Source organism: Monodelphis domestica, chromosome 4 (genome assembly GCF_027887165.1).
Source record: "Monodelphis domestica isolate mMonDom1 chromosome 4, mMonDom1.pri, whole genome shotgun sequence".
In the NCBI taxonomy this organism is placed as follows: Eukaryota; Metazoa; Chordata; class Mammalia; order Didelphimorphia; family Didelphidae; genus Monodelphis; species Monodelphis domestica.
In genome coordinates, this window is record NC_077230.1 from 187,793,305 (window position 1) to 187,937,483 (window position 144,179).

General features: G+C 34.5%; 1 protein-coding gene across 5 annotated transcripts; it reads right to left on the reverse strand.

Annotated features, from left to right (window-relative positions):
- Positions 1-10,221: 10,221 nt before the first annotated feature.
- Positions 10,222-99,281, reverse strand: LNPK (lunapark, ER junction formation factor). 5 transcript variants are annotated; one of them, XM_007494416.3, is made up of 14 exons: positions 99,069-99,256; positions 91,665-91,753; positions 89,570-89,611; positions 88,390-88,577; positions 68,795-68,853; positions 65,565-65,605; positions 45,384-45,467; positions 45,226-45,277; positions 29,629-29,844; positions 25,830-25,935; positions 22,790-22,860; positions 21,967-22,137; positions 19,580-19,662; positions 10,222-12,163 (listed from the first exon to the last, which is right to left on the reverse strand). In XM_007494416.3, the coding sequence occupies exons 2-14, from the start codon at positions 91,689-91,691 to the stop codon at positions 12,155-12,157; spliced, it is 1,149 nt and encodes a 382-aa protein (XP_007494478.1). In that variant the 5' UTR covers positions 91,692-91,753; positions 99,069-99,256; the 3' UTR covers positions 10,222-12,154. The 5 variants fall into 5 exon arrangements, with proteins under 5 accessions (XP_007494478.1, XP_007494477.1, XP_001376855.1 ...); XM_007494415.3 differs by lacking the exon at positions 19,580-19,662 and having other exon boundaries at positions 99,069-99,281; XM_001376818.4 differs by lacking the exons at positions 19,580-19,662; positions 99,069-99,256 and adding an exon at positions 97,595-97,679.
- Between the last annotated feature and the right edge of the window lie 44,898 nt (positions 99,282-144,179).

The following is a 144,179-nucleotide window of genomic DNA, read 5'->3' on the forward strand; positions in this document are numbered from 1 at the left end:
AAAAGAATAACTTGGTGGGAAATCACTGCCCAGTATGTCTGTTGCAGATAGAGACTTCTGAAAGAAGCTCGTTTTGAAATTCTGACTTTGTGTTTATTCCAGTGGGGCATTAACCAAATAATTAATCAGGGAATTAAGGAAGCTAGGTGTCTAACAGATAATAGATATTTGGAGTCAGGAGAAACCTATGTCCAAATTCTGCCTCAGACACTAATTGTGTGATTTTAGGTAAGTCATTTTATTTCTGAGTCTCAAGTTCCATTATCTGCAAAACAGGGAAAATAAAAGCACCCCTTTCCCAGGATTGTTGTGAATACAAAAGATAATCAGATGGAAAAATCACTTGCAAACCTTAATGCACTACACAAATGTGAGCTGCTATCATCATTATGAATCCAGAGGTAGCTGATCCACTGGCAAATATGTGCTCAGGATAAAAACTGGTGCAAGTCAAATACTTGTCTAGACTTATCAACCATTTATATGGTCAACAGGTGATTTGCTACTGTATTATGTCTCTGAAACCTCCCTCTTAGACCAAAAACCATCCAGCCAAGCATATTTCTTAGCCTTTGACTGATACTAAGCAACTAACCCTTTAAATGTCTTAATTAGTACAAAATATTAAAAGCACAATAAAACAGGGAGTGAACTTCTAATTCACTACATCTTTTTCTTATCTCGTTCACCTCTTCTTGCCCTATTTGAATAGTACTGTATCTCATCCACATTCCTTTCTTAATGAGGCTATTTACCCTGCATGGCCAATGAGATTGTGCCTCAGATAATAAATTCTCTGCCCTGAGTTGTTCCTGCAAGGGTAACCTCTTTAGCTATTAAAGGATTAACTTTTTAACTGAGGGTGGTCCTTAAGGCTGGACTAGCTTTCAAAGGGTCTTTGATTATTTAAGCATGTCACTGTAATATGCAGAACCTTTTGCATTTACATATAGATCAGCCTTGTAAAAAGAGCCAATCGCCAAAGGAAGCTTTTCTAGAATGCTGATTATAACAGACAAAATTGGAATAGAATTCATGATTGCAAACAAAAATATTGTATCCTGCATTCAAAGGCAGTTTTAGTCTATATTCTCAAGAACATATTTTGGCACCCCCCAAAAATCTATTTTTCTAACTTTGTTGAACTGTAGGGTTTCTAAGAATGATAAAAGACAGTGGACATACTGGGCATACTGGACCGCCTACCTCCTAATATGTTTGATTCTTCCTTGATTGCAGGAATATGTATGCACATACCTACAACCCATATATATTTTAAACATTATCTCTAACCACCGTTTGCATCTTTTCCATACTTATGCAAAGCAAATCTCCAGAGCAGAGAGATTCTGGAGACACCACCAAATAGGGAAAAGGGCACTGGCTATGGATTCAGAGGATATAGATTCAAATCTTACCTCTGATATTGTCTCTGGATAAATCACTTTAAAAAAACTTAGTTTCCCCATTTATAAACTGAGGGTTAGAAAGGTAGCCTCTGAGGCTCCTTCCAACACTAGACATGTGATCCTAAATGAAATAATTCAATCCCAGATCATTCATGCAATATTCCAAATATAATATGGATGGTTTTTCAAATTAATGGATCACACATTTCACAAGCATATAATCATTTTTTTGTTCTCTGTAAGGCTTGAGTCCTTAAGGTTAATAAGTATTTCCTAAATAATAGTGAGATTTCTAAAGGGGAATAGGTTTAAATATGGGGGGAGGGGTATTAAGCATCTGTATCAAGGTGACCATTTTGAATTTGGTTGAGTGAAAAGGACAAAAATTTCTCCTCATTATCTGACATTTTTCATACTAGGGATTCCCTAGGAATCCTGAGAACTTCAAATACATTTCCTTCCACTTGACAGATGCCCATGAAGTTCTATAATTGCATAGTCAATAACTGGAATTCATATCTAATAACAATCTTTTAGAATCCAAGGAATTGGGTTAGAATCCTGACACTCTAGCTGCTACCTTATAACAAACTGAGTGGGATTTAGTTTCCTTAACTATAAAATGGAGAATTTAAGACATCCTTACGGTCCCTGCCAAGATTTAAATCCTATGAGCTAGCAAATTTACATAAAAGGGACCGTGAGACCAAAGATTGTAATCCAAAAAAGTAGATTACCTAAAAGAGGTAATATTTTTTCCATTTTTAAGATATTTATACTCCAAAAAATCTAAAAGATACTCCTAGCAATGTCTCCTCTTCCTTATTCTCCCCCAACAATTTTCACAATTTCTTTTTCTGCAGAGACTGCATGATGCATTAGTCCAGTGTCAAAAATAAATGAAATCTTCAGGCCTACAAAAAAATTTTCACTTACTTGCAAAATTTTCACCAGCTTCTCTTCTTGTCGCAGATATTACATTTGATATATGAACATCAGTATCCCAAAGAAACACAAAACTGGCTACATTTCAATCTTTGTTAATCTCTAGTGTGACTTTTAAAATTTGTCCAAATATCTTTTGGCTTTGGCCCTGGGAAATAATTTGCGTGAAGTTCTTCAGATTCTGATGAAAGAGGATATTATAAGAGAAAGAATCTTCAATACAATTTTCACAAGCATGATAAAAAATGTGATTGTGATAGTTGAATCTGTGTGGATGGAAGAGAACTGTATTTAAAAGATATTAGATTTCCACCATAGAAACTAGATGGTTCAAAAAAATAAAAGACAGCAAGTCAAAGGCACTCAGAGAAAGGAGCAGGTTGACATGATATTGAAGTCAGCATTCTTAATTAACCAACAAATATATATTTGTACAAGACAAATAAAATTGTTTTCCAGGGTGAGTCTGCAGTAGAAGCTTAGACTACCTAGAACCCTAACACACTGGAAAATCCTCACTAAAATCCTCCGCTTTTCCAGTCTACATTTGAGTTCTGGTCCACCTAACTATTGGAATCCAAATAGCAATCGAGAGCCACCCTAAAGACTGATCTTCAACAAGCACTCAATTACTCTATATGTCCCAATTATCTTTCCCCCCTAAATCTTCTCCCCTTGCAATTTCCCTCTTACTGTAGAGGGCATCAGCATCTTCCCAGCCTCCAGGAGCAAAACCTACATGTCTTGTCTCCTTACTCCTCTTCCATTGCCAATCTGTTGCCAAGTCCTTTCAATTTAATCTTTGCAACATCTCTTAATTATGATCATATCGCTCCATTGATACTGTCACAGTCCTGGTTACAGGCTCTCTCATCTCCTCACACCTGAGTGCCTGCTACACATCTGTCCCCACTCTAATCCATCCTCCCCTCCATTAAGCCACCAAAGAGATTTTGGTCTGCCCACATCACCCCCCACCCCACTCAGTTAACACAATTCCAGTGGCTCCCTATTACTTTCAGGACCAAATATAAAATCCTGTTTGATGTTCAAGGAAGGTGCTTTATAGCTTGTTCCTTTCCCTGTTCCTTGAACACACACACACTTTTTTAGTCTTCTTTACATCCAATCCAGTGACACTGGCCTCCTTACAATTTCTTACCTCCTGGGACTCTGGGCATGTCCTCCATGCCTGGAAAGCTCTCCTTCCCTATTCCTACCTCCCAATTTAACTGGATTCCTTCAAGTCCCTGCTAAAAGCCTTTGTCAGTCCCTCATAATTCTAGTGCCTTCCGTCTGTTGATTATTTCCTGTTTATCTTGTATACAAGTTGTTTATACATTGTGATGGTGAAATCCTTGGGGAAAGGGCCTTTGGGGGAGAGGGGGCTATCACTAGCACTAAGTTCCTGCTGCATTGTGGTTCAGTCATTTCAGTTATGCTCAATTCATCATGAACCCATTTGGGATTTTCTCAGCCAAGATACTGATGTGATTTGTCCCTTCCATCTCCAGCTCACTGTACATAAGAGGAAACAGAGACAAAGAGGGTTACGTGACTTCCCTGGAGTCACACAGCTTCTAAATGACTGGGGCTGGATTTTAACTCAAGTCTGTGACTCAGGGCCTAGCACCTAGCAGCCCTGCCATACAGTAGGTGTTTAATAAATGCTTACTCATCATCAAATACGAGGGATACAAGAAAGGGCAGTCCCTAACCCTCAAAGAGCTTATATTCTAATGGGGGAGTCAAAAGGCAAACAACTGGTAGCATACAAAATATATACTGCCCGAGACCCTGTAACCACACTTGGCTACAATAATCATGAAATCAAAATGTCTCCTGCAAATCTCCTCAAAATGTTCGTTCTTATCCTTATTTCAGCTCCTCTATACAAAAGTATAAATAGATTGCACACACCGATGAAAGAAGATGCTTTGGGCTTCACGTCAGAAAAAGCTTCCTATTAAAGCACGTTGGGAGGTGGTAGGTTTTCCCTTGCTAAAGGTTTTCTACACAAGCTATATAACTATTTATTGAGAATGTTGTTGAGGGGATTCTTGTTCAGATTATGTAGCTTTACAGCATCTGAGCTCCTTCCAAATCCGAGTCTGATTGCCCGTGTAAACTGTTGCTCATGCCTGTGAGAATCCAGCAGGCCAAGAAGCCATCCAGGAGACTCGTCTCTGCGAGATAGCATAGAAGAAGCAAAGCAAATGCTGGGAGAAGCTTTACCAGTATTTCTCTGTGCAGAGGGGTCTCCCGTGTGCCTGAGCTAGGAACGTAGTATCTCTCACCATGACTAAAATTCCCTTAAATGTGCCCAGGCCACAGAGTACATTTGGAATCTTGGTTGTGCACTTATAATTAATGGGCTTAATATATGCTGTGTAAATGCACACACACATGCGCACATGCAAGCACCTATCCAATTTTTTTTTAAAGCTTTGCATTGAAACAGTATTTAATCATCTTGAAAAATAACCTCTTTAGGTTAGGGGGAACAGCTTTGTGACACTGCCAACTACATCAGAGCAAGAACTAAGGTCCTTTGTTACTGAACTGCTGTTAAAAAATATGTTCTAATGAAAAGAAAGCTCATTTAAAAATATAGTATAGAGGCAAAAATTAATTGCAGAAAATAGATAATTTCTAAAGACATTCACCTAAGTATAAACTCCCCAGATTGATAAAATAGACTTAACTTAAAGCCACCTTCTTCTGTTATTGCAATAATTGCTCTCAGGATGAGCGCTAACACCCCATCTTGAGTGTAGTCAAGGTAATTGCTGCGCTTACGGCTCATGTCACGTTGATGTATTACTATGTATCAAAGGTCACCGTTCTGTACTCATACATTATCAAATTTGAAAGAGCAATATTCGATTGTGACCAACCTTTAAACTGCCCACAATGTGTGTGAAAATGAATGCAGGACTACCTCAGCTTTAAAAAAAATGAACCCATGTTTTGGGAGCAGAAGGGTCAGCAAGTCAAGAGTGGCAGGGTTAAATGTGAATGCTATGAATCTAATACTGTCTTCGTGTATCAATGAGGTCCAGAACAATAATCACAAGCTAAAATAGCTGTATTAGTGAAAATATACGTCTAAAAAATTAGATTATATAAGCCTGTGACATAGGGCTGTACCTTGTGGACTCTAACGTAAGAATGAGGACATACATCACCATTTAGAGACAATAAAGCCTATAATACTCAAACCAATATGTTTACGTGCTTCTTGAAAGCAGCTGAGGCATATCTCAAGACAGATAGAAAAAGCATTTATTAAGCATTCACTCTGTGCCAGACACTCTATTACTTAAAGGGGGTTACTTAAAAGTAGCTGTAGCCCCCAATTCAGCTCAATAAAGGAAGCATATCATTAGTTTCTCACATCTTTACCAAATACCAACATCTTTTATCCCGCTTTCTGCACACGATTTAGCAGTCTGGTGTCATCCTGATGTAAGAAAAGAGCTGGTCATTCATGCCATCATCCAACTCTTTTCACAATTGTTTGCTGGATGGATAAATTGTCCTTATCAGAATCTACTGAACCCTGAACAAATGCTGTTTTCTGCTGGCTTCATGTTGAAAAAGGGAAAGAAAATTCCCATTCTTGCTTCAATATAATGGCTTTTTTAAAAAATGGAAGAGGGGGGAAAGTTGGGTAGATCAGTGGATTGAGAGTCAGGCCCAGAGATGTGAGGTCCTAGGTTCAAGTCTGGTCTCAGACACTTCCCAGCTGTGTGACCCTGGGCAAGTCACTTGACCCCCATTGCCTAGTCCTTACCACTCTTCTGCTTTAGAACCAATACATAGTATTGGTCCCAAGACAGAAGGTAAGGGTTGAAAAAAAAAAGAAATGTAATTGAACTGAAACACAATTAGAGAGCAGTTTGTTGAAGAAAAAGTAAAGTTTTTAGAAAAGAACACTAGATGTTAAGAAACTAGCAAAAACCAAAACATCTAAAAGGAAAAGGAGCAAAATTCAACTACCCTGAAACTCCTGGATTTTTGCAGTGTAACTCCTGAATGTTATTAATTTCTCTTCGCATATAATCAAAATTCAGATAAGCTCATAAGAATTCACAAAAAAAAAAATTGATTCTTGGAATATGTGAATGGATATAAGAGTTCTGATACACCTGTGGGACTTTAGCTTGTCATTGATTCAGGGTAAAGTTCTTTTGGAGAAACCACACAGAATTGCACTTTGATAAAATGTCAACTCTGGGCAAATGAGAAAAGGGTTTTTGTTTACTATTTTTGCTATAGACAGTAAAAAAAAAATAACAGCCAAGCAGGCAAGAAAGCTTTGCATTTTTACATATATGCTATGGACAAAGAAATTGGCCATAAGGAATAAATATTCCATATTTTGTTCAACAGAATTCCTTCAAAGATCCAAACTCCAAAGAGAATATCTATTACCTTATACACAGGGAAAGAACACACAGCCGCCCTCAAGATACAGATGTCAACAAAAAAAAAATAGAAAACAAATCCTGAAAATTCTCATCACACTGCAAGGTTCCTTCTGATATTAAAGTGATCATGAATTAATGACAAGGAATGATCTTCCATATTACCTCAACATTTTCAAAACTTCAGATAAATATGGGGTAGGAATGAAAGGAAAAATAAGCATTTATTAATGTGCCACTATGATTACTGCATGCAAAATACTGTGGTAAGTGCTTTAAAATATTCTCATTTGAACAATCCTATGAGGTGGGTGCTATTATGATTCCCATTTTACAGCTGAAGAAACAGAGGCAGAAGGCTGTAAAATCACTCACCCAAGATAAAAGTTAAGTGCTTGAGACCACATCTGAACAGATCTTCCAGACACCAGGCCTATCACAGAATCTATCCTATCCTTTGAGCCATTTAGGGAGCTCCCTCCTCTTTCTCATCACTCATTCAGCTTTTGGCCTGCCATCTTGAAACCTTGTCACCTAACTAGAATAATTTCCTCCAATTATGAATTCTGATGGTCTTGGTCCTCCATCTTTCCTGAATTCTCTACTGCAGTGGACACTTCTGACTCCCCTTTTTCTCCTGGTTACTCATTCCTCATTTCACATACTTTGAGTATACTCCCAAGGCCTATCCAAGGTTCTCTTCTATTCTCTTCATAGAATCTCTCTGTGAACTCACCAGCTCCCACCAGTTTAATTACAGTATTATTTCTATGCATGACTTCTCACATCAACAACTAACTGCCTATTAGACATTTCATCGTAGCCGTATTGGAGACATCTTTAACTTAATATGTCTAAAACTATCTTATACTTCTCTACCACGCTTCCTTATTTATGTCAAGGTACCATCATTTCTCCAGTCTCTCAGGTTCATGATTTCATCATTCTCCTTTCCACCCTCTATAGACCAGCCTATTTGGACTTCAATTTTTTCCTAACATAGAGTCCTCCTTCAAAATACAGTATTGGCATAAATTAGTACATATTTTTCCAATAGAGAACTGTATGCAATAAAAAATAAAAGAAATTGGAATTTAAACCATAATCAAAAAGGGTAGGTAACATAGAAGTGAAGAAAATCCCTTCTTCTCAATCTCCATGGGAGAGGTAAAAAACAAAAGGGAAGGAAATTTTATTATCTTCAGAAGAATAAAAAAAAAAGACAAACCTACTCTGAGGAAGCTAGCATAAAAAAGAAAGCTATCTAAGACTAGAATTTGGGAAGTTACAGGATAAAAGGACAAATGTTAAAATGGAATTTCTGCAGGCTAAGTAAAATTTTTCTCAAGAGTTATTATATTTTGATGACTGGTTTTTTATATGCATTATATCTAAATGATGCCAGAACTCATTTTAATTTTGTATTTGTCTTTATCTTTGACTAAAGTTTTATTCTGATGACTCACTGTATTCTTGAAAGCAACATTAGCAGTGTACCAAGAAAGGCTTCAAAGTACAGGACTAGTGACAGACTATATGTCATATGACAATTGGCCTAGATAAATTTCAACACACATGCTCAGACTGACCATAAGGTCATGGTGCTATTTTTTGGAACAATACCCAAAGAAAATATAAGGTTTGAAGTCACTGCCATAGTCTAAATAAGTATGAGATTACATGTACAGAAGAAATCACAGATCTTTAAAGTATTCAAGTATACTCATTTTTGCATGGATGATAGATTTTAATTAATGCTCTAAGATCTTATTGGCCGTGCTTTTTTCTTTCATTGAAGACTTTTTTCCCATGTCAGTTATCTATGTGTATTTCTTCCCTTTTCATGATTTTATTTTGTTGAGATTTTATTTTGTTGGCCTAATAGCCCCAAAAACAACAGATATTTTGAAGAGGAAAAAAAGATGATCATGACATCGTAACATCGTAACAGAATTTCTAAAATGTAAGCAGTCACGGTTCCTACAGTCCATAAAACATCTCTGCTTTGGATTCACCTGTGAACCAAAAGGCGAACCCAAATAAACTTCCATGTGCCACTATGCATGGCTTTTTAAGCACTCATAAATCTGTTATTCTCATAATGTTCAACAAGGGATAACATTTGATTTTTTTTCCAGGTGCCTAAAACAGCTCTCTCTTTCAATTCCCTTTGTAAAATGGCCTGTGATTCCAAAAGTTATCTATATAATTTAGCCCTTAAAACTACTTGTTTGTATACAAAATTCAACAGATGTTAAAAAATAGTATTTTATATTTTAAAACTAATATTTCTTTTGCTGATTAAATACAGATCTAACTTTAAAACACTTGAAAACATTTTGTCAGAGGAAGCAAGAAATGAAACCATATCTATTCCATTATAAGCAATCATAGAATTTCTGAGTTGGAAAAGGCATTCTAATGCAACCCACACAAAAACCCTATTTTTCATCTAGAATAAATAACCTCATAGATTCACCAAAAAGCTGGAAGTAAATAAACTAGTCCAACCACTTTCCTTTTGTTACTAATAAAATAGTATACTGCGAAGCAAAATGGTACAGTTCAAGATACATTTCACTAGAAGTCAGAAGATCTTTTTAGTCTGTATTCTGCCATTAATTTGTTTTGGAACTTTGGGCAAATTACTTTATCTAGACCTCGGGTCTCCTCATCTGAAACACAAAGGAATTGGACTAGATTATCTTTAAGGACCCTTCCCAGTTCTGTGATTCTAAGAGGCTTTATACATAGAACTAAATATTTAATATTGTGTCCAAGATGTCTAAAATTTTGGCTTTTCTCAAGTGAACTTTTCTTGGTTAACAAGGGAAATTTTACTAAACTTTCAAATGGTTAAGTGTGTATTACAACTTTGTCAGGACAAATTTCTCTACATTCATTGATATTATATCATCATAAAATATTATTTGCTAGATTCTTTTTTTGTTAGTTCATACATTTTCCAATTCCTTCTTGGTTCTGTCATGAGATTTTATTCACTTACATCATATATTATTTTCAAGTCAATGGTAATCAAAGACTAGAAAATTGTTCACAATGTCAATGAAACTTAAGCACAAAAAAACTGTGGCACAGTTAGGGCCTTAATAACTATCAACAAAAAAAATTGTTGTTTTGATGAAATTCCTAATTTCCTCTGCCCCCAATTCAAAATTTTTAAATATTAAAAATTTAGCTGTGACAAAGAAAAATATAATGAGTCCTAGAACTAAATGAAGGGGCCCATGGTTCCTTCTAGCTCTAAATGTGTGATTCTATGGTCTTGGTTTAAAGTCATCCTCAACCCAACACTCTGCAAATAGATTCGTGTCCCATGTCTACTGTATAGTGATAATATGCCTATTAAAAGATAATACTTATAACATGATTCATTCTATGTTAGGTGAACCACAAAAGTTAAAACAAGATCAGGATAACATTTCATTCAGTTTTTAATAAGACATATGTGTACAATTTAGGAAATAGCTGCTATGTATACTGAATATATATAATTTTATATAACAACTTCATTTCAACTTTCAGCGGGTACCAAAAGAATCTTTAAAAAAAAAATTTTTAAGACCTACAAGAAAGCAAGAAATAATTATTTTAATCATAAAAAGTAAAAACTCATATCAAGACCATGGAACTATCTGTTTCCATGTTTCAATCTTAAGGAATCATTCATATGCATCTATTCCCCATTTAACCCTTGGTATCATTACAAGAAATTACAATCTAGTTCCCAGTAAATAATACCTATTTGTCATACTAATAAATTTTCTTTCCAAAGCTCACAGCTCCAAGTGTCAATGAAGTATTCTTAATATCTTAAAATTTAAACTTCTGATCTATAGGCATAAGATTCATATTTTGCAAATGCTTCCAAATAAATTAGAATAAGTACTACAAGCTGCATAAACATTATAACCAAACCCCACTATAAAGTTTATACCCAAGTAGTTCCTGCTTTCTACCTGGGTAGTCCTACTTACAATTCTGCTCAGTTCTAAATTCCTATAACTGGCTCTTATGATATTTTGCTTAAAATGTGTTACTATAAAACTAATTAACTGTGCTAGGTGAACTCTGCTAGATTAAAAGGAATTTAGAAGATGATAAAATGAGTATATGCTTCATTTTATTTTTCCCAACATTTAAAAGCAACTAATCTAAATACAAACACTCTCTAAGAAAAGAATAAATGGTTTTTAAGACTTAACAAGTTTGAGTTCTGCACATTATGAAATTTCATAGTTTGAAAAAATCACATGCCAGAAGGTTGGTTCAAAAAATCTAGATGTTTAAGAAAAATTTAAATAAAAAAATGCTTCTAGATAAGTCTTTATTTTTCTTAACAAAATACACACACAAAGGCACAAAATTCACTTACATCATTATTATACAAGTATAAATAATGGTCAGCATTCAAGTACAATCAAATGTAGAGAAATTTCCTATTTTGTCTTCATGTAAACACTAGCTAGATATATATATATATACGTGTGCCTTTGGCCCATCTGCAAAGTAAGTGACATCAAAAGAAATACTGCACTTGACTGTTCAACTGTATTCTTATTAAAAAAGATTTCTGTAACAATATCTATAGCTACAGTTATAGAATAAGGTTACATGACTTAAAGATGAATGCCTAAATATACACTTTATCTGGCAAATATCTACAGTTTAAAAACTATATCCATTTTAAACATTAAAGCAGTAAAAATCCTAAATAATTTTCATTCTTTAAACCAAATGCTATAATAGTTCTTCCTAATCAAAGTTCTTCCTCTGACAAAATGGATATTATTTACAGGTCACGTGTATGGGAAAACAAACTTGCTATCACATTTGCTTAAAGTGGCCAAAATATGTTTAGAAGATCCTGTCATAATGCATTAGTCTTTGTACATTCTATAGGGTTTTATTGCACTGAGAGCGTACCCTTTAAACTTTAAATATCTAGTAGATACAGATTTGACAGACTGAAATAGCTAGGCACACAGAGCTCAGATACGAAATGGACTGTTAAAAAACTAAAACCAACCAATCAAAAAAAAAAAAACACCTGGAAAGCAATAGCAGACATCAACAAAGTTACAAAGATCTAGTTGAAGGCACTTGGAAGCATTTACTCAGTTTCCATCAAAGATTCTCCATTTGGTTCATCAACAGAAACAGAATTAGCATTAGAAACTGTAGATTTGGCTTCATTAACTGTATTTTCTTTATTCTCAGCCTCCCCTGCTTTGCTGTCTTCTAGTTCCACTGGATCAGTTACCTTTTCATTTATTTGATTTGTCTGCTCAGGATCTGATGCTTTTTCCTCTGTCTGATCTGTGCAATTAATAGGAACATGTTGTTCCTCTAAAGACTCTGGAAAAAAAAAAAGTAAAGAGCATTTCAGTAATACTCAAGTATTAATACTTTGGAATAAGTTCCTTGACATTCCCAGGATGACAAAGAAGTTTTCAATTTCATGCTATTTATTACTATAAATCTCAAAACCGTATATCATTTATAACTCAAAATTAGATGTTTCTGTTGGCATGGGTAGGTAAAAACTAAGTTACTTTGTGAATGGAGAAAGCATTAACATAAAGTTATATTATTATTATTTTCTTTTGCTTACATTTGGATGATAAAAGTTTAAGAATGAACACATAAGATATTCCTTGCATAATTCATAAAAAGGGTGGTATGGCAAACTACAAAAATATAGGAAATAGTGATGAAAGAACATAAAGTCAGTCCAAAGCCAGGTACTCAAATAAAGTTTAATATGTATATGTGTATACATACATATACATACATTGTGACATATACATATGATGGGCATATGCATGTGTGTATATATACCATATATACACATATATGTGTGTGTATGTACAAATCTATTGCTGTGTTAATACCTATAGAGCAAATGGAAATACCAAAATGTTACAGAGTATACCAGAAAAAAACTAACTAGTATATTCAACAATAATATTATTTTTTAATAGTAACAAAGTCAGATTTATCTGACAACATACCAATAAAACCAATAAATTAATTGGTGCTTTTACTATCTCTAGGACAATGATAACATATTCACACAGAGGAGCCTGCAGTCCTGAAAGAATGAGGTAACTTTTGAAATCTAAGAATGAAAGGTATAGCTTCAGTCTTTTATATTTTGTTATATTTTAATTATGTGAAAAGTACAATCCATTCACTCTCCATTAACCAGGAGAGTTCACTTAAGTTTCCTATTTGAGTATATGATTTTGCTGCCCATTGAAAGACAGAACAGAAAAAAAACAATTAAAATATTGTGGAGACATAAATTATTTCTCCAACAAGGGCAAAGAAATTCTTTAGGGAAAAACTTCAAGAAGCACCATTTATAATTTTAGCCCCAAAGAATTTACATAGTTGAACTTTAAGAGTGCTAGTTTGCCACAAATCTCAGGCTATAAAGAATAATTCATTTGCCAAGAAGTTTAAATTTTATTATAGTTTAGTATATAAAAGCCTTCTGAAATAAACCAATAAAATTAAAGAAATTTAAAACAAAAGCTCTGAAACTATGATTCAACTCAATAGTAAACACATTTATTTGACTAAAGGTCCCATCCTTTTGTCATAATTCTGGCTGGGAATGGCTCAAAACTGTACCAATACAGGAGAAGTGTCAAAGTTCAGGACAAATCACATTAAACTAGTGTATTCAGAAACTCAAATCTTATTTGTGAGATCCAAGTACAGTGAAGACTTAAAGCAAAAACAGTATTTAGTATTTGTCTTTTTGAATTAGACAATACTGGAGTTTGTGTACATTAGAGAAACTAATAGAACAAAAAGACTAGAAAGGTAGACTTTGAAAAATATAATACATATACACAAGCTAAGTTAGTGCAATAAGATAACATTAAAATAGTCTGAAACACAAAACTTACTAGTCAATATAGTAGAATTCAGGATGCATAAGTTTTAAGGGAGGAGGTAGTATGATATAACAATGAACACACACCCCTATAAAGGAAACGTGAAGTAATGACAAAAGTATTTGTACATCATTAAATAAAAAATATTTTAACTTGCTTTCCACATTCTAGAATCATGCAAAAAAATCTTAGTGTAAGATATATAGCTATATGCATTATGAGACAAGGTATACTTATCTACAGTTATACATATATGAATAGGGCACATATGAGCTGACTATAACTTGTAAGCAAAATCAGAAGCCATTCTGTTCAACTCTTTGTCATTTCAGCAATCATGGTCTTGAAAACCAACAAATTATAAATTAGCAGTTAAAAAATTGAAATATCTTTTTTCAGAAGCAGAGCCTCTTCAAACGTAAAAAAGCCGAGAAAAAACAAATAGACATACTTTCTCTACCAGAATTGTTTCATAGTTTCTATTAGAACATAGTAACGTAAAAAAAACCTGGGAGCCATGTCCTTTGTAGAGCAAAAGCACTTTGGAGGGGGCGAAAGATGACCATGTCACACTGGGACTTGAGGCAAATATATCTTCATGGGTATTAATGAATAAAAGCAAAACCAATAACCAGTCTATTTCTGTCAAAGGGAGATGATGTCTCTAAAGTGCAGATATCAAGAATAGGAAGGATTCATTTACCACTCTTCTCATCTAAGGAAAAGCTTGGTCATATCTGATACAGCAAAAAAATTATCTGAGTTCAATGTACAGTAGTAAGTAACCATACTAATGTTTGATCAGCCCAAAGATCCAAGCGGGGGGGGGGGGGGGGGGGGGGGGGGGGGAGAATTCCGCATTTGACAAAAATTTCTAAGAAAACAGGAAAGCAGTTTGGCAAAAACTAGGAAGAGTAATATCTCATATCATGTGCCAAGACAAGGTCAAAATACCAAATAATTTAGACATAAAGAGTGATTATCATAAGTAAATTTGGGGAGCATAGGAAAATATACTTGTCAGATCTATGGATAAAGGAAGCATTTGTGTCCAAACAAAAGATCAAGATGATCAGAGGAAATCAAGTGGATAATTGTAATTCCATGAAATTAAAAGGCTTTTGCACAAACAAAAACAATATGACCAAAATTAGAAGGAAAAACTGAGGGAAATTTTTTATACCAAGATTCTCTCATAAGGCCTCATTTCTCAAATATATAGGGAACTGAGCCAAATTTATAAAAACAAAAGCCATTCCCCAGTTGAGAAATCATCAAGGGATATCAATAGGCAGTTTTAGAGGAAGAAATCAAAGATATCAATAGACACATTAAAAATGCTCTAAATTACTATTGATTACAGAAATGCAAATTAAAACAACTTTGAGGTACGTACGATCTCACACCTCTGAGATTGGCTAACATAATAGACAAGGAAAATGATAAATGTTGGAGGGAGTGTGGCAAAATTGGAACAATAATACATTGTTGATGGAATTGTAAACTAGTCTAACCTTTCTGGAAAATAATTTGGAACTAAGTCCAAAGAGTTATAAAACTATGCATACCCTTTGACCCAGCAATACCACTACTAGGTCTGTATTCCAAGGAGATCAAAGAAAAGGGAAACTGACCTATTTGTACAAAAATATTTATGAAAGCAATTTTTATGTTGGCAAAGAATTGGAAATCAAGGGAATGGCTAAACAAGTTGTGGCATGCAACTGTGCCATAAGAAATGACAACCAGGATGGTTTTGGAAAAACCTTCAAAGACTTTGCAAAGTGAAGTGAGAAGAAACAGAACAATATACAAACAACAATATTGTAAGGGTGATCAACTGTGAAAGACTTAGATACTCTGATCAAGACAATTCCAAAGGATCCATAATGAAAAATGCTATCTACCCCCCAGAGACAAAATTGATGAGCTCTGAGTGAAGCATAGTTTTCTTACCTTTTTTACTTTTCTTCATTTTTGTTTGTGATTTCTATTGCAACATAGGTAGTGGAAATTTGTTTTGCATGACTTCACATGTATAATCAATATTAAATTTCCTGCCTTCTCAAGGAGGGGTGTGTAGGACAGGTGAGAGTGAGAGAATTTGGAACTCAAAATTTTTCTAATTGAATGTTAAAAAAGTTTACACATAACTGGGAAATATTTAATGAAATAAAAATATTTTTTTTAATTATTTCAGATAATACTATTACTAGTATTTCTAAGGAGGCCCCTTAATGAAGTGGGTAATTTTTTACTTGGAAAGAGGAAGACCTAAGTTTGAATCCTACCTCAGACATTAATTAGCTCTGTGACCCTAAGCACATCTCACTTAACTTCTTCCAGCATTGTTTTCTCTTTTATAATATGAGGATGATAATAGCAGCTATCTCACAAGATTCTACATATATAATGTGGTTGGATACATTTATATATTTGCTAATCTTAACATATATATATATAGCATATATAAATATTAGCCATTAATATTAAAAATACTTGAAATAACATGTTAAAGAGCAAAGGAACAGTGAAGTAGCACAGAGGATTTTAAAATAGTTAAATAATTAGCAAGGAATCTATTAATGATCATTTTCCTTCACCATTACAAATCTACAGAGCAGTAAAATCTTTTTGTTTATAAAAAAATTATATCAGATGTCAGAAAACTTACAACCCTAAGAGGCATTTAATTATTTTTTTCTAAATTCATATTTAACATGTATGATCAAAGTTCTCTATCAAGGGGTATTTTGGGGAAGGACATGGTCCTATGTCTTTGAAATTCTATTAATGAAGAGTTACACCTGCTCAGAAAACTCATCTTCTTAAAAAGTCACTTGGGAGAAGAGAAATCAAGTTGATTTTTTTGCCCAAGGTAACACAGCCAATACATGTCAAAAGCAAGCCTTGAACTCAAGTTGTCCTAACTCCAAGATCTGCTACTCTCTAGTCACAGTATAGTATTGAATTAAATTGCCCAGTGAAGTTGTGATTTAATATAGCTGGGGATATAAACTGCATTTCGGAAAGATGTCAACATACCAGTATAGAATAGTATTCTGGACACCAACATTTGTTTTAACTATAATTAAACAAATCTACTCTTTCCTGGACAGCAACATTTTAAGGCTGAACTATAAAATCCTTATACCTAGCCAAATAAACACCAAGCTATATATTTAGAAAATAACACTAATCCTTTCCTATTAAAAACATTTATAAGTCTATTTTGGCATTTGTGATTCTAGAGGGGAAAAGTGATTTTAAAAAATTGAACTGAAAATTATCCATTTAATTGATTCTAAACATACAAACATACACAATATTCTTGAGAAAGTAGCCTTTTCTATTGTCACAACAGTTTATGGTTGTTTAGACAGAAGTAGCAAAGCCCAGATAGAAAAATTTAACCCATAAAATTTTGTTTAGCTTCTATGGTAGTATGATCTTGTCTTTGATACAGAATGTAGAAATGCAACATTTTATCTTCAAGTTATAATTCAAATATTTGAAATTAAAAGAAAAACAATTCTGATGCTAGAAAATCAAAGAACTGGTAGTCTAGCAAAACTGTTCTTCATGCAGAAGTGCAATAACTTCTAGGAATCAAAAATTATCCAAATATATCCTCATATATGCTTAAATTCTGATTAAGCTTTTAAGAAATTTGCATAGGTTCAATATGACTCATGCTGGGGACTTGTATAACCACTAGATTCTAAACCTTTAAAAAAATTTTAACAACAAGTTGCCAGACACCCACTGTATAGAGAAGCTATAAAACTTCTCCAAAGGAACTTTGTTGAACTAAAATTGACAATTTGTCTTTGAACTCCAAAGTTTTAAACAAGGCAGTTTTACTAGATTTTCTTGCCTCAAGGAAAACAGCAAAACTGACTTAAGGAACAAAGGTACAAATTTCATCTCAACTCAATCCTACTGAAAACAATTTAATTTAAGTAATTACAAAGAAAGGAGGAAATCACCACACAAGGTACTATTTCATCATTTGCCAACTCTTTCAAATCAATTAATGATGAAATAACTTTCTCATATAATAAGCTAGAAAGAAAACTTAATACTAATTCAGTTTTACTATGTAGTATTTTAGAGAGGGAAGTAGAAAATTACACTGGAGCAAATTTAAGTTAAAGTGATCTATAGTCAACATACAAAACAACATAAGAATGAAACTTTAAAATTTTTTAAAATCTGTATAAATTATGCAACATTAAATATAATCTATAGCAAAAACTTTTCAGAAACAAATGCATATGCTTATTTTTAACATTTATATTAAAATTCTTCAGTTTTCAAGAAAACCATAATAAGCATTACTAAAAACAATCTCTTACCTCAATAATAAAATTAAAAGTTTGGCCTTTTTTTTTAACAAGAAATACAACTTTATGAAAAATATCAAGATAAGTTCCATATTTTACAAATTTAGCTTCATGATTCTTAGATAATACTGAAAAAGTTTCAACCATTTCTTGCATACTTAGTATTTTACTTAGTATTTACTTAGTATTTACATAGTATTACTACTAATATGATCAAATAAAAGGAGAGTGAGCAAACTATATAACTAAGCAAATGCTAATACCACATTCTGGTAGTTTTATTTTGTCTTAATATTAGTCTGAATCAGAGCACTGACCATGACTCAGATGGATATACTAATGATGTAATAACAATATATACTCTGGGCTGAGAATGATAACTACATAAAATGAGGGAAGAAGAAAAGAACATTTTGTATGAGATATTTAAGAAATTATATCTCTGGGGAAAAAAGCAACTCTAGGCTACCATCTTGCTGGAAGATGTTTTGGTTGAGACCATTTTTGTAAAAGAAGAGAAATCAAACTTTTTAAGCTACTTATTTACCACTTGTTGCCATTGACATGACTTGGATAAATACAAAAGGTAGTTTATTCAGCTTTTTCCATCCAAATATTCTAAGAATTCATGTAAACAAAAATGAGAAATATATATTCCTAAGCCTTTTTTCTTGGCACAAGTTTTCAAGATTCTAAAGACTGAAACCAGGATAAGTTGAAGGGGAGGGAGGAAGAGTCCTATGCCTTTGGCCTGAATGCTGAATGTCCCACCAGAACTAAGACGAAACTCTGAAGACCAAGAAAATAGTTGGAAGAAAGAGGCCTTTTACTTCTATCTGTAAATTTCTCTGGGATCAACTTTTGTAGTACCTAGTTAGTGCCGTCAAGTAAGCTAAATGCAACATCTAAGACAAGAAATTTTTCTCTAGACTTCAAGGTTTTTTTTTCTCTTTTCTGGGATGAGAATTCTAAAACCACAGCTAGAATAGTCAAAGTATAAAGAATGAATGATTGAAAGGATGTGATTATTCTTGATAGTCAGTCCTAACTATTTGGCATGCTCCTACTGTTAAAAAGAAGAGCAAGCAGCCTTCATGTATTAATCAGTGGCACATGGAAGCACTTTTTGCAGAAATTCTTCCTAAAAGTGATGAATATATATCAAAGTTGCCAGATATAAATCTTGGACAAAATATATGGTCTTTTATAAAGTTGAAGTAAAAAGGTGCTTAATAAGAACACAGAGGACAGATGTATCCAAAACAAAGTAGGAAACTCTTTCCACTCTATATTATGTTATATTGTGGTTCAAAGGCTTAAAATTGAAGGAACTTCAGAAATCAAATCTGAATCTCTTGTTTCAGAAAGGTTCAGAGAGGTGACTAACCCAAAGTCACATAGCTAGTAAGTGTTTGGGGCAAGATTTGAACCCAAGAATTCCTAACTCCAAGACTAATACTCAAAGATTTCTAGCACCATAAAACTGCCTCAAAAGCCTTGCCCCCACCTATTAACATTACCTTACTGGGGCTGAGTTTGGGCCAGTTAGACTTCATTCCGGAGATTTCAGACAGACAATAAGACTTCTGGGGCACTGCTGCTCCTATATTAGATAAGAAGGAAAAGTATAGCTGGGAGTTGTTTGCTAACTAATCACTTCCACTTAGCAGAAGATATAAAAGCATGGGACATGCTATCAAGTTTTTGTTGCAACTCTAATTCCTTTCAAGTTTCTAACTTCAGATGTGAAGATATGTGAATAAATCTAAAGACAAATGGGATCCACTGAGGAAAAGCAGCCATAAAAGACATGCTTATGAGTTTGCCTGTAATCTCATGGCAGAGCCAAGATCTCAATATAGCAGCTGAAAAAGTATTGTCTAGCTAGAACCAAAATAAGACATCTCCTGAAAGCTTCCGTCATAATAATCCTTGAGTTGTTCATTATTTTGTTGATCAAAAAAGCTTCTATAATGTCGTGACCAAGTGACCCAGACTCTCTTTTCACCCAATCCCTGTAAACCCTCAAGTTATTGCCAATATTCCTCAGTTGTTTGGGTTCCTAGAAATGCCTTAAAAATGTTATGGGTAAAGTCTTTTCATAATCAATTTTCTGTGAGAAAAGTTACACTCCTACGAATGATGTAATGGCTAAGAGCTTATGATTGGTCAATGATGCAGTATGTTTCTTTTAATTGTTAGAGAAAACTTTTCCATATATACTGGAATGAATTCTCAATAAAATTTGAACATGTGGCAGACCCCTTGTTCCGCTTGGTTCTCCTCATGAATGCCGGTCTCAATCTGTCCTTCCTTCATATCTCACTCTTTCTCTTTAAGAGCTAGTCTTCTTAGTAAGTTGACTCTCTCTGTCTGTCTGTCTGTCTGTCTGTCTGTCTGTCTGTCTCTGTCTCTCTGTCTCTCCCCTCCCACCCCGACCCCCGACTTTAACAGCCCTCAAATCCAGTCATTCATCACCTATCACCTTAACACATGGTACCCAAACAGGGACTTGATTTTGTTTAAATTGATTGGACTTCTGTTTTCCCTCTCTCCATCTTCAATACAGATTCTTTTCTACAGTATAGTTCCAAGGAGCTGCTTTAGCAAAAAGCACATTTACACAGGGCAGACAACATGCATCTTATAGAGCATAATTCAAGTAAAAGAAAAACAATTTGATTTTCTTTAATGCTGATGTGCTAAAGAGGAAATCTTGATTCAACTTTTAATGTGCGTATATATGCACCTCCATCACATACATATAGATACAGACATAGTAGCAATGTTGTTTAAATGAATTTAAATTCATTTTGAGTTGTTAGTAAGTCAAAAGGCAAGTCCACACTATGCAACTTCTTTTAATTGTTCAAAAGACAAAAATATGTTCAAATTTACTTATTAATAAATTCATTCCATCAAGAAATTCATAACTAGAATGTTTTCCTGGGTAAATAGAATTTTTTTTTAATGTTCAAATGCTGGAATTCTAGGATATATAAAATTTTATATATTAAAGAAATCGCAAGGATTTAAAAGAAAGTGAATTAATATGCAAAAGACTCATAGGAAACGAACATCCAATATCCAGTTCTGTTCTACCAAAACTCGCACAGAAACATCAGAACCTGCAGTTTTACAGTTCACAAGCTTGACAAAAGTGACATTCTTGACCTAAATAATCAATAACAAGAAACAGCTATCAGATCTTGAGTGAAATTTTCAGTCTCATCTTTTCCAAAATTTTAAGAAATTTGTGTGCCTCAAAAGTTCCTTAATGAAGAGGTTCCAGATAGACTCTAAAACCTGAGGTAGCCTGGGAAACCCCATTCCTCCAGAATGGAAGCTGATTTCACATCAAAGGCATGCATCTCACCAAAAGCAATGTGAATCATGAGGCCTTCTGGAAATTCCATTCATTTCATGGCAACATTCAGCATATGCAGCGGTTACAGTTTGCAGTTCCAAAGTTTCCCTGCTTTCTGATTTTTTTCCCCCCACACATTTCACAGTAAAGTCTCAAAGTTTTTTATGAAAACTAACCATCTATCCGGTAAGTATCTTCTATCATTCGTGCATTTTCCTCAAGCCAGTTATTTAAATTCTTAAAGAAAAAGCTACAAGACCACACTTCATCCCAACAATCTACTAAAATAAGTCAATACAAAATAGTACCTAACTAGCTGTTTGATCACAATCTTTATTCAATAAATAAATAAATGAATGAATAAATGAATAAACAGCGTTGCAAACAAAGGAAGTCACTGTCTCCATAAAAGTATCCAATCATTGCATGCAAAACATGACAAATTGTCCCAATCTTAAATTTAAAAATAGGCAGTAGTATGCCTAAAAATGTCATTAAAAATGTACTTGGAATAGAATTTAATAGCAGACATGTTCATACCTTCAGCCAATTGATTCCCTTGTGAAATTGTACTTCCTAGTTGCAGAGGACCCACAGAACTCTGACTTTCCAAAAATGGTCTCTTCTCAAAACTGAACTCTGGAAGTCTTGGAGCCTGTGGTCTAGTTTTTCTTGCAGGGTTCAGAAAGAAACAATATGCACACCGAAATGCTACAAAGAATTGGAAAATTAAGCTTCTTGGGATTGTGGTTTTAGAAATGGATAATTAACAAGAATGAGTTTGCAAATACACAAATACTTCAAATTTACTTATTCCTTCTGAAGTCAATATTTAAAATTATGATACTAAGATACATATTTTAACAAAAGCATGACTAAGAAAATTAATTTTAAGGATTATCTTAAAAGTAGAGAAAACATTAAATTATAATTTGCCAAATAGGAAATCAAAACATAAAACATCTGTAACAGTGTTATCAATACCATATAAGCAAATAAGAATACAATTGAATTCATTTGAGCACTATAAAAAGCACATAATTCTAATGGCTTGAATGAGTTTTTTGGTATATGCTCTGAGGAAGAAGTTAACTCAATCCTTTAAAATATCATAATCAAGAGATGATTATTTAATAGTAGTACATCTCACAAAGTTGTCTTTTCTGCTTTGTCTGTGATGAGTAATTTTTTTCCAAATCTTTGGTAGCGCAGCTTCTTCAATAAAGAAATTGAAAGGTCAACTTGCCTAGTACATATGTTCAGAGGTATAATAAGCCACGATAATGAGATGGTATTATATTAAATTTTCATAGAACTAAAAGTAAAAAGCAATTAATTCTTATCTACCCAAAGCAGTTCTTACCAATGTATTCAAACTCTTCCTTCAAAGCCATGCCATTATGAGAAAAACACTGTTGACATATAAGAGCATACCTAAACAAATAAGAAAAAAGTTATCAATTACAGATTCACAGAAATTTAAACTATTATAGTTTAAATAGTTTATAGGAGTTAACTATTTCCTAGCATTGTAACAAATCTCCACTTTAACATGGTTAAATGTCTAACAACCAGAAATTAGATATCTCCTTAAACATTTCACAAGATAAATTTTACTCATCTGAAGACAACTAAGAGCAAATAAGAAAAATTTAGCAACCAGCTAACTTAGTAAGAGCAACATCTTAACATTTTAAAGTTTGTTAAGTATGTCTGCAAATAGATTACCTCACTAAAGGTTCACAACAACCCTATGAGGTAGGTGGACAAGTATGATCAGCCCTATTTTATAGATGAGGAAAACTGAAATTCAGAGAGATTAGGTGACTTCCATAATGTTACAGAGCTAAATAACTCTCAGGCACAAGATTTGAACTCAGTTATGTTCTGACTTTAAGTTCAGGATCATGTCCATTATATTATAGTCCCCTTTTCTTGACTTTTGAAATTTCAGAGTTAGCACACAGGGAGCACATTTGACAAAGCTTTAAAAAACTGGTAAAGCCTGTTGTTTTTGTTTTTTGCATATTTGAGTATAGTTAACTGTTGAAGTGTGCATTTTGTCTCTCCAATCAGATTACAAACATTTTAAAATCAAAAGCTTTATATCTCTTCTCATATAACAACAGCTCATGGTAATGAACCCTTTTACATTTGATTTAGGAAGCACTTTCCTCAAATATATTTCCTTGAGTGTATGAAAGTGAAAAAAAAAATCCAGAATCACCTGGGGTGAAGGGAACACCTTTATAAATAGAATAATTAAAATTAAGTTACAGGAAACTTGAAAAATCCTTTCTTCAGTCTAGAAAGAACCACAGAATCTTAACATATATGAAAACTGGACAAGAGATGAAAATTTGCAGATTCACAGAATCAAAGTAAAGAGGTGACCAATTAATCCAACTACCAAGCTTGAGGGAATAAGTTTTTAGACAGATTAAATAATTTGCCTGAGTATGAAGAATAAATGTCAAATTCAAAACTAGAACCCAGGTCCTCTGACTTGCAGTCCATTCTTCACCTCTCTTCCCAATTACATAATATTAGCTCTTTCAACTAAAACATAGTCTTAATTACCCCAGACAAATCAAACAATTAACTTATTTTAAAGTGGTGCAAATACAATGAACCACTTCTGACTATTGATATTCTGAGTTCATTTCAATTTACTCATTACTCATGTAACTACTCATATTCTGACATGCCAGGAACATCCACACCAGCAATGACTGCACAAACTCTTACCATGTTGTCAGTCCATTATCTTAGATATTCAGGTACTTCATAGGCCATTTCTGGAAGAAGTCATGTGACGGAATGGGGAAAGTTCTAAGCTTAGAATCAGAAGACCAAAGTCTGAATCTCCCTTCTGACTCTTCCCAACTCTGTGACCATGGGACAAATCAGTTACCCCCTGAGCCTCAGCCTCCTTCTAAGTAATGTATGCTTTGTAGCAATGTGCAGAATACCTGCATCACTAGGCTGTTTCTGGAAAAGTCCTTTGAAAACTTAAAAGCATTCCCCAAGTATGAGTTATCATTTGGGTAGTCAGCTTTTGCTTTTTCTCCTTTAAGATAATAACTTTATTTTTATGCTTCCTATTTCCAGACATTTAATTCATCTCTTCAGTAAGTCTTTCTTCTGAATACTCTTGAAATTCTCCATGTCTTCAAATAATTGGGAGTTCAAAATTAGAAAGAGTGATCTACTAAGAATTTAATTAATGTCAAATATTGCCAGTCTTTATACACTTCTACTTAAACAACTATATGTTGTACAAATTAAAGAGAAGCAGCATGATATCAGAGAAAGAGAAATGGACTATAGCACCCAGAGTCTAGTCTCAGCTCCACTAGTAACTTACTATTTGCCTGTGAATATCTCTTTTATCTCTCTGGGACTCAGATTCTTCACCTGTGTAAAGACAGGATTGCACTAGATGACCTTGGGGTAGGGGGTGGAAGCCCTGTCGTGGAAAACAGTCACCTATTATACATGCCCACTTACGTGGGCAACTCTGGCCAAGTAATTTTACTGTTTTAAGCCTACAAAAGGGGAGTAAAGTTCTTATGACCCACCTCACAATTTTGCTGAGCAAAGTGTCTAGTTTATAAACCCTAAAGCACTATATGAGGTAAGAGTACTCTAGGGGTAGTAAGCTTCTTTTTCCTTCCGAAATATGTTACCATGGACTACACTTATCCAATTTTACAATACCAGCCAGGATTTTTAGAGAGCTTTACCTTTGCACAAAGCTTTCCATGCATTATTTCATTTGAGCCTCACTACAATACTACAGGTAGATCCTAACACTATACCTATTTTACAGAGGAGGAGATTGAAATTAATGATTTAAGTGACTTACCCAAGGTCACAAAGCTATTCAATGTCTGAAAAGGGATTCAAACACAATGATAACTCTGATTTGTCAAAATATTATATCCTCCCCTAAATTCTGATTCTTTAATTCAATTATTGGTGCTACCTAAACGTTTATGTCATACTTCATTATCCCCATGACTGCCAAAAATATCAATCAGTATCAAGCCCAGGACTAACTCTTGTGGAGCATCATTTGTTACAGCCTCAAAGACTACCATAGTATTCCCCAGATCTAAGTGTTTTAATAAAATTTATTTCATTTCTCTAATGTACCTAAAATCAAAGTGAAAGCAATAAAAAAAATCTTTAATTAGGGTTGATTTTTCACACACAAAAAAGTTCAAAATGTGCTATTATTAAAAGCCAAAAACAACTGGATCTATGTCCTTTTCCAAGAATTGTAAAATACAATTAAAGGAAATAGGAGTGGCAGAATTCTCAAATTGGCATTCAGGAAAAAACAAAACTGATCATTACATTTAAATGCCTTATTCATCTATAGTCCTAGTAAACATTACCTGTTCTGTGGACCATCACCAACTAGATACTCAACAATTCTATCCAGAGCACCTCTTTCTCGAGGGAGAATGGGTCTCACTAATGGTGGACCAGGAGGATGAAGACCTACCAAAGAATTAAATGAAATTATCAAACCAAGTATAGCAGGTAAGTTATAATGTTTGTTTCAAAGTAAAAAAATTTTCATACCCTCTAAAATGTCAATTTTTTAAAATTTCCCTTAATTTATAAATAAATGTAGATAAGTAAAAGGAGAGTTTAAAATGCCAATGATACTCATTTTTAAAAGTCATCTTATAGTCAACAAACTACAAAGGAGGAAAGTGACTTGAACTATCAGTTAAATTCATACTAGGGGACAGTTTTACATAACTATTTTGAGGCAAAAACTTTGTGCAAGGGTTATATGGGTATCTTGGGAAGCCTCATATAAAACAAAAATGAATCCATAAAAATTAAAAAGTCAGTTCTTGATTTTTCTAAATGGGGTTTTAGATATGAGAATTTTAAATATAAAAATTAAAATAAATTCTTAAAAATATCACAACAATGATTTTCACTAAATCTACTCTAAGTATCAAGACTTACCACAAATAAAAACTTATGTATAATAATACCATTGCTAAAATTGACTGCCAATGAATGATATGATCCTGGATCCCATTTAAACTGGTCAGACACAGCTCCTGCCCCTTAAGAGTTTATCAGTTAAACTAAACAAAAATCACACTAAAATTTTAAAAAATACTAGCTGAGGAAGACCCAAAGAACCTCATATTGCTAAACAAATACCAAATAAATGCTGTATGCTAATGTTTTATGTAAGTATTTTTAAACTAATATGTTCTCATGATAATGAAAAATAAAATAACTACAAAACCACAATGAAGAAAGGGAAACAATCTTCAGTATCAGGTTCTCAGGAATTTTTTCCTGAAAATGGGTTTTTGAGAAAGAACTAAAGATGCTAAAAAGATGGAAGGTGCATTATAACCCATGGAAAGTAAGGTTTGCCATTGTGAGCCAGACAATGAAAAGGGGAAAAAGAAGGAAGAGCAGCGCAAGTAAAGTTAAGATAATTTAGTGAAACCTTAAGAGAAATGCTTGAAACTGTGAGGACACTACCCTGGATGTAGAAGGCTAACTAGTCCAAGGTTTTCAACAAAGAAATGGCATATTTAAATTGGTGGCAGCTGATACAACTTTAAAGCATTCAAGATGGCCTCAAGGGAAGCAGTATCATATCAGAAGGAGAAAAAATAGGACTAATTTTACAAGTAAAAGAAAGAAAACCTAGTTGTTAACACTTTCCAGAAAAAGGGGAACCTAAAGTAAAAAATATTTTACATGAAATTGAGATTCTGGAACAGTTGTAACATTAAAAAATAAACCAAATAAGTTTATCAAAAAATATATCCCTTTATAGAGGCTAGTAAACTCCTTTATCATTTACTATTAAACCTAAAAGCAAATAGCATATCATCACTCGTCATCTAAGATAAGAGTATTAAAATAATTTATTTCAGTTGAAAGGGATACATACCAAATAAGCTGTTTGAGGAAAAAAAAAAACTTAAAGATTACTCAAGTACTTTCAAGTATGTTACTTTTAAGTGCAAATGGTTAAAGTTTCCACAAAGAAACCAAGGCATATGAAACAATATGTTTCATTATATTTTCTTCAATTACTTGCATACTAGTAACTCTCAAACCAAGCATCTTCATACTCATGCTGTTATGAACAACAGTGATTAATATAAACATCAAAAGCAATCATTGTAGGAAGACTGGTCATTTTTGCAAAGCTTGGCAAACTCTCAGCTACCTGCTGGTTATTAATTTTCAAACATATGGGAGCTCTGTGGTAATACATGTTAAATTGATTCTCTTCTACCAAATATGCTTAATGAAAAAATGAATTATTAATCTTTGCTTCTTTATTAGAAATCATTATGTCATCTCTTTAAAAAATTCATATTTTAAAAGCAATGCAAAAACTCAGAGATAAACATAGCTTGTCTTATGAAGACAACTTTTGACACCTCTGATGATGTATTTATATTCTCATGAATTTAAGCCATGATTTCTAAATAATATCTTAATTTTTATATAAACTTGTTAAAATTTTCCACCTTAAAATTAGCTTCTCATTCATATATCTGAATCCATGATGGAATTGTTTTATTGTAACTACTTTTTAATGATTAGAAAACAAAAATATGTTATTATTTTGTTCAAGAACCTATAAGTCTACTTCAAGAATTCATGCTGACTTAGAAATTCTCCCACAAAACAATTTTGAACACTTAAACTTTATGAAATGAGAATATGAAGCAATTAAATTGGCATATTAAAAAATTTCACAGAACTTTTATTCAGGTTTAAAATATACTCCTTATAAGGCATTCACTATGTGCCAAATATAAACATATTTGAGAGAATTACCTTTAAAAAATAAAATTCATACAACAGACCTCAAGACTTAGTAGAGTGACTTAATGATCTTTAAAAATTTATCCCTTAGTCACTCTTTTCCAGTTTTCCAAAATATGAATATACTCTTTGGAGATAAGAAAGACAGCATTATTGTCACAAAAGCAATAGGTGAAGATATTTATCACCTCTTATTCACCATAAGTATGCTCATTACTTAGTCAGAACTATTATTTGGCTTTTGGAATGCTGAAAGGGCAACTAAGTTAGTACTAAGTGGTTTTGGAGAATTTTGATTTATTGAACATGAATCTAACCAGAATAAGTTAACCTAAAATAGAATTTTGACTTTTCTCAAATTCTAAAATTAAAACCTAATGTGAACCAATGGACTTCTACATTCCACTTACTATGTAAAAGCATATTTCAGACACAATATACTTGGGAGTTGGGAATCTCTAAAAGAACTACCACCACTTCCAAATTTGATTTTTTTTTAACGCAAATGAACAAAATAATTGTAAACACATCATTAGTTGATAGAAGGTATTATTGAAAAATCTGTAAAAACTTGAACTCCACTGGGCAGCAAGGTGACACAGCAGATACAGTGCCAGGCCTGGAGTCAGGAGGACCTGAATTCAAATCTGACCTCAGACACATTTTAGCTGTGTGACCTTGGGCAAGTCATTTGATGCCTTAGTTTCCTCAATTGTAAAATGAACTGGAGAAGGAAATGGAAAACCATTCCAGTATCTCGACCAAGAAAACTCCAAATGGGGTTACCTGATTATCCTATCCCCCCACCACCACATACCCCCCCACACACACAAATACTCCACTACCTTGAAAAACAACTTCCAATCCTACAAAAAGTAAAAATCTGGCAATGGTTGAGGACAAAGTACCATATATAATGTATGGGTATCCTTCCTGAAATTAAGTTTTAAGTAAGTTATCAAAATTCATGTTAAAAAAAATATGTTCTGGGTGTAGGAAAAAAAAACACAAATTTATTCTGAAAGTGTTGCCTCTATGTCTGATTTATATAAATCTGGAGCTTTCCTAAACTTGGAACATAAAAAGGTACACTATACTGTTGACTACAGAATACTGCAAAGTTTTATTGCCATTTAAACAAAGAAGCCATAACAGTTAAATGAGCTCAAGCAATAGGTTTCAGTATCACAAGGTGCCAGCTGTAAAGAGTTATGGCTAATTGAATATGGAACTCCCGCTTAATCAGATAACTGCTCTGCTATTTCCAAATGAAATGCCATTTCCATACTGTCTGAAAATGGCCTGTTTTATTGGTAACCAGAGAAAACAATATAAACTGTAAATAACATTAAGTGCTCTGTTTACCCATTCCAGGCATTGAAGTAGCAGGGGATCCAAGACGCCTTGGTAACACATTTGACTGTAAGGCTGGAGCAACAGCTCTTTCTGGTGGTCCACCAGGAGCTGAAGTATCCTTTTGTGGACCAGGAGATCCTGGAACTTGTAATGATGATCCTTGATTCGGACTTGCTGGTGTTGATGGAGAAAGGTTTCTTTGAGCTGTAGTCCGCTGACGGATTTCTGACAGGAACAGGTATATGATCAATTTAATGACCAATACCATATTACAAGACATTAATTAACCAATACCACAAATTCTTACCAATCAGTGTTTTAAATTATACAGTACAAGTATTAAGGCATTATACGGTCAAACTGAATGCAGCAGGAATCTATGAAAAATTATGCAGAAAAATTATCAAAAGTCAGGGAAGGTATCCTCACATTTTAAGGCTGTAGTACAATTACCCACTGTCTTCTCATCACACTTACAAAAAGGATCATGTATTAATACTTGATTCTTTTCAAAATAAATGCAAGACAACCATTAGTTCAATTACATATCATGTTATTCATGTCATTAAGTTTTTTATAAAAAAGATTCTTAACAATGCCTGGCATATAGTAGGTACTTAATAAAAGCTTCTTGATTGATTTATAAGTCTTGCTAATGTGATAATGGGGGGAAGTTCAGTTGGAATTAATTAAAAAGCCCAAATTTTAGGGTTATTGTCTAAGAAAGTTTCATTTTATTAAAAAAAATGCACTCAAAACTGTTCCTCCCTGCTTCACTACCCCCCTCATTTTTTAGGAATAACAATAATTTACAATTAGCATTTAATATGCAAATTATATAAAGCCAAGCATCTCAAAGAGTATTTAACTTAAATCTAAAGGCTGTTTTTCCGCTATTTCCACTATGTTTTACACTATTAATTTGTTTTCTCAGGATCCTCAGCACTGAGCACAATCAATGTCTGGTGCATATTAAGTTCTTAATAAATGTTTACTAAACAACTGACTAAAAAAGTACATTTAATAAGCTTAACAAAAATTAACCTCTTCTATTCCTTACAGTATTTAGGAAATCTTATCATACACATAACTCTGTTGCTTCCTCTCTTATTTTCTACTTCTATTTATCTTATCCTGTCAGTGGTCTGATCTCCAGCCAAGTATCACTTGAATTTGTCTAATCTCATATACATGTCAAATCAGCATAAATTTAAAATGAATACATTCAAATTATAGGAATTTTATTAAATTGTTCAAATTAATAGAAAAACATTCTACTTCAAAAGTAGAAATATTTCCTTGGAGTATGAATAGTTATTATGCCAAAGGAAATATTAAGATAAAAGAGCAATATTTTTTTAACTTGTCATTACAGAAGGGGAAAAAAATTTTTTTATTGGTGCCTTCCTTACTTTTCAATTACACCAGTAAATTATAACTCTAATCATAGCTCAATATTACAATAAGAAAAGTTAACTTGTCTGAAGAATTTCCAGTTAGGTATCTATTAATTGAGAGGAGGAAGAAAGACAGGGGCCTTAATCCATTAGTACTTTCCAGCAAAGAAAGTAAAAATATAAACACTGAAATGACATGAACATTTTGGATGATCACAAAAATTTTAAGTTTAATCCTTACTAAGGGTTTGAAGAAACAAGAATGACAGTGGAAAGCACTACTTTCATAATCTATTTGAACAAGTGAAACAAACCACCTTTACATTTGAAACTTTCCATGTTTATCTACAATAGAGAATTTTAGATTCCACCTGGACTAATAATCTCAAACGTTTTCTGCAAACAGCTACAAAAAAGTCACTTAATGTTTTCGGTTACTCAGTTAGGAAGTACATTAAATGCTCTGGAAACTAAGGTTTCTTATAAAGAGTTCCAAATTCAGTATGGACACATGAGGATTTAGAAATTTAAATTGTCAGTAACAGATTGTATCAAAAACTCCAAATCTACTTTCTTTCCAATTTTCTGCCAAAATGTAGTTCAGACTTGTATTTTTATCTTAGATATTTGAGAACATTTCTCAAACTGTGATAAGATGCTTTAAGTAGACACTTTATCTTTTCATCTCTTTAGGAAAGACTATTCAGACATCTTCCTTTGAATGTATATTACAGTATCTGAAACTAACCACATCACTCTCTTAACATCACTCACACTTCACTAAAAAGTGAAGAGTATAACTGTTAACCTTTACTGAACAAAGGACATGATGTCTGGCATTCTATAAACCAGTTAAGTCACAGATATTGCAATATGGTTAATTAACAGGGAGTCAACAGGGGAAGAGAAGAGAGAGAAGATATAGTTTCAGCATTTCCAAAGGACTGGTAGCAGTGGGTAGTAATAAGTATAATATTTTCAAGTACATCCACAGTGTATATTGGTATTACCAAATATTCCCAGTATTTTCAACTTAATCTTTTCTGAATATGCCATCTTTTGTATCTTAACCATCTTTACTGTTCATTATAGTTTTAGAAACTATACATTAGCTAATTTAAAATAAAAACCTAGTGGTCAACAAAAGTCCTTCTGTTTATTTTCAATCTTGTATTTAAAATAAATATTTTCCCAAAAATTAATTACCAACTTATCTACTGTCAGAATAGAGAAATATGACAAATTTATAAACTAAAGTCCTTTCTAGGCTGAGAATTAATTTAACATTTCCATTAGTAATCTGGAGGCATAACAAAAAAACATGTTGATTAGATTAAAAGGGAACCTTATTTGAGTTGCTTTTGAGTTTAAACTCAAGTAGTCTAAACCAAACATAATGGGTCAAATAGGGAGAACTGAATTAAGGAGGAAGGAAAAATATAATCATAATGAATAGTTTTATGTTAAAGGTCTAGATCTAGAAACTAGAAGCTAAGAAAGTTTATCTTTTTGTTTTGTTTTTTTAACAAGTCTAATACAGATATGATTTGTGATTTTTAGCAACATATCTCTGAAAAGTTGTAAATTTTTACAACTTTATATAGATGCAAATACTGCACAGATAGCTATTTGAGAAATCCTAGGGCAAATATTTTTGTAATTTAACCAAACAGTTATTCTAAAGTACAGGCATTTTTGTATACTTTTTCTGTTTTAAATCATAGTACACTTTTTTAAAATTGGAAGTATTATCTGTTTTCAGCTGTGAGCTTCATATGGAAGGATTATAGTAACTGGAATAATTTTGTTTAAAGAGAACTGAAAAATGGTTTTAAAATTTCAGATAGATGAAAAGCTGTATGTGAAAGTGGGGAATCCTCAGTCTAATGCTAGATAAAGTTGGCACTCTCCTTAATCTCATTTGCCATTTCTCCCTCCCCACCCCCAAGTGATATTACTCTAGGCAAAGGGATGCCCAGCCCATGGGAAAAGCAGTTTGCCAGAGAAATTCTCACCTACTGAACTTTCAAAGCCCACTCTTTTCTCTCTTCATTTCTTATTCTCTTACCCATCTTTCTCATTCATTAGACACATATATTTTTTTACTATTTGTTGCATTACTAACATTTATTGTTTCTTACCATTAATATAGAAAGCAAATGAGCTGAACACTTTATACTTTTAAGGCAAAAAACTAAATTAAGTTGCTTTTTACTTGCATGTGGCCTTCAATTGATTTTTTCCTCTGTGGGTCAGTGGCCCTCAATAGAAAAGGTTCCCCACCCCTACATAGAGGGTTGTGAATCAATATTCTCCATCTCACTGAAGATAATGTGAGAAGATGAGTTTGAGTTGAAGCAAAAGATATTTAGGATAAATATAGGAAAAGCTGACAATGACTGACACACCAAAATGTCACACCCCAGAGGGTGTTTAATTATCTCCCCATTTTTTGCAGTAGTATTTGGCACTTAAAAGAAAAACATGACCTCCACAGTCTAGTACAAATGCCAACTGGCAATGATGGACCGTAGGGTCCCCAAATGCTGGCATGCAATCTGTGACCTTAAGGAGGAACCATGGTATCTTGAATCCCCAGGGCAAGACTGGGGTGAAACCTCTATCTATCCTACAGAATAGATGCAAGGCCAGATTGAAACCTGGTGCCAAGATTACTATGCATTTAACTGGGGGTTCTATTTGGAAATTTCTCAAAATCTCTCAGAGCTGAGAACTGTCACCTTTAGACCTGTGGAACTACCACAAAGAGCCCCTTGGAGAATGGTAAATGATGAACAGAAAATCAAAAGTATTAAAAAAAAATGCCTGTAGGCACTCCTGAGGGCAGTCAAATCATCAACTGGAAAATATTTAACAAAATAAATAAAAATAGAACACAGATAATGTTAATATGTGGTTTATATTGTTTAGTAGCCCTATTTCTACTTGAGTTTGACAAAAGTGTACCTATGGTTTAAGGGGATAGATTCAGTATTTGTCCCTTTTTATTGCAAAGCTCTCTAAATATATAGTTAACCAACTAGGCGATCTCTCCACCAGGTGAGGGGGTTTTATTGAAATCCTTATTTCCTTAGGTACTGGCCTTTAACAAGATGATTTGAATATAATCTTGTCTCAAAGTATAAAAATGGGCTAGATATTTAAGTATTTTTCTAGCACTCAAATTCTATAGCCTAATAACCTTATAAACAATATTCTAGAACTAGACATAGTAAGATTTCCATTTACAAAAATGCTAGAGAAAGAGACACCATAACTTTCTCTTCTGGATAACTGCAAATCTCAAAACCTCTTGCTTTCAACCCATGTTGAAAAACTATAGCTATTAAAACTGTAGAAGGACAGTTTATAGTTTTTAATATATAATCAAACATTCTAAGAGTTGTAATGGAGGGGGCAGCTGGGTAGCTCAGTGGATTAAGATCGAGGCCTAGAGATGGGAGGTCCTAGGTTCAAATCTGGCCTCAGACACTTCTCAGCTATATGACCCTGGGCAAGTCACTTAATCCTCATTGCCTAGCCCTTGCCACTTTTCTGCCTTAGAGCCAATACACAGTATTGATTCCAAGATGGAAGGTAAGGGTTTTTATTTAAAAAAAAAAAAAGAGTTGTAATGGATCTTAAAGGCAGTGTGGTAGAATAGAGTGTTAGACTTGGCAAGACCTAGGTTCAAATCCTACTTCTGACATTGTACAATCATGGATATGTTGCTTAACCTTAACTTTAGTTTCCTCATCTGTAAAACTGGGATAATAACTGCAATAATCACATCACAGGATTGTTGTGGGAACCAAACAAGATAATGTATAAAGTGTTTTGCAAACCTTAATGAGTCATAAAAATAATAGTAATAGTAGTAGTAGTAGTAGTAGTAGTAGTAGTAGTAGTAGTAGTAGCAGCAGCAGCAGCAGCAGCAGCAGTATAATTGTCATCAAATTCCATCCATAACTAAGGTTCTACAGTTTTTCCTTAAAGCTCTCCTGTGAGAGCCAATCCATTGCCTCCTAAGGCAGCCTGTTCCACTACTGAATCATTCAAAGAGTGAGGAAGTTTTACTTTTCATCAAACCTAAATTTTCACCCTATTGCTCTTATCTCTGTCCTCTTAAGATAAGTAAATGATATCTAATTATTCTTCCATATGAAGGCCCATGTCTTCCCCTCATTTTTCTCTCCTCCAGATTAAGCAGCTCCAGCTCCTTCAAATGATATCTTCATATGACCCACTGTCTAGTCCTGTCAATGTCCTCATCACCTTTTTTTAAAAGTGCTCCCATTTATAAATACCCTACCTAAGATGAAAGGTGAAGGTGACATAATGAATAAAGAGCTGGTTCTGAAGTCAGGAAAACCTCTGGAAAACTTTAAGTTCTGCCTCTGATACATACATGAATGTGTTGCTTTGGACAACTCACCTAACCTCTTAAAAGTTCTAGGTAACCTCCTAATACAATAACCTGCAGAGAAGATATAGATCTGAATTAGTAGAAGGAATTTCCTTATTCAGGAGTTCAATATACTTAAAAAAAAAAATTACAGGTCAAGTTCCTATCCCTGTCTCATAATATGACCAGAACTGAATACAATTTTCCAAAGGGAATCTGAACAGGGCAAAGGATAGGAGAATTATAACTTCTCCTGTTCTAAACACTATACCTCTGAAAGCAGCCTATAACAACCTTACCCTTTTTGGTGCAAAGTTACATTACTGACTCCTACTGAATCTTAAGACCAGTTTTTTACCTCCAGATCCTTTTTACACAGGAAGTCAACAAATATGTATTTCCTCTTTTTTTTTTAAGTTTATTAATATAATTTATTTCGAGGTATCTCTGGACCTTCCTCCCTTCCCCACATAATAGAAGGCATCATCCAGCAAACTGATATGTATATATAAATTGCCTTTCATATTTCCATTTTCACTTCATTCTCTGGAAGTAAAAATTCACAAGTTATTCTTCAAATATTAAATCTGTAGCTGTGTATAATATTTTCTTGGTTCTACTCATTTCACTCTTCATTATATATAGTTCTTTCCAAGTTTTTTTAAATTAATCTGTTCATTTTTTACAGTGCAGTAATATTCTATAACAATCCTATACTATAATTTGTTCAGCTATTTCCCAACTGATGGGCATGCTTAGTTCTTGGCCACCACAAAGAGAGCTGCTATAAATATTTTTGAACATATAAGTTCAAATGGATAATGCAGAAAAAAATTTTTGCAAGAATCTGGGATTTTTTTCCCAGTGAGAGGGAGGAGAAAATAGAGTTTCATTAACTAAAGGAAAAAAATTTAAGAGGGGGGGAATATCAAGATTTTTTTAAATGCCTATGTGTCAAGCATTCCACTAGGTGCTTCAAAAGCAAAAAAAAAAAAAACAAATCTCTGACCTCAAGGATCTTTGAGTAATAAAGAGCTCATATGGAAGGTTCTTCTTAGTAAAATACTATATACTTAGTTTCCTACAAGACAGAGATAAAGAGGGGGACAACATAGGGCATTATATGTAAAAAAAAAAAGGAAAAAGTATGGTTTGGCTGACCCACAGACTTAGGGAAGGAAAGTAAATGTGAATTAAAACTAAAAAGGTACATTGGGGACATGATGTGAAGGAATTTAATCAATTACAGCACGCATTTATATAAGAATCCTAGAGTGTACCAAGCAGCATACTATATTGCAGAAGAGAAAGAAACAAGCATTTATTAAGTGCCTGTCATGTGTAAGGCACTACACTAAGCACTTTACATTTTATTCTAACAACCACCCTGGGAAGTAGATGCTATTATTTTGCCCCCTTTACGGGTGAGGAAACTAAGGTAGACAGTAGCCAAGTGATTTGCCTAGGGAGAAACAGCTAGAGAGGGTCTGGGCTGGATTTGACCTCAGGTTGGCCCTATTCCAGTGCTGCACCACCTAGTTGCCTCTCAGCTGCCTGCTGAGAATACAAAGAAAAAAACTAAATAGGCCCAGCTTTCACAAAGTTTATGCTCTATTGGGGAAGCAGATATACAGAATAAATAAAAGGTAGTTTAGGGAGACATTATAGTAACAATTGGGAAAAATCAGGAAGGGCTTCAGGGAAATGATGTTTGACTGGAACCTTTTTTTCAATTGAGAGATTCCTCGAATCTTTCTATTCCTTTTAATTAGCAATCAAAATCTTTCTTTCCCTTCACTACCAAATCTCTCAAAAAAGTAGTCTACATTTATATTAGCATTTGTACATCATTAAAAAAAATCAATCAATAAACACTTATTAAAAGTCTACTATATCCCAGGCACTTTGTTAAGCTGCTTAACCCCTATCAATCTTACCTCTAACAGCACCACTCAACTAAAATTGTTCTTTTAAAAGCCTTCCTTTCTCAGTCCTAATCCTGATTTCTCTAAATATTCAAAACCACTGACTATAGTGTCTTCCAGGAAATATTCTTCCCTTGGCTTCTGTACCATTGTAAACCAGGTTCTTCTGTCTCTCACCTGTTTCTTTTCTTTTACTAGAAACATCTATGCCTCCTCTTCCCCTCTAAATACAAGTTATCTTCTCTTGCTACATATTGAGCCCTTCTCCTTCTAGCGATAGTCTTCTTCAATTATGTTGTTCATTCAACTTCTGGTAGGTAATTTTTCATTACTGATATGCCACTTGTACAACCTATCTACATTTCCACTGTCCTTTGGGCATCACAAATTTAATTCTTCAAGGCAGCAATATTTAATGATTTATAGTCATAAAGTATCATCAAAAGTATATAGGGTGGGGATTGGGGTGCTGCTAGGCAGCTCAGTAGATAGCCAAGTCCAGAGCTAGGAGCTCTTGGGTTCAAATCTGACCTCAGTTCCTACCTGTATAACTCTGGGGAAGTCATTTAACTCCCACTGTGCTAAATACAATGTCATAATTGCCAAATAACCTAACACATCAATGTAGCAATTTAAGGTTTAACAGAATTTTTTCCTCACAACAACCCCATAAGATAGGCAGATTATTCTTTGCTCCATTGTAGAGATGATAAAACTGGAGCAAAGAAGGTTAAGAAATTTGCCTAAGGTGCCATAGATAGTAAAATGGAGAAATGGGATTAAAACTTAAGATCATCTAATTCAAAATTTAGTATTCTTTTCCACTATGCCCTACTATCTACAGTAGGAGGGAATAACTTCAAGGCAGTGGTTTCTGCAATAGGGTTACAACTCTAAGCCTTATGTTATGTAATTTTCTATGTCATCCTATATCATATGTTTTTCCTTTATATCAAAATGGTTTTATAACATTTTTTCCTAAGTGAACTAATAAAATGCATTTGTAGGAGAAAAAAACTGTATAAGAAGTTAAGTTGTTTCCCTCAAAAAGGATTCTCATGCTACTGTCTACTCTTATTCAGGCAAAATCTAAGCAAGTAAAACATTCATATAAGCGCCATATTAAAAAAAATTTAGCATAAATACAAATAAAAGTCCATGAAAATTTTCTACCCTACACACATATCACTTAGAACCAAGTTTTCATCAGCAGCTATATAAGCTATATGACAATATTACAAGTAGATACGATAATAGCACAAGTTGCAGTTTTATAACATGGCCCACATGTATGTATTCTTCAGTTTTTCAAATCAAATGAAGCAATAATAGACCAATAAAGAAACATATAATTTTAAAGCAACTGACAAAGAAAATTAAATCATAGAGCAATATTCCAGACACCAGTGACATGTCTACTGCCTTTGTAATATTCAAAGACAACTGAATAGAACATGACAAACTAGATAGAGACAAACATTTTACACCTTATACAAAGATAAGCTGCAAAAAGGTATATAGAATAAACATAAAACACAGTATCATGAGCAAATTAGAGGAGCAAGGAAGAAATTGCCTTTCAGATTTTGATGACAGGAAAAAGTTTATAACCAACCAAAGAAAAGAAAGGATTACAGAAGATAAAAGAGAATTTTTATTATAAGCATTTCTAAGGTCTTAAAATTAATACAGCAAAAATTAGAATGGAAATATTTAACTGAGACAGAAAAACATTTGCTGTGTGCTTTTCTGATAAAGGTCTCATTTCTAAGATATATAAGGAAGTGATTCAAATTTATAAGAGCTTTTTCCCAATGGACAAATGGTCAATGGATATTAACAGGCAATTCTCAAGGGATGAAATCCAAACTATCAACAGCATGTGAAAAAATGCTACGATTCACCATTAGAGAAATGCACATCAAACTTGCAAAAGTAGATCCTAAAGTCCCATTTCATACCTGTCAGATTGGTGAAAATGACAAAAAAGGAAAATGAGAAATGATGGAGGGGCTGCAGGATGTGAGGCACTATTAATGTCCTGTTGGTAGGTCTCTGACATGGTTTATTCATTCTAGAAGGCAATTTGGAACTACAACCAATGTTACTCAACTAGTACAATGTTACTCAACTAGTACATTAAACTAGTACATAGAACCACAGTACTTTTACTACAAATTTAATTTTAAAGGAAAAACTGTGTAGCTATTCATATGTTATTAAATAGTAAAATAAATACTGTATAGGCAACATTATACATGACACATTTATGAGCTTATGAGTTATTGAACTTTTTAAAGATATTTTAAGCCATTTCTAGCCTTTGTGTGTCATCTAATGGTTTTCGTATTCTTTTTACAAACTTTTACTTTTTACTTATTTTAACTTTTTTTGAAAAAGGAATTGTGTATACCTATTGTATTAAAAGGCAAAATATTAATATTCTAAAATACTACATATTTTATGCATTTCTGTATTCCTAAACTTTTTCTGTGTCGTCTGCTGGCCTTTTGCATGTCATCTGTGGCTTCCACACCCCCCCCCCCAAAAAAAAAATCTCATTTAATTTCTTAGGCCAACCCAGAATATATAGGGAAACTTGATGAGGAAAATTGCAATGTGGAAGGGATATCTTTATTTAGGGATTTGTTTTTCAGTTGTTATATATATTTTTTTAATTTGCTCAGTGCTGTAATGAGATGTAGTTTTTTAAAATACTTCTTATAAAGCAGAAAAATGAGGGGAAAAATTATACACAGCCTCTCAGATAAGAGGTCTCATATCTAAAATATATAAAGAACTTTGTCAATTTTACTAGAATTTTAAGAGCCATCCCTAATTGATAAATGGGCAAAAAATATAAACAGACAATTTTCAGATGAAGAAATTAAAGCCATATATAAGTATGTGATAAAATGCTCTAAATCACTACAAACCAAAACAACTCTGAGATATCATCTTATTGGTTAAACTATCAGATTGGTTAAAATGAGAAATGGACAAAATGACATGCTGGAGGGGATGTGGGAAAACTGGGACACTAACCCACTGTTGGTAGAGTAGTGAACTGATCCAACTATTTTAGAGAGCAATTTGGAATTATACACAGAGAGCTAAAACCTGTGTATACCTTTAGACCAAGTTATTGCTAGCTCTGTTTCCCAAAGGAGATCAGGGGGGAAAAAAAGGAAAGAACCTATATGTTCCAAAATATTTAGAGCAGTAATCTTTGTGATGGCAAAGAATTGGAAATTGAGGGAATGCCCATCAACTAAAGAATGTCTAAACAAGTTGTGGTTTATGATTGTATTGAAATGCTATTGTGACATAAGAAGTGATGATCAGGTTAATTTTTTTTTTAACTTGGAAAGAACTACACAAGATAATAAACAGTGAAATGGATAGAACCATGAAAACAGAATTAATGCTGGAAGAATAAACTGTGAGCTGAAAAGCAAAAACAAAAGACTTAATTTATATGAATATATCAGTCTCCCACATAAATACCTTCTGTGATGCAAGGAGGGTGGGGAGGAGCTGGGAGATTTATAGATGGGATTTTATGTAGATATGAAGAAAAGCAAGCTAAACTTATAAGAGATTTGTTATTTCGTTTATGCACAATATTTTTTCTTTGTATATGGAAATGTTTGTTTTATTTGGTTTTGTATAATTTGGAGGGGGGGAGGGGAAGGAACTGGTGGTGAAAAAACTGGATAGTGTTAAAGAATATATTTCCCAGCCTTTCTGTGCAGGAGCAATGAACTGTGGAAGTGAAAATGCCCCCCAGGAAATACCTAGGCCCCTCTTGCCATGTGAAAACCTCTAATACAAAGACTTAAGAGCTGAAGAAGTAAAACCCAAGACTTTTTGTCTGCCATATCACACTATTGAGCTTACATTGAAGTTAGAAATTTTTCATGCAAAAATAAAATACTTGTTTCAATAAAAGGCAAATAAAGAAAGAATTGATGCAGAATGAAGTGAACACTTACAAAATAGTAAAAATAGCAACTTTGAAAGACTTAAGAACTGTGATCAACACAATGCTACCCAATTCCTGACAGAGAGGTGATAGCCTCAGGTGCAGCCTGAGACATAATTTTTTGAAATGGTCAATGGAAGAAATTACTTTGATTACTCATATATGTTACAAGGATTTTGTAATTTTTTTCTCCCAATTAGGAGAAAGAAGGAGAAGAAATAGATAAAAAATTTAATTTTTTTCATAAAAGTATGCCACAGCACTCAAAAGGTGAGAGCCAATCAGAATAATAATTTAGGTTTTGTTTTAAGAAAGCTTTTTGAAAAAGTTATTATGTATATGAGAGAACAGGAAAACAGAATTCAGAACTAGAAAAAAATTAGGGAATCAACAACCCAACTCCTTTTATAGATGAGGAAATCATTGAACTCACATAGGCAAAGTGACATGCTCCCAACCATATTACAAATAAGTAGCAGTGTTGGGAATTAAATCTAAGTCCCTTGACTCCAAATCTGGGGGTCTATCCACTATATTGGGCAGGTAGGTGGCATAGATAGATAAAAAGAGAGAGTGAATAAATCACTTTGCTTGGAGTCAAGAAGGCCTTAGTTCAAATCTTGTTTCGAATTCCTAAAAGTTATATAAACTCAGTTGCATTATATACATAATAGATATACTAATAGCATATACCTCCCAGGGTTGTTTCTGGGATCAAATGAGATAACATTAAGTGCTTTGCAAACCTTAAAACATTGTATAAATGTTAGTTATTACTATCATTATTATACCATACTGGCTCAATAAAATTGTCTCTATGGTATAATATATATCTGATATCTCCTCTGAAATTATTTTTAAATATACATAGCTACTATGCCTAGAAATATTAATAACTAAAGAGTAGGGACATTTGTCCTCAGTCTGAGTTAAGTCAAAACAAAAACAGAGGACACTGGTTATTGTGAAATTAGAACATGACATCCCAAGTAAGGAATTTATTCCATTTTCAAAAAGTTTGCTGGGAAAGAGAACTCTGGCTTCATAAAACATCTTGGCATGCTACATAAATATTACTAAATCATTAAGAATAGATATGTCAGTAAATGAGTCCAAAGGTCTGTTGTTTTTTATAATTAAACGAGAAAAGGATGAAGAAACATATAGCAGCAAGATAGCATCATATATGAATTGCTCCCACCAAAACTAACTTTTAAAAATTATAAATTGAGAGTCCTCTAATACCTTAAAATGAAACATGCAACATATTTTGTCTATCTTCCATAGATTAAGAATTATTTCATAAAGTCTGTCATAAGTTTTATTATCTAAAACTTCAAATTCCTTCAAATTTAAATTATTTAAATTAATTTAAATTTTATTTATTTTTTATTTTTTTAAACCCTTACCTTCTGTCTTGGAATCAATACTGTGTATTCCAAAGCAGAAGAGTGGTAAGGGCTAGGCAATGGGGGGGTCAAGTGACTTGCCCAGGGCCACACAGCTGGGAAGTGTCTGAGGCCAGATTTGAACCTAGGCCTGGCTCTCAATCCACTGAGCCATCCAGCTGCCCCCAAATTTAATTTATTTTAAAATAAAAAAGGTTTTTTTTTTTCAATATCCAAGGGAACTTGAATAGCAGCTGGAAAAAAACTAGTTAAATTCAGCTTCATAGCGGAAATGTTGATCACTCTCTGAGACAAAGACTCTGATCAACCACTATAGAAACATAGTGCAAGAAGGTACATTTATATAAAGTTCCTCCCCTAAGGCAGAATACAAATGACCTTACATCTACCACTACCTCTATTCTCCCCTCTCTCTGACCTAACCTCAGCTAAAATGATATTAAGGCAGAGGAGGTGGGGGTTGTCAAACAGTAGACACAAAAATCATGGTGCTCAAGTACAAAAAAAAAAAGATGTCCACGTGTCAGCTCCTAGAACTCTTGCATTGCCAACAACAGTGGATATGGTACTACAATTTATACTTCCCATTCTAAGAAATGATGCGGCAATGATAACAGTGTTATTTTTTTTTTAATCTGAATAGTGACAGCAATGGCATTTTTGTAAGTTGTGTGCAAAATATTTTGTCTGAGAAGATATTACCTTTGTGCTAATCCTAAAAACAAATCCATAAATTTAAGAAATGCTTTTCTTGTAACATTAAGAATCAGATATAAATGCATTTGGTGTTACAGGTTTGTGATCTATTGTTGCATGTCAAAAATGTAACGATTAATTTGATCCTTTCTAATGAAAGATACAATTTACTGTGTAAGTGTGCCTTTCTAACTTTCCTGGGGATTATAGGAAAATATTAGAAATGCCACATACAAGTATAAATGAACAGAAAAAAATTTTCAGGATACTAATGTTAAATTTTTATATAAATAATAAAATATTGCATGCCCTAGGAAAGAAACATGAACTCTTCATTAAAAGCATCTATCCTTAAATCATGGCAAGAACACTACACATCCTTTTTTTTTTTTCATTTTTATACATTCACTTTCAGAATGCTTGCTAATGTATGTGCCTATAAGGCCCATTGATGTAATTTGTTAATAAACTGTATGGTTACTTATCTGTGAGTATATCCTAAGAGGGAAATACTCAACTAAACATTTATTGGAAGTTTAGATAGCAGACAGTTTGCTTTTCAAATCAAATTTCAAAAGAAAGACAATGGAGAAGTTTACTAAGAATCTCTGAGAAAAGTATAAATTGCAGGAAACAAACATAAAAATTCCTGGAACTTTACATAAGCAATAAAAAAATATATTTCCTGAAAAGGGGTAATAAATTACAGGAAAATTTAAACTATAATTATGTAAGTCATGCATATAGGACCTCCTGAATTGTGAATGTTCAGTATCATAAAAGAAAACTGGCAGCAAAGTCGAGGGGAAAGTGCTGGGTTTGGAATCAAGGCTTGGGTTATATGTGTGACATTTAGTGAATAACTCAACCCTTTAGTACCTTAGTTCCAGCATCAATAAAACAAAACAGGAGGATTAGAAGATGCCCAAAGATCCTTTCCAACGCTAAATTAATATTCTCTAACATGAAAAAAAAAGAAATTATTAATACATAATACAATACCTATTGATTTTTCTCAGTATTTGTGAATGTATTTTTTAAAGCATCCAGCTAGCACTATCAGAAGTTCATTGAGGGGGGAGAAGGGAGAATTATATGACTCACTGCAATTTTTGAAAAGACAAGACTAAAGATTAAAAACTTCCAGATTTGTAGCACCAACAAAGTATAGCCACAAACTGCTCAAAACTCAAATGGTCTTCTTTTAAATGCTAGTTTCAAGCAAAACTACCCTTATCAGATCAAATTTTCAAATTTACTTGGTGCAAAGATGGCATGTGCTAAGCAATCAAGCCATGAATTTTTAAAAATTAAAAAAAAAAAGTTTTACAATTTTAGGAGTTCCTGCTTCAATTTTCTTATTTATGAGTTTGCCTAATTCCTAAATTCACAAAAGAAAAAACAAATTACAATGCAAAGTTCCACAAAGTGAGTCGATATAAAGATTCAAAGACTTCTGCTATAATCCAACCACTAGCTGACTAAAAAAAAAAAAAACTTGTATTGAACTCAAACAAGATTACTCAAATTTCAAGAGGTTAAAATCAATTCCAGATTTCATCTCAAAAGGCATTAACATCACAGAAGTAATCTCATTTATCAAACCATTCACATAAATACCTACATCATCAGGTAAAATGACCACCCAACCCAAACAGTCTTTCAAAACAAATATAAAAACACAAAAATTTTCCATATAGATTTTCATACTTCTCCATCACACTTTTGAACTCACTTGTATAAATATGGATCTTTCCAACAGCAGCAGCAGTTTCAAAAAGTTATTTACCTTGTCCAGGTCTTGCAGTTGCAGCTGCTCCTAAAGATATCGGCTCAAGCTCCTGTTAATTATAGAAAGTTGATAAGTGTTGTGTTTTGCTATGTCATTTTTTATATTATACATATTCTTTATTTTATGATAAATGATTACTACTATCAGAGCCCTACCTTTGCCTTCCTTGAGTCTGGATCAAACCTTTCAAGAATTAATTTAGCAGTCTTGTAAGTTTCTTTTTCCATTACTTCTTCAAGCTGTGAACAAAAATTTCCATAGGTTGTTATTTTTTAATTTTCACTGCTTACAAATCTTATTTTCACAAGTCAGATTTAAAATCTTTTTAAGTGAAAAGCTTAGTGACAACTAAAGACACATCACGCAATATATCTAAGACAGTATTGAAAGACTTCCTGTATTCAAAGTAAAATTTAGATTATATAGTAGTTTCTAACCTCTAATGTGCTACTTGTATTTTACAGCTTTATTGGAAAGAACCACCAAATATTACTAATTGTTTACATATAATGAGGAGAATAATTACATGCACCAACTTCAATAATGGAATGTGCAAAAATCTATCAGCCATCATTATTGAAAGTTATTAGACATGACAAGCAAATGACAGGCAATTCCTCAGATTTATTTCCTCATAGCACTTAATGCTATTAATTTAAAGAAGGTCGTTAGCCAAGTGCTTTACAGAATAAAGTCTCTGTGCCAATTAACTGCTGTCAGCATCGATTTTAGATTATTTATTAGCAGAAGCAATTAGCTTGCTGCAAATGCTATGAAAACTCACTAACTGGGAGAACAGCCATGGAATTTGCTCAAATGATTTTTAAGGGCTAAATTCCATTTTTACAGTTAGATTCAAACAACTTCTGATGAGGAAAAAATTGTACATGGTAAAAATTTAAATAAAAAATTTAGGGAGTTCTATACGTACTTTAGGGGTTGTATAACTAGAGTACTCCATTATTACAGTAGTTTATTTACAATGAACTCGGGTCACTTTGTTAACTTAAAACATGGATTTTGTTTTAAAAGTAATCACTAGCAAAATGTCATTTTAGCAGTTAAAAGGAAAGTTTAAATTTAGTATGGAGATATTCTGTTATAATTAAAATGCAAAATGAATAAAACACTCCTAAAAATCTTAACTGAATATCATCCTTCTACATAACTACTTAGGACAACTTTTTAATCATATTTATAGTTATTCAAAAGGCCATATATTTTTAAAATACAACTCCAAGTACATTTGCTAAATTGTAAAAACAATTAAAAACATGCTGCCACAACAGAAGTTAATATATTTCTCATTAACCACTTAATTCTACATATAAGAAATCAATTTCCTTAGTTGAGTGATTCCCAGATTTGCTTTCATTCCATTACTGTCTTGTCTACAATTATCTCAAGGAATACAATAAAATTCTCTTCCTCCCCTGAAAAAGTAAATTTTTATCTATTTTGATTTCTAAGTGCTTTATGTAATTTTATCAATAGTACAGAAGGCACCCCTAAACAAAGACAAAAAAAATGATAAAGCAACACTCCTTCAGAAAGACTGAGAACTGCGGGCCAAGATAGATCAGAATTTTATTATTTTGGGTCAAATCAAACCAAGCATGAAGCACCAGAAAGTTACTAAGCACTGGGAATACAAAGACAAAAATGAAACAATTTCTGCCCTCAAAGAGCTTAGTGATAGATCTTCATAGAAAAATAAATGTTTTGTGTGTGTGTGTGTGTGTGTGTGTGTGTGTACACACAAGAAAATAAAATCCATTGATGAAGTGGCAGGAGCACTGGAGACTACCAGGAAAGACCTCTCGGAGGAAATGGCAGTAGAGTTGAACCTTGAAGGGAACCTTAGAGTTCTAAAAACCAGAGGAGAGAAAGGAAAGCATTTCATCAATGGAGAAACAGATTAAGCAAAGGCCCTGAAGAGAGAGTTGGAAGATCATGATTGGAGAACAGCATATCTGGCTTCACAGGATCTAAGAGTATAAGGAGATAACAAATTTCTGTATAATCATTCTGGAAAGAATTCATTTATTCAGGAAGAAAGAAGTGGGTAGGTATCTGGGAAAGTTAATTTATTCATCATATAATTAACTCCTGTGGCAGTGATAGACTTACGAGAAGAGAGGTAGAATATGATCTTTTAAGTAAGTTTTAGAAATTAAAACACAACCATGGCCTAATTAAAAACTCAGGTAAACAGATTTTACTTGTCCAGCTGAACAATCTGTTGGGGAAGGCAAAAAGGGTCAGATGAGGGGAGGCAAAAGAGGCAAAGAATATTAATGTTAGTTCTAGGAATCATAGAATACAGCCAAAATTATTTTGTCTAAGGACAGGGAACACAAGAAGGAATTTACTAGAAGTTTATGTGATTGTCAAAGGCAGTTAAATTTAGGGTACTACAGTTTGATCCTAAGCAGACCTGAGACTTATCTGTAATCCCAAACTATAAGATAAGTAAGAAGTCTTTTTTTTTTTGGCTACTTCTTCACCCTATTTCCCAAATAAAAACATGAACTTTGTATGGGAGAGATTACCTAATCTTCCATTAGTTTCAGCTATACACTTGGCTTCACCAGGGTTAATATTCCCCAATCCTATATCCCGCTTCTTCATTCAAGAATTATTAAACTTGTACTTCGTGCACAAAATTGTTCTACATGCTAAGGGGTATATAAAAGATACAGAAACAGTTAATAACAATGCCAGGCAGTGTATAATTAAATTTCAAGAGTTTGTACAATGTTGTGAGATTATAGAGAAAGTAGAAACCAGTGACAGTTAAAGGAAGGTGTCAGAGAAGACTAAAAATTAATGATAATAATAATAATTAATATTAGCATTTAAATAGCACTTACTATGTACCAGTCACTGTGCTAAGTACTTTATAAATATTATACAGTTTATCTTCACTATCACCTTATAAAATAAGTGCTATTATTTCCCTCATCTGATGAAGAAATTAAAGTTAAAAAGAGGTTAAATGACTTGGTTATGATCAAACAGCAAGTGAGTCAGGAATTGAACTTGGATCATCTTGGCTCTAAGCACAGCACTTTATGCATTGTACCACCTAGCCCAGGGAAACAAGCTGTGGAGCCATCCATCTTTACTTCTAACCCTTCCCTAAGGAGATCACACTGGGATTTCTTCTCCTCCATTATATCTTCTTGTCAATGGACAACTCCTCTTACAAGCCCCTGTTGTGATAAGAAGTCTAGGTTCCCTCAATTTCAATTTCCCCTTTCTAACAGTCTTTGGCCCAAGTACCTCCAGTTGTCCTGCCATCTCCCACCTCAGCAGTCATACTTCAGGTCAAATAGGAGGTCACCAACTATAAAACTTTTGATAAGAATATTAATGGAGGCTCAGCATCTGCCCTGACACTATAGCTTAAAGATTACCAGACTTTTCCACGTGCACTACCACTGAACCCTGAAGAGGCCTGAGTTTTGCCATCCAACCTGCAAGTAAAGCCTCTTATATGTGATAATGGACATCACAGGGATAATGTGAATTCCTTGAAACCAGTGTGTATGCCAATTTTCTGCTTGTGGCTCTAGCATAAAAAGAAGCATTTAATAAATGCTTTTTTTAATTCAATCATTCATCAAGGAAGAGAGACTTCATCTAAATCCTAACTAAGCAAGATATGGAAAGGCTGAAAGAAAAAAGATCAATGGTCAAGATAAGGAGAATAACAACAGGAAAGGCTTAAAGCTGGCTAAGCAGAAAGTGTTTGGGGAAAAATTGAAACTAGTCTTGGCTGTACCAAAAGGTTTATTATACTGAAAACTTGTAAAAGCCAAATCACAATGCAGATTGAAGTTAGACCCTAAGAAACACTGAGATGCCAAGCTAAGAAGTATGAACTTCCTTCAGGAAGAAAAGAAAAAACCATTGTCTAAAGGTTTTGAGCAGGTGTATATGGAAAGGATGTTTTAGATGCTCTCTTACAGCAGCATGTAAGATAAACTGAAAGGTAAATCTTAAGGCAGTGGTCATCTAGGCATAAACCAATAAAGAATCAATGTAAATAGAAAAGAATAAAGATCTTTCAGAGGAAAGATTCAACACAATTTGATAGCAGATTGGCTAAAGATTGGTTACACAGCAGGTTTCCAGAACAATGGTAGTATCACTGACAAAAGTAGAAAGGGAAAGTCCATTGTGAGGTGATAGAGAAATTCCAACTAGAGATGTCATCTAGGCAGCTGAAGAATAGTGAACTGCCATTCTTTGGTTGAAAAGCCAGGAATTTGTAATCAACATAATTAGATACTATCATTAGTAGATCATGCTCACAGACCAAAGAATTCTGTCCTAGGCTCCCTTTTTTTCCCTTACTACACTGTTTCACTTGGTGATCTCATCAGCTTCCTCCAATTCAATTATTATTACTAGGCTAATAATTCTCAGATCTATTTATCTAGTCATAAATTCTCTGACCTCCAGTCTTACATATCCAGCTGGCTCTTGAACAAATCCAAATGTTCTATAGATATCTAAATTATAAATATGTACAAAACTTATCTTTTCTCCCAAACCTTCCCCTCTAATTTCCCTATTAGTGTTCAGGTGTTCCACCATTCTCCTGGTCACCCAAACTTGCAACCTAAGTGTCTTCCTTGATTTCTCATTCCTTCTCACCCTTTCATATCCAATCTCTTGCCAAAGCTTGTTGATTCTATCTTCATAGTATCTCATATATACCTCCCTTCTTCTCTCCTCTGATACTGTCACCACTCTGGTACAAGCCCTCATCACTTCACAAACACCTAAACCACTATAAGATAAGGCTGGCTGCTCTTCTTCCCATAAGTCTCTCCCCATTCCAGTACATCTTTCACTCAGCTGTCAAAGTGATTTTCCTAAAGCACAGGTCCAACCATTTCACCTTAACTAAATAAATTCCACTGACTCTTTATCACTTCCAGGATGAAATTAAAATCCTGTTTGGCATTCAAAATCCTTCATAATCTTTGCCTCTCTGCTTCCCCCAACCCTCATTTCTCCCACATTTCCAGTCTTCTTACACTTCACACCACCCCACTTAGAATGTGATCCTGTGACAGTGTGTTATCCTTACTATTCCTCACCCAAGACACTTGATTTTACTGGCTGTCCTCCACACCTGGAATGTTCTCCTTCCTCATCTCTGCCTCCTGGTGTGCCTGGCTTCTGTCAAGTCCCAGCTAAAATTCCACCTTCTGCAGTAAGTCTTTCTTATTCCCTTTAACTCTACTGTCTTTCTTCTATTATCTCCAATTTCTCCTGTATCTATCTTGTTTGTCCATGTTTCCATGCTGTCTTCCCCATTAGACTGTGAGCTCCTCAAGAGAAGAGAATGCCTTTCTTTGTATCCTCAGTGGTTAGCACAGGACCTGGCACAGAGAAGGCACTTAATATAATATTTACTGACTAAATGATTGATATATAACAGTCATTTGATAACTGCCAATACTGGGAGTAATTTGTCAAACATGAAACACACTCGGGCATCACCTTTAAGAAAACTTATTCAGATACTTTAGATATAGATACTATAGTGATATTAATTACTACTTCTTGATGGGTAAAATTTAAGTCAAAGTCAATAAGTATCTATTGATTACTAATAGTTATTCATCTATTTGATACCAAATAAAGAATAACTTTAAAACAAACTCCTTGAAGGATCATAGGTTTAAAACTATAAATAACCTTCAGAAGTCACCTTTTCTAAATCTCATTTTATAAATGAACCTGAAACCCAGAAGTAACTTGCCCACACACAAACCAAGTGGCAAAGGATTCAAATTCAGGTTGCCTGATTTCCATATCCTGAACTTTTCTACTGCCCCACAATATAAGGGAACAAATACTTAAAACTCACTTTAAAATATAGAAAAAGAAAAAAATTTAAGCAAAAAAGTAATTAAGTACTATATTAACACTGGACAGCCATATAAACTTCAAAGGATCAGTTCTAAAAACTTATTTTTGGCTTAATTCTGCTCCTCACTTCTATTTGGCAACTTCTGAAATGAAGTCCAAACTAACCATGGCACATCAGGCACTGTATTAAGCAGTGGAGATACAAGTACAAAGAGATTAAATAATCTCTATTCAAAATGGATTTATGTTTCAATAGGGGAGATAAAAGGTACAAATAAAAATATATACAGCATAAATATAAAGTTAATAAATATAATTATATACAAAATAGTTAAATACAAGTAAGGAAGGAAGGAGAAAGGAAACTAGCAATTTGGTGAATAGAAAAGGTTTCATGTAGAAGATGGCATTCTACTGATTTTATGTCCACAACTTTTAATCTTTTTTCCCCACTTCTAATCTCACTTATATCCAATCTGTTGCCATCATATAAGCTCTAATTATCATCTGGCTAGGCTGTTGCAAGAGGTTCAGAACAGTGTTTCCTGTATGGTCTTCTCCCTGTTGAAATCAGTCATTCCTATTATTGTGAAGCTAATCTCACTTAGTAAAGGCATTTCACTATTCCCATACAAACCCTTTATATTTCCTCCATTTGCATATTATGTTTAGGTTAGACTCCTTGACCTGGCATCCAATGCCCTGAATAATCTGACTATACACTGTCTTTTCATCCTAATTTCCCATTACTACTCCCCTCCATACCTTCTGTGCTCCAGAGTGGTCTACGTGCTATGGTTCTTAGTTCCAATATTTACTATGATTTGTTCTTCTTGACTATGTGTATATGTTATGAAGGCTTTTTCTTCTTTTCCATCATAGAGGAGTGGAATGATATGAAGAGAGGAAATAGGGTTGTAAAAAAGAAAAGGGAGGTATGATCAATGAAGCATCTTTTAAAAATGTAATTGTAATGGTAATTAAAAAATACACCAAACAGGGGGCAACTTAGGTGGCAAAGGGGATTAAAAGCCAGGCTCAGAGGGAGAAGTTCTGGGTTCAAATCTGACCCCAGACAGATCCTATCTGTGTGACCCTAGGCAAGTCACTTAACCTCCATTACCTGCCTTGGAATCAACATACATTATTGATTTTAAACAGAAGTTTAAGGGTATTAAAAAAAAAATGCACAAGGGGGCATCTGGGTAGCTCAGTAAAAAAAAGCCCAGCCTAGAAACAGGAGGTCCTAGATTTAAATCTGGCCTCAGATACTTCCTAGCTGTATGACCCTGGACAAGCCACTTAACACCTATTGTCTAGCCCTTACTTCTCTTCTGCCTTGGAACCAATAGACAGTAATGATTCTAAGGCAAAAGATAAGGATTTTTTTTTTAATACATGAAACATTACAAAGGCCAAAGGAAGAATTACAGGCAAATAGAGACAGTTTTGAAACTTTCGAGCTGAATTTATTATATATTTTTAAAAACAAGTTATATATAAAAGAGATTTCCAGTTCCATGTATAAATCTTCCTCTCTTATTATACTCTGTATGGAAATACACATTTTTACTAGGTAAATTGTGTATGCATAGTATAGTGGATAGAGAAGTGACAACCAGGAAGGCAGGAGGCAGGATAGAATGTTATCTCAAACCAAAGAAAGAAAAGATATCCATCAGAAACACAATTAGATACAGTATCCAGAATTTTGCCAAAGCCCCCAAAATGGCAATGGCAATCCCTGGTCAGGCCCTGACCTAACTCACTTCACTTTCTCCCAGCCACATCTGGTCCAAGGCCTCTGTCTACAGTTCTGTCTCACTCCTGGTACAACCTCAACTGAATTTGTTGGTGGGAAAAACTGAATCAAGGCTATCTTTCCAACTGCTTGTCCCAGGCACCAAAATTATCATTTATGGCCCTAACCAAAACAAAGAAGTTAACAGTTCAGTACTACAAATAAGTAAAAAAAAAAGAATCAAGAAACAGGTCACTAAATTTGGTAACCAGGAAGTCATGGATGACCTTGAAAAAAGCAATTTAAGTAGAAAAGCAGGGGCAGAAGGAAGATTGCAAAGGGTATGGAGAAACAGTGGGAGAATAGGGAAGTAGAAACAAAATGTAGGCAACTTTTTCAAGAAGTTTGGCAGCTAAATGAGTACAGAGATGGGGCAGTTGTAGCTAGATGAATAGATGGGTCAAGTGAAGTCATTGTTTAGGCCTGGTGAAACTTGAGCATATTTGTAGACAGATGGAAATATACCATTATGAAAGGAAAAACTGAAGATAAATGAGGAAGACCGAGGTGATTTATTTACTCCTCTCTGTTTCTCTATCACACTCCTAACCGTAACTATTTCAAACCTCCTCTTCTCTCCTTAACTCTTTCATACCACCCCCTATCCTCTCTTAGTCTCACTTTACTGAAAAAATAAAGGGTGTTCACCATGAGCTCATTTTGTCAACAATTCTACATGCCCCATAATCTTTCCTCTAGTTTCAGGTGAAGAGACAATCTTTTTTCTCTTAATGACCAACCCTTCTATTTGTCCTCTTGATCTCTTTCATCTCCTGTAGGAATCTGGGCTCCTTCTCTTGCCCATTTTGAATATCTCTGACTACTAATACTACTTTTCCTTCCTACAGCCAGGCCCAGGTCTTTCCCTGTCCTTTAAAAATTCTCACATGGCCTTAAATCAGGGGTCCTCAAACTGCAGCCCCCTGAGGCTATTTATCTAGCCCCCACCCCACTTCCCCCACTGCCCCCCAGAAGGGGCACCTCTTTCATTGGTGGTGAGAGGAGCACTGTATGTGCCAGCACCACAAAGCCCATAGCAATTTGGCTTTTCCACTTGACCTGAACTTTCCCCAAAACTGCTAATAATCTCTCAAACATCCAGACACAATAAACTTTTCTCAATTCTCATTCTTCCTGACCTTTCTGCAGCATTTGACAATGTTGACACCCTTCCCTTTCTGTATGCTTTTGTATCAAGGTTTTGGTTTTCCTCCTACTAGACTCATTGCTCCTTCTCAATTATCCTTTGCTGTATTATCATTTCTATGCTACCCTCTTATGCCCCTGAAGTTTTGGATCTGATCCTTCTTCTCTCTACGTGCTCTCTTGGTAATTTCATAAATCCCACACAGATTAATTCAATTATCAATCAATCAAATCAACACAATGACTACCACAGCAATATATCTAGCTCTAGTTTCCATCTTGGACCCCAGTTCTGCATTAACCACCTATTGGAAATTTTGAAATTTATACCTCAAAGATATCTCAAACAAAACATAAGTTTTCTTTCCCCTCAAAATCACCCATCTTTCAAACTTCCCTATCTAAAGTTAAAGGCTCTACCATCCTTCCAAGGAACCAAGGTTGCAACAATGGAGTCCTCATTCCTTAATTTCCTTCACCTTGTGCATGCAATCAATACCTAAGTCTTGTTCAATGAATCATCCAGTCAAAGAATATTAAGAGTTGGAAAGAAGGCAGAAGGGAGGATCAGTGGAATAGACTTGGGGTAAGTGACCTCAGCAAGACAGTCTATGATAAACCCAAAGATCCAGGCTTTGGGGACAAAAATCCACTATTTGACAAAAATTGCTGGGAAAATTGGAAAAACAGTATGGAAGAGATTAGGTTTAGCTCAACATCTCACACCCTACTTACTCCAAGATAAACTCAGAATGGGTGAATGACTTGCATATAAAGAAGGAAACTATAAGTAAATTAAGTGAACACAGAATAGTATACTTGTCGGATCTTTGGGAAAGGAAAGATTTTAAGACCAATAAAAAGTTGGAAAATATTACAAAATGTAAACTAAGTAATTTTGATTACATTAAATTTAAAGATTTTGTACAAACAAAGCCAATGCAACTAAAATTAGAAGGGAAGTAACAAATTTTATAACAAAAACCTCTGACAAAGTTCTAATTATTCAAATTTATAAAGAGCTAAATCAATTGTACAAAAAAATCAAGCCATTCTCCAATTGATAAATGGGCAAGGGACATGAATAGGCAATTTTCAGATGAAGAAATCAAAATTATTAATAAGCCTTGAAAAAGTGTTCTAAATCAATTATAATCAGACAAATGCAAATTAAAACAACTCTGAGGTATCACCTCACACCTAGCAGATTGGCTAACAGGATAGCAAAGGAAAGTAATAAATGTTGGAGGGGATGTGGCAAAATTGGGACATTAATACATTGCTGGTGGAGTTGTGAATTGATCCAACCATTCTGGATGGCAATTTGGAACTATGCCCAAATGGCGCTAAAAGCCTGCCCTTTGATCTAGCCATAGCACTGCTGGGTTTGTACCCCAAAGAGATAATAAGGGAAAAAACTTATACAAGAATATTCATAGCTGGGCTTTATAGTGGCAAAAAATTGGAAAATGAGGGAATGTCCTCCAGTTGGGGAATGGCTGAACAAACTATGGTATCTGTTGGTGATGGAATACTATTGTCCTCAAAGGAATAATGAACTGGAACAACCTCCAGGAATTGATGCAGAGTGAAAGGATCAGAAGAACCAGGAGAACATTGTACACAGAGACTGATACACTGTGGTACAATCTAATGTAATGGACTTCTCTACTAGCAGCAAATCCAGGACAAATCTGAGAGACTTATAAGAAAGAATACTGTTCACATTCAGAGGAAGAACTGTGGGAATAGAAACACAGAAGAAAAACAACTGCTTGATTACATGTGTCAAGGGGTATATGACTGGGGATATACACTCTAAATGATCATCCTAGTGCAAATATCAATTAATATGGAAATAGGTCTTGATCAATGGCACATGTAAAACCCAGTGGAATAGCATGTCTGCTATGGTAGGGGGTGGGGGAAGGAGAGGGAAAGAACATGAATCTTGTAACCATGGAAAAATATGCTATGTTAATTAATTAAATACAATTTTCAAAAAAAAAAAAGAGTTGGAAAGAACCTAAGCAATCTATCATACATGAAAAGACTCTCCATTATAACATGCCCAACAAGCCAGTAAGACAGCCCCTCGTTTAAGACTTCCAAAAAAAGAGGAATTCACAACCTCTTAGGACCATCCATTAAACCTTTGGACAATACAAATTGTTGGAAAATTGTCCAAATGTCAAGCCTCAATTTTCTTCTTTCTGCAACTTCAACCTACTGTTCCTGGTTCTGCCCTGTGGGACAAAATAGAATAGTCAAATTTCTGAAGACAACCATTCTGTCTCTCTACAGGTCTTCTCCAGGTTAAACATGACCATTCCATTAACAAATCCTCATTTCATAGGCTCACAGTCATTTACCATTCTCATTGTATTCCCATGGAAACTCTCTAACTGATCAATGTCCTTAAACTGTGGTGCCCAGAACCAAACACAATATTCAAGATGATATCATAGGAAGACAGAATATAGTGAAATTATCTATAGCTATACTTCTAATTGAAATCAAGATCACTTAGCTTTTGCAACTAGCACATCACACTAACACACTAAGTTTGCAGCCACCAAAAGAACTCAGATCTTTTCATTTTTTTCAGAACAAGTGCTAGCTAACCATGCCTCAACTATGTTGCAACTGTGAAGTTAATTTTTGCAACTATGTGTGAGACTTGATTATTTTTATCATATTCAGCTCAATGCTCTAAACTGTCAAGATATTTTGAAGATCCTCTTAAATATCATGTTAAGTTAGGCCACCAGGCATTGTCACCTGCAAATTTGAATAGCATGACATCGAAGCTTTTATTCAAATTACTGACAAAAATGTTAAATATTAAATAGCACAGAACCAAATTCAGATCCCTGGGGTGCTCTACTAGAGACCTCTTACCATGTTAGCATTGAAGCATTAGTAACTATGCTTTAAATATTATAGACATTCAACTATTTCTGAATTCATTCATTATTCTATTATCTACTCCAGGAGTTGGCAAACTGTGGTTCATGAGCCAAATCTAGCCACCACCTATTTTGTATGGCCCTAGAACTAAAAATGGTTTGTTTGGGTTTTTTAACTGTTTAACCTCTAGTCTAATCTATATCTCTCAATTTTCTCCACAAAAAAAAGTGTGAAATACTTTATCAAGTTTTACTAAGATAGGCAAATTATACCCTCAGCATCCTCTACCTCATCCATGCAAATCTTATCTTGTCATATCAAGCCTCCCACACAATTTATCTCAACTAAAGATTTTTCCTTATTTTACTTAGAAAAATGAAGCCCTCTGATAGGAATTAAATTTCTCCCATTCTCTTACCCTCAATGACATTATGCTTCTCCTTTTCTTCTTTTCCCTTAGTTTCTGAGCTTTCTCCTGGCTAACACCAATTCTTTTTTTCTACATGTGTCCTTGATCCATACTTCCTCCTTTTACCTTCAGCAGACTGCTAAATTGATCATTCCCTTTATATCTTTAGTCTATAAGTTCTACTATTTTCCAACATTCTCAGTTGTGCTGGATCCAGTTCATGCTAGCTTGGAAGAGCTGGTAGTTAACAAATGAGTATGAACATTTATGCACCAGCAATCAGAAAACACAAATCAAGGTTTGATTTAGTGTTTTGTTGATATGTGCTACCTATTTGCTGCCCTTTACAGTATGACTTCTAGCCTCCTTACCCAACTGAAACTACTCTCTCCAAAGTTAGCAACAATCTATGAATTGTCAAATCTGACAGTCATTACTCAGTCCTAACTTATTTATAATTAATTCTATCTTATTTTGATAACTTCTTTAGTCCAGGGCACCAAAGGATTGGTCTCATTGTTTTGTTACTGTGCTTAATTCAAGTAGAGATAATTTCCCATTTATATTGCTATAATACCAAAGTGGCATTTCAGCTAGTTCTAAATGGTCCTTAATGGAGTTTCTTTCAAAGTTAATTATTTATTTCTTCATGTGGGCTACAACATACACTCTAAGTTTCATTATAAAGCACTCATCATCCACCTTGTCCTATTCATTTATTCCTCAGTTATTTCATATATATGTGTCCTATTTCTCACCTAACAAAACTATAAACTCCTGAGAATATGGAGGTCTTTTATACTCCATTGCACCTATATATTGTTGAAGGGTAACAATAAAAATGCTAATTATTTTTATACTAAAATATTACAATACAATTATAGAATACATCTTGACTTATTTTTCTGAGTGAAGATAGATTTCTTCACACAGCCATTTCATCTGGCTTGGGTCCAATGATACACATTTGCAACATGGCACAAACAAGGATTAGAGAATGTTAACTTATTCCTATGGTTGGGCAAAATTAACTGGCATTAGGCTCATAATGGGATTAAAATCTAAAGCTGGTACCTTATTTTGAAATTCAGCCCAGAGTAATTGAAAAAAAGTACAAGATTTGGTGATACATGAGCTAAATTTGAATTCCACCCTTGGCATGTGCTAGCCTGTGAACACAAATTGGTTAATCTCTCCAAGTTTCATTTTTCTCATATGTAAAATGGAGATAATATCTATACCCAGCTTGCCAGGTTATTGTGAAGCTCAAAGAAGACAATGTATGTAATGCACTATATAAGTAGTTATTATAGTGATCAGGGGCATGCTCTAACAATTAAATAGCTGTAGAGATCCTTGAGAGCAAGGGCTGACTGAATCTTGTACAGACTAAAGAAGCCTCTCAGGAGAAAGACAACATAACCATATCTTAATTAGCCTTCAAAAAGTTAACTTTGTGACAATAAGTACAAAATCAAGAAACTTGACAAACAGTGAAGATACAATGAAAATCTATTTTCTTTAAGAGGTTAAACTGTTCACATAACAAATGTTTATTGATAAACAAACCATACTAAATTTCATATAATCTATATTCAGATGGTAGGAGACTATATCTGTTCACATAGTCCATAGAATACACTTAAAGAATGTCCATTACTTTTTGTGAAAAATAAAAATCTAGTTTCTATGCCAGCTTTCCCCTCCATATATTTTTCTCTTCAAGATTCTCTTTACAATTGTTTCATCAAATGAGAAGAGGAAACTTGGAATACAAAGACAAATGATATTTGCAATTTTATATTAAATTTTTTATTTATTTATTATTCATATGTACACAAGTAGATTCATAAAGGATTTAGATTCATTCATGGAGGCATAAATCATAGTAGATATCCTCCCACAAAAACAATTTTTTTGATATCTCTTTGAAAGGCAGAAAAGGGGTCTGAATAGAGAAATGGTATGACCAAAAAAGGCATTCTTAATTGAAAGAACTTGGTGTTATGCTATGCTATCTGTACTTAGCATAAAGCAAAAAAGAACTCAATAGAGTTGCAAATGAACGAAGTCACAGGACTACTATTCTATTCTTCCTCCAAACAGTAAGTCAAATCTTCAATTCTCTTCCAACTTTTCCCTATCACACAGAGGTTTGTCAGCCCACCAACACACCTACAATCCAAAATATTCCAGAAACTGAAACAATTGTCCAAAAAATGGAAAAAGGTGGAATATTAGCAAATGTCCCAACAACGTTCATTTCCCCTCTTCTTATTTGTTCCTTCAGTATTAGTTCAAGGGAATGATTTCAATTCATTATAAATTAAATTCTCCTTGAGCTAAACAATTTGCATTTTCCTTTCATTTTTATCAATTTGCTATTATAGAATACTACTACTATTTCATTTTACCTGCTCTTCTTATCAACTCCAATTTAAGAAAAAAAAAGTGTACTAGAGTTCCTCTATGATGTTTACACTATAGGGGAAAAATCCAGAAAATTGGCATAATAATTTTCTGGCCCAATCCTAAGAAAATTTACTTGCTGAAAATAGAAAATTATAGTACTAACTCAATTATAAATGGATTATTTGGCATTGGCCCCAAGAATCCAATTAAATAACAACCTCAATCATTTTCTCTTATTTTACATGAATAACAATATGTTGGTTATAAAGTTGACCTTGGTCAACAGAGCTATAGTTTAAATTCACCTCAAATTCTGTAAGGCATAAACTCAGCAAATGTATATAAGTGTAAAGTATCTTTAATGTGACTTCAAAGCCCTAAGCAATCATGAACATCATATTTCACTATAAGAAAGGACAAATGGAAGGATCTAGGGTTAGAAGGGAAATTAAAGGTAGGCTAGGGCAGAACTTGATTTTATCTCTCAGGAAACTGAGGCCCAAGGAAGTTAGGTGACTTACCTATGGTAAGCATCAGAAATGAGATCTGAATGCAGATCCATTAGAATATTTGTGAAACAATGCAGAGCAGAGAAAGAAGAATCAAAATGAGATATTCATTAACAATAAAAATGTTAATTAGAATACTAAAAAGTAACTGAATCCAAATTAATTTCAGGGACCAATCTTGGTCATAGAAAACAAACAATGAAATACATTATGCATGTTAGAGGTGGGAGGCCACAGGAACATGATGTTGTATATACTGGTATAGTTGTTACTTTTTCAGCTGTTTGTGACTGTTTTTGTTGTTCCTGCAAGGGAAGCTTCTTGATGTAAAAAAAAAAAAGGGAGTGGGGGAGGAAGAAGCCTCCATAAAACATTTTGTAAAGAAACAAGTTTTTGTTTGTTTGTTTGGCATGCCTATTCTTTTATTTTTTTTCTGTTTTCTTTATTTTTTAAATTTTATTTAATTAGTCAATTTAGAACATTATTCCTTGGTTACAAGAATCATATTCTTTCCCACCCCTCTCCCAATCCCTTCCCATAGCCTGTAAAAATGGAGATTTTGAACCCTAGACTTCAATCCCCAGAAGTGCTTGGTATTTCCCAGAATTCCCTATAATTTCACCTGAGTCCCCACGTTGGTAAGATCACAATTGGTATTTAACTGGCAGTAATGCCTCCCACACTCTCTTCTCTTCCCTCCCTTGCAATGACTGAGGTAGCAAGTATAGTGAGCTAAGTGCGGGGATTTTAAATGGGCTAATCAGCCATGGGCACGTGGTTTTTATTTTGTGTCTTCTTTATTCCTTGATTTTCTAATGATTTTTAATAAACCTCATAAAATATAATCTTTTTATTATTAGAGATATAATTTTAAATTTAACAAGCCAAAGCGCAATTCCACTGGGTTTTACATGTGTCCTTGATCAGAACTTATTTCCATGTTGTTGATGTTTGCACTAGGATGATCATTTAGAGTATACATCCCCAATCATATCCCCCTTGACACATGTAATCAAGCAGTTGTTTTTCTTTTGTGTTTCTACTCCCAGTTTTTTCCTCTAAATGTGGAAATCCCTCTGAGTTGTTAATGGTCACTGCATTACCACTAATGGAGAAGTCTATTACATTCAATTGTACCACAGAGTATCATTCTCTGTGTATAATGTTCTCCTGGTTCTGCTCCTCTCACTCTCCATTAATTCCTGGAGGTTGTTCCAATCACATGGAATTCCTCCAGTTTATTATTCCTTTGAGCACAATAATATTCCATCACCAACATATGTCCACAATTTGTTCAGCCATTCCCCAATCAAAGGGCATCCCCTCATTTTCCAATTTTTTGCCACCACAAAGAGCACAGCTATGAATATTCTTGTACAAGTCTTTTTCCTTATTATCTCTTTGGGGTACAAACCCAGCAGTGCTATGGCTGGATCAAAGAGTAGGCAGTCTTTTAGCGCCCTTTGGGCATAGTTCCAAATTGCCATCCAGAATGGTTGGATCAATTCACAACAAAGTCCCAACTTTGCCACATCCTCTCCAGCATTCATTATTTTCCTTTACTGCCATGTTAGCCAAACTACTAGGTGTGAGGTGATAGCTCAGAGTTGTTTTGATTTGCTTCTCTCTGCTTATAAGATATTTAGAACACTTTTTCATGTGTTTATTGATAGTTTTGATTTCTTTATCTGAAAATTGACTATTTATGTCCCTTGCCCATTTATCAATTGGAGAATGGCTTGATTTTTTGTACAACTGGGTTAGCTCTTTATAAATTTGAGTAATTAGAACTTTGTCAGAGGTTTTTGTTATGAATATTGTTTCTCAATTTGTTGCTTCCCTTCTAATTTTGGTTGCATTGGTTTTGTTTGTACAGAAGCTTTTTATTTGACGTAATCAAAATTATTAATTTTACATTTTGTGATTTTTTTCTAACTCTTGCTTCATCTTAAAATCTTTCCTTTCCCAAAGATCTGACAAGTATATACTATTCTGTGTTCACCTAATTTACTTATATTTTCTTTCTTTATATTCAAGTCATTCACCCATTCTGAGTTTGATGTTGATCCAACCCCAATCTCTTCCATATTGTCTTCCAATTTTCCCAGCAGTTTTAATCAAATAGTAGATTTATGTCCCCAAAGCTGGAATCTTTGGGTTTATCATAGACTGTCTTGCTGAAGTCACTTACCCCAAGTCTATTTCACTGATCCTCCTTTCTATCTCTTAGCCAATACCATATTGTTTTGATGACCACTGCTTTATAGTATAGTTTGAGATCTCGTACTGCTACCCTTTCTTTGCATTTTTCTTCATGATTTCCCTGGATATCCTTGATCTTTTGTTCTTCCAAATGAACTTTGTTATGGTTTTTTCTAATTTAGTCAAAAAGTTTTTTGGTAGTTCAATGGGCATGGAACTAAATAAATAAATAAGTTTGGGTAGGATGGTCATTTTTATTATGTTAGCTCATCCTATCCATGAGAAGTTAATGTTTTTCCAATTGTTTAGGTCTAGTTTTAACTGTGTGGAAGTGTTTTGTAATTGTGTTCATATAGTTCCTGTGTTTGTCTCAGCAGATAGATTCCTAAGTATTTTGTATTGTCTAGGGTGATTTTAAATGGAATTTCTCTTTCTAATTCTTGCTGGTGAGATGTGTAAGAGATATATAGAAATGCTGATGACTTATGTGCGTTTATTTTGTATCATGCAACTTTGCTATAAAGTTGTTGATAATTTCCACTAGCTTTTTAGTTGATTATCTAGGTTTCTTTAAGTAGACCATCATATCATCTGCAAAGAGTGATAGATAGCTTGGTCTCCTCATTGCCAATTTTAAGACCTTCAATTTATTTTTCTTCTCTAATTGCTACTACTAGTGTTTCTAGTACAATGTTAAATAATAGAGGTGATAATCGGCATCCTTGTTTCACTCCTGATTTTATTGGAAATGCTTCTAGTTTATCCCCATTGCAGATGATGTTTGATATTTTTAAAAGCCCTACCACCATCCTTCTTAGAATCAATATAATGTATTGGTTCCAAAGAAGAAGTGTGGTAAGGGCTAGGCACAATAACAAACTGTATAGGAAATGTCAAAAATATATATATAAATCACTACTGATTAAAGAAATACAAATCAGAGGGACCACTTCCCACCTATCAGAAATAATAAATGCTGGAGGAAGTGAAAGAAAAATAGGTAAGCTAATCAATGGAGTTATGAACTGGTCTAACCATTCTGGAACACAATTTGGAACTATGCCCAAAGAGCTATGAAATTGTGCATAACTTTGACCTAAGAACAACACGCCTAGGTCTGTATCCCAAAGAAATGAAAGAAAAAGGGAAAGAAACTATATGTACAAAAATATTTATAGCAGTTCTTTTTGTGGTGGTGAGGAAATGGAATGATTCTGATAGAATACTATTGTGCTGTAAGGAATGACGAGGGTAGAAAGATTGCTTTCAGAAAAAACATGGCAAGACTTAGTTAGGCAAAGTGAAATAAGAAGAACCAAGAGATCACTGTGAATAGTAAAAGCAATGTTGAAAGGATGACAAAATGTGAAAGATTTGGCTACTCTGATCAATACAATGATCCAAGAGAATTCCAAAGGAATGATAATGAAAAAATGCTATCTCCAGAGAGAACTGATAAAATCAGTACAAATTAAGGAATAATTTTCTCAATTGTTTATTTTTCTTGCTTTTTAAAAAATATGGCTACTGTGGAAATAATTTGCATAATTTCACATGTATAAATATTGCCCTCATATTGTTTTCTTTCTCAATGAGTGGGGGAAGGAGAGAGAATTATAATTCAAAATTTAGAAAGAATACTAAAAATAAACAAATAATAAATTTACCCCAAAAAAGGTAGCACAGTGTATTGCGTGCTGGGTCTACAGGCAAGAAGACCCAAATTCAAAGCCAGTCACAGACATTACTACCTATGTGACTCTTAACTTGTTTGCCTCAGTTTCCTCAATTATAAAAATAGTAATGATAATAGCACTTACTTTACAAAAATAAAAATAATCTTTGACGTCTCAGGGACATAACTAACAAATGTTAATTAATTAATGTACTTTACTATGAAGCTTCAGAGGCTGTTCAGGTATCTTATAACTCCTTGGTCCTAAATGAATGCCATCAAAAATTTTCTATCTTTCTGTTTCTTCTCAACCTTAGTTCATGGACATCTTTGTTCATGACATGTTCACTTTTGATATTTACCCCCCCATCACTGTGTCTGCTTCTCATCACTTTCATCACTTTTAACTCTAAATTACTTCTCATTTTCACCATAGGCTTCCTTTTATCTCAGTTTTCCTTCTCCTTTCTAGTCTTCTCTCTCACTTTTTCAATTTCTATGCTTAAGTACCAGCAGAGATTGGCTTTGAAAGGAACCACTACACAATGAGAGTATTCCTTTTCTCTGGTTCAACAGATCAATCATATTACAGTTTCTGAATCTGAATTTTATCATTTGTAGATCTGGGGTAATATCAGACCAATTACAATAAATTGTTGTTGCAATTGACACTTGTCCATACTCCAAAACTGATTTATCAATTAAAAGAAAACAGACTAATTAAACTTTCCTAATTAAGAAGTATGAGCGGCATTGTGGTTGTAATAGAGAGCTGTCCTCAGTGTCAAGAAGACTTGGGTTCAAGTTGTCTCTCTGACATATAAAACTATTTGTGTGACCATAGGCAAGTCATCTAACCTCAAAATGCTTCTAGGTAATTCTCTAAGAATACATTTCAGGGAAGGTGCCAGTTGACATTGGTAAAGGAAGTTCCAAAGAATCACAGAATTTTAAAGTTGAAAGGCACTTAATGGGCCAGCTAGCCCAATCCAATACAGGAGTTCCCTACATTGATTAACTCAGAGGGAAAAAAAAATTTTTTTAATTCTATATAATGTGTTCAACCTCTAAAACTTTTTCCTTTTAGAGCTTTCATACATAAACCTTAACTCCTGATAAAATATAAATAGCATAGGTGTATCAAAAGTCCATATTAACCACTCTTTTTCCCATTCACTCATCATTACTCAGTAGTAAATCTCTTCACTTACTGTTATTCAACTACCTGTCTAAAATAATACTCTTTTTTTTCTAAAGACTCTTAATCCCCAACCTCTGTTAAGTCATTCATCCAATTCTGGCCTTTTCATGTGAAAGCAGTTTTATTGAAGTTAATTTATCCAAAATGACTTACTATTAAAAAACTAAAAGTTCACTTACTATTTTTTTCTTCTGTGATTTTAAATCTTCCAATGCTTCATCTAAAAGAAGACAATTCAATATTTAGTCATTTTAAAAGCTTAGATGTATGAAATAAGGGGAAAGGTCATATACATTAACCAGTTATTTTAATTCTCAAAGATTCATCTAAATGTAAGTTGTATGAAAAATCCATGAAGATTATAAATCATCCATATTTCATTAGTTTAATTATTTTGTAAACTCTTTTAACATTTTTACATTTTTTAAAATTAAATAAACTTCACTTAACAAAAAAAAAACTTCTTTCCCAATTTGCTTTCCCCAAATTTCATGGGTGAAGAAAAAAAAAAGTATATTACTTGTGTTTTTAACAATACAAAACAATGCTTTCCAATATTCCTTCCTTTATCCTTTAACAATTTAAAACATTACATATCTCCTATTAAAAAGTGTAAATTGTTTTTTGGTTCATTTAATGATCTGTATAATAGTAGGAAAATTTTTTTAAAGACTAGTGATATAAATACTATGGAGGCAACCAACAAAAGAAATTAAAAACTAGTCATAAGTTCCCAGAGTTCACCTACTCATACTGTACTTAAAGTTTATATACTGTCTTATAATGAATAGTTTAAGTGGTATTCCAGGTGCAGATTGAACACTTCAAATATATATGAATTCTCCAATTTTCCACAAGAAAAAATAACCAAAGACATCTGATGGAAATTACCTGTTTGGAGGTAGTATGGGTATAAGTAGAAAACATTGCCTTTGTAAAAAGCATCATTAAATAAATGCTTATATTAAGCTATAAATATATGCATTAGAATCAGAACTAGGACTAGGTTAAGATAGCAAAATAACTAAGACCCAACAATAGCAATTTTTAATACACTCTTTGATAATTGGACATTTTTAACACCAATTCAATGAACATTTATTAAATGTCTACAGTGAAGAAGATACTGTGCTAATGCCATAAAATTCCACTTTCCATGGCACTTATTTATTTTAAGGCAATATCATGTAGTATAAAGAACACTAGATTTGGCATCAGGAGACCTGAGTTTATACTATAGCCCTGACTATGCAGCACAACTTTACTCAGCCTCAAGTTTCCTATGAACTACAAAATACAGTTAATACTTATGCTACCTATCTCAAACAGTAGTGAGAAGCGCTTTGGAAATCTTTAAAGCATTGTATAAATGTGACTTACTTTTAATACTGTAATAGTTAACATTGTATATATTATAGTGAATGCTTACTGTGTCCAAAGGACAAGAACATAACTTTCAAACCTTGCTTTGTTCACATAAATACTTCATCTCACCTCTGAGTAGTACAGTAGCATATGACTTTCTCATTGAATGCAAAAAATCAACAAAATAGTTTATCATAAACCTATTCAAATAAGAAAGTAAATTTATCAAAAATTTGAAAATTATTGAAATGTGGATTGTTTTGTTTTTAACTAGAAAAAGCAACATACAATGGATAAGTACCCAAAAGACCAAATATTCATTAGAGAGCTAATAGATCAAAAGGGTAAAAGTACTCAAGAAATGTGACTGGAAAGGCAAGCAGAATTACAAGTATTCAGTACTTTGTTTTATGAAATAAATATTAACTTGAAAAAATAAAATGGTACTTTTAAAACATTACTTTAAAATTACTAATGTACATCTTTTTTGGAAACAAAGAATCATTATTGGCATGAATAACTGTGATTTATCTAATATTTAAAGTTCAATTGTTCATGTATTGTATTTTCCTAAAAAGGGCACACCTGTACTTGCTTAAATTATAGACCGAATTGATAATGTCTGTATTTAAAGGGTAATGAAATGAAAAGAACATGCTTTATGTCTCTTATCATAATGTAAGTGTTTTGTACCTTTACAGTATATAACAGAAAGTTGTACAATACACAAAACTTCCAGTTTACAAAATATTTTCACGCATACTCATTTGATCCTTAAAACAGCCCTGTGAAAGTTACTAAAAGTAGTTATTCCTATCATACAAATGAGAAAAGTAAAATTTTGTTAGAAAGCTAGACCAATCACAATGCCTCTAGCAAGATGATAAGAAACATATACAACATGCATTTATTTGCACTAAAAATATTATTTTTATTTTTTGTTAAATAATAGTGTTTTCAGAGGTTACTTCGTATGGTAATGAAGGTATCCTTTGCTTCATGATAGATGTGGCTCAGAGATAACTGTGTAATGAAATTTCACTGACTTTTTACAAAATTAAAATGTGTCACCACAAACTTTAATAAATGAAAATCATGATCCAAATAGATAAAGGGGCAAAAAAATCTTCCCATTTATGACAAGGAAATTAAGATGACAATAAATAACCTAACCAGGACTATGTTACCCTGAAAGTACTAATTTTATTCCTACTGGTATCCTTTTGGGTCTTTCAGAATTTACACTTTTCTGACAGCCTCAATATGCCCTCTTCAATGAAAGAAATTTCTCCTATGAAAAAAATAGGTACAGGTGCCAAAATTTTGTTTCCCTACTTTCCCTAACAGAGTATTTGACTAATCCTTTTAAGATCTTCAAACATGCAGAGATGGAATGAATATAGAAAATACATTTTGAAATGATTTGGTTGATTTGATAATGAATTAAAAGTCTGTGATTATAAGACTAAATTTAATTGTATTATCAACAGGACCAGAGATAATGAAGTCAATATATAAAAATACTTTATAGTAAGAAATCTAATGATCTAAACCAGGTTGTTTTTGTCAGTCCCTTAGAGGAAAGGGGTTTTTTGTTGTCTTTGTTTTTTATTTAAAAATGTCATATACATTAGGCAACATAAAAATATAGCACATGAAAAAATTCTTATCCAAAGACATCTTCCTATACATAGACATTTAAATATATTTGTCTAGGCTTGGAGTCAGGAAAAACTTGAGATCAAATACTGTCTCTGGACTTTGGACCAATGACCATGAACAAATTCCTTAGTCTTGTTAATATAAATTTCATTTTGTTCATCAGTAAAATAGCCATGATTATATCCAGAGTATCTAAAGTCATAGAAGTATAAAGATCAAATAAACATTATATTTCAATTATTATTTTACATTGAATAGACAATAGTCATTTTTAAACTCAAGTTCTCCTATAACATACCACCATGGGGCAATTAAGTTATAAATTAGAACTTCTATACAAAAGATTTTACATTATTTGTAAAAGTTAAAGAAATAGACTTACTATTTCTTTCTGTTCTCTTGGAAAAGAAGAAAATGAGTACGGTTCTTATGGTCCATATTCTGTGAATGAAAAATAATTTAGAAATCAAAATTATCTTTGAAGAACATAAGCATATCTTACATTCAGAAATACTCAAGTTCAAAAACACTACATTTGTTTCCCCTATGTTATAAAAATCAAAAGGGACACCATGTCAAAAAACTACTAAGGACAAACCAGAATTTCAATATTGTTAAAGAATCCCACTTAGTATACATTTCCTCTTGAAAAGCATATCTAGAATAATGCAGCATAAAAATATCATATTCCATGTCCCTACCTAGTTTTCTTCTAATATATCTTCTATTCAATATAGATGGTTATATACCTATAATTCCATTATTGAAATATACTATGAAAGTTTTCATTTAAAAAAGAGCTATCTATACAAAGATTTTCACAGAAGCATTATGTATAATTGCAAAACAAAATTTAAAAATTACAAACAATCTAAATGCCTAACATTAATGTAATGGAATACAACAAAGCCATCAAGAGTGACAAGTATAAGGACTACAAAGAAATCTGGGCATAACTTAAGGGAAAAAAAATTAAAAAGCAGGACCAGAAGAATGGAATTTACACTATGATCACATAAGTAGAAAAGTTAATTTAAAATGTCCAAAAAGAGACAACCAGGTCACACCAGCTATAAGATTGCATACTAGACATTTTCTCTAATCCTTACAACCTCTCAAATCTCTCCAAAATAGAAATTATGCACCAAAAATAAGGTAATCTCAGCTGTCTCCATGGTCTAGGACACCTGGCATCCAAAAGATGGTTAAAAAAAAACAAACAAACATGAACTGCCATTCCATCGCCACCTCCTAAAGTCAGGTTTTGCTAATAGAACCAAGGACCTCTATTGGGACTTCTAATATCTTTCCCACCCTACCCTCCCTCTTTCCAGTATCATGAAGACTCCAGCTCCAGATTGAAAAAGTTTGCTTAGTCAACCACAGACAGCTGAAACAAAAGCCTGCTGGGGGCCATAACCCCATAGCACCAACTAGGCAAGGCTCTGAACTGCCCAAATAGAACAGGATTGGGGGAGGGGGGGGGTGAGACAGGGTTTGGAGCTATATATCACTCTATCTAGTTCAGGCCAATTCTAACTACCTAAGTCACTTGGAACAAGGACAGAGGATGCTTGAACTGTGTAGGAAGAGACTTAAGATGCTTGAGAGCCAACCCCCAAAAAAATCATCAGGAGAGAAAACAGAACCAGAAAGTACATGGGAGGAAACTAGGGAAGGGGGGAGATATTTCCAAAAATTTCAGGAAGAAAACTCAAAGATCTTGAACATAAACAGATAAATCAGCCAGAAAAACAGCAACAGAAGAAAATGTGGTCTCTAAATGTGTTCCTAAAGTGATTCAAAAGAGAAATGAGAATTTATTATTTATGGCCTGAACAAAAACAATGATCAGGATTTAAAACTAGAATCTATAATGGCAAGTCACAAGAAAAAAAAATATATCAAGAATGTAGATATACAGAAATGAAGGAAAATCTAGAAGTAAAAAACAATAGCAATGAAAGAAAATATATGCAAGCAAAACATACTAATTGTAAATACAAGTTGCATAGAGATAACAAGGATCATAGGTCTCCCAGAGAAATACAACAGGACAAAAACCCTTAACACTACAATGTGGTGTTACACAAAAGAGAATTGCCCAGAACCCCCAAACATAAAAAAATGAAATAACAATTGAAAGAATTCACAAATCATCTCCAGAAAAATAAAAGAAAAGAAAAAAGGAAAAACCAAGGCTGCAAACTCCAAGATACATGGTGTTAAAATTTAATAATTAAATTCAGAAATAAGTTCTTCAAAGCAATCAGGGAAAAGATTTTCAAATACAAAGGAAAAGAAATACAAACAATACAGGACTTTTCTGCACCCACCAGAAAACACAGAAAGGAATGGAATAATGTATTCCAAAGAGTAAGGGAGCTCAAAATGAAGCCCAGATTGCCTATCCTACAAATCTGACCTTAACTCTATTCATGAGATAAGATGGACATCCAATAATAAAGAGGTATTTAAACATTTTTTTAAAGAAAATTAGAACTGAAGAGAAAAATTATTTGCTTCTCAACTATCCCAATCAATAGAAATTCTGAAGTAGTTTATAAAAATAGTAACCAAGGATGGTAAAAGCAACAGAATGACATTAGAGAGACCAATAAAGAAACTTTTTTCAGTTAGCATACAATACAAGTTAGCATTTTTAAAAAGGAATTTTCTTGCCTTCCTTATCCTTACTGTAGAGGTAGTGATAAATAAATCTTTAACTGTTTTTCTCCAGCTTCAAGCTGCTAATATCTCTTACTCTCTTGGCATTTATCAAATCACTTAACACTGAGCAGCCTCCTTCTAGTCATCTTCACTCAATAAAATCCATCTGTTTTGTTACTGTATTTTCATCAGTAGATATGAGCACCAAGCTCAGGAATAAGATGCCAATCCTTAATTATTAATACAAGACCAGACTTTTGCTAGGATATGCAGTCTTCTAATAAAAACTGAATTCAAACCTCATGCTTATATTCATAAATCATCTCTGAGATCCCTTCCAAATTCAGATCTATATAATCTTATGATTCTTTGATTTAATTAATAATGGTTGATCAACTATACATCAAAATATATTTTTAAAAAATCAAAAAATGCCTGACAAAATACTAATGAAAAGGTAGAATGGTATAAAAGGAGGGTTAGGATTGGAATCAAGAGAGAACTGAGAACAATTTTTCATTTCCGACACTTATTAGCTGGTTAACCATGAGCAAGTCACAATTTCTCAAAGCCTCAGTTTCCTTATATTTATTCTTAGTGAGCATTTAGGTAGAGCTTTAAGATTCACAAATCACTTTACAAATAGCTCCTTTTATTCTCACAATAACCTGGGACAGTAGGTACTATTACTATCAAAAAGCTAAATAATTAGCCCAAGATAATGCCATCAGTAAGCATCTGAGAAGGGTTTTTATGAGCCCAGGTTCAGTAATCTCTCTACTGCCCCACCTCACTATTTCCAAAGCACTTCTACCAATATACATATTTAATAACTGTTACCTTAGAAAGTTACCTGATACACATTTCTTTTCTAAAATGGAAACAGAAAAAGCTATAATACTTCATTTGATTGTGAGAGCAAAATGAAATCAAGAAGCACTTAGTGTCTGCTACTATATGTCAAGCACTATGCTAAGCAGTGGGGATACAAAGGCAAAAACAAGATGCCCCTGTTCTCAAGAAGCTTACATTCTAACCAGGGAAACATGTATTTCTATGTCCATCAATAACATATAATTTATCTCTATTTATATGTAGATATGCATAGGTGAAAGAACCAAAAACAGTCTCCTACAGAAGGTGGTGCTTGAGCTATGTCTTGAAACTCAGGAATTCCAAAAGGTAGAGATGAATAGAGAGTAATTCAGGTGGGGGGGGGACAGGTCTGCACAAAGGCCCAGAAATGGGAAATGAGTGCACTGTGCAAGCAACAGCAAATAGGGCCAATATGGCTGAACCACAGAGTGGGTAGAGGATAGTAACATATAAGAAAATAAGAGATGTATAAAGGGGTCTGAAAGAGATTTCATGCCAAAAGAGCTATAAATGCCACTGAGGAATCTGAATTTAATTCTAGAGGAAATGGGAAATTACTGGAATTTGGTAAGTACCAAGTAACCGGGTCTAAATAATGCTTTATGAAAATCACTTTTGTGGTTGTGTGAATGAAAGCCTGGAGTGGGAAGAGACCTGAGTCAGAAATACCAAAAAGGAAGCTACCGCAATAATCTAGGAAAGAAGCAATGACAACTCGAACTTGAGTACTTATTTAAGTGGACAGAAAGACATCTTAAATAAAAAACCTGGGGAAATAGAAACAAGAAGATTTAGCAATTAATTGAATACAGAGGATAAGAAAGAGCAAGAAAAACACCAAGATTGCAAACCTGGAAGACTGGAAGGATAGTGTGCCCTCAATAGTAGTAGTATTAGGAAGAAAGGTGAATTTAGCGATAAAGACAATGATGTTTTGATTTTGAGATGCCTACAGGACATCCATTTCAAAATGTCTCTATCATAAGTTTAAAAGCAAAGTGTTTATAAGACTGACAACAAAAAGGAAAATGCTGCTTTATAATGAACAAAATGCTCCTAAAATGACAGTCTTTATTTAGAAGCACATTCACAAATTAATGAGTATGACATGCATGCAAAAGCAACAAATAAGATTAAGAAGTAAACTAAAAGCCAATAGGAGAACCAAGAAAGAACAGGATCATGAAAACCCAGAAAAAGTCTCCAGGAAGAAAGATGGTCAGTAGTGTCAAATACTACAGGAGGACAGAGAAGGATGAGGGCTGAGAAGAGATCATCAGATTTGGCTATTAAGAGATCACTGAAAACTTTGGAGTAAACAGTTTCAGTTGTGATAAGGCCAGCAATCAGACTAATAGGATTAGAAAAGAGTGAAAGCAGAGGATATAGAGATACAATGTAAATGTTTGGGTTTTTTCCTAATAGAGATATGACAGTAATAGCAGGGATAGTAGAATCTAAAGGAATTTGTAAGGATGTACATATTAAATATATATTATATATAAATATATATAAAATATAAAGTATTCTATAAAACTTATGTGATAAATATATATGCTGAGTATTAATATTAGTATTTTTTTTTAAGTCTCACCTTCCATCTTAGAATCAATATTGTGTATTGGTTCCAAGGCAGAAGAGAAGGCAATGGGGGTTAAGTGATTTGCCCAGGGTCACACAGATGGAAAGTTCTCAGGCCAGATTTGAACCCATTTCTAGGCCTGGCTCTCAATTCACTGAGCCACTGTGAAAGAGAATTCTTTACTCTATTATCTATCCTGAGTTAACACTAACTTAAGTAACTCACTAGATTGTGAAGACAAGATTATAACTCTCCTTTATCTACCTTTTGATTAAATCAGCACAAGCTTGAACTAGGTGGAGGAGCTAGAAAATCACTTAGTGAATTCACACCCTCAGAAACTCAATCAGCCAGGATGAGCATTCACCTCTAGAAAGTGAATTTTAGAAAATTTACACCCTTAGATGAGAACTTAACCTTCAGAAGGTTAGAAGGTAATCCCACAGACACTGTCCCCCTGAGCAGTGCTAGACAATTTGGAAGCTGTGATTGGCCCCTGTGAAGAGGGGAGGGGACAAGGAGCCACCATAAAAGCCTTGGCTTGAGAAGATGGTCTGAAGGATAGTCTTCTGACTGGAAAAAGTCTTTTCAAGGGAACTTCCCTAAAGACTGCGGTTTGGATCTTGGGCTTGGAGCTCAGCTTCAACTTAAGACTCTACTCCTGGACTAGCTTCCATCTTGTAGGAGTAACCTCGTGGTTACTCACTACTAGTATAGTTCTCTAACCCCTTTCATATTTCTCTACTTTATTGTTTCCCCTCTATTTTGGTAAATAAACTTCTGACTTGAGATATAATAATTTTGGTGACCACATTATTTCATATAATTGAAGTACAACCATTAAATTTAATCTTTACACCACCCATCTGCCCCCAATATTAGTATTTATTAAGAGATCTGTTTTGGTGTTAAAGAAGACCTAACTGAATCCTACTTCAGATACCTACTAACTGTGTAACCTTGGGGCAAAGCACTTAACTTCTTTCAGCCTCAGTTTTTTCATCTATAAAATGAGAAAATAATAGTATATATATACTTCATGGGGGTCTTGTGCAGAACAAATCAGAAAACATGAATTATGCAGAGGATTTTATAAACCTTAAAGTGCTATAGAAATATAAGTTAATTTTTATATTTGTTCATTATTAACAAATACATGTAAGTAAGGTATTCTAATTTGAAATACTGATAAGGACAATACCATAATTCTGAAATGGTTGGGCAGGTACCCCAATATCTGCGGGCTAGCTGGGGTTCTGTTCAATTATTATATAAAGTCATTACCATGAAGTGGAAAGAACATGAGACTGGAATAGAGAAGTTTGGTTGAAATCCTACCTCTACCATGTGCTACCATGGGTAAATCACTTAAAAGCAAAAGAAAAGGAAGTGAAATAGTTAAAATTAAATTATGAGAGCTAATAGCTTTATTACATTAAAGTAGTGATAGTAAAGGGAGGGAAATGTAGAAAAGAGGTAGAGAGTAGCTTAGCTTACTACCCTATTTGCCATTTGATGGACTGTAGCTCACCACAGACAGAGTTTCTTTCAGTTTCCAAGCTCCAGCCAGAAGAGTAAGAGCAAACTCCTGGTCTTAACTTATAAGCAGTTTTTTCCAAATGCTAGCCCTCCCAAGTCACATCTCAGGAACCAATCATAGTTCCTCAATTTGCCTGGCACTACCCAGGGGGGCAGTGCCTGTGGGGTCAGTTTCCTGTCTCCTTGGTTTCAACTTCCTTTCTCTGAGGGTTTGTCTTTACCTGCACATCAATGGTAAATAACCTCCAGGTCATTGACTGATGATGTCAAACAAAGCAACATAATAGGGAGGGAAATTCCCTTCCCACAGAAGGGAATGTGTATTTAAATAGTACCTACTATGTGCTGGGCACTATGCCAAATGCTTTATAAATATTATCTCATTTTATACTTCACTTCTCCTCAGAGTCCTCATCTATAAAATGAAGGGTTGAATTTCAACCTTCAGTCAACTCCATTCTTTCTTAGAATTTCTATTGTTCTTAGTCATTATCTTAAGGGTAATCCACAAAAATTAACTGCCTTGCTTTTCAGGTCGTCAGTCATATCCCACTCTTCTTGACTCCATTTGAGGTTTTCTTGGCAAAGATACTTTAGTTATTTGCCATTTCCTTCTCCAGTTAATTTTACAGATGAGGAAACTGAGGCCAACTGTGTTAAGTGAATTGTCCTGGTTGGTTAAGTAAGTCTGACATTTCATTTAATTAATTTTAAGCAAGGGATACATCAACTGATTTCAATATAGACAATTTGAATAGTTACTTTCTTATTTGTTATCCTTTTTTGGCTTTTAAAACCCTTCATATCCTGGCCTTTTTACTCCTTATTCCCCCTCTATATACCTACAACCCTAACACAAAATATTTCATCTACCAACTTAGAGAAATTTCACCGACTGGCCAACCCCCATGCCTGGAATTCTCTTCCTCCTGGTTTCTAACTTGGCTTTCCTGGCTTCCATCAAGTCTACTAAAATCCCACCTTCTGTGAGAACCCTTTCCTGATCATTATACATAGTAACAGCAATATAGTGAACTTCTCTCTGAGATTATCAATAATTTATCCTATTTATTATCTCCTTTGAATAAGGTTGTTGTCTATCCTGTTAAAACTATAAGCTTCTTAAGGCAGAAACGATTTTTATCTTTCTTTATAACCCCAGCACTTAGCTCAATATATGGCACATAGTAGGCCCTTACTAAATGCTTATTGATTTCACTATAAATTAATTTAGCATTAAAACAAAGTCAAGGGATATTAGTATTGGTCAAAATGAGTCCCTATGTCCACAAGAAGCATATAATATAGTTGGGAGAACGAAAAGACCACTAAATACCAATGAAAATCATAGTAAGTGAGGAACCCAGTCTTCTAGAGCCTTCTAGAGCCAATTCTAGAGCCTTCCTCAACCAACTTTACCAGGTCAACCTCTCCTCTTCAGAGGTTTAGGTTTATCCTAATCTGTCACCCAGTTCAAATCCTGGTGGTTATTTAGGCAGTGAGGTGGCTCAGTGAATATAGTGCTCCACTAGGAGTCAGGAAGACTCAAGTAAAAAACCACCTTAGCCATTTATTAGCTATGTGACCCTGAGGAAGTCACTTAACCTCTGCTTCAGTTTCTTCATCTGAAAATGGCGCTAAAAATAGTACTTAAGAGTAAAATGAGATATTTGCAAAGCACTTTGCAAAACTTTAAATGCTAATTATCATCATTATTAGCCATCAAGGCATTTTCCTTCCTTCCTCAATGAGTTCAAGGCTTGAAGGAGAGTCTCTCTCCTATCTGCAAATGAGGACTTCAATCTACATTCCCAAATGTCTTATTTCCTAGTTCTTCAATCTACTCAATTCCCATGACCTACTCTTCCACTTCACCTCAGCTACATAAAAACATGGTCACATCTTTGATCTTGCTTTTGTCCAAAGGTATCCAGTTCATGATCTCCAAAATTCCTTTCTATGATCATTGCCTCTTATCATTCCATCTTTTCCTATGTCTTACCACCCCTACCTATGTTCCTCTTCCTCAATCATGAACATCATTCCCTACACCCCTCAATTCTTTCCCAAGTCATCATCCCTGCATTAAATACACTCTTCTCTTTCCTATCTTGACCTGCTGGTAAACTAACTCAATTCTATAATATGCTAATCAACTAACTCTACACCCTCAATTCCTTTGTCCTATCCCTGGATCATGCTTTGCCAACCCCCCCCCCCCCCCAGCTCTGGATTACTCTTATCTACTTCCTTAGTTTATAAGCTGAGAAAAATCACAAAATAAATTCTATTTATTCTAGCTAATCTTAACTGGGCCCTAATGTAGTAAAACAGCACAGCAAACATTCTATTCATCCTCAATTGATTCAGTGTCTCACTCTTAAGAGGCTGTTTCAAACTTTCCCCATCTTTTCACAAGCTTCCCACAGCACTTCCTACCCTCACCTTCTCAACTTAAGGACCCACACTAACATTTGCATTTAAAAAAAAAAAAAGATCTTTTAACAAGAACTCTTTCCTCATCATACTCCTTCTTTCACTACCACCTCCTTTAATCCAATCTCAGATAAAGATATGGACCTCCCCAAACAAATCCCTCTCAATGTGCCCTTAACCTTATCCCTTTCCCAAACTCTCCAACAAATTGACCCCACAGCTTCCATACTTTTACCTTCAGCCTTTTCCCACCCACTGGCATCTTACTTGCTGCCTAAAAATATATTCATCTTTTAAAAAAAAAAATCTGACTTGCTCTGATCATCCCAGTTAGCTATCTCTCCTCCATTTCCTGATTCAAACTTCTCTCCTTATCAGAATATTAGCACTGTATCATTACAAAACTTCTTCCAATTGCTGAAATAAATTTTCTAGGTTTCTCTGGAGTCTTCTGTTTCTATTTTCAAAGTTCCTACAAAAATAACTCTATTGCAAAAAATTCATTATTCCTACTATAGGCTTATACTTGAAGTATCAGATGAAGTTATTCTTGATTGCAAGCCTATTTTCTTTACCATTTCAGAATACTGCATCCCAAGCTATCCTTTCATTTTTAGGAAAAGCTGCTAGGTTTTGACAGGCTCCTTGACATTTAAACTATTGCAAATAACATCCCTAAGACTTTGTTTTGGGGTTTTCTTTAAAGAGGTGATTTGATGGATTCTTCCATCCTCACTTTGCTCTGTGGATTTTAAAAAATCTGGGCCGTTTTTATTTATGATTCCTTAAAAACGAGTCCTGATTTTTTTTCAACAATGGTTTCCAGGTCTAAATGATTCTTAAATTATCTCTCTTTTGACCTGGTTTCTGGCTCAAATATTTTTATGTTAGATTCTTCTTTGATCTTGTTCAAAGATTTTTTGCTGTCTCATGGAATCACTGATTTCTGTTTCATCTATTCCAGCTTTCAAGGAGTCCATTCCTTGGGTGAGATGTTTACCATTTTCAATTTAAGCTATTTATTCTCCTAATTCTTTCCTAAAGAGTTTTTAATTCTTTTTTAAATCTTGCCTCATTTCTTCTAGGCATTCATATAGTCCTTATGGAAAATGTTATTTTTACCTTTAATCACTGCTTACAATTATTGAGTTACTGTCTCCTTTTAGGGAATCGCTAGATATGTAATAATTTTTGATACTGGTTGGTGTTTTCTTTGATTTAGTTATTTCTTCAACTTCAGTTCTTGAAATGAGTCTTTGTGATAGTTTTGTTACCCACTATGGCAAAAGCAAGAAAAAAAATAAAGTAAAATAATATATATTTCAATTTGCATCCAGAATTCATTAGTTCTTTCTCTGGATGACATTTTCATCACAAGTGCTTTAGAACTGTTTTCGATGACTTTGCTGATTGGAGAAAGTTGTCTTTCACAGTTGATCATAATTACAATATTGCTGTTACTGTGTATAATGATCTCCTGGTTCTGCTTATCTCACTCTATATCAATTCATATAGGTTTTCCCAGGTTTGTCTGAAAGATCCCCCAGTCATTTTTTATAGTACAAAAGTATTCCATCATAATATGTACCAAAATTTGTTCAGTTAGTCTCCAACTGACAGGCATCCCCTCAATTTCCAATTCTTTGCCACCACAAAAAAGTTCCTAAAAATATTGTTGTACATATAAGTCTTTTCCTTTTTCTTTTGATTTCTTTGGGATAAGACCTACTTAGTAATATTGCTGAGGAAAAGGCATGCACAATTTTATAACCCTTTGATTTAGTTCTAACTTCTTTTCCAGAATAGCTGGACCAGTTAACAACTCCAAACTTGCAATGGTGTCCTGTTTTCCCACATCCTCTCCAGAATTTTTTCTCTAAGTAGCTTTTGTTTCTTCAGATGAAAACATCTCATCTTCCTCATCTTTTGACCACTGACCAAATGGAGAATATCTCTTATTTTTATAAATGACTCAGTTCCCTATATATTTTAGATGAGTTGGTCAAATTCCCAATGGAAGATCTCCTTCTCTTACCGATTTCTCTCCCTTTCACTCTTCTCTCCCCCAACCCCCTCCTCTCTCTCTCTTTCCCCCTATTTTCACTGTCTTTCTATCTTACCCAGCCTAGAAGTAGAGTAGCAACTCAACATTTATCTCAATAATGATCCACATGGAAGTTTTTAACCTGATCTATTTTTCTGACCTGGGCCAGTTTGTTCCACCTTAGGCATCCCTGCCCTCACATTGCTTTCAGACTTAATGCAGACACCCAACTGTTTTAGTCTAAACTCCTGAACTCAATTGATACCCCCAGTTTTAGACCCTCCCAGTAACAGGGATTAGAGGTAAATACCATCACAACTGATTCCAAAGATCTTTTAACAAATGGTCTTTCCTATATAATAGTCTTTTCTTAATCTTAATTCTTGATTTTTCATATTGCTGATCACCACCTCTTCTTGGATACTTTCTCTTCTGGTAGTTTTCATGACACTCTTCTCTCTTAGTTCTCTTTCTAGGTCAAGCCACTAATTACAGAGATCTCCCAAGAGGACAAGTGAGCACTCTTCTCTTTTTGTTCTATACTATTTCTTTTAATTATCTCATCAGCTCCTATGGGTTCAATTACTATCTTTATGAAAATAATTCCCAGATTTATATATCTAGCCCTTGCCTTTCTGCCAATATCTAACTGCCTCTTGGACAATCTGAGTTATAGGTCTCATCAGCATCTCAAACTCACTATGTCCAAATTTGAATTCATTATATTTCCTCCCAACCTCTCCCATTACTAATTTCCCTATTACAGCAAAGGTACCACTATCCTCCCAGTCACACAGGCTTGTACCTCAATACCTCAGTATCCTCAGTACTATTCTCAAATCCTCACTCAAATTCATTTAGCTTATCTAGTTTGTTGCCAGACCTTCTCATTTATATCTTCACAAGATTTCTCATAAAAAATACCTTCCCATCACTCAGACAGCCATAATCCTAATTCTGGTCCTCTTCACCTCTTGCCTGCACTTCCACAAAAACCTTCTAACTGGTTTCTCTGTTCCCAAGTTTCAGCCTACTCCAATTCACCCTCTACTTACCTGTAATTTTTCAAAGTATAAATCTGACTATCTCTCCCACACCCTACTTCAATAAATTCTATTGGTTCCATATTACCTCCAGAAGCAAATAAAAAATTCTCTGGCATTTAAGTGCTTCTTAACCTGGCTCTTTCCTATCTTTTCCTACCTTATAATTTATTATCCTCCTAGTACTCTGTGGTCCACCTAGGCTGGCCTACTTTTGGTTCCTACTTATATCTCCCATGCTTATGCCTCTGCAGTAGCTGCCCTGCCCCCCCCCCCCACCCTCATGCTTGGAATCCTATCTCTTCACCTTCACCTAATAAAGTTTCCCTGGACTTCTTCAAGACTCAACTCAAATCCTATATTCTACACAAGGCTTTTCCAAGTCACCTCAACTGTTATGTTCTTTCCTCTGAGATTACCTTCATCTATTTTATCTATAATTTATACGTACCTATGTACTTCAGGGCCACCTACACACTGGGTCTTACATATCCTATCCCTATCCCTAGCCATGCACTGTCCCCCTACTTTTCCAACTAGATACTGCTTTATATCCTGGGACAACTCTACCAGAAGCCTAAAACTCTGTAGACTACAATAACTTATTTGACTCCATTCCTCAATGATTTACATACTCCCACCCCATATCATACCCACTTTATCCCAGAGTCTAAACTCTAATTTGCATGGTTCATTTTTTTTGTTTGAATCCCAATGACTGCTCCTTTATTCACAGCCCAAACCCAACCTACTTAAAAACTACCCAACTTTTCCACTGGGTTCCCTGAAACATCAGTTTCAGAGGTAACAAACTAGATATATCATCTAAACCTTTTCTTTTCCTGTTCCCTCCATTTTTTTGCCCTCAATGAAACTTGGCTCTACCTGATTACAGTTTCCCTGGATCCCTTTTCTTGTAATGGTTGCACTTTTATTTATACCTAATTCCCTCCAACCTAATCCCAGGATCTAGTAGGGGAACTAGATTACTCCTTGTTCACTGCAACTTTCAGGTTCTCCATCTACCACTATCATTCAGTGGTCAATCCTTTGACATTCCTATGATCCATATTTATCATAATCAAGATTATGATAGTTATTGTCTATAGACCTTCAAGACATTCTTCTTTTCTCACGAGTTCATTGCCTGACTCAAAGTCATTCTCTCTTCCTCAATTCCTATCCTCATTCTAGAGAACTTCAATATATAGTGATACTCCCTTAAACATTCTAACTTTTCAATTTCTCAACTATTTGTTTCACATGACCTACTCTTCCCACCAACTTCAACTACAACTAGATGATCATACCCTTTATCTTGCCACCATGCACAAATGTTTTTCATCCATGTTCATGACTCTAAGATTTCTTTATCTCCTCTATTAATTTCACATCACTCAGATGCCTTCTGTCACCATCTCCTGTACCCAATTTTACATGAAGAAGCAGTTCTTGCCAAGGCAAATCCCCATACATGCATGAGTAATCCCATTCAAATGTCCCTCAATTGGGGAATGGCTGAACAAATTGTGGTATTTGATGGTGATGGAATACTATATGCTATGAGAAATGATGAAAAGGATGATTTCAGAAAGAGCTGGAAAGACCTATATGAACTGATGCAGAGTGAAACAAGCAGAACCAGAAGATCATTATACACAGTATATGCAATATTTTGGAAAAATCAAATGTGATAGACTTTGCTATTAATAGCAATACAATGATCCAGGACAATTCTGAGGATTTATGAAAAAACAATGCTATCCACCTCCAGTAAAAGAACTGATAGATGAAAACATGATGAATCACTTGTTTATTTGGGTATATGTTTGGGAGTTTTGGTTATTTAAGATTATTCACTTACAAAAATAGTATGGAAACATATTTTCCATGATAATTCATGTATAATCCAGATTGAATTGTTTGTCAGTTCCAGAATGGACTAGGGAAGTAGGCAGGGAGATAATATGGATCATGTGAGTGGAAAACTTAGGTGGAGATTTGTTATTAAAATAAATTTTTTTAAAGTAATCCCACTCCATCTCATCTTCTCCAACAAAATTTCCCTTCTATCAATATGCACTTTCATTTATCTTTAGTCTCTTCTTGTCAACTAGCTGCTTCCCTACTGCCTACAAAAATCCCCATGGTTCTTCCATCCTCAAAAAAAAAAAAAACCTCTTACTTGATCTATCTATCTCTGTAATCATCCTACATCTCTCCTCCCTTTTGTGTCTAAACTCTTTGAGAAGGCTATCTAGAATAGATGTTTCCCTTTCCTTTATTAAACCAAAACTGCTCTCTACAAAGTTATTTCTAAACTGCTAAATCTACTGGCCTTTGCACAATCTTCATCCTTCTCTCTGTCAATCACCCTTTTCTTTATACTCTGTTATCTACAGGTTTTTATGACACTGCTCTGTCCTGGTTCTTCCTCCTACCTATCTGATTCCTCCCCTTCTCTGTCCCCTTTGCTGGATCTTCATGCACATTACTATCTGTTAACAGTAGAGGTTCTCTAAGGTTCCATTCTAGTCCTTCTTCTATTCTCTTTCTAGAATATTTCTCATGGTGATCTCAACAGCTCCCATGGATTCAATTGTCATCTCTATACAGATAATCTTCAGATCTATTTATGCAGAACTAACTTTTCTCCTAAGTTCCAATCTCACATCTCTAAATGCCCTTTGGACACCTAGAACTGGATTCCAAAACTGAACTCATCTTTCAAAAAAAAAAATCTCCCATCTCAATTCCATTATTACTCATCAACAGTATCATTATCAAGCTAAATGTTAATAATTCATTCCTTACCCTTACTTACCCCACCATATCCAATATATCCAATCAGTTAATTAGTCCTGTCATTTATACCTTTGAAATATCTTTTACATGTGGCTCCTTCTTTCCTCTGACACTGATTCCAGGGCTCTATCACCTAATTCTTCAACTATTACAAAATGCTGCTGTTTGATCTCCCTGCCACAAATCTCTTCCTACTCCAATCCATCCTTCACTTAGCTATCAAATTGATCTTCCTTAAAGTATAGGGCTAGCCATATCAACCTCCTACTCAATAAACTTCAGTACCTTCCCTTTTGCCTCCAGGATGAAATATAAAATCCTGCTTGGTTTTCTTTCTCACTTAGCCTCTCCTTCCTTCCCAGACTTCTTGCACCTTATTCACCTCCACATACTCTGTGATCCAAAGACATTGACCTCCATGCTGTTTCTCACACAACTCAACCCTGAGTGTTTTCCTTGGTTCTCCTCCAAGACCAGTCATCTCTGCCTCTTGGCTTCAAGTCTCAGAAAAAAATCCCTCAAACCTTTTCCTGGTCCTCCTTAATCTTAGTGCTTTCTTCCATCTGAGACTATTCTCAACTTATCCTATTTATATCTTATTCGTACATAGTTGTTTACATGTTTTCTCCTCAAATATACTTCTCTTATTGAGAAGAGGAAGGACCTGTTTTTAGGCTTTCCTTTATATACCCATTACTTAGCACTTGGCACATTTGTTGTTCAGTTGATCCAACACGTTGTGTCCTCATGGACCATGGAATTTTCTTGGCAAAGATACTTGAGTGATTTGCCATTTCCTTCTCCAGTGGGTTAAGGCAAACAGAGGTTAAGTGATTTACAGTCACATAGCTAATAAGTACTTTAAGTTAGATTTTAACTCAAGTCTTCCTAACTCCAAGCCCAGCACTCTTAAGTACAAAGGCATGTTGATGCCTCATCTGTGCCTAGCATATTCTAGGTGCTTAATAAATACTAATTGACTATTTACATGCTGTCTATACCATTCCAATGTGTAAACCCCTTGTGGGCAGAGATTTTTTGTTTTGGTTTGGGTTTTGGTCTCTCCTGGTATCCCTATAATTTAGCATAATGCCTGGCATATAGTGTTTATAATTTTATTTACTGACTGACAATCTCCTAGGCTTGGTTTCCCTAAGTTTTTTCCCCCCACTGCATAAAAAAAAAAGAGTGGAAAACCACAAAGCAAATATATGACAACTTTTCTGGGTACATTTTCTGTTCCCTGGCTAGAACTTATATGGCTTATAATTCTACAGCTCTGGAACTTGCAAGAAAAATGTTCAAGGAAATTCTATAAGTATGACCTAGCTGATTTACCTCTATATATCAATATGACACATGCCCAAAGTTAAACATAAAGCTATTATCTACAATTAAAATCTTTGACTATAGAGGCTGTTTCTACTATAAAGGCTATTTAATACTAAATTTTTTGTTTTAATTGAAGTTGAGAAGTGTTTGGAAGATTAGGAATTATTATGTATCTCATCTTAAACATAAAAAGGAAAAATAATGTAGGGAATAAAAAACAAGATAAAAGGCAAGAGGTAAGACAAGTAAGTTTGAATCATATTAAGTTTCTTGTTATTCTGTTCAGATAAGACTAAGAGTTTTGCAAGAGATATTATATGTCCAATATTTTGCTTTGTCCCAAATTCAGACACTCTAATTCTGAGGATCTGAAATGCTTGAAATGTATAAGAAAAAGACCCTTTTTACAGACATCAGGTTTATCTGGGGGTTCTTCAAAATACCATAAACAGAAGCAGGAGATGAGCAAGCTGTTAATGTTGCTACAAACTATCAAACTAAACCCAAACTTCAACTTCTGATTAAAACCAGAAAAATCAAACCTTAGTCTGTAAAGTGGCCTATATAACAAATGGGGGGATGGGGGAGGAATATGACCCAGTAAGGCTATTTGCCACCCTTACTTTCATGAATTGTTTGTGTTCATTACTGTTTAAAACTATCAATAACAAAGACAACAACTCTACTCAATTTAGATTTAGATAAAGAATTAGAAATGAATGGCTACTGGGTGCTTCCTATATTTGACATTATTTTGGAAGTGAAGATAATAATGAAATTAAAATATAAAGCTTTGTCAATTGGTAACCAAGTCAAAAATGTGAGTGAGCCAAAGTTAAGAATAGCTCTAGTATCTAACAAGCCAAAGGATAATTATAGAAAAGGACATGAAAGCAAAAGACAGTGTAATAACAGTGATACAGGAGGTACAATAAACCCCTATTGTACTTAAAAGAGAAATCAGGCTAAATAATGTAGCACTTTTTAAATTAAGTTTTGTATCTCTTAAATATAAAGTAAAAAATTTTCAAAAGTTAAATTAATTCACTAGAGAAAATTCTTTTCAGAATAAGAATATATGGCACTTTGCTATTAATACATTTTATATATTATCACAATTGAATCTTAAAAATAATCCTAAAGTATGTAGCAAAAATATTAATAACCCTACTTTATAAATTAAAAAATAAGGCCAGAGAGCTGATCTTTCCAAGATCACACAGCTAGTAGTCAAATTGGAACTCTGAAACCTGGCCCAATTCCAACTCCAAGATTCTTTCCATGATATTACACTACTAAATGAAATATAACTGAACCACCTACTTGGCAATATTAGTTAAACTTTAATTAGAACTAACAAAGTAAAAGTCCTGCCAGACTTTTTTTTAATATAGAAAAATAATTTTTAATTAGCAAAGTAACTATATGGAAACATGCTATTCAAGCATGTTTAAAAAATTTTTATGTTTTATTTAGTTAAACATGTGTTTTGCAACCTTGTTTACAATATGTTTTCCTTTTTTTGTCAATAAAGCCAAACTAACTTCAATGACACATGCCCAAATGACCATAAACTCTAAAATTAGATTTTCCCAGTTAATAAATTAGCTATATTTTATTATATGTAAAAATGTTGCTTCCCTGTATCTTATATCTAAAATACACTAGAATTCCTAGATCAAAATAATGGACCTCCTTCCCAGTTGGTGGCAACATAACTGCTCATGTTTTCCATGTCATAATTTTTTCCATGTCATATAATTTCAAGTGAAATTATATAATCTAGCTAACTACTAGCTAGTTTTCCCATTGAAGTGAAGAAGAAAGGTAGAAGGTTAAAGCCAGAAAAACTTGAAGTCTTCCAAAGCAATGAAAGGAATTAGAAAGGGGAAAAAAAAGTAAAAATAGGACAAGACTTTTTTTAAGATAGCTGATTTTCCCCATTCAGCACTCTACCTGACTGGCTTTCAACCTGGATTTAACTCATGCAATTAATAAAAGGAAATGAAATAGGTCAAAATAATACACTACATGCCCTCAGCTCACTCAGTCTCCCAGCGAAAGGATACAAAGTACAAATATGATAAAGAGAAGTAAGATACAAGGTGGACAGGTACTAGAATTGAAGTCTAGAAGAACTGTGGTCAAATTTAACAGCTATGTGATCTTGGGCAAGTCGTTTGATCTCTCTACTTCAATTTTCTCCATTTGTTTAAAAAAAAAAAAGCTTTAGATTCAATCACCTCTAAGGTCGTTTGAAGTTCTGAGCCTATGCACCTCTGATTTTAATTGAGCAAAAAAGAAATTCAGCCAAGGAAAAGGACATTTTTCCTCATCCTACTCCTTAGGGAATGGATTAAGACAATGCATATCTTTCCTTTTTTTAACCTTCCTCACTTTCCTCAGGTAAAATCATGAGTCTGCAAGAGCAGAGTAAATTGGATAGGCTGAAAGCACAGGCTTGAAGGGGAAATTAAATTAAAAAACAGAAGTGGAAGACCACCATAGTCCTTAGAATTCTCTCTTCTACGATTCTCTGACCAGGAATTTCAACAAATCCTAAACTCCATGGAAAGGTATACCCCATTTAATTTCCTGTATATTTCTCTATATACATGCCTTCTCTGTTAAGCTAGTAACTCCTAAGAACCTTTATAGAAAATAAAAATCTCATTGCAAAGTAGTTATCTAGCCACTAGCAAAATTATCTATAGAAAGATTCCCCCAAAATTGCCATATATCCTTGTTTTCTAAGAGAATCTACAATTATTGTGTCTACAACCTGCCAAGCGATATTATTGCCAGTCAAAAGACCCCAAGTTCACAGTCCCTTTAAACACAAACTAAACACATTTCAGTGAATGGACATTTTAATTCTAGTTAGAAAGAGATCATGATAATGAGCTTCCTCATTTCCCTACCACTTCCATTTTTTGTTTATTTGTTTAAATAAGCCTAAAGAAAGGAACTCAAGATAACTGATTATATTCAGCTATAATTAGTCAGAATAAAAAAAACACTAAAGGGAGACAAGATTTCAAAGACAAAACTGGAAGCATAAAGAATAAAATTTTAAAATATACACATACATAGGTCTACACACACATTTATAAATGTTGGGACAAAGTTATTATAAGTTCACTAAAGATAGCAATTAATGTTTAGGAGATATATTTCACACTCTAAATATAGTTGGAATGAAATACAGTTTTTACTAAGCAATATTATTCTCATTTAAAGACAAAAAACAAATATTTTATAACTGAATGAAAGTGATGCTGATATCCTCTTTAACTATACTCCAGGGCTAGCATAGTAAATATCACTATTAATCTTGTGATCTCAAAGTTGTAAAGTGCACATTATATTAAATAAACATGTGAGCACATTCCAAAAAGCCTAATCTTTAGATACTAAGTGCTCCATCAGAAGGAATTACCTAACATAAGATCTTTGCCATAAGTTTGCTCTGCTGCTTAAAAAAAAAAAAAGACAAATCTTCAAACTATCAAAAAGCAAACTCTGAACATTCAAATTCCTGAAAAGTCTCACTGATACATTAATCCACAACAAAAAGAACTGATTAGAGAAAACTGGCTATTTGGAAGAAAGAAAACACCAAAAGAAAAATGAAATATATATTTACTTACATCAATGGAAATGCAAAAAATGGGAGTGTCATAGTTAGTCTTGCTGTAAATTCATCTGGAAGATACCACAAGTATACCACTAAGCAAGTAAACAGGTAAAGAACTGAGGAGTAAAGAAGTAACCTTCCAACCCACAGTTTCTGTAATCTTTGATTTTTCTCTCTAAATTCTTCTAATTCTTGGATTTCCTATTAAGAAAGAATTATCACATGTTATTGAACTTCAAAACCAAAACATTAAACAATTACTGAAACATTAGAAATAACTTCCTCCTACTCATATTTCCACTTAAAAAAATATATCTACTTAAATGTTTAATTCTGCTTTATTCTCAGAAAAATTAATAATTTCAATGTTTTGTAATAACTAGTATCACTAAAACCATACCCTAAGTTTTCACATACTTTTAAAAGTCATTACAAGTCCATTCCATTATAATAAAAGCAGAAATAAATTTGGTTTTGAAAAATGTAAATTGACATTTTAAAAACCCATAGAATTAGCACACTTCTGTCTAGATAGCACAATTCTCTATTGCCACTAAACCAAGGTCCTCTTACTAACTTTTTTGTGTCATGGACCCCTGTTCTGGAAATCTATGGATTCCTCAGAATATTGAGGAATTCACAGAAATTAAGTTAAAAACTGTTACTAAGGGAATAATATGACACATTGATAAAGGGATATTGAAAACTTGCAAAGTAAAAATCTGTACATACTTAAGAGCTTCATTTTCCTTATTAGCAGTCCTGATTTAAACTATACTGAATATCTGATTTCATTCTGATGGGTTCTATTACCTGGCACAGACTTCTAGACTCCCTAGTACAGTTTGATTTTTAGAGATTATGTTACGTTTACATCAAGGTTTACCTAATTTACTTCTTACCAGTAAAATTCTAATTTTGCAGATCAGATTTTCAGATGTTTCTAAATGAATGGATGTTAACTATACATTCAATGAAATAATTTTCTATTCAGTCTGGAGATACCTCAAGAGAGCCAGGCCTAGAGACAGGAGGTCCTAGGCTCAAATTTGGCCTCAGACACTTCCGAGCTGTATGACCCTGAGCAAGTCACTTAACCCCCATTGCCTACCACTCTTCTGCCTTGGAACCAATATACAGTATTGATTCTAAGACAGAAGGTAAGGGTTAAAAAAAAAGATAAAGGAACATACCTTATCTATATTTTCCAGAACTTCTACTGTTGAAGGTTTAGCCTATATTTACAGACAGGGGGGAGGGGGGAGAGAAAGAAAAACAGAGACTTATAACTTGTCACTATAAAACCTAGTTTCACATTCAAGAGAAATTTGAGTGGCTATTGGCCATAAAATGCTAAACCAAAAGATATCTCTTGATCCAAGTTTGAATTTTCCCAAATAACATAAGATAATAATTTTGTCAATCTATTGCAAAGTAATCAAAAGCACCTATGAATCATCTTTACAAGAATAACTATTAAACAGAGCCAAATAGAAATGGAGCATTCTTTATTAAACAAAAATTCTTATGAGAAAATGAAAAGCATTTTTACAAGGCACTATCTTCTTTCAAGATACAAAAAATACTTAGTTCTCAGAGATGCAAAATTAAGTCTGAGTCTCTAGAAAACAATCTCATAAATGAAAAAATAAACTTATTTTCTACCACAACAAAAAAAAAGAATTATTTACTCCTTTAGGGTACTAAAATTTTAAATAAGAATTCTTTAGAAGAATCTTATTTTCTGTTAGGTCATAAGAAATCTTGCAAAATGATAAGTCAATAAGTTCTGCCTAATTTTTATAAAGTGCTCTACAGCAATTTTCTACAAGAAAAGAAATTTCTATTTTGATTTTGAGGCAGTTACATGTTACAATGAATAGAGTACCAAACCTGTCAACAGGAAAACCTAAATTTGAATGATGTCTTAGAAACCAACTAGCTGTGTGACCCTGGGAAAAATCACTTAATATCTCTCAGCCTGTTTTCTCTTCTATAAAATATAAATAATGATACTTCCCAGAGTTATTGTGAGAAACAAATGTAAAGAGATATGCAAGTTTTAAAAGCTACATAAATGTTGGTTATCATTATTTTCATAACAGAATCAAGAACACCATTAGGCAAGAGTTTGGGTTTCACAAATTTTAATATTCCATTGAAAAGTATGAAAAATTCAAATCTACCAAGATGCCTCACACACATCATTTGGGAAAACTTAGTAAAATGCCTCTAGCCTTTAGCTCAAAAACCTGAAACATCATAGCAGGTATTTAATAAAATATTTGTTCACTTGAATATACCATATAAACTTCTGAAGCCTAGGTAGTATTAAAATGCTATCTCACATAAGGAATGCAGGGTGAAAGGGAAAAATTAGCAATGAAATTGCTAGCTAAGCAGGAAGTGGGGTATATTTCCATTTTGCTATTTACTGAGTCACAGATTAGAACCTACATTATGAAATTTATATTCAGCCATTCTTAACAGTAATGATAAGTAAATGCCTAAAACTATATGTCTATTCTCGAGTTAAAAAATAACATATAATTTGAATTAACACATCCAAAGTTTATATACCTTCCCCAAACACATGATTATTAAATAAAAATACCTTACAAACACTGCTGTCTTTTTTAACTCATCACACTTTTTAAAGACTCCTCATCTCTGTGTTCTACCTTCCCTGACTTCCTTCGGTTCCCAGCTAAAAAATTCTTCTACAAGAAGCCTTTCCCAATCCCCTTAATACAAATTACTTCTCTGCAAGATTCTCTGCTTATAACCTGAGCTTGAGTTCTAACACTACGACCCATATCTGTAGAAAATCACTATCTCCACCTCACAGGCTATCCTCAGGCTCAAATAAAAAATATGGGGAAAGTATTATAAAAACTTCAAAGCATTATATAAATATCAATTATTTTATTACAACAGTTATTAGACAATTCTACTAATTTGAACTTTCTTTTTTAAAAACAAGGTCATTCAAAAGGAAAAAGGTGAACCCAGAATGGAAAATCAATGTTTAAAGACAATATTCAACTAATACTCTATTCTATACCACACAACAGATTTGTGAATAAGTTTTTATGTCAAATTATGATCTCAAACTTCAAATAAATATAATAATGTAATATATAATATAATAACATTATAATATAATATAATATAATATAATATAATATAATATAATATAATATAATATAATATAATATAATATAATATAATATAATATAATATAATATAATATAATATAATATAATTAAGTAAAAAATAACAACTTACCCTCCATCGAGAAAATAATCCACCCATATTTTATTTGTGAAAACAGGATACACTGATGACTTTCATCAATTTTGTAATGGAATTCAAAGCTAGAAATAAAAGTATGTCTATTTATTTTCATATCAAATGCACAAAAATCTACCATTTACTCTAAAGTATAATGATTATAAAGACAATAAACACTGTAAAAACTCATTTATTCTAATTCAAAAATAATGACAATTTAGGGATCAATGATCACTTATTAAGCAACTACTGTATACCAGGAAAACAAGGGGTTGGGGATACAAAGACAAAATCAACTGTCCCTGCCCTCAAGCTTACATTCTAATGGGAAACAAAGTGAAACCTGTTCATAGGTATGTACAGAATATATGCAAAAGCAATTTCTGTTGGAATAAGACTGCAAATGGCTAAGAATCTAGTGAGTGGAAATGATATCCTGTCAAAAGTGCAGATAAGTTATTTTCTAAGACGGGTTATAAAAAATAGAGGAGATAGAATCAGATATCTTGAGGGGATCATAGACTCCTGAAAAGGTTTTTGCATATAAACACTTAGCTTCTTACTCAGGAGCTTATTTTTTTCATACTATCCTACATGAATTAGGAAGTATGGTCACATGTTTATTCATAGTTAAATTGTCCATCTCTCTTACTATTTAACTTGGCCAGGACATACACATACATACATACACTCACACAATAGATATAGGAAATCATTTGAGAAAGGAGAGAACCCATCAATTACAAAGATGAGAAAAGACTTTAAGCTACTTGTGGGCTAGGACTGTCTTCTGCTTCTTTTTGTATCCCTTAAATTTAGCACAATACCAGGCATATAGTAGGAGCTTAATAATAGTTTATTAATTGATTGTTCTATGAAGATGAGATTAACTCTCACCTTACTTTTAAATTTAATCAATCAAAAGTAAAGACACCCATACTTATGTAAAGAAGGTCCACAAACCACCCACTAAAATAGTTTATACGTCCAGAAGCCAGGAAAGGAGTCAGCTTTTCACTTACCCAAGCAGTGGCTCCAAACGGAGAAGATCCAAGACCAGTCTTACCAGAGTCCTAGGTCCTCCACACCCCAGATTCAACCTGGCTCCAGATTCAGCCTGAAGACTCCCAGACAGGAAGTTCTGGCCTCTTTTAAAGATCTTTCTTAAGGTCACAACCACAGTCCTTAAATTTGCTTTGCCCAGGGGGGTAGTCAGTGGCTTCAAGAGGTATAAACCACTTTAGTGGGTGGTTTGTGGAACTTCCCTACTTAAGTATGGGTGTCTTTGCTTTTGGTTGATTGATTAAATTTTAAAATAAGAAAGGGAGAGTTAATCCTATCTTCACAATTCCTACAAGTTATGTCCTTGGGCCTTGAAGGATGTTAGAAATTCTAAGGCTCAGAGATAAGAATTCATCTTAAAATATGAGACGTAACTTCTATAAATGCAGAGATAGAATATTGAGTTCGCTGAACCAAAAGGAAGTCAATTGAAGGAAACAGTAAGAAATTTATATTTTATACTAGAAACAAAAGGAAGGCACTGAAAAATTTCTGAGCAAAGAACTGACATAGAATTGGGCTTTCAGAAGAGTAGTTTACTGTCATATGAAGTATGAATTGAAGAGGTAAGAAATTGTTAGATGGTAGGAGTCTAATTAGGAGTCTATTATAATAGCCCAAATGTGAGATAAGGTCTGGCTAAGTGGAGGGAAGCTGTATGATTCAAGAGAGAATAGAGGTAGTATCAAGAAGATCTAGCAAAAAAAAAAAAGGAGAAGGGGGTGGCAGAAGATGAGATGGATAGATAGTGTCATGAAGCAACAAACATGAGCTTGGGCAGTCTTAAGGAGTCAATGGAGAAGAGAAAGCCTTGGGTATGGTCACAAAGAGTTAGACATTACTGAACAACAACAATGACAGATTACTTGGGGTTAAAGTGTAGAAGAGGAAATGTAGTGTAGAACAAAAGTATCATACATTCAGCTCACAGCACCACAACACTCTCAAATTGAGGCAGACCCAGATTAAAATTTTCTATCTGATCTTAATGTGTTGACATATTAATAAAAACAAAAAATACATAAACACATATGATTTGCTAAGACAATGTGGCCCACAGGGATCTTTATATTGGTTTAGGGATCCCTTTGCTATTTGAATTTGATGCCACAAATGAAGAAAATTTTATTTCCTAAAATTTTGGCTAAGAGAAGAGAAATTTGGAGGTGTTAGCTTGAAGAAATGGGTAGGGGTAAGTGAAGATTAAGTTTTGCAAAGAATCTCTATGGAAACATTTGAACCTGATTCTTCCTAATTCCAAGTCAGCACTCTAACTACTGTAGCAGGCAGTGAGAATGAGGGGAATGAGAATCTGAATTAGTAAAGAAGACTGAATTAGATATTATATGTAAAAGTATTGCTTTTTAAGCAAAAATAAAATTCCAAGAGGACTTATTTTCAACAAAGAGAATGATCATTAGTATTAATACTAATCATATTCCACAAAACTAGGAATCTAAATGCTTTTTAAGATTTATTATCAGTTTTACTTACCCTCATCTTGTTTAAAAGTGCTTATTAATTTGCCTTAATACTTAGTAAGATTGAGAGAATGTCTATTAAAGGGAACTGAAGTAAAGGTAAGGTTTAGTTCTGTCAATGGGGCATCTAGAAACCCCCAAACTTGTAGCCAGGTAAGATTTGATGATCCCATTTACTTAGCTTAAAAGTGAAAGCCCCAGGTTTGACCTTGTCACAAGAGAGTTTCTCCCCAACATCCCTAGTCTCAGACTAACAATAGTTTAAGTGGGGAAGGCTAATCTCATCAGGTGTTAAGTATCTCTTTTGTCCCAATAGTTTCTCCCCTTGGGCCAAAATCCTTTACCAAGGTGGCTGGGTCTTTCCCTTTTGTGTCCATTATAAAGCATCAGTCCCTCACTGTTATTCCAGTCTGGAACTCCTCATTTTCCTTTGTTCCCATTCTAAACTCAATCAACTATCCCTCCCATCCTCAACCCCCCTGTTCCCCTAGGAGAAAGGTATTTAAGCTCCCCAACTTTAATGGTTCCTTTGAAGCTGTCAATCTAGCAGTATTGGCTCTCCCAGGAGTCAGTGTCCTGAACAGAGTTTCAATCCTCTGAACTCTGAGTGGATGTTATGGAGCAGCTCTTCCTGGAGGCCTAATTATGTACTGTACCCCTTTCCTTAATTAAAGAGTGGTTTTTCTGACCATTTAGTAGTTCTGTGTTTTCACCCAGTTAACAGTTCATTTCATTCCTGATCCCTTCAACCATGCCTAGACAGAATTCCTTTAACTTGATTCTATCATCCCCACAAACTGCCCTGAGTTTTCTCCTCCCTTTTTATAGCTGAACTCCTACATAAAAAGCTATTTTCTCATCTCACGTTCACTGCACAGCCCTTTCAAGGTGCTCCATCTTTCCCACTCAACTAGAACTATGCTATTTTTGAGTTCCTCTACCTTTTTTCTTGATGACCTCATGAATCTACAGATTCAACTAGCATCTCTATGCAGATGATTCTTTAACCACATATCCAACTTGCACTTTCATCTGAGCTCTAGTCCTACATCACCAACTGCCTATTGGACATATCCATTTAGGCGTTTCATGTCCAAAACTCAACATGTTCCAAAATAGAATATTACTTTCTCTCTAAACCTATCCCTCTTTCTAACTTCTATTATATTTTTATCAATAGCACTGTAATCTTTCCAGTCACCCAGATTTGCAACCTAATAGATCTTTTCTACTCCATGGCCAAATTCCAATAACGCCTTATAAATCATTCAGTTCTTTAATGATTCACTCCCTCTCAAGACAAAAACTCCAACAGACCTGAAACCTGGGACCAAAAACTCCCAAGCACCCCAAGAATCAGGATCAGATTCAGAGAAATTAAGTTTCAATTCTAGGCCTGCTATATCCTAACTTTGTAAGTTTGGACATAGTACTTAACCTCTCTGAACTTCAGTTTCCTCCTCTATGAAATGAAAGAATTAGACAAAGTACAGTTCTCCAACTTCCTTGTCTCAATCTCTTTATATTCTTTAAATTATTGGGGAGCCATTCTTCAAACAGCTTTCATTTGTGGGTTATATCTGTTAATATTTACAGTATTAGAAGTTTTTAAAGTTTTTGTATAATTATGAAAATCATTTTGTCTTGAAAAGAGTCTCAGTGACCTCCAGGGATCATAAGACCATACTTAGAGAACCACTGGACTAGAGAGATGATCCCTTAAAGTACTTTTCAGCTCTGAATACAATGAACCCAGCCCTTCTCCAGGCTCTGCCCCACTCCCAAATTATGGAAAATTTTTAAAACCAGATCCCTAAATGTATTTTTAAAAGAAAAACTGAAGAAGTTACTATATTCAAGAGTATCTAATACTTTATAATGATCAAGGATCAGTAAATGTCACATTAATTTCTGCCAGTTAACAGATTTGAAAAATAGCATAGTCCAGCTTAAAAACTGTCCTACAAATTTCTATATAAAAGGAATGGAATATACATATAAGCAGTCAATTTAAATACACATGTGAGACCCATGCATTACTACACATGTGAAAACAGAAAGAGGCTTAAATAAGTGAAGTATTTTTCTTCTGCTTTAATTTATGTAGACGTTTATCAGATCTCATATCCTGTCTCCTGTTGTAGCCCAATCACAAAATTACTCCAGCTTAGATTCCCATGGCAAATATCCAAGATCAAATATCTCTATTTCAGTGTTAAGCACTAATTCATTTGCCATTAAATCAGAAGATGAAGCTCTCCTTCAATGACCTCTTCTCTGAGAATATGCAAAGTTTTTCTCTATTTCTGTTCAAGTGCCAGTGGAACTTGAAATGACTCAAGTTTTCAAATCATACATTTCTCAATATGTAATATTATCTACATTAGCTGAATACTTTGTTGTAAGATGCTATTTATAAATTTTAGGTCTGGGAATTACAATGCAAAATCTTAGGGCCTGGGATATTCATATTCTTAACTAACATACTATTCAGAGTGGATCAGAAATACTCTCTTCTTAATAGTACAACAAATTACTAAATAAGTCAAAAGTTTAAGTTATATACATATATATATTTCACTATTAAGTAATAATACTTTGCTTCCATTTTCTATTATATATAGATAACAAAAGCAAAACAATACCCTGTTTTATTAACATACTTATAGGTCTTTTAGAAAAGAAAACAAAAACAAGTAAAAGGAGATGTATTGATTAGGTTCATTTATAAGATTTCAAATCTAGCTTAAAAGAGACTAAATAATGATTAACAGTACCTTCAGAATGCCCTGCAATACATAGCCATTTCTTAGTAGCCAAATTAAGAATAAAAGTGATTTGCCAAATAAGTCTAAACCTTCAAAAAGTAAATGTTCTATTAAAATTACTTAATACAATACTATTCTGTGAATTTATCACACTCATTTATCTGAAAGTACACATCAAAAGATAAATCTTTTAAAAAGATAGTTATTATGAAATGACTTGCTTTTCAATAATGCAACAAGTATGTATATTTCACCTCTTAAATGTGAAGTTGCAGATTTTAAAAAATAGACTATTTTTGTAAATAAATCACACATCTATGTATTGTGTCTTATATTTTATAACATATGTGTATATTGTACTGTGAATATATATTATATTGTGTATATCTCTAATACATAAACCTGTTTGATACTAGTTGCGTATTTGTCAACTTTTACTAATTTGCTTTAAAACTCTGGTCACATGAGAATGACTTAATTTTGGTCACACTGATGACCACGGGCCTGTGAAATTTAAGTTTTAAATAAACACACCTCCACTACTGCAAAATTCATTTCTCCTAAGTCTGTGACATAAATAAGATTAAGTAGTTCTTGTAGAGAAAAAACAAACCTGTGTCCTCGGAAGAGCAGAAGTTAGTATTCCTATACAGTTTGAGTGAGATACTGAATGTCCCTTCACCATGTCACTGAGGGAAGGTCCCTAGAATAAATATGTCCAATCTAAGTTCATTCCTCTCACAAGTAATTACTACACCTAGAAACATGTCAATGATTACAACTGGATGGCTGAGAAGAAAATTATTCAATAATTTATTAAGGGCCTACTATGGGTAGAGTACAGCCCTAAGCTAGACTGGAAAAACAAACACAAAACTGAAATATTTCCTGCCCATAAGAAGTTTATATTAACAGAAGATCTAACAAACACATGTGCGTATGTGTCTATATAAACACATGCAAAGATGCTTGCATACAGGTACATACAAAACACATGCAAAGCAGATACAAGATAAGGGGTGGAGGGCCCTGGCTCTGAAACCATTCCTAAAATTGATTGCTAGAAAAGGTTTCAAAATTTCTTTTGAAGAGCTTTTATTTATTTGTTATACTAATGGAGCTTCTGTCCAAAGTAGTTTCTATGCAGTTCAAATAGGAAATCTACAGGTGAGTACATTTTTAAAATAGTGATTATGTCAAGGAATTTTTCTCTTCTATGAATAATTAGAGTTCTGAAGATATTACCAAGAAATTCAGAAGCCCCAAAGAGTTGTCACTTTCCAAAATACTTCCAAGGGATCGGTTTCTATGCATGGGGTACATGCCTGTCTCTACAACCTGCAGTCTTGGATTCAAAGTACCTGCCCCATCTCTTTTTCTCTTCCCCAAACAAAAAGTATCTCTCTAAGACAAGTCTAGGGTTCCCTCCCTTCCTCTCCTTAGCCACGCCTACCCCCAATCTATACCCCTCCCCCCCGCCTCAGCGGAGCTCCGCGACCAAATAAAGAGGCAAGTGGCTGGTCAGGGAGGCGGCACACGCCCAGAGCCGCTCCCTCGGTCTGAAGCCGGGCAGCATGACACTGACAGTTTTCAGCCTTCGGACTCTTTGGGATTGGGAGGCGGGAAGTTCACGCCCCTAAAGCAGCAGTTTTGGCGCTGAATGTTACTAGTCCCTCCATCCGCGCCCCGCCGCCCCATTGTGAGGGGATGCTCCCATCAATCCGGATCTATCTACAGAAAGCTCCAAGAGTAAAGAAAGGGCGGGGCTGGGAAGGGCAATTCCCACCCCCGCCTCCGTCGGGACCGAAAAGACCTCCACCATACTCCCCTCCCCTCCCCTCCCTTCCTCTCCCTATCCCCTAGGCCACCAGGGTCGGAGATGCTGGGCATCAACGTGGAAGCAGAAGGGGGAGGGTGTGGGTGTGGGTCAGACCCTGGTTCAAGCCCCGCAGCTGCAACCGCCGCCGCCTCAGCCTTTTTCTTTCTTAGGCCAACCGGTGCCGGGCAGCCAGAGAGAGATCCCTGGGGACAGAGGATCCCTGGGCGCCCTCCACTTTACTCCTTTCCCCGCCTCTGCCCAGCTCTACCTGCACCAAGGGGGCCAAGCCCGGCGCTGACGCTCGCTCGCCCGCCGTCGCCGCCGTAGCCGCCGCCGCGATGGCTGGAAGTCTTCCCCCGCCCCAGCAGGCAGCAGCCACTAGTGACAGAGCGCTCCTGCAGCCCCTTCCCATCAAACACCGCGCCCCCGCCATCTGACCAATCAGCAACACCGCCCCGCGCGCCGCGCTCCCCTGTCACGTGACGGGGGCGGGCAGTTGGGGCGGTTGATGTTGGCTGCCACTGAGTCTGCCTGAGGCTTGTTTTCTCTCCGACGCCTTTTTTCTCCACTTTTAGTGGCCTGAGCCGTTTTCCCTGGTCCTCCATGACCTCTCTTTACCAATTCAGGCGTTTTGCAAATGTAAAACGACGAGGTGTGAGAAGAGTCCTCTAGAAGCCCTACCGGCGGCCAGGGGAAAGAGGACGGGAAAGGATTGGTGCTAGTCCTGAGGACGCAGATGGCAACAAGGCAAGAGAATCGACCACAGTATCATATATGACCATTTCTCACCAGGCCAAGGGACAACCCACTCCATACTCTGAACTGTTTGAGCCTCCCTCTCTTCTTTAGAGACTTACAGAGCTGCCAACAATCGGCCTTTCTGATCGAACACCTCTGGAAAAATATAGCTGCAAATCCACATCTTCTGTACCTTCAAATGACAATTGTTGATCTTTGACTTTGAGTTCTATTCCTTTGAGCCAGAGCAAAACTAGGCAACGTGAAGTAATCAATAAACATTAATTAATGGTCTACCATATGCCATGCACTGTGCTAACTGCTAGAATACAAAGAAAGGCAAAAGAGGCCTGACTCTCCGGGGGCTTTTAGTCTAATGGGGGAGACAACGTGCAAATAATTATGTACAAACAAGATACATACAGGATTAATTGAAGGTAATTAACAGGGAAGGCACTCAGCATTAAAGGGGTCCAAAAGAGGCCTCCTGTAGAACATGGGGACTTGGACTTGGAAGAAAGCCAAGAAGCAGAGGTGAAGAGAATCCCAGGCATGGGTGACAGCCAAAGAAAATGCCCCCAGTTGAGTCAGGAGATGGAGTGTCTTGGAAAAATATCGAGAAGGGTAGTGTCACTGGATCACAAGGGAGGAGGGTATAAATTGTAAGAAGACTGGAAAGGTGAAGAGATTTCAACATCAAACAGGATTTTGTAATTGAACCTTGTGATCATAAGGTCATAAGAGAATTGAATAGAGAGTCATAGCATGATCAGATCTGAGCTTTAGGAAAAACATTTTGTCAGTTGAGTAGTGGATGGATTGGGATAGGAAGATACTTGTGACAGAAAGATCAATGAGCAAATTACTGCAATAGTCCTGATGTGAAGTTAGCTTCCACCAGAATGATGAGAGCATCATAAATTCAAGAAATATTATGGAGATAAAATTGACTACTAAGCAAAAGATTAAATAGGGAGGGTGAGAGTAAGAAGTCAAGGATGACCCCTTGGTTTCAACCTAGTGAAAAACATAATGGATTTAGAACCAGACTATTTGGCTGTGAATCCTGGTTCTGCTTAGGTTAACCTGTGTGACCTTGAGTACTTGACTCTGAGAAGTAAATGCTATTATTCCCCATTTTACATATAAGGAAACTGAAGCAAACAGGTTAAATGATTTGCCCAGGTTCACATAGGGTATTAAATATCTGAGATTGAATTCAAACTCTGGGCTTGATGTTACCAGGACCAGGGATCTATGCACTTGGGACTCTTTTATGGGGCCAACAGAAAGAAAAAGTAAAATCTGGATAGACTGGAGAAAACAAAAAACTCAAGCTAAAACATGAGGAAACAAAAAGTTAGCCACTTGATTAGTATTCAGAGAAATCCTCAGTTATGTGATGAGTTGAAAAATTGAGCCCAGTCTTACACTTAAAATCTGGCAAGCCACCCTGGGCAAAGTTTGAAATCCTAATCTCTTCTGTTTCTACTCACCAAAGGCTTTCTGATCCTTTACTATAATATTGTGTAAATCTTGAAATTTCTCAGACTTATGAATGTTAAAAATTTACACATTGAGGAATCCTCCATTGGAACAAATTCCCTACTGGAAACATTCCCCATTTTGATGTGAGAACTCGCCAGGATCAGAAATGGGAGGACCTCTACTCCACCTGTACTTAAGACTGCTTTAGGGGAGAAAACTCCTTGCTAAACAATGAAAGTACTTGGACCCACGCTTATGATGAGGCAAGGAGTTCTTTGAGCCATGCCTGTTTTAGAATTGATACAATGGGATGCTAGGTACCTATAAAGGTCGGGCAGGTTTTCTCTTAATGAGATTAGTCAACTCAGCTGTGTTTTCTCTGGTTCAGATTTACTGAGGAGATTAGTTGACTTAGCAGGAATTCAGATGGGCAGTCCTTTGGAAAACGTCTACAGTGATTGGTAGATGTAAAGACTTAGGGGAGGTGACATAGGAAAAAAACCCCTATATAAGAAAAAGCAGAATCTCTTGAGGGAGACAACCCTTTTGGAGAAAGCTCTTATGAGGATCACTTGGGAAGAATCTCTTGAGAGAGGCTCTGGAGAAGGGAAGCTCTTAGAGGACAATCTCTAAGGAGGTCTTGCTGGAGCTCCTCTGAGGGGACTCTGTCCCTCTGGAGGCTCTGGAGAGAGGCCCTTTAAAACAGTCTCTGGCTGGATCTCTCTTTGAGGAGGACTCTGGCTGGAACTCTCTCTGGTGAAATCAGCTGAGATGGAGCTGGCCTGGTGTCCCTAGAATCCTTGCTTAGACAGACCTTGTGGTGAGTGATAAAAGACTAATTGACTTATCTCTTAAGACTCAGGTCTAGGCCATGTTGGCTTAAGGCCCTTCATACTTATTTCCTTTTTCTCTCTCTCTCTCTCTTTCTTTGATTATTCATTGTATTATTAATTAAATTCTCTATAAAACCCAGTTGACTTGGGCATATTGAATAATTGGGAATATTTCCCTGGTGACCACCTTATATTTGATTTAAAAACCAAGACACTGTAGTGAAACATATTTTCTGCGGTCACAATTTACTCTCCTTATATCTATCACAATTTATATCTTCCACCATTTTAACTCACTACAGTTTACAACATCAACCATTTTAATTATTACAGTTTAAGCCAAACAACTATTTTAAATCTTACAATTGGCAAACTGATCTATCACAGAGCACATATCATGAAAAGGCACATATTATGACATTTTAAATATGTGCCTTTATATAAGGCAATATTTTTTAAGTGTCCCATGTTGTCCAGTTACCTACTCTTACCTACCCCTAAGTCTGGGTTCTGCAAGTAAGTAGAGTAAGTTACCTACCAATGTCAATTTTAAAGGCATCAATCATTATGATCAATCATTTATTTGATGCTTTTCTATCTCAAGATGGTGTGATATAGGGGAGGGATAAGATTTTGATTCCAGAGAACTAGATTAAAGTCAGTTCTACCAGGTGCCAGCTATATAACCAGTTGTGTGCTAGAGCTAGATCATACTGTCAAGAGACTATTGTTAAATTTTAGCCACAAATCAGGTTTTGATTTATTGTTTGGTTGATTATCTAGACTTAGCAAAATGGTCAAAAAATATAATGCAGATTAAATCTATGTATTGTCCTGTATCCATACTTTTTTTCCTAAAGAGCCAATTAACATTTACCAACACAGTTGTATGTGACCTTGGGCAAGTAATTTCACTTCTAACATTCATTTCTCCTAACATCAGTTTCCATTTTTTTAAAGAGATGTTGAATTAGACATCTAAAGATCTTCTTCAACTTGTAATATTTTGTAGGCCCCTATAAATTATCAATATAATACAAGGAAAGGTCTACTTGAATTATCAGCTCTCACTTTAGTGAGACTTTTTTATCTAATTGAATTCTGAGTACATTAGCTGAGAATGGGATACAAGTACTAGGGGGAAAGGATTAAAATGCCTTGTAGGAAGATACTAAAGATAATCTTTGAATATTTGAAAATAAAGCACTGTGCCCAAAAAACAAATTATGACTTCTAGTCATAAATTGAGCATCTTGTGTTCAACTTGATTTATATTAGCTCATTAATCTGAACCTGAAGTAAATTCATCAGGAGGCTTCAACTTGCATTTCAGTGGGAAACAAATATATTCCTTTCTTCAATTTATTTATTGGCATTTTCTATTTTTCAATAGTGAAACACAACATTTTTCAGAAACTTAGAATTTTGTCCTTTATTCATTATTTGAAATTTAAAAGCAGCTTGACTTTTAGATTTGTATTCCTCAATCTAGATTGTAGAAAGAAGCAAGATATTTCCTTGGGGAAAAAAAAGTCTTTGGACTGTCCCAGACAAAAAATAATAATAATAAAATAGATAAGCAAGGTCATAATGAATTTGGGACCGTGTGCCTGAGAATACCAAAAGGTGGCATTGTAGTGTAATCAAAAAAATAAGGATACCTTGAAGTGCCAAAGAAGAACTTGTAACTTGCCTTTGTGTGTGCCTAGAGCTTCCACATAAAACTAGGAAGATGTAGCTTTAGCTAATTCATAGTGAGATTTATTGTTAATAGGAGCCATAAGAGTACATGGTACTTTACAAAGCATAAAATATGGAAGACAAGGTTCTTGCCCTGAGGAGCTTACTAAAACATGTAGAAGGCACCAGCTAACAGGAAAAATATTAAGTCATGGTGATTTATAAGGTGGTCAGAAAAGGAAGAAGAAAAATATTTTAGGAAGTGGTAGAAAGGCAAAGTGCCTAGTGCATGAAAAATGAGCTTTGTTACAAAGATTTGAAAGAAGATGGAATAAAAGGAAAAGGAAAGGAAAGGGTGAAAAGAAATGAGGATAAAATGAAAAGTGGGAAACTAAGATGCATGAAAAGAAAGATGGAAGAAATGCCTCTTATAAAATTAGAGTTTGAAGCAGTATGAATACATAAAAGAAGGTTTGGTCTACTTGGCAAACCTCTCAAATTAGGCAAATGATAAGATAAACTATTCAACTCTTTTCTAAAAAAACTTAATAGGGAATTTTCAGACTAAGTCAAACCTCTTTTTGAGGCCCATTATTCCAAATAACTGATTTAAACATAAGATACTTCTTTTATTGAGTGAAAATATGCTTAGGTTTTGAAGCTATTTTTTAGGGCTTATTTGTGCTTTTCTATAGACTCGTTTTTATAAAATAAGCATATTACTGAAGGTCAACTATAGCAATATTGAAATCAAGCTAAAATTTACCTGTTTGCTTACTGCCTGTTTTTGTAATGTTTCCAGGATAAAGTTAATCTTTTTTTAATGCCTTAATCTCAAATATCATGGATTTCAAATTAGATAGGCCACTGCTTACAATTTTTCTATTATGTCCATGGTCATGTCTTTTTAAGTAAACTCCATTAAGTCATGACACGATTCAGTATTTTGGACTGTCTTGATAGTTAATTTGTCTAGGGCTATGTTGGTGAACCTATGCATGTATGCTGAAGCATGAATCAAATTTACCAAGCCATGATGGATTCAGTTGTATCATGCAGACATATCTCCAAGAAAAGAAGATTCATAAAATTAACCCTTCTCAAAATTAACCTATCTTGAGAAGTTTATAAAAATAATTTTTTGTAGAGGGGATTTCATCCCCTCCCCCTCCTAGGTTGCTGACTGGTTCATCAACATTCTTCACATACCAGAGTTGCATCTGGGAACATCTGTGAATGTAAATAAAAGAGAGTGGGCAGAGCCTTTCTGGGTCTGGCTCAGAAGCAGGGCTAGAGGAAAGAGGTGAGGGAGAGAGAGATTCTTGGAGAATAGAAGACATGTGGTCAGAACTTAGAGTAAGGAAAAGACTTTAACTCTGTGCTTATCTACCTTTCTATCTCAAGTGATTATTAATGGGAAATAACGGGTAGATATAGTCATTTTAAATATAACAATTTAAAAGATGGGAATAATGGCAGCTTATATTACCTTAAATTATTTAAAGTCCTTTAAAGTATACTAATATAATTTGGAGAAAATCAGCTTTAATATCATTTTAGGTTGTAGGTTAAAACTTTTTAAGTTTAACTATTCACTTGTGTCTTTTTTTTTTCTGTTATATTTTAAATTTCAAGTAGTCTCCCTCACTCCCCACTCCACCCTGGAGAAGGCATCATTTCACAAAAAACATATACAAATATATGTAAAACTATATCATTCATACTCCTATTTATCAGTTCTTTCTCTAGAAGTAGACATTCATAGTTATTAAAAAAAATATTGCTGTTGTTGCATATAATATCCTCTTGAGTATTTGGCTTTTCATTATTTCATCCAAGTCTTTCCATGTTTTTCTAAAATCAGCTTTCTCATTGTTTCTTGCAATGCAGTAGTATTCTATCATAGTTATATACCAAAACTTGTTTAGACATTCCCAACTTGATGGGCATCCCTTCTTTTTCCAGTTCTTTGCCACCACAAAGAGAATTGCCATAAATATTTTAGAACACAGATTTTTTTTTCCTTTTTCTCTGATCACCTTGGGAAACAGACTGAATTGGAATATTGCTAAGTCAAAAAGTATACAGTTTTATAAATCTTTGACCTTAATTCCAGATTGCTCTCCAGAACAATTGAATCAGTTCATAGTTCACAAACAGTATATTAGTGTCTCCATTTGTCCATATCCCCTATAAAATTAGTCATTTTTTCCTATAATTTTGGTCAATTTTATAGGTGTGAAATGACTTCTCAGAGTAGTTTTATTTATATTTATTGATCTTTTAGAGCATTTTTATATGACTACATATAGGTTTGATTTTTTCATTTTAAAATGTGCCTATTCATGTCCTTTGATTCTCATTTGGGGGATAATGCTTGTAAATTTGACAAATTTTGAGAGATGGGACCTTTATCCATAAGGCTACCAATAAAATTTTTTCCCCAATTTTCTGCATTGCTTCTAATCTTGGCTGCATTGGTTTTATTTATATAAAAACTTTTAAATTAATAATATGTCTGAACGAAATGCAAATTCCTAAAACATTTCTTTAAACTGAACTTAGTCATTTTCCAGATGTTACCTCAATTCTATATTTCATTCTCATTTGAACATAATGTTAAACTAACAATATAAATATTTACCCAAGAATTCAGAGAACAAATGGATATACTATGCATAATCATAATATTTATTACCTTAAGAGTAGACAACTATTTTTCTAAAATTTAACATTTTTCTCAAGATAACTACTCTTCTGTTAAGTTTTATCTTAATTATTTCTATACTTTAAAATTATTAAAATGAACCATAATAAAGTTCATTTGGAAGAACAAAAGATCAAGGATATCAAGGGAAATCATGAAAAAAAAATTAGAAGGAAGGAGGACTTCCAGTCACAGATCTCAAACTATACTATAAAGCAGTGGTCATCAAAAAAAATTGGTACTGGCTAAGAGACAGAGAAGAGGACCAGTGGAATAGACTTGGGGTAAGTGACCTCAGCAAGACAGTCTATGATAAGCCCAAAAATCCCAGCTTTTGGGACCAAAATCCACTATTTAATAAAAAAACTGCTGGGAAAATTGGGAGACAGTATGGGAGAGATTAGGTTTGGATCAAATAAACTCATAATGGATGAATGACCTGAATATAAAGAAGGAAACTATAAGCAAATTAGGTGAACACAGAATAGTATACATGTCAGATCTTTGGGAAAGGAAAGACTTTAAAACCAAGCAAGAGCTCGAAAAAAATTACAAAATGTAAAACCAATCATTTTGATTACATCAAATTTAAAAGGTTTTATACAAAGAAAACCATTGCAACCAAAATTAGAAAGGAAGCAACCAACTGGGAAACTATTCATAACAAAAACCTCTGATAAAAGTCTAATTACTCAAATTTATAAAGAGCTAAATCAGTTGTACAAAAAATCAAGCCATTTTCCAATTGATAAATGGGCAAGGGACGTGAATAGGCAATTTTCAGTTAAATCAAAACTATTAATAATCACATGAAAGTGTTCTAAATCTCTTATAATCAGAGAAATGCAAATTAAAACAACTCTGAGGTATCACCTCACACCTGGCAGATTGGCTAACATGACAGCAAGGGAAAGTAATGAATGCTGGAGGGGATGTGGCAAAGTGGGGACACTAATGCATTGCTGATGGAGTTGTGAATTGATCCAACCATTCTGGAGGGAAATTTGGAACTATGCCCAAAGGGAGCTAAAAGACTGCCTATCCTTTGATTCAGCCATAGCACTGCTGGGTTTTTGTACCCTAAAGAGATAATAAGGAAAAAGACATGTATAAGAATATTCATAGCTGCATTCTTGTGGTGGCAAAAAATTGGAAAATGAGGGGATGCCCTTCAATTGGAAAATGACTGAACAAATTGTGGTATATGTTTGTAATGGAATACTATTGTGCTAAAAGGAATAATAAAGTGGAGGAATTCCATGGGAACTGGAACAACCTCTGTGAATCTTAAAAACTACTCAGACTGTACTTTAGAAACATTTGATTTAGCTATTCCTTTATTGTAATAATGGAGATACTGGGTCTAACAAGAATCAGGAATGTATTGGGAACTTTTAAAATTACTCCACCCTAATTAGACATACTTTAGGGGAATATAAAGTTGTAAACTCCTGATTGAACAATGAAGGTACTTAACTCATACTTTAAAGTGAAGCTAGAACCTTAAGCTAGGTCTATTTTTAGATCTAATACAAAAAGGTATTAAGTGCCTGTAAAGGTTAAATTAATCACAAAAAGGTCAAGTAACTCAAAAGATAAGCTTAAGGAAGAAGTGTGAAGTACCTCAGAAGATATAATCTAACCAGAGAAGGTGAGAACTAAAGAGTGGTGAGAACTAAGAATGGGCAGTCCTGGAAAAAAGCATGTGATTGGTAGACATAAAAATTTAGGAGAGGTGACATAAGAGAAAATTCTCTTTAAAGGGAGGCTAAAAGTCAGTTAAAATTCAGTTCAGATTGCATTCTGAACTCGGTTCAGGAGATTGAGTTCAGTAGAGGACTGGAGCTTCCTTGGAGATGGTCTCATGGTGAGTGATAAGACTGACTCCCTTACCTTTAGGCTCAAGGAGGCTACTTTGGCCAAGGCCTTTAACTACTGCCTGGCTAAGCCTGAACAAGAGCAGTTTAAATTAATTCTCTCCTCTCTCTCTCTCTCTTTCTCTCTCTTTCTCTCTCTCTCTCTCTCTCTTTCTCTCTCTCTCTCTCTCTCTCTCTCTCTCTCTCTCTCTCTCTCTCTCTCTCTCTCTCTCTCTCTCTCTCTCTCCTTTCCTTAATTCCTTCTCTATATATTAATTAAAATCTCCATAATTTCAAGACTGACTTGGGAATTTTATTTGGTGATCATTTAAATCTAGATTTCAAGTCACAACACTAAAATTATCTTTACACCTCTAGGAATTGATACAGAGCAAAAGGAGCAGAACCAGGAGAACATTGTACACAGGGACCGATACACTGTGGTACAATCGAAGATAATGAACTTCTCCATTAGTGGAAATGCAGTGATCCAAACAACTTTGAGCGATCTACGAAAAAAAAACACTATCCACATTCAGAGGAAAAACTGTGGGAGTAGAACCCCAGTGCTTCAATACATGGGTCGAAGGGATATGTGTAAACCTTAAAATTTCTTAGACTTATAAATGTTGGAAATTTCACCATTGGGAAATTTCATACTTGAAAAATTTCCTATTGAGAGTGGGAACTCTATTGGAATGTGAACCCCATTGGCATGGGAGGTTCCTCCTCCTCCCTTCTTAAGATTACTTTAGGACAGAAACCTTTTGCTGAACAATGGAAAGGGCTTTGACCTAAGCTTAAGCATAGAACAGGAATTTCTTTGAGTCATGATTGATTTTAGAATTGATACAATGGAGATACTTGGAATGACAGAACCAGGTCTTGGAAATTGCAATCTCCACCCTACTCAGTCCTAACAGGATTTAGGAAGGGCTGCAGCATAGATCAAAATTTAATTATTCCAATCTCTACCCTACTCAGGGTAACAGGATTTAGGAAGGGCTGTAGCAAAAGATCAAGATTTAATTGAGAATATGACCTTCAACAGACATGTGCAAAGCCACAGACCTCTGGGTGGTCCTGGGTTAAGCTAGAGCCACCATTGGCAAAGGGAAAATGATGGACAGAGATTGGTAGATGTGAGAACTGAGGGGAGGGAACTTGGATGGTTTCCTTAAAGATAGAGGGGTCTGAGGACTGAAGGGGGTTGTTGGAGAGTTTTGGCTCTGGTTGGTTGGAGAGTTTTTTGGCTCTGAGAGGTTGTGCTGCTCTGAAGGAAGCTGGAGGTGGAGGCCGCTGAGACTGTTTCTCCATTTTGGTCACGTGAGTAATAGGGACTGATCTCCTTTCTTTGCCTCAGCTATCTAAGGGCTTGGGCCTTTTGGCCCAGCCTAAACAGAAGGGGTATTTAAGCCCTATTCCCTTCTCTCCCCTTTCTCTATATATCTCTAATTCCTTTCTTCCTCCTGTTTGTAATTAAACTCTATAAAAGGTTGACGGCTGACTTGAGTTTTCATTTAGGAATTACATAGCTGAATTCCTTGGCGACCTTAAATTAATATATATCAGTCTTTTAAAGTGATTTCCTTGTCACATATGGTTGGGGATGTAGACTCTAAATAAACATCCTAATGCAAATACCAACAACAAGGAAATAGGTTTTGATCAAGGACACATGTAATACCCAATGAAATTGCATGTCAGCTGTAGGAAGGGTGAGGCTAGAGGAGGGAAATAATTTGTGTAACCAAGGCATAATGTTCTAAATTGACTAAATAAATAACTTATTTTTTTTAAAAATTATTAAAATGCAAAAATAACATTTTCAATTTTTCAAAATAGGATTCCTCTTTATTCTTATAGATTTTAATAATTAAAACATATATAGTCTAAGAAAATTCTCTGTACTTGTATCAAACATGCAAAATTTTACCAAAACTAAATTAAATTCAAAACTAAGTAAAAATTTATCTTTAAGAACTATATGTATGCTTTTTATTAGATAAGTTTAATGTCATTTTAATACATAATCATGAAATTATATTGTTATTACTATCCCACAAATTATATAAATACATAGTAATATAAATGGACATAAAATGTAATATGTGTTTAGATTCTTTGCAATTTTCAAAATCAATTTTAAAGCCAGAGCACACATACCCACCATTGCAGATATAGAATTTAATTAATCCTACTAAATATGTTGGGATTTTGAGGATTTAAAAAATTTTTTTTCTACTTATGAATCATGAGAAATGACTAAACTCTAAGTTGGGAAAGTTAAAAATCTAATATTTTGGGTTTGAGATAAGATCCTAAATGGAAATATTATGAATTTAAAAGTTTTATCTCTATACCTGAAACATACAAGACTGGTAGTTTATGCCTTAAGTTTCTCCATAAATAGTCAACAATTATCCTTAACAGATTTTTACCTTCTTTAATCAGGCTGCTCTTTAACATCTTTCCTAAATTTCCTTCCTTAGTGTTTAATCTTAAATCCCCTAATTCTTTCTTATGGAGAAATGGAAAATAGTTGATTGATATATATATATATATATATATATATATGTATATATACACATGAAGACAGTTATTACTAATTAACTTATAGAGTTTATCCCTTAATCTTGAAATCTTTTTTATAGAAGACCTGTGATTTAATGTCACCATTAATTTCTGGTGAAGAAAATCCTACTACCAATACAGATATTTAATTGCTCAGCGACTTATAGTCTTAGGGAGTTTTCTGGAGCACTAAAAAATGAAGTAACTTCCCTATTATCACAAATGACATGTCAGGAAACACTTGCACACAGGTCTTCCTGACTCTGAGATCATTCTATCTACTATAAATGTGATATATCCATGAAAAAGAGAGACAGAGAGCTCCAATGTGTGTAGTATGTGCTGACTTTATTAACCTTTCTTAATTATATTTCCATTCCTTTAACCGTTTAGGCTGGCTTTGTTTCTTATTTTTTTCTATATCCTTCAACATGCTAACAAATTTCCTGAATTTATACATTTTTAAGGCCACATTATATGCTTATTGAATATGGAGAGTTTCATACTTAGTTTGGAATTATACTTTAAAATTTAAGGAAAATGTATACATTACCCACAAAAATAAAGATAAAACATGGTGCTAATGAGACTAAGGTTGAAGATTTCCCTATTCAGGAACGTAGCTTTCCCTTGTTCTAAGGACACAAAGCATAGTATAAATCCTGACTGACCATCTTGGTAAATGTAGGTGTGCCACTGCTTAAGATGTATATGAGTGAATTAGTCCATGTGTCCATTTCTATGAATGAAAAACAATATAAAATGCCAATGGTGAGCACCATCTTCATTTATTAAAAAATAGCACATATAGAAATGTAAGTTTTATGAAATATGCTGATTATACTACCAAAAAGCAATCTATATTATCCTTATTTTACCAAATACACCTTAATAAAGTACTTATTCCTGAGCTAGGCTTTGAATATGAAGGAAATATTGTTTGATACATAAAATAAGTAAGAAACAGAAACTCAATTGAGTAGTCAAAGTTTGTACAATATTGCATAATACCAAGTTAGAATATTTCAAGAATAAGTTAGTTTTTAAAATTGTAACATGTTACAGATTCTAAACTAAAAAAGCAAAAGAAGCATATTTTTTTCTGCTTGCTAAAAAATAGCAATGTGATTCAACAAATATTTTTTGTATCTACCTTAGGCTGAGCACCATGCTTAGCAATGGGGAAAAGACAAGATTTTGGTAAGACCTGGTTCCTACTTAAAGTATAGTTAGTAGATAAGACACAAAGACTGAAAACTATAACATACAATATTACGTAGTAAATTAGTTACAAAACATGAAGCATGAGAATAAAAGATTGCTGTCAACTGGAAAACTTGGCCTGAAAAGATAGATAGTGCCAAATTGTGGAAGGTCTTTAATGATAGACAAGATAAATTTGAACACTGGTAAACAATAGTCACTAAAGATTTTTAAAAAGAGGGATTATAAGGCCAATTCTCCAGATATTAAACATTCTGGCATCTGTATAAAAGAGGAATTAGAGAATCTAACCAGCATAGAGGTAGAAACACCTGTTGTCCAAGTAGGTGGTAGTGTGAACTTTAGATTACTCCACCCTACTTAGTCTAACAAAAACAGGACCATCTACACCCATACTTAAGGATTAAGTGTTTAGGAGGATGGCCTATGACAGACATGTGTTCTTAAATGACAAATCAGAAACAACTGACAGACCCCTGGGCTATCCTAAGTCAAGCTTAAACTGCCATTGGTACATGTGAGATGCAGGAAAGTGATGTAAAAATCATCTATATATTTTGCATCATTTCCTCTCTCCGGCCTCTTTGGCAGCAGAGAGGTGGCTGGCGGCAGCATTCTGAGCGTTTTGGCATCTTGGTATGGCAGCTGCTATTGTCCAGGTTTAGTGGTGAGTTTTCCTTGATACCATACTGGAGGAAGCTGAGTAGCCTAGTTCAGGTGAGATATCTTACTGAGCTCACTTGGAGTTTAGGCTGATTCTTTCTCCTTTACCTTCAAACACTATCCTCTTAAAAAGTCACTAATCTCCTACAGAGACCTTGTGGTGGAGAACTTTGAACTCCCCCTGGCATAGGCCAGGTGGGAGAAATCCTACACCTTTTCCCTCTCCCTTCTCCTTAATTCCTTCCCTCTATATTAATTAAACCAACAAATTTGCAAACTGACTTGGGTATTTTATTTGGGATATTCCCTGGTGACCAAAATTAATTTAGATTAGGTCACAACCCTAAAATTATTCTTAGTCATGGTGATAGAAATAGAGATGAAGGAATGCATTCAAAAAATGTTGGAAAGGTGGAATCAATTTTAAAGCATTGAATATCAAAGTAAGCAAAAGATAACTCCAATATGATAAACATGAGACAACAGACATGGTAATGTGACAAATAGTGAAGACAAAAACAGGAAGCAAGTTTGGAGAGAAAAGAATGAACTCAGTTTTTGGCATGTGCTTATACAATATGGTGAGTGCAAATATAATAGTTTAATATAAACTTTCTGCAAATCATTACAAAAGTAGTGCAAAAATTATTAACATGAGAGTAACTTTAAAATTTGCATGCCAATTTTAGTTTTATATATTCTAACAATTACATTTTATGTCACAATATAGTGACAGGTTTAATACTGAATATTATATTCATATTATTAATCAAGATCATTTCTATAAGCTAACATTTACTGTGAGATTATTGAAATTTTACTTGGAAAGATATAAATGACAAATTGAAATATGATCCAAAATTATAATGCTCTATTAATATAAAAATATAATTTCAGATTTTAAAAACTACCCTTCCACAAACATAAAATAAACATAAAAGAAATATGAAATTTTGTCAAAGTTGCATTATTCACTGTGAAGCATGCTGTATAAATTTAAATAGTCTATATTAATTGTAAAAATCAATAATATAGCCATGATAGTCTAAGACAAATGCACATTCCTTAAAGGGAAATGTATGACTGCATAAAAAAGTTAGTCAGAGGCCTATGGAAGATAGGAAAAGAGCCACCTCCAGCAAAGCCAGAATCAGCACCTTTTCACTTCAGTGTAACTAACCACTTATAGCGTGAAAAGAAAGAACACTTATAACCTGAAAAAGACCTGTGTTTGAAAGCAGTAAGACTGGAGAACTTCCCTAATAAAGCCCCATAATAATAAGAAAGTCCCAGAATAGAGACTTTGGAGGCCCAAGGAAGTACAGAAAGCAATCAGTGGAAAAGTACAGTGCTTTGTGCTTGGGATAGCCCAAAGCTCTGAAGTTCCTAAAACTCTGTACTAAAATCCTAAGTATCCTGTACTCGTAACCTTAAAGATCTGGGGAGAGGGACCCTAATCTGAAAAGATTGGAGGTCAGCACAAGAACTCAAGAGGTCCCAAGGTAAGACCAAGCAAGGCCAAACCCCACCAAAAGCATTTCATTGGGTGAAACCTGGCCCTTGCACAAGACCCAGTTCCAGAATGAAAACTGGAAAAATGAACAAATCAAAACACTAAATAGCAACAAAAAGTACTACAAACCTAGAGATCCCCCCAAAAGGAACAAGTAACAACTGTTAATAATGACTCAAAGGGAGAAAAATGAATTGTCCACAGGAACTACATGAATGACTAGAAATAAAAAATTAAAAGCTCTTCAGGAAAGAATTAGGAAAATAGTTTTAAAAATAAGTGTCTAACGAATGAGAAACAAGATAAATTTGATCTTTTGTAGACAGCAGAGAGATACTGAAAAAAAAATTAAAGAATTACATGGTCAGTTCTACACATATTAGATATTCTGGCAGAATAAAGGAAGGATTAGAGAATTTAGCAAATATAGCAATAGGAACACCTATAGTCCAAGTGGATAGTAACAAAGGCCTGTATTAAGATGATGTGTTGGTAGAAATAAAGAAAAAGGAATACATTCAAGAGATATTGGGCAAGTGGAATCCGTTTTAAGTCATTGAATATGAAGTGACACTCAACCAAGGAATAGACTCCTTGAAAACCAAAATAGATCAAACAAATCAATGTTTGCACAAGACTGTAAGAAATAGTGAACAATTTTTTAAAAATTTTAATGGAATAAAATGTAAAACATTTTGTATTTAAAAAAACAGTCTGCAAAATGACTTTAAAATAATTAGGTTCCCTCAGTACCACATTTTTTTAAGCTTGGAAAATATTTAAAGAAATCATAAATGAAAAATTGTCTGATATTTTAGAACCAGGGAACAAAATCAATAGAAAGAATCCACCAATCACTTCCTGAAAGGATTCCTAAAAGGAAAACCCCTATTAGAGCTAATAGCAAAGATTCCACATCAAAGGAAAATAGAATAAGCATTCAGAAAGAAGTAGTTCAAGTATCAAAGAGCCACCATGTCAGTATCACCCAAGACCTGTCAGCTTTTACGGTAAAAGAAAAGGGATACTGGAATGTTGGATTCCAATAGGCTTACAACTAAAACAATACTTTTGTTTGTCCTCTATTTTCTAAGAGAATCAATAACATCACAAAGGTGATATCTTGTGTATGAATTGGATTTAAGTGAGGCAGAGTTGCACAAAGTCATCAGGCTCACTGTCTTCCATAATCATCCAAGACCAGTGGCAAGACAGAAGTCAGGAAAACTGGCAATGGCCCAGGATACAGTGGATGACCCTGGAATTTTCAATGTTTGACCAAGCTCTAAGCTCTTCTTACTTCAGCCACCTGTTATTGAAATAAATTGTTCTCTTCTGCCCATTCCACTGGGAGAAGTCTTCACATGTTTGGAGTAGACACCCTCCCCCCAAAAAACTCACCAATGGATTTGTGGCCCATCAGTAATTACCCTCAACCTGGTTTAGCCCATCGTTGAGATGGTTTTTCTGGGGTGAGGCCACTGTGCATGCTATAGTTTCTTGGAACCACAGTTGAGAGTTGGATAAAAACTAGATACCAAAGGTGGATGAATAGCTTTGAAAAAGGCTTGGCAATCCCTCTGACCAAAGGTGCTAGTCCTCCTTGAACACCCATATACTCCTGCTTCGTTACTAAAATACAAAAAGTGTATGTAACATATATTCATGTGGATATATGTATATGAATATATGTATATGGTGCATGTGTATATGTGCATGCCTCTGTGTGTGTGAGTGTATAACTGTTAGCAACTTAAATCCAATGTTTCAAATTCTAGTTGTGTTTTCCCTGCTAATTTGTTAGGTAACATCACCAAATAGTTATTCAGAATTTGAAATCGCCTGATAGTAGTAGTAGGAGTCTCTCGGTAACCGAGGATGACAATTATCTTTGTGTGTTTTTGTGCACAAAGATACCTGTGCGTGAAGATTTAAGTGGAAAAGTCAATGCACAGAGACAGTCCCACTCTCTCGGTGTTGGAAGCCTGGGTCCAGTGGCACGAAAAGTCGTTACACCTGGAGACTTCCTCAGCTGCATTGGATGGCCGTGTTGTCCTTTGTGTTCCAACACACCCTAAGCACTCCACAGTGCTTTGCTGCGTCGCCTTCTCAGACATTGAACCTTCTTATTGGTTTCTTCCGTCTGTTCAGCCAAAGCAGTCTTCACATGCTGGGTGAGCAAAGCCCTGGTTCACTGGGGGTCGACGACCCGATGGCTACCCTCACAAGTTTAGCCGGCCTGTCGAAGCCGTTGCCCGGGGTGTGGACGCTCACGCATGCTAGCAGCTACTGGGAGCCACAAGTGAGAGCTGGCTGTCAGGTGGGGGTCAGAGGCTGGAGAGCTGCCCTAGGAGGGCATGACAAGCCCTCCATACCAGAGATACTACCCCTCCCTGAACACCCCATACACCCCATCACCTGATACTTTTAATTTAAATTCAGAGAAGAAAGTAAGATTTTATTCATCAAAATAGGCTAGTTTTTAAGTTAAATGAATAAAAATTTAGCGTTTTTTTTTTAAATCATTTAGTGTCAGAAATATGACATGATAATATGAGAAACAATCCCACCCTCCTTAATGCTGAAGTACATGAAAAAATCTATAAAGTTGAATTATCTTTCAGTAGGGTGCATATATATAGATTATTATATACATATGTAATATATATTTTTATGTGTATATAAAAATTCCTGAATATTTGTTATGTGTAAAACACTGCACCATTCATAGAGTATTATAAAAATACTGTTGTGATGGGTGGTTAGAGACAGACTTTGGTACAGGAAGTGCATATCTTTATAATGCTAAAAATTCTTAATGACCAAACTGAAAATAGATTCTGAAAAATAATCATTCAATGTTTAGACTACATTGTTTTAAGTGAGGGTGAGTACTGAGAAAGCACTAAATACTATACTAATAGAAATATGACTATCTCAGCTTCCTCTAGGAATTTAATTCTGGGGCAATAGATTATCACATATCTTACATACAAATGCATTATTTGGAGTTAATTTTTCCTCTCTGATCTGGTTTTGATTTTGTTTGGGTTTTTTTTTTCTATTTCATTTTCATGATTTATTTGATAGGCTTGATTCCAAACTACTCAAAATTGGAAAGATAACTCAGAATGGAATTTTCTTTTTTCATGGATGTGTCATAAGATGCAAGAGGTTATGTTTCAGTCATACTAAAATTACATATGATCATTTCCAACAAATTGCCAAGAAGTAGATCTCCTAATAAGCTTTATCCAGCTTAGAAACAAAACTGAACCATGTAGTACTAGAACGCCAGAAATAGGACAATAAATATTTTTGGCATAGTTTCAAAGCTCCATAATGCCAGACATAGACATGTAAAAGTAATGGCAAGAACTACAAAGATTATAAAAGGAATAAAATCACAGTTCGTAATTCATATGATCATGTTAAATAGCAAGCTTATGCACATTCACATAATAAGATCCACATGTAAAAGCATCAGCTTTTTTTACTCATACAAGATAAAAAAAAAAATCTTACCTGCCTTTGAAAGTTAAATTTTGTTGAGAACTTGTAAATTTCTATGTTGGGAGTTAAAGGACTGTAACTGAAATTGTTTTTGTTTACCTCTATAGATCCCTGTTTCTTTTCTGTTCACATACAGTGACATTAAGCAAAATAAAGCAAAAGAAAATATAAACTTCAAAGTTGGCTATACATCGTGACTTTTCTTCATTGCAATCTGTACAAATTAAAACAAGGGTTTGGGGAAAACACGATTCCCCTTGTTAAAATAAAATAAATTGTGCATTACATATAGAAAAAAAGGTGAAAGGAGCTATGTTTTTTAAATGTTCAAACTTTGATTTGACTACTGGGTACAGATTATAGGGCTCAAAATCAAGTTAAATAAAATTACTCAAAGCAATGTAGATTCATTCATCTTAAACCACTGGAAGTGAAAGTTTCAAACTGCATTTGGAGCCCAGGTATTCTAGCAGACCTTTGTGAGACAAATTTGGAACACTTGAGTTTGGACAGGCAGAAGTCAAACTAAATTTAATCAATGATGGGTTCATTTTTGAGATAAAAGGAGCACACTTTTGTATTTTCCTTCTTTTTAATTTATGAATTAGGAGTGGCCCACCAACCGGGTTGGCTTATAAAAAAACAAGACCAAGGCAGAAGTGCTAGTGAATGAGATAAACTGTTAGTCCCTTAGGCAAAATAAGTCAGCACATTCCTAGGCCAAAGAACCTCTAGTTCTGTTCATTTTTCAGTCTCAAATAAACAATTCAACAGATTTTATTTTCAATGAAATTTAAAAATTTACCAGAATGGAAGAAGTATAGTAAAGTAGGCAAAGAAAATACCAGAGTAACATTTTTAGATTTCAAATTGTAATGTCTTACATGAAGTAGACACTTAAGAAATATTTTGTTAATTTAATTGAACCAAATTGTATTACTTTAGCTAATATTTTAGTTTTTTTATACAACAATATTTTTACATATTAGTATGTACAATTAACTGGGAAAGTGATTTATCATTTATCAGTCCACTATGAGAAAAATACTTTGCATATATACATTTTTGCCTTTTCCAAAGTTATTTTTCATTGAATTTTAAAATATTTTTATGACATTGTGTTGTTTAACTTTAATGAAATGCTGCTCTTAGTGCAGTTTAAATGATAACAGCACACACCTTCATCTTCCAAGTTAATTTTTACTAAGAAAATGGAATTTCTGTTATACGATTCTCTCCCCTATTTATACTTGGTAGGCCCAAGCCCTTTTTGTAGAAGTGGAGATTCATGATTTGGAACTCTTATTAGGCTAGTTTATGTTTTGCAAATCTCCACCTTTGAAATAAGAATGAAGTGATCCACCCATCTGCAGACAATTAAGACCAGCAGCCTCGTATAAAAGGGTGGAGAACTTTTAATGGGTGTTTATAGATTGGAAGCACTGACCCCCCTCCCCCTTTTAAATGAAAGAAGCATAAGAAGAAATAGTAAGTGTTAAGGAGAACCACAAAATTCAGTTAACCCCCCAAGCAGAAGATCTGTTATCAAAAAACTGGCAAGTGTACTATACCTCAAACTCAACTCTTTATCTAGCAGTAGCAAAAAAGGAAAATAAATGTTACCTTTAAAAGAAAGATATTATTTAGAGGTATTTTGTATTACAATTTCTTAGCTACTTGGACATTTAAGGTCATAACGCATGCCAGTAAAAGGATCAACAGTAAGGTATGTGATGAAAAAACAAATATTCTCTATTAAATCTGTGCACTAGCGAAAAAGAGAAATTCTTAGTGGGTTTAAGGTGGGAATTGAGGGAATAATTTTTTTTTTTTACAGGAAATACTGGTCAGGCATTTTATATAGGGGGTTCTGCATTTGTGAAGGGATAATTTGCACTAAAATATGTGGGCAACCAGCCTAAATTCTCTAATTGAGTAGTTTGCTCATAACCCCAGGCCATTAGGTGAATGTAAACTGTTACAGGCTTAGTAAGAAAATAGTCCCATTAGGATTTTTGTATTTGTGCGTGGTTGTGGGTTAGAGTGACTGTTTCCAAAATCATGGATTAATGAAAAGCCCTTTTTTTCCCTGTGAGGTCACAAATACCAACTTTGAAATGACCAAACTCAATTTAAGCCAAAGGGTTCTTTTTTCCCCCTGAGGAGGTTAGGAAGATGGGGGTGGAGGGGAGGGAGGTGGTGGAGATGAAGATTGTTTTACAAGATCAAGGCTTGACTTCCAGTTCCACTGTAGGTTATCTAGGAAGAATTAGATATATAGTTTAGTCAATTGGTTGTTAATAATAAAGGAACATAGAGTTTATTCTTTCTACTCAGTCATTTAAATTCCTGTCCCAAAATTGCTCTTAATCACCAGTGATACAATGAATATGAACAAAACTTTTAAGGGAAAGAAAGGGGGGGGGGGAGACCCAGGCAGAAATAGAAGAAATGTTGTATACGTGTATTTCATTTGCTAATGCTCAGATGTCACACAAGCTGCTTGTATGCTCGTATTTCTGTAAGGGAGTAGACAACTTTATGTGCTGCTGCTTGCATTAAATCTTAGGTTCCCCTATACATAATGGATCTCCTCAGTTAAATAGTCTGCTCCCTTTCCTGTTCCCAGATTCCTTTTAGCCCATCACATTTTGCTTTTTACCAAGTTTGATATAGGTGTATATACTGAAAAAGAAGACAGAACCATGAGAAAAAGAAAAAGGTGGCAAAATTTATCAGGAGCAAAAATTATTTCAGTGTAAATGAATTGCCACTTTTTTTTTCAAATTTACCTATTCTTTATCAATATCAACATATTTCTCCCCATTTCTCAATTGACTATTAATACACTACCTTAGTTAGCACAAGTTATACTTGTATTTGAGAGTCCTGAACTTTAGTCTATTTGTGTTATTTTTCTAATAGTTCAAAAGGTTCACAAACTGGAGCTTCCACACTAAGCTCTTGCTCCCTCCCTTGAGAAAGAAAACACTCCTAAGGGAAAATATGTTTAAAATGTTTTAGTCCATCAAATCTTTCTGTCTTGAATTCCTTCTGAAAACAAGATTATAGAAATATTCCTAAATGTATTTTAGCTGAAAAATGCCATTCAAGTGATAATTACAATGTGTTGATATAGAAAGGAAAATCCCCTAAAGAAAAAAATCTATAAAGGCAAAAGTACTTAAAAATGAGTCTGAGAGTGAAACTCAATTTGCATCAGAAAACATGAAGAAAGATTATTTCTTAAATATCACTAGAATAAGTTGCCAAAAGAATCCTAAAATGACTGGTTAGTTTTTAGCAGAAACTAAACTTTCTAAGAGACATCACAAAGAGAATTTATACTCTTCCTTGGTTTAGGTCCAGCACTAATACTGGAAAAGTAAATGATAAAGGATCAAAAAGATGGTATTTTATAAAAGGATTGACAATAAAGGAAATAATGTAAATTAACTGGGACTGTAATGATAAAAATGAATTTCTTTTCAAAAATTATAACTCCATCACCTAAATAACAAAATCTTTAATACTATATGAAATTAAAGACTTTGTTCTATGTCATCAAGGGACACAATAAAATTATAAATATTTGCATAGGAGATAAGAACCATAGACATGATTGTTTTTTTTTAATTTTTGAGTATTATAAAGCCCTATTACAAACATGAGAATACTTTCCCAAAAAGACCTAAATACTAGATCAAAAAACATATCTATGAAACTCTAAAAGGATATCTATCCCATTGAATGGATAATTGAAATAATATTATATATAATGTGTAATATATATAATAATATAAATGTCTATTTACTCTGTGAGGAGGGAACGAAAATAATTCCAAAGGCTTATTGATTTTAATTTAAATATTTAAAATATTCATGTAAAAAATAGACATTTATCTTTGGTTATTAACCTTTAGACAATCATTATAGGGTTCTGTCTGCCAGAGAGCATTCATCTTAAGAGGACCAGCAAACTAGTTATCAGGTGGAATGAAGCAGGAAGAAAACAAGGAAAGAAAGTACAAAAGTAACAATTTTAAGTTGGATGGCTACTTTAACATTAAAAAAAGATTTTTGGTATGATACTTTACTGCCTCATTAACCTATATATTATTTTGAAATATTATGCCATGCTCTGATGATTAGAGAACTACTAAAAATACATGTGAAATTATCATATCAATTCTGTCTCTTCCCTGGAATAGTAATGAATTAATTTTCAATTAACTTTCATTAATGTACTTTAATTTTATGGTCCCAGCTACTGCTGTGTCTACAGAAAAATTAACAAGTAACTTTTTTTTTATTGTATGTACAATAAAAAATACTCCTTTTTTTTCTAGGCCTTCTTCAATAGTCCGAGATGACACTACTTTTTTAAGTCATTGTCTAAAAGAAAATAAGCCTAAAGATTTGTGTACTAGCTATTATTATCTAAGCAGTTTTTCTGGTGTTTTCAAAGTCACATTCCTTTAAATCAGATTCAAGTATTGTATAGAAAGTCAGACTTAAAATAGGAAAATGTCAAGTTTAGGCAGGAAAGAGGAAAAGTACTCATAAGTTCCAGATAGGACTAAAAGGAAATTTTATTTGTCTTTCAGGGGGAAAAAAAAGGAAGCCACAAGTGACCAATAAAAGTCATATCATTTATAGACATTTTAGATTGCAAGTTGGCAATATTCAGTGAAACACAAAATGAAATATATATTTTTTCATTACTAGGAATCTATCTTTTTTTTTTTTTAAATATATTTTATTTGATCATTTCCAAGCATTATTCATTAAAGACTTAGATCATTTTCTTTTCCTCCCCCCCACCCCCCATAGCCGACGCGTAAGTCCACTGGGCATTAGATGTTTTCTTGATTTGAACCCATTGCTTTGTTGTTAGTATTTGCATTAGAGTGTTCATTTAAAGTCTATCCTCTGTCATGTCCCCTCAACCTCTGTATTCAGGCAGTTGCTTTTTCTCGGTGTTTCCACTCCCATAGTTTATCCTTTGCTTATGAATGGTGTTTTTTTTTCTCCTGGATCCCTGAAAGTTGTTCAGGGACATTACACCACCCCTAATGTAGAAGTCCATTACGTTCGATTATACCACAGTGTATTAGTCTCTGTGTACAATGTTCTCCTGGTTCTGCTCCTCTCGCTCTGCATCACTTCCTGGAGGTTGTTCCAGTCTCCATGGAACTTCTCCACTTTATTGTTCCTTTGAGCACAATAGTATTCCATCACCAACATATACCACAGTTTGTTCAGCCATTCCCCAATTGATGGGCATCCCCTCGTTTACTAGGAATCTATCTTTAAAACAGCATAAAAGGGGGAGAAAGGTCCTATCTGTATGTAAAAAATCATAGTTGCTAGAGCAATAAAATTGAAAATAACTTAAATGTCCAACAGTTGTAGCATGGTTAAGTGAATGATGGTATTTTAAGATAAGAGAATATTATGGTACTATTTAAAAGGATAAATAAATATATAATGTGGAAAACCTATATAAGATAATTGAGAGCAAAATTATCAGAACCAGAATTGAAGATACATTGACTATATTTTCATTTTAGGAATTAAAAAAGCAGAGAGGGAGAAAAAGAACCAGAGTGAAAAGGCAAAACTTGAGGCAAGCCCAGAAAAGGCCATGAGACAATTTTCTTTGCTTATTTATTAATTCCTCTGATTTTGGTTAAAGTTTTAGGATGAGAATTTGTCCCTTATTTTTGTATGTTTTTTGATGGATTTTGTTGTTGGCTATTGTTCATAACAAAACTTACAGGAAAAAAGGTATATCGTTACAATGATCTTGATATCTGTATTTTAATTTAAAATCCAAAATTTTTGATTTTTAGTTTGAGATTGTATTTTTATAAAAATCCAAGATTTTGAATTTTGTTCAAGAAAAGATCTTCACGGAAGAAGCTTGATAACTCCTAAATCCAGAGAATGAATTGTTGCAGAAAGATGCATGGAGCATCCCAAGCATATTCACATCTATGAAATATAGATGACTGCCCTATCCAATCACTGATTTGTCGGTGTCTTTCATTTCCACCCTGGTTCTCGGTCCCTACCTCTCCTCGGGTCCCATCACAAAGGTGAGCCCCTTTCCTTTGTGGGACCCTGCTGGTCAGGGTAGTTCATTAGGAGCGAACCCACAATGCAGAAAACCTACACTTCATCAAGAAGATCAAGAATGAACTTTGGATATGGTTGATTGAACTTAAGTTTGATTGAATGTTTATTGTAAATGTATAGATTTATGCCAAAAGGGACTACCCCTAATTTGGCTTTCTGTCAATGCGCCTAGCAAAACATTGGTTTTGCTTTCTTTCTTTTCTATTTCTCCCTCACTACTCTAATTTCCTCTTAGAAAATTGAATATTGTATCTGTATATCTGTATTTAGATTAATATCTGTAGTTAGAAGTGTGTTTAGGATTACAAGATGATTATGTTAAATGATCAATGGGGAGACTAGTCTCCCAATGAGCATCAGGGGGGATTGTGAATCTTAAAAATTCTCAGACCGTACTTCATAAGGCTTGGTTAAAACCATTCCCCATTTTAAACAATGAAGGAACTTAGATCAGGAATGTGAGACCTCTACTTAGATCAGGAATGTGAGACCTCTACTCCACCCCTACTTAAGCCTGCTTTAGGGGAAGAAACTCCTTGCTGAACAATGAAAAATACTTAAACCCATACTTATAGTAAGGCAAAAGTTCTTAAGCTGTGCCTGTTTTTAGATCTAATAAAAAAGGGTGCTAAGTACCTATAAAGGTCAGGCAACTTGTGAATTTACAAGGAGCAAAGAGGTGAGAACTTATTCAGAGGTTTTTCAGGTGTGAATTTAATCAAAAGTTCAAGCCTTCTTAGGTGTGAATTAAGAATGGTCTGTCCTTTGGAAAGTGTCTACTGTGATTGGTAGATGTGAGAACTTAGGGGAGGTGACATAGGAGAAAATTCCCTTTAAAAGGAGGAAAAACTGAGAGCAAGGGACTCCCTAGCTGGAGTTCCCTCTGAGGAGACTCTTTCCCTCTGGACTCTCTCTCTCTCTCTCTCTCTCTCTCTCTCTCTCTCTCTCTCTCTCTCTCTCTCTCTCTCTCTCTCTCTCTGGACTCTCTTGGGATCTTGTGGTGAGTTGATAAAAGACTGACTGATCCCTCTCTTAGGGTTTTCAGCTTAGGCTGGCTCATGCTGGCCTCGGCTGGTATAGCTCTTTTCTCATTATTTCCTTTTTTTTTTCTCTCTCTCTCTTCCTTTCTTTAATTCCTCATTTGTATGAATTAAAATCTCTATAAAACCCAGCTGACTTGGGTATATTTAATAATTGGGAATTTCTCGCTGGCAACCACCTTATATTTGATTTAAAACAAGACACTGTCTTGAAACCATATTTTCTGCGGTCACAATTTTAACAACCACTCTTATATCTACTACAGTTTATGTCTTCCACTATTTTAATTGTTACATATCTACACTAAGGAAATGGAATGCCAACAGCTAACTAATTTGGACCTCTCTATTTTGAAAAAGGAGAATCCCAAACAACTAAAGATTTCCTTGTTCCAAGAAAGAGAAGGTTAAGACATCATTTTCTCTCTCTCTACTGAAAGCACATTGTGTGGTAGCGTTAATTTAATTACTCTTGGAAAATATTAATTATTGTTGAATTTTATTAAAAGACTATGTGATATGTAAAATTTTTTTACTAATTTCTACTATGTAATTCTCATTTATCTCATATAAAAGTTCTATCCTGGATTTTTCTCCAACAAATTTACTTCTGAAATTCTTCCTGCTAGAATACTTTTAAACTTATTAATAAAACAATCTACTTAGAATTTAGATAACTTACACATGAAATTAATATGACCTCAAATGAGGCACTTTACCTCTTTGGCCTCTGCTTCCTCATTTGTAAAATGTGGAGAATAGAGTAAGAGGTGTCTGTCTAACATTCTGTTTATAATGGGAGGACTAGCCAATGAAGATCTGGTCATTATAGCTTTCACAATGTGCTTTCCCTGGTACCAACCTACATGAGGTTTGATGATCATTTTTCTGGGATACATAAGTAGGCTCCTTTTCCTCTATTCAATTATCTGCAATTATTCTTTGTTTTCTGCAGCTTACTACATAGTGATGAAAAGTCTTTTAATTGGCTACTGAGTTGCAATTTAGTGCAGGTACAAAAGGCTCAAAGGAATGAAGTAACCTTCTCTCTCCTTTTAAATGAAGAGGCAAAAATGCTTTATCCAGGTCCTACATCTGCCTTATTTCCACACCAAGAAACTTAATATTTCTATTGTCCCTGCTGGGAGTCATTCTTACCTAATCTTAAGTAAATGAATATCAGAGATGGAATAGACCAGTATGACCACATGAGCTTCAAAAGGTCAGAAAAGCCACCAATAGTCCAGAGAATGAAGTCCATATCAGAGTATGTCAGTGACCATAACAGCCAACCCTGGTAAGGAGCCAGCCTTTTAGGAAATGCCTGTTTTGACTCAGTACAATAGTGGATCAACCCTACAATAGAGAACTTGTTTGGGGGGAATGTTGGTACCCAGTACTTTAACTTAAGTCTACTGTCATCAGGATGTAGGCAATAGGAGTTAGCCCCTACTTTCAGAAATTAGGGGATTTGGTTACTGATATATCTTTTCAGTAAATAACCCTTTATAAAAAACTAACATGTTGAGGCAGCTGGGTTGCTCAGTGGGTTGAGAACCAGGCCTAGAAACAGGAGGTCCTAGGTTCAAATATGGCCTCAGACACTTCCCAGCTGTGTGACCCTGGGCAAGTCACTTAACCCCCATTGCCTAGGCTTTACCACTGGAGCCAATACACAGTATTGATTCTAAGACCGAAGGTAAGGGTTTAAAAAAAAAAAACCTAACATATTAATTGATTAATTGCTATAATGAGATCAGTCAATAAGAATTTATTCAGTACCTACTATATACCAAGTCCTGTACTAAGCATTGGAGATACAAGGAATGGAAAAGACTGCCCCTGTCCTCAAGAAGCTCACAGTCTGAGAGTAGTGGGAGACAACAAGCAAACATATACACCCAAGGATAAGCAGGAAATAATTCCCAGAGAGAAAGTACTAGAATTGAAAGATGCTAGGGAAAGCATCCTATAGAAAGTGAGATTTTAATTGGAACTTGAAGGAAGGCAGGGAAGCCAAGAGATGGTGATAAGGAAGGAGAGCATTTTGGACATGGGGAACAGTTAGAGAAAAATTCCTGAAGCTGAGAGATGGAATGTCTTGTTCTGAGAATGGCCAGGAGGCCAGTATCACTGGATCAAAGATCAACTAGTTAAAATTATATTGGAGGGAGACAGCTAGGTGGCTCAGTGGATTGAGAGCCAGATCAAGAGACAGCAAGTCCTGGGTTCAAATGTGACCTCAGACACTTCCTAGCTGTGCCACCCTGGACAAGTCACTTAACCCCATTGCCTAGTCCTTACCACTCTTCTGCATTGGAATACATAGTATTGATTCCAAGACAGAAGGTGAGGGTTTATTAATATATATTTATGTGTATGTATATATATTGGACACAATAATCATTGTTTAGGCAATACTCGGTTGATATAGTAACTGGACAATTGATATTGGAGCAATAATCACTGGTTCTATCTGAAATAGGTGGGTAATGTGGATGGTAAAGTTTGTAGACTCATTGTATCAGAGTTTAGAACACCACTCCTGCAATAGGCCAAACAGGCCTGTGTATGCCAAAACACTATCTGACTACTTGACAACTTGATAAAAACATTAAATGAAGATTTATTAATATTGTTATGTTGGGATTTTGGGTGAGGAAAGAACAAGAGGGAAGATATAAATAATTAAGATTTATTGGTTGGGAAAGGAAGGGACGAACAGGGGTTTAGGAGGAAATTATACTAGTTATATATATATATACTATCTAAACCTATCTTATTAAGCTAAACAGTAAATTCCCCAATAGTCAAGTCTCACACAATGAGTCTAATCAAATGGGCCAGGATCTTCAGTTGGTTAGTCTATCTTCAATCTTCTTGATGCCAGCAGCCAGATCCAAAAGATTTCTTTCCTTCTGTTGGTCTTAGGAGAAAGTCTTCCCAAGCCTCAACCTCAGGTCCTTCCAGGAGATGAAGTCCTTTGGGCATAGAATCTTTCCCAGATCTCAAGCCTCAGGCCCCCCATGTGACCCTTAGTCACATGCTCCTGTCAATCACTCCCTCTGACTTTTTTTGCATCTCTCAGTTTTTGCAAACCATTCATCCTTTATCACATTCCCCCCTTTTGCACGAATCAAAAATTGTGTTGGAAACACTAATTTTTGCATTTGTGCACAATCTAAAATACTTACCAATTTACCTAAACTAAGAAATCTACCCAAAATAACAAACAACCTACACTCAACTATTTTACTCTAACTATTACTAACCTATTCTAGGGAATTTTAACAAGGAAAAAGGAAAAGGAATTAAATAATGAACAAGTACAAATGTCAAACAGAAACAAGATCAAAACAGCAAATAACATCAAACAAAAGATGAACATAACTACCATACAAACATCAAAATTAAAATACTCTTATCAGCTAATACAGAACATGGTACTACTACTGTAGTACATTAACATTAAACTTAGAGAAAATTTTTTTGAAAATTACAATAAACACAACTTTGCATAAGTTTTACACTGAAAATCAAACCAAACATTAAACTCACTTATGCAAATACATGTAACAATAAATATTAGTAACCTGTGTACATAATTTACATATATACATATAGCATGGGGTATGGGGTGTTCAGGGAGGGGTAGTGTCTCTGGTATGGAGGGCTTGTCGTGCCCTTCTAGGGCAGCTCTCCAGCCTCTGACCCTGACCTGACACCCAGCTCTCACTTGTGGCTCCTAGTAGCTGCTAGCATGTGGCAGCAGCCACACCCTGGGCAACTGTTTCAACAGGCTGGCTAAACATTGTGAGAGTAGCCATCGGGTCGTAGACCCCTGGTGAACCAGGGCCTTGCTCACCCAGCATGTGGAGACTACTGAATGATCCAAAGGACCAGTTTGAATTAATACTTCCATATCATGTAATTCTTTTAGCCTTTGTTGTAAAGCACTTAAGTAAGAAGCAAATTGACAATCTCCTCCTAAGAGAGATGTATAGGCTGTCTTACGAGTTTTTGCTTGTAGTGGAGCATGTCCAAAGAGCATTTCATAGGATGATATATGTAAATCTGCTTTTGGTCTCATACAGAGGTAAAACAAAGCTATTGGAAGAATCTCTGGCCATTTGAGATGAGTTTCAGCACAGATCTTCCCCACCATAGTCTTTATTTCCTTATTTACCTGCTCCACTTGCCCTGAACTTTGTGGATGATAAGGCACATGATATCTAAGAATAGATTTTCATAGACTCTTTTCAGGATGTCTTGAGTAAAATGCAATCCATTATCAGAGTCTATTGTTAGTGGTACTCCAAATCTAGGTATAATTTCCTTAATCAACACTTTCACCACAAAGCTAGCTGTATTTGTATTTGATGGGAAAGCTTCAGGCCATTTGGTTAATCTATCAACAATTACCAAGCAAAACTTGTATCTTCCAGCTTTTGACATGCTGATGTAATCAATCTGCAGACTCTCAAATGGACAATATGCTAAAGGTCTACCACCTAAACCTTTCTGTCTGAATGCTCCTTGATTGAATTGTTGGCAAACAGAAAAGCTTGAGCAGATTTTATTTGCTACAGTACTTACTCCAGGAGCAAACCATTATCTCTTTACGGTGTCAATTACAGCTTGAGTATCAAATAACCTTTTGTGTGAATGGCTTGACACAAATAGGTTTACAGGTCTTTTGGTAACAGCGGCTTTCCAGTATCTGTTAACTATATACCATGTTCTTTTCTTGCTCCAAACTTCTCTTTACATTTTTGTATCTCTGAGTCTACATAAGCTTTTTCTAGATCATCAGATTCTATAGTTGATAAGTTCATAACATACATTGGGGCATTTCTGGCAGCAAATTTAGCAGTTATATCAGCTCTATGATTTCCTTTAGCAACTGAATCTCTTCTATTAGTATGACTTCTACAATGGATTACCGCTTGCTGTTTAGGCTTCTGGATAGCATCCAACAACTCAGTTATTATTTCTGCATGAGCAATTGGTTTTCCCGATGCAGTAATAAAACCTCATTGTTTCCAGATCTTTCCTGTAGCATGACACACAGAAAATGCATAATGTGAATCTGTATACACATTTGTACTTTTACCATCAGTCAGAAGACATGCTTGCTTTAAAGCAACCAACTCTGCACCTTGAGCACTAAGGTTACTAGGTAATGATCCATACCACAGTGTCTCAAATTCGGTGACAACTGCAGCACCTGAACATATGATTCCATTACACAAATATGAAGAACCATCTGTGAATAAAACCAAATCTGGATTTTTGATTGGAGTGTCTTTTAAATCCATCCTCTGCATATCCACTAGATCTACTACTTCTACACATTCATGTAATGGTTCATCATTCTTTGGCAAATCAGGAAGAAGTGTAGCTGGGTTTAATACACTACACCTTTTCAACATGATGTTTTCAATACCTAGAAATATAATTTCATACTTAGATATTTGTTGGTCTCAATATTCTTGAGTATGAAATTTTCTCATTAGTGCTTCTATTTGATGTGAACAAAATACCATCAATGGATGTCCCAAAACTAAGTCTGATGATTTCTGAACTAACACAGCTGCAGCAGCTACACCCCTTAAACAAAGAACTGTACCTGCAGCAATTGGATCTAACTGACAATGATAGTATCCAATTGGACGATAACTTTTTCCTAAAGTCTGTGTCAGTACACCAGATGCAATTCCTTTTGTCTCATTCACAAATAATTGAAAAGGTTTAGTATAAAAGGGATTCCAAGAGCTGGTGCAGATAAAATGACTTCCTTATGCATATTTAAGGTTTGCAGATATTCAGGTTTGAGTTTCAGAGATTCTGGTTCTGTATTCCTGGTGAGATCTGTTTAACATTAAGTAATTTCACTATACCCAGGTATCTATTGTCTATAGAAACCAGTTGTTCCAAGAGCAGCTCTTGGTTGCTTCTTGGTCTTAGGTGCACTCAGTTTCTGGATATCAGCTATTATTTTCTTAGTGATACTTCTGGAAACCTCTGACACACAAAGCCAAGATATTCAATGCGAGGCAAAACCCACTGAAGTTTTGCTTTAGAGATTTTATGTCCACGTTTATATAATTCAATCAAAATAATCTTGCTATCTCTTAAAACACACTTTAGCAGATAGAGATGCTAAGAGGATATCATCTACAAAATGTACTATTTTACTTTCCTTGAATGTTATTGTTTTAAGGTCTCTGTTGAAAATTTGAGAGAATTGACTCAGGCTATCGCAGAAACCTTTTGGAAGATGAGTGTAGGTCCACTGGGTATTGTCCCATGTGAAAGCAAAGATCTTTTGAGAATCCTTGTGAATTTGTATTGAGAAAAATGCTGAACATAAATCTACCATGGTGAAATATCTTGCTTGACTTGGAATGGATGAGATTATAGCAGCTGAACTTGGTACTATAGGATGAGTCTTTATTACATGATCATTTATAGATCTCAAATCCTCTATGAATCTATAGACAATTCTGCCATTTTGATCCAGCTTTTGTTTTTTTATTGGCTATAGGGGAGTATTGTATTCTGAAAAACACGGTATTATGATCCCTTGTTGAATTAGGGACTCAATAATAGGTCTTATTCCATCTATAGTTTTTTTACTCAAAAGGTATTGAGGAACACAAGGAACTGGTCCTTCCTTGGTTCTCACTATTACTGGAGTAGGGTGAGACAAGAGGCGGAGTCAAGATGGCAGCTTAGCAAGCAGCAAAAGTTCAGACCTCGTGGAAGACCCTTCCTTAACTGATACAGACTGAATGCTCCTAGGACACCGAAATTCAATTTGAACAACAAGACAGAAGCAGGGAACCCTCCTTCTGGACTCAAATCAAAAGGTACACCCCCCAAAAGCCGGAATCTGAGAATACTCAGGGCTAAGGGGAAGGCAGAGGGTACGTCCCAGGACCCCTCCCCCACAACCCAGAGGGCTGAGCCCCCAGCAGCAGCGGGAACCTCTGAGCGGGCAAAAGTGCTGGTTTGCAGGGTCTACCTTGTGAGCAGTGGGGCACCAGGCTTGGAGCATCCAGCTTGGACAGCTGGGAGGAAGCCAGGGAGAAAGGGGCAGTGGCTGGGTCCCTCCATTGGGCTCTAGTCTCACCATTGCCTTGGGGGCACATCCAGACTAATCCAATTAAATCTAATCCCATCAGAACTCCTCAGAGTTTAGGGAGGTGGGCAAAGGCACTTGTAGAGAGAACTGGAGAGAGCCTGGGCGGCCCAGCCTTCCAGGAGTCTTCAGAGCCTCAGAGCTTCATACCACATACAGCCCAGTCCAGTTCAACTCAATCCAATCAAAAGCCTCCAGAGGACAGGGAAGCTAACATTCCTCCCCTAGAGACTGTACCAAGAGATCTGACAAAGCTCCAAGAGGGGAGACTGACAGCCCCAAAACCAAAACAAAATGAGAGAAGCAAGAGCACAGCCAAATACGGGGTGCAAAGAAGGGGTAAACTCGAGCAAACAACAGAAAAAGAAGAAAGAAATTACAATAGACAGCTTCTGCACAGGTAATGAGCAAAGAGCGAATGAAACAGAGGGGGAGGACCCAGCAAAGGAAAAATCAGAAATCCCAGCGAATTGGATACAGGCTTTGGAAGAATTCAAAATGCAATTCAAAACACAATTAAGAGAGGCTGAAGACAATTGGGAAAAGAACTTAAAAACTAAGATAAGTTATCTGGAAACAGAAAATAGTGTCTTGAAAGCTAAAATCAACCAGCTGGAAAATGAGGCAAAGGAGATGAAAGATGAGGCAAAGCAGATGAAAGAAAGGTGAAGAAGATGAAAGATGACCTCCAAAGAAAATCCGACCAAAAGGAAAAGGACGACCAAAAAACTAAGGATGAAATCCAGTCTTTAAGAACCAGAATACAACAACTAGAATCAAGCGACCTCACAAGGCAGCAGGACACTATAAAACAAAACCAAAAGAATGAAAAAATTGAGGAAAATATGAAGCATCTCATTCACAAAACAGAGGATTTAGAAAATCGTTCAAGGAGAGACAATTTAAGAATTATTGGCCTACCAGAAGACCATGACAAAAGAAAAAGCCTGGATATTATATTACGGGAAATTATTAAAGAAAACTGCCCTGAAATCCTTGAACAAGAGGGAAAAGTGGAGATTGATAGAATCCACAGATCACCTCCTGTACTTAATCCCCAACTGACAACACCCAGGAATGTTATAGCCAAATTCAAGAACTATCAGACCAAAGAAAAGATATTACAAGCTGCCAAGAAGAAGTCATTCAGATACCAAGGAACCACAGTGAGGATAACTCAGGATCTGGCTGCATCCACACTGAAAAAAAGAAAGGAATGGAATACGATATTCCAGAAAGCAAGGGAACTAGGTCTATAACCAAGAATCAACTACCCAGCAAAACTGACTATATTCTTTTTTTTTTTAAACCCTTACCTTCCGTCTTTGAGTCAATACTGTGTATTGGCTCCAAGGCAGAAGAGTGGTAAGGGCTAGGCAATGGGGGTCAAGTGACTTGCCCAGGGTCACACAGCTGGGAAGTGTCTGAGGCCAGATTTGAACCTAGGACCTCCCATCTCTAGTCCTGGCTCTCAATCCACTGAGCTACCCAGCTGCCCCCTAAAACTGACTATATTCTTACAGGGGAAATATGGTCATTTAACAAAATAGAAGAATTTCAAGAATTCGTAAAGAAAAGACCAGACCTGAACAGAAAATTTGATGTCCAAGCACAGAACTCAAGAGAATCATCAAAAGGTAATTAAAAAAGAAGGGAAAAAAGAAAAACTATTACTGGAGTAGCTGATTTCAATAGGCTTACATCTGGGGAAGACTTTGCCCATAAGTCTTTGGTACATCTTCAGGAATAGGATAGATGGAATTCAACTCATTCTCTGCACTGACTGAATCTAAAGCCAGCAATGGAAAAGCTTTTAGAGATTCTTCTGGGAGTTGTAATGATATATCCCCAGTGTCAGTACATTGAATCGCTGCTCACAATTTACAAAGCAAGTCCCTCCCGAGAAGGTTCATTGGACATTCAAGCATACAAAGAAATGCATACTCCAAGAATAAAGGACCTAGAGTTATTGTGTTAGGTTGTAGTTTTGTTACTCTCTGGTTTTCCAGTAGCTCCAATCACTTCCCCAGTGCCAACAGCTTTATAATCTTTAGGAAGACTTTGCAAAACTTATTTACTGGCTCCAGTATCCACCAGAAGGTCATATATCTGATTCCCTATAGTTACAGAAACATAGGGTTCAGTGCTATTTGGAGGTTGGAAGGATTCAAGAATTGGTGGAAGCACAGTAACATCAGTACAAAGCTCAGTCATTTCCTGTCCACCCAGGTCTATATCTGCTTAAATTACATGACTTTCTCAGGATTTTGTATCATCAGCTTTTATATTACTCTCATTGGTCTTTAAATTCTCCATCTTAGTATCATTGTTCTCATTTACACTTTCATTATTATTATCATTTAGTTTATATTCTTCATTAATTTCTCTTATTCTACATTCATTAGGATTTTCTATTAAATTTATATTACAATGTTCTTTCTCTGTACAATTTTTTACACAATTATATCCTCCTTTGATTCAATTAATTCATTTGTATCACCATGTATTTTATTTTCATTACTCCCAATTTCATTTATCCTCAACTCATTTTCATTTATACCACACTCATTTCTTAATTCATTTTCATATGTCCCTAGAGGAAACCTTCATAATGCAATAGAACTTTTACTCTGGTCACCCTTTACTTCTTGGCTATATTTAGGTCTAGCTCCAACATTTACCCAAGACTGCATAGTACTGAGATCCAGTGCTTGTTTTCCCTGGCAATAGGCATTCTGACATTGATTTGCATATCTATTTTGATTATTATTATTCCATCTGTTGTTATTATAATTATTATTATTACTCCAATTATTGTATTTATTAAATCCATTATTCCTATTTAATTGTCTTCTAACCTGATTTCTGAATCTGCAGTCCCAGTACAGATGTCCAATACTATCACAAAGGAAACAACACCTAGGACCTGATCTCCTCTCATTAGGCTTATAGTTATTATTATACCTTGGCTGTACAGATCTCAATGCAGCCATAGCCTATATTTCTTTAATTTCACTGTCTTTAGTTTTCATTTCAGCTTCCTTTAATTTCCTTTTCAAGTCCTCAACAATGGAATCCCTTTCATCAATTTTATCCTCTAGGTCATTTGTCAAATATGTGGCTTTTCTCATTAAGTCATCAAGATCTAATTCTTCCCAGTCAGGGTAATTTGTTTTTAAAAATTGCCTGTCCTTTGGAACTGCATTCTTTACAAAGACCCTTTTGATGTGTGCAATAGTGTTTTCTTCCAGTGCATCCATCCCTAATAGAGTTTCAGCCACCTTGGTTTTCCTTTCCAGGAAAACTGCAGGAGCTTCAGAGATCTGCTTTATAGCCTCAAATTTTGACCATACATTGGGCCTTTTAGTATATATCTCCCCATAACCTTTAGGATTGCATCTCTTGCTTCAACCAACATATCATGAGCCCCATCATCTGTAGAATCCAACTTTAAATCCTCCGGCAGGATTGTAATAAAGGATCTGTTCTGGTTTCCTCTACAAACTTGTTCCTCTCTCTCTTTGTTAAGACATCTTCATTAATAGGGCAAAATCATTGAAATCAGGATCATATAAATCAATTGCCCTATGCATTTCTTTAATTATTTTATTTGGCTCATCATTGAAATTTGGGGTCCTCCTTTTGGTGGATTCAAGGTCCTCCGGGGAAAATCTCTTGTGCACCTTAACCTTATGTACTTCATTTTGCTTAACCACTGACATATCTCTTAGTGGACATAAATTTACTATTCCTGCTGCTTCTTCCCGTTCTAGCCTATTTAGTTTTTTCCCTTTATTGTTTAATTTGTTGTTGTCATGTTTACAGCCTTGGTTCATATTCATGTTGTTTATAAATTGCTCCAGTATATCCATTTGATGTTTCATATGTATAACTATCCTTTTAAAGTCAGAGTCCCTTCTAAACCAGGCTACCAGATCTTTAAGGTGAGTTACACAAAGACACACAGAGGCACGAGCCTTGTATACAATACACCCACAGACTACAACAAGGGGTACATATGCCATAACATCACACAGTTTTAGATCCATCAGTGGCTGCATACAATCCATATATATAGTGATAGTAGGTAGGGAAGGATACAAACACAAAATAGGGAATATACATAACATAGTGAAATAACATCATTATCATATTATTAAACATGTTTGCTGACATGTCAGTTTCCATAGTTAAATTATTATACAAAACAATATTATCACAATGTAATTTATGCATACAACAAAGAAATGAACAAATGTTTAAAAAGCAGGGTTTTTTTCAAGATGGCTGCTCCAAGATGGCTATTGGGGTCTGTGGTGCAGCCTCACAACCCCCTTGAGCAAGCCAAGCCCTTAGAATTTTATGTGACTTACCCCCTAAGCTCCTAGCCACCTAAAGATAGAATAGAAACTGCTCTCTTTATACTTAAACTTTAAACAGACAAATAAACCTAGCCTTTCCCCCCTATCTTTGATCAAAACATAATTAAATTATATTTAATTTAACTTAATGGTGTCATATGGTTGGGAACATGGTTTCCTATATTCTGATCTTTTCCACTTACATCAACAGAGGGATAGCATTTATCTTTACCATCTCCTATGATTCTAACAGATCAATAGATTTTATTCCAAGTTCTAAGTAACTTATTATGTAAGCTAGTTTTAGATATCCTAGTGTCACTATATAAATTGGATTTCAATCTGTAAATATTTAAATAGGAAAGTTTCATTTCTGTAATATTTTGCATTTATAAACATGCAATTCTTTTTTTTAATATTTTATTTGATCATTTCCAAGCATTATTCATTAAAGACATAGATCATTTTCTTTTCCTCCCCCCCACCCCCCATAGCCGACGCGTAAATCCACTGGGCATTACATGTTTTCTTGATTTGAACCCATTGCTATGTTGATAATATTTGCATTAGAGTGTTCATTTAGAGTCTCTCCTCTGTCATGTCCCCTCAACCGCTGTATTCAGGCAGTTGCTTTTCCTTGGTGTTTCTACTCCCACAGTTTATCCTCTGCTTATGAATGGTGTTTTTTTTTTCCTCCTAGATCCCTGCAAATTGTTCAGGGACATTACACCTCCACTAATGGAGAAGTCCATTACATTCGATTATACCATAGTGTATTAGTCTCTGTGTACAATGTTCTCCTGGTTCTGCTCCTCTCGCTCTGCATCACTTCCTGGAGGTTGTTCCAGTCTCCATGGAACTCCTCCATTTTATTATTCCTTTTAGTACAATAGTATTCCATCACCAACATATACCACAATTTGCTTAGCCATTCCCCAATTGAAGGGCATCCCCTCGTTTTCCAGTTTTTGGCCACCACAAAGAGCACAGCTATGAATATTTTTGTACAAGTCTTTTTGTCCATTATCTCTTTGGGGTACAGACCCAGCAGTGCTATGGCTGGATCAAAGGGTAGATATTTTTTTGTCGCCCTTTGGGCATAGTTCCAAATTGCCCTCCAGAATGGTTGGATCAGTTCACAACTCCACCAGCAATGAATTAATGTCCCTACTTTGCCACATCCCCTCCAACATTCATTACTTTCCTTTGCTGTTATGTTAGCCAATCTGCTAGGTGTGAGGTGATACCTCAGAGTTGTTATAAACATGCAATTCTTAATTGATCTTTCAGTAATATAATAGTAATTAGTATTTTCATAGTGCTTACTATGTGCAAAGTAATGTGCTAAGCACTTTACAAGTATCTTATTTGATCCTCTCAACAATTCTGAGAGATAGGTGCTGTTATTATCCCCATTTTATGGTGGGAAAACTGAGGCAAACAAGGATTAAGTGACTTGCCTTTTGGTGAGCACAGCTAATAAGTGTCTCAAGCTGGATTTTAATTTAGGTCTTCCTTACTCTTCCCTGGGTGACTTTTTTCTCTTGCAACAACTAGCTGTCTTATAAGGAAAACAGTAGAGATGATCACCATTGATCAGATGAGGAAGATGAGATTTAGAGAGGTTAAAAGTCCCAAGGTCACCCAGGTGTAAATTACAAAACCATGAATTAAACCCAGGTTTTCTGACTCAGAAACCAATATACTTTCTTCTAGAACATACTAACTCTTCCTTGACAAACCTGTGAATTACCCAATGACATTTAAAAACAAGAAGTAGCCAAGCTAACTCTTAAGAGGAGAAGTAACTACCACATTTGTAAGGAAGTATGAAGGCTTAAGAATAATTAATGAAATAATTCTCAGAACAGCTTCCTTAATTTATACTAAGTTTGTATCATTTAGTCTTAAATGGTTGTCAGCAAAATATTCCAGGGAATATCATCTAAGAAAAAAAAAGAAAAGTTATCTTCTAGTTCCTGATAAAAGCAAAACCTTTACTTTGATACTTTTGACTTATCTCATCCATGTTTCATGATTATAGATAGATAACCTGAGCCTATTTTAAAGAATATATTTTACTTGTGCTGGTTGGCTTAAGTAAAATCCTTTTCAAAAACAGTTTAAGCCATATAAGTAAATAGAAATAAAACTAAGCAATTATTAATGATGGCACTTTTGTCTTCTGGCAGGCAAATTAGGAAATCACTGATAGCACCAGAATCCAAATTCTGTGTCATGAAAAGATCAAAAGTTCATCACATGATGCCTGGTAACTTTCAGAATTCAGTACAGTACCAAGCAAATAATTGAATATCCTTTCGTGCTAAATTATACTGAATATGCATGCCCTGTGACTTCCCATAAATAAAACATAAGGAGATATATGAGGGTTTTATTAGGTCAGCTGGGAAAAGAAACTCTCCTACAATGATGCACCTGCTTTCAACACATTCTAAGATGGCAAACATAGACTCCCTAAAGAGAACCAGGATGACATTGACTTCTGCATATATGTTCCTGAACTGAAAATATTATTTCTTACCTATGTTTAAAGCTACTTCTCTTTTCCAAAGTTGTTGAAATATATACTAGCTGTTTTCCCCTCTTGTTTGCCATAGTCTTTTGAAGCATGCCATTTTGATTGCTTTCAGTCTTTTTTTTAAAAATCTTTAAACAAATAAATATTTAGCTTGAAGCACAAGAAAGTCACAAAGAATCAGTGAGTAAGCAGTTAGTAAAATTCTAAAATTCCAATGGTAGCACCTGTTCTTTTTGATAAATTGCCTTCAACTTTTATATTTTCTTATCCACCTATTAAGATCTAGTAGGGCATGAGCATCCTATTCAGATCTATCTAGTTTTTCATTCCTTCAACAAATATCTCTTTATTGCCTATGTGTAAAGAATTGTACTTGACACAGGAAGAAGCAAATGTAATTTAGACATGGTCTCTGCCCTGAAGAAGGTTATAAAATATTGCTGTGCCCATATACATTCCATAAATTTCATACTTATTTTTCATGTCCTTTATTTCTTCTATGGATAAAACAGGAATATTTGAAGAGTTTTTCCTACTACCTTTGATTATATGAACACATCAGTCTTCAAAGCATATATCTTTGTTTAGAATGGCTAAAACAGTTTTGTCAACACTTTAGGAAACATAAAAAATTTGAAAATAAATGCCTTGTGTAGAATGTAAAAGGCTTAAAGTAAGTATTCAGAATACACAGACTATTTGGGGTACTATTATATTTTATGTTAAAGAACTTAACAATCTATAAATACTTTTAGATAGCTTTACTAATTTAATATATTAACTTGTTATAACTAATATTTTGTTTAAATAACTACTAAAATATATTTCCCCCACTTTCTGAAATGAAAATTAATTATTAAAACCAAAAAGTAGTTATGAATAAATATATCTTTTAGGAGCCACAATATTGGTTTCAAATTAATTTTTTTCAGGTTTGGCAAAATGGTGCATACTTTATTGTAAGACAACTATACAATGTGAATTTCTTAAATATCCACATGCATAAACATTACGATGTTTCATTTGTGACTGGCAGAAACCAAAGGAGGCAAGGAAATGCACAATTAAACCAGAAAGATACCATATCATCCAATACCCGGGCACCACAGGACATGTTAAGAGAGCCATTAAAACAGCATCCTGTTGTGTTAAGATGACATATGGTAAGCTTCCAAAATTAACAATGTGTTTCACTGCTTACTGGTTTATATCACAATCATAACATAGTTTGGAGGTAAGAATGTCTTATTTTTTAAATGCTTCCAAATTTTATGAAGCACTTTTGCTAAATTACCTCTCTTGGATATATGGTACTATTTAAGGGAACTGACTATCTTCTAATATTTTCTTTCCTTGGAATTCTCTATTCTATACATGTCATTTGGATTCTTCAAGTCCACAGATATTTCCTCATTGGCCATGTTTCTTATTCATTTATATAATCACCTCCCCTCTTCCTCTCCCTACTTATGACATACTTGTTTTTAAAAGGAAAATTTAAACTGTCAGAGGAGCCCTAAAGTATTTAATATCTTAGTCTAATTGGGCTTTCCTAGCCTGAAGATAACCTGAATTCTTAAAGGGCAGGCCAACCCAGTACAAATTCAAAAGGAGATTCTGACATCCTAGAAAATCTTAGATTATAGCCCTAGGGATCAATCATATTTGTTTTTCCAATGACCAGCTTATCTGATTATGAAGAAGAATACCTCCGAGAAGCTAGTAACCTGGTGAAGAAAGAGTTTGGCCTTGACAGCCCATGAAACAAAGGAAAAAAAACATAGACCCACAGTTCTGGGCAACCCTCTTCTACTTTTTCAGTGATAGTGACAAAGGGGGAAGAAAAAAAGCAAAGGATACTAGAAATCACACAAGATTTGCGTATGTGATCATATAAGATCATCAACAATCTTGAATTTGGTGGTGTTCTAAATGTGAAATTTTTATCCAATGCCCAACAACTGGTTATATTGCTAGAAAAATTCAATCATATCAACCTCAACTTTCTTACTATAAATGAAACCAGAAAAAAAAAAAGTAGAGAAATGAAGGGATGGCTCACAGATACTCCTTACAGAGGCAAAGAAAGGAATTGGAAGAATGGATTTTATTGCATACAGAAGAGCTAGAAGAAATTTTTCATGGACCATTTGGCAATCACATATTCTAGTACTAATTGGTATTGGGAAAAGAGCGCCATAAAAATACTCACAGCTTATGTACCAGCAGCAATTGCTCAGGACAAAGTGGTGGAAAATTTCCATATATAACTTGATAAGACCCTGCAAATTAAATTATCCTCAAACCTAATACCTGGTGAGTTTAATATAAAGGTGGAGGGAATATGAGGATGGGGAGAGACACATGAAAAAGTTTCAGGGAATAAAAGAGGCCAGAAATCTGTAGATATATAAGCCTCACATCTATATCATGACCATTTACTTTAAAAGAACTGGTAAGCACTGAACATAGTAAGCACAAAATAATATCACAAAGGATGCAACTGAGTACATTTTAACAGACAAGAAGACTAATAATGGATGTGAGAATTTTCCCTGAGTCAGTTATCTGTTCACAGTAACTACTGATTCCTCAGGGCTAAGATCAGAACTTAGGATAAAGAAGAAAACAAAAGTAGTAATGAGAAAAATATGTGGCATATCATTATGATTTAACATGAACTGTTTAAAAAAGCTTTTAAAAACTAAAAATGGGAAATGAGCAACAAAAATGAAATTGGCACTGACTATACATTTCACCTGGAAGTTAAACCAATGTAAATTAATTGCTACAGCAAGGAGACTAAAGGAGCCAAGAAGGCATCACAATCAACAAACATTTGACTTATTTGACAAAAGAAGAGAGATAGATACCAAGACAATCATAGGTTAGAATATAATCTCATCTAAACCTATGAATAACAATGACAGACAACTATTAGTTCATAACATCTCATAAATCTGTTAAAGAATCAACTAAACAACTTTAGCAAGTTGGAGGATACCAAATAAACCCACACAAATCATCAACATTTATATATATTATCAACAAATCCAACAGTAAAAAAAAAAGAGAAAAATTCCAATCAAAATAACTTTAGACAATATAAAATACATGGAAATCTACATGCAAAGACAAACACAAGAACTATATGAACAAAATTAAAAAACATTTCACACAAAGTCAAAATTAATTATTAAAATGTTAATTGCTCATGAGTACACTAAACTAATATAATAAAAAATGACTATTCCACCTAATTGATTCACTTATTCAGCATCATAACAAGCAAACTACCAAAAGAATATAGAGCTAGAAAAAAATAACAAATTTCATCTGGAAGAACAAAAGGCCAAGAATATCAAGAGAATTAACAGAAAAAAATGTGAAGGAAGGCAGTCTCATAGTACTAGATATCAAACTGTATTATAAAATGGTAACCATAAAAGCAATCTGTTCCTGGCTCAAAAATAGAGTGGTAGATCAGTAGAACAGATTAGATACACAATACACAGTAGAAAGTGACCATAGTAATCTAGCGTTTGATAAACCCAAAGATCCAAGCTTTTGGGACAAGAACTCACTATTTGACAAAAACTTCTGGGAAAACCAGAAAGTAGAAACCAGGTATAAATTAATATCTCACACCAAGATAAGGTCCAAATGGGTACATGATTTAGATTAAAGAGTGATACCATAAGCACAGTTGGAGAGTGTATGTCAGATCTATGGATTAGGGAAGAATTTGTGACCAAACAAAAGAGAGCATTACAAGATGTGAAATAAATAATTCCAATTATATCAAATTTAAAAGTTTTTGCACAAACAAAACCTATGCAACCAAGATGAAAAGGAAAGTAAAGAGCTGGGGAAGATTTTTATAGCAAGTGCCTCTGAAAAAGGCCTCATTTCTCAAATATGTAGAGAACTGAGTCAAATTTATAAGAACACAAGTCATTTCCCAATTGATATCTGGTCAAAGGATATGAACAGTTTTCAGATAAAGAAATCAAAGCTCTGCATATTAAAACAACTCTGAGGTACCATCTCACACCTAGCAGATCAACTAATATGACAGCAAAGGAAAGTGATAAATGTTGGAAAACATATGGGAAAGGAATACTGATACACTGCTGATGGAGTTGTGAACTGATCCAAATATTCTGGAAAAGAATTTGTGACTAACCCCAAAGGACTAAAAAATTGTGCATATCCTTTCATCCAGCAATACCATTACTAGGTCTATGCCCCATAGGCCCCCAAAAAAATGGAAAAAGAAAAAACCTATTTGTACAAAAATATTTATAATATAGTATTTTGTGGTGGCAAATATTTGGAATTTTAGGGAAATAGTTAAGTTTTGTATGATTATATAATGGAATACTATTGTGCTGTAAGAAATGACAAGCAGGACAATTTCAGAAAAACCTAAAAAAACTTACATAAACTGATGCAAAGTGAAATGTGCAGAACCAGGAGAATACTGAATACACTAACAGTAACATTGTATGATGATAAACTATGAATGATTTAACTACTCTCAACAACACAAAGATACAAGACAATTCTGAAGGATTCATGATGAAAAATGCTATCCACCTCCAGAAAAAGAATTGATGATGACTGAATGTATATCACTTAATTTTCTTCATTGACATGTATATGTGTCTGTGAGTGCATGTGTACACATATATGTGAGTCTTTATCATAACATGACCAATATGGAAATAAAAATAAAATAGTCTCATAAAGCAGAGAAAAATAATGGAGAATAAAACCTACAGATCTTAAAGACAGGTTGCAAGAGGGAAAGATGGAATTTTGCAAGAAGAGTTTGAGTGGCAGCAGCAACGATTGGAAACAGAGGATGCTGGGTAAGAAGAGGAGACTTGAGAAAGATCTGTAAGTCATTCTGGGCTTTTGGGAGCTGAGACCTTGAACTGACAGAGAGATTATCCTTGCCAGGCATCTTTGCCAAGAGCCAGAGAGAGGATTTCATCTGTGTCTAAGTATTTTCATCAAGTTACTTTTACAAATTATAACATCTCAGCAGAGTGTCTATACTCTTCTGATATTGGGGGGCTGAGGACTCTTGGCCAGAGAACCCGGTTCTCCCCCTTTGCCCTTTTGTGCCTGCTCTATCCCTTCCTTAACCCTGTTGAATTATAAATAAGATTTAGATTGTTGGGGAAAGTTGGTGAAACTCAAGTGGACTAAACAGTTACTTGAGCCAAGGACCAAGTAGGAGGGTATAAAGTAGGGAACCCAACTTCCACATTCCAGCTCCCCAATTCTCCTCATTGCCTTAATCATAGATCATTAACACACAGTCAGATATTTGCTTGAGATCTATTATTGGGAG

Coding starts and splice junctions, on each gene's coding strand:
- LNPK (XM_007494415.3), bottom strand. CDS start 91,691: ATGGGTGGATTATTTTCTCGATGGAGG. Junction 89,612..91,664: donor GATTATTTTCTCGATGGAGG/GTAAGTTGTTAT, acceptor CTGTAAATATAG/GCTAAACCTTCAACAGTAGA. Junction 65,606..68,794: donor CAAGAGAACAGAAAGAAATA/GTAAGTCTATTT, acceptor GTCTTCTTTTAG/ATGAAGCATTGGAAGATTTA.